This window comes from Chlamydotis macqueenii, chromosome 2, assembly GCF_036417535.1.
Source record: "Chlamydotis macqueenii isolate bChlMac1 chromosome 2, bChlMac1.mat, whole genome shotgun sequence".
In the NCBI taxonomy this organism is placed as follows: domain Eukaryota; kingdom Metazoa; phylum Chordata; class Aves; order Otidiformes; family Otididae; genus Chlamydotis; species Chlamydotis macqueenii.
This window is the reverse complement of record NC_141557.1, coordinates 34,388,464-34,502,584: the sequence shown is the minus strand read 5'-3', so window position 1 is coordinate 34,502,584 and position 114,121 is coordinate 34,388,464. Positions and strand designations below refer to the sequence as shown.

Genomic DNA, 114,121 nt, shown 5'->3' with positions numbered 1-114,121 from the left:
GAGTTTGGTGCACACCTAAGGGAATTTTTGGTACATTGAAGGAAATGACTTATGGGTCTTGGCATACTGACTGTACTTCTATGTATAGCTTTTCATTCACAGGGCAACTACAGTGTTTCTTCTATAAGTCTCTATATGTACAGAATTTTACAGCACCTCATGCACTATCCAAAACAGATAGAAATTACAGATAAATATAGAATTTTTAGATTGAAATATCTGTATATATAGAAAAATATACATTAGTAAACAAACACAGTAAACCAGGTAGAGAAGTGTACCAGTTCTAAAGTCTCACATGCAGGTACATTTCTGGATTAAGTCATGGTAGCTTAGTAATGTGATAGCAGACGAGCATTTTTTTTTGTTTTACCATCCACATACATATACACAGACAACTATTTGATAATTTACTTCTCTAAACTACTTAAATATTTATCTTGCGATACATACGACATATCTTAAACATTTAGCAGCATCTTCACCTCGCTCAGACACACCTATTGTTATCATTAACAGTCAAGGTAAAAAGTTTTCCTCTTAGTATCTGGAAAATGAAATGTTTAGGACAGAATGAGATACATGAATTCCTAGTTACTTCAAACCCCTCAAAATACTTCAAACAGCTGTTACAGGAAATATTTCACTTGCTCAAAACTAACCTTTCGTAGTGTCCTTGTCCCCTGATTGCACACTGTCCAGGTCTCTGTCTGACATCTGCTCCAGCACACCCTAGCAGGTAGGGACTGTCACCGCTGTGTGTATGACTGAAATGGCACCATCATTCTAAAAGCCTCCAGGAATGTTCTTTTTTGAAAAAAGTAACTGTCATTCTTATTCTAGTCATACCACCAGCTAGTGACAAACTAAGCAGACTATCTGATGAAAACTGGATTTTGCTAAAAAACAAAACAAAACAAAACCCCACCACCACAAAAGCAAACCAACATCTTTACTGCTCTCAACATTATATACCTGCCACTCTGAACTCTCAACTTTCAAGATTTAATGAATAGATGCAAGGAGTGGGAGTGTGGTGTTTAGTTTTGGTTTGTTTTGTGGTTTGTTTGTTTGGGTTTTTTTTTTCCTTACAACCTGCATGTGGACATCCAGTTAAAACCTGCAGACACTTTGATACGATCTTTGCATGGAACCTAAGCAACTTCTCAGCTTCTCTTATTGCTTCAGAATTGTACTTCTCACTAGCATCTACGTTAACACCACCAAGTGATCAGCCACTAAAGCTTTAGGCTTTAGCGAATACATGGCTATTTGGAGATTGCTAACTAGGGAGGCTCTTCTGACAGCATTCTCTCTGCCATGGAAATAGAAGGAGCAGAGAGGTTTTTCTTAACTAAACTTTGGTGCCCATGTTTCATGTGTTTCATTTGGTTAAGCAGATTTATGGAAAAAATATGAAAATAAGTGAGAGTTGCAATATAAAGTACTCTGGTGTGAAAACTGAAGAATCTTCTCAAGCTATTCATTAGGGAAGAGTGAGCTCAGCCCACTTTTGGCATCACAAACAGACTATTTTTCTAACTCATGAAAAGGCATTGTATCTGTCCAGATAGCACATCTTATTTACAGCACATGTAGCTCTCCTATTACACAGTATACACACTTCAGTCACGTTCAGCATATAGAGCCAATAGCAAATCATTAGAACAGTCAAGCAATGGCTCTGCTATCATTGCCACTATGTACAACACTCGATCCATTTCTCAAAGCAGCCTCTGAGCAGCAGGACCACAGAACATGTCTCCCGGGAAAGGAAAATAGAAGTCTCATGCTGGTACCACACTTCAAAGCTCTGCCGAACTTAAAACAAAACCAGAGAAAACATTTCCTGAAAAGTATAAGAATGAAACAAAGTAGTGGTACAAATTTTCCTGAGAGAATGTCAGATTCCCTCTAGAAGACTGAAATCTCAGTATTAAGAGCGACAACGATTACCTGTGCTATACAGTTTCAACTAACATTTTCCACATACACTGGGATCTCAAGACCCCCCTGCCCCTTCCCCCTACAAGCACCAACTTTACAGGCTTTTTAAAATTATCTGTAGTATACTGGCGTTTTGAGGGTTTTTTGAGACTTACAATTTTCCTATACTGCATCAACTCCATTTTTCTTTTCCTTGTGCACATAAAAGTCTCTTAAGAGCCTCGGGAAGCAATACTGTTTTACAGTGTCTAAGCCTCTTTTCCTTCAGAAACAGTTCTGAGGAAGCTGCCTTTTGATAGCGTTCCCTGTCACACTTTGGTGTTAAAGAGTTCAGAAGCCAGGTGCCTGTCCACCAGATGGAAGAGAAATTAAACAAAGAGATGACTTCAGTTTAGACACCTAACCTGCTAAGTGATGGTGAATGTTCCTATATACAACAGCTGACATTGTAATATAAAATATGGTCACAAAAATAGCTATAGTCTTAGTGACAACCTAGATTTTCATTTTGTTCTTGTTAAGCAGAAATTTACATCAGCATACGTTTTGATTGATGAACTTGAACCTAATATGAATTATATTAATGAGCCTACTAAGGGGAGAACTGTCACGAAACAAAAGGAAATATGTTGTAAAACAAAAAAGTATAAACAACATTGCTTTTTAGCAGTAAGCTTCCAATTCACAAGCTATCTAATGAGAAATGCAATTAAAAACAATCTAACAAAAAGCACTGAAATTCCAGTACATCACTCTTAAAAATACAGCAGTTGATCACACACAAATATTCAAAAAGATAATCTAGAACCCAGCGAGATCTCGCAGGAAATTAAGCTACAAATCACTATACAAACATCAAACAATGTCCTAAGAAAAGAAAATGCCTTTTTTTTCTTTTTTTTTTTTTTTTTAAGCAATGTGTTTTCACAAGTGTGAATAAATAGTCCTAAACATTAAGCGTCACTGTACAAGGCTCCACATTATCAGGTTCTCTCTCAGGCTACTTCACCATTACTCAAATTGCACTGAATTACCTTGCCTACGAGCTTTCAACCATAACGGGCTAACAGGTTGGCTCCCAAGAACAGCTTAATAAGCGGCTTGCAAGGTGTTGCTTTACGTTATTTCGAGACAGGTATAAGGAAACCTACACAACAGTTGTCTAAATCAAGAGACATCAAGAATTTGAGAGACATCAAGAATGCACCAACATTATGCTGAAAGAAGCTGGAGCAATGGAGCTGTGTGTTGGTTGCTGCTTTTAATATTTAAAATTCTCCTCCCATGGAATTATTATTGTTTTAAAGAAGAAAACAACAAAACAAATCAGTGTTTGTTCCTAATAAGAGCTATAGACTTTACACCAGTTAAACACTGACGTTAATAAGTTTTACAAAAATTGTTTCAAGTATCCTTTTTTTAGTCACAGTGAAAATGTAAGACCAAGATGTAAATGTTGAAATGAATGACTGAAAGTTTCTTAGATGAAAAAGGCAAAGGTACTAAATCAAAACATATAAAAATGCTTAAACGCATTTCCTTCATGTGATATGAATAGAAAGGTTATCTGTAAAAAGTTAGAAAAATTAAAATAAATTACATATTTAAGTACACTTTCCCGTCAACATTTTTATAAAAATTCAGAATAGTGTACTTTTGAATATACAGAGAGTAAAAATGCACAGGTGCCGTACGTTATCATCAGTATCTACACAACGTCACATGAGCGTATTTGCTGCGGTTGATTTTATTTGTCACTTAAGCTCCTCTTGAGAAATCTCAATATACCCAGCTAATTGGGACCCATTGGGGTTCCAGCCTCAGTCTCTCGATAGCAGTCTGCAGCTTCTCGAAGGCTTTGTCGAGGTTGTCATTTACAATGGTCAGATCGAAATAGTGGTTGTATGCTCTCTGGATCCGTGCACTTTCATCCACTGTTTTTTTCAAATCAGTGTCCTGTTGAAGAAATTTTCAAGATTACTAAAAACGTAAGACTTGGCAAATTCTTATCAACACAGAAGAAGTATCCCTCCATTACATACTGCAACTATTTAAAACTATATATACTGAATACATTTTTAAAATAATGAAAGTTTTCATTCATAGCAGAACTTAAGCTAAAATGCATTGAAAGGCCTGAAAATGTTATGAGCTGTGCTAATGTTAAACATGGCAACCAAACGTTCGCAAGTCTTGCAATTTTTAAGAAGGTCAATAGAAGCACACGAACTTGGGCTGGTATGCACAACGGGCAGTTAATAATTTTGTATGTGCAACTGACAATCCAATCACAATAAAATTAATGCTTTAGCAATGACTGAGTCAGTCAGTTATGTAAATATATTTGTACCCTTTTTTGTTTCCACAGAAAGCACCAAAAAGTCCAAGAATTTACATCATTATGAAATGAAAGACAATGAAAGATATATTTCTCGTAGAATACAGCTCTAGAATACCTTATTGCTTTTAGAGGCTACATTTCAGCCTCTCACCTGACATCAGTTTCTCATTTGTAACTACTGCTGTATTATTCCAGTTCTGACATGAGCTGCAAAATATGCAGGAAATTTATATTCCTACATTATGAAGCCTTCATGAAGTGCTGCCACTGAGCATTTTTTTGTTTCAATAGTCCTACATACTTAGAAAATTCCTCTCCACTTCTGCACAAAAGCAATTTTTTTTGTAAGCAGTTACAAGATTTGTCCCCTTGACAATGTTTATTTTAGTATTTTCAAGTCCTGATACAGTTGTAAATATAAAACCCCAAATGAAACTGTAAGTTTGTGAATAGCCTTTCCTTCACAGTAAATGGAGGGGAGAAGCAAATGTAGCACCACGGGAACCAGAATTTTTGCAATGGAATGGCTTAAGATGCTAGAAATAACAGAGCCACTAGCAAGTAGAACATAATACTTTAAATTATATATGTTTTTCATTTGTTCAGGAAGTACAAGAATATGAAATGGGAAATCATACACTTTATACACACGTGCACAGAAATTATTTAGAATCTATATAAATATATACATGTATATTTTAAATGTAACTATCCTCTTTATTATTCATAAGGGCAAGGTAAAACAAAAGCAAGGACGTCCCTTAGGGAATCAAATATTAGGAATTATTTCATTATTTTATTTTATTTACAGGAAATTATTTTTATACTTGTCTGGAGAGTTTTAACCTTGCCTTCTTGTATATACATCCCAAAATTCTGGGTTCATTTGGCACAGGGAGGAAAGGCAGAGCACCCACAGAGAGACTATAACCTATAATAACTGGAATCCATGACTAGGACTAGACAGTCTCTCATACAGTTAAGAGAATGGGATCTCACAGGTTTGAAGAGGAAAAAAAAAACACAAACAAAAAAAAAGACACTAAAAATCCCATATTCATTTAGTGGAAATTAATCTATCTCCCATTTTATTGCTTTGAATGCCCCATCAGCATTATACGAGGTATTGCTACTATCTAAGCTGCAGCATTATCGTTGTGAGTTGTTAGCAAGCCGTGGCGTTTCTCAGATGGGGAAGTGGTACTGCTGAACACAGAGGACAGCTTTTTTAACTGTTCAATCTGGCTTTTTTTTTGCTTTGGTCCTGCAGCTGGGAAAGCTCGTGGCCATTCAGAATATTTATAATTTGCTGCACTGGATGAGGCATGTCTCATTTCCCTCTGCTACACAGTGTGTCTCAGAAAAGGAGAGAAGATCTTAATGACAAAAATGTGCCACTTCACTTTCCATGACAAATCCAAGGAACTTAAGGGGAAGAGAAGCTATTCAACACTTCTTATTCTGGCAGCTCCCATCCATTCTCAGTGCAGCATGTGCTGCGGCAGAAACAAGACCTAGTTGCATTCTGTTGTTGGTTTTGGTTCCGTTTTGTTTTATTTTCTTTTTAATGTAGGCTGCAATATCTTTCCTAAGGATTACAGATTCCATTTTTAAAGCATACTTGTCTAACACCACAAACTTGAACAAAACTTTTTGGAGGCAGAGATGGGGAAAGTGAAGGAAAGACATTTACATAAAAGAACAGTTCCCACCATCAAGTATCTACCATTTGCTGCAAATAATCAAAGGTGACGCTTCCCAAAGAACACATTGCAAGTAATTTCTGTAATCAACACTCCTCTGTAAGAGGTCTATTTTTAAGAAAAAAGCAATCTGCCTTATATATAGTATTTGATTAACTTCTACTAAGTAATCAGCAACAGTCTTGCCTAACTCTTTTAGGGACATTACTTTCAGAACAAATTCCATCTAAAATCAAAGGTAAAAAAAAAAATTAAAAGCAAAAGTCTAAGAACTTCTTGTTCAAAGCAAGTTAAATATGAAATACTCTGCTTACAGTGAGAAGTTTGGTTGTAATTCCAGCATCTACCACAGCCTTGTGCATAGCACGTAAAGTCTCCAGCTCTGGAGCAGCAATAAACACTACGTAGGGCATGAATTCTGAAGTCCTCAGTATTTTCAGGGCCTAGAAGCAAAGAAAAAGAAAAAAAAAAAACAAACCCTAAGTTTGAGAATGACTCACCACATGTCCCCAGTACTTAAGAGGCACTGCAAAACTAGTCTCTTACAATGGGCAGAAACATGTGTGAAGATTCTTATTTCTATTTTTAGAATACCTACAATGCCTTTTGAAATGCTCGACATCATTCTTCCCCTGGCTAAAAAGATTACTTTCTACTCCGCAAGACTCCCCTTCCATGCAGAATCTAAGTTGGTTTTTTTCCATCTTTCTAACTCATTCCAGCCAAGTGCCACAAATGCAAGAATCCAGTTGATATTGTAATCTTTAAATCAGATAAGAAGCCTTCAAATTTAAAAGCATACCTCTGCAACATTACTATACTCCTACACTTGTAGTGTAACATTATAAATGATATACCTGTGGATTCACGTCCAAGATGCAGGTCCTTCCTGTCTGAACAACTTCAAGGATGGAATCAATTTTGGTGCCATAAAGATTTCCTTCATATTCTCCATGCTCTAAATACCTGCCAGCTTTAATATCCATCTCCATTTCAGCTCGTGACACAAATCTGTATGCTTGTCCATCCTTTTCATCATCCCTCGGCTTTCGTGAAGTAACTAAAACAAAAATTTAAAATATAAATGGAATTATTTCTTTTTCTATTTGGAATACAAATGTGAAACTGGACTGCCTATTAATTTAGGGAGAGTATAATACACATTAATATACAATCATAATTGTTCCATATACAGTTTAATTAGTTATTCTAGTGTTCGTTTCAAAACTGAGCACAGCCCCTCTGGTTCCCTTTATTTCTATTCTTTCCCGTAAGCTGCTTACCCACTCATTTGCTTATTTCCTTTGTATTAGTCTTTCACACCATATACAATACTCATTCATGTCATCTTTTAAATTATTCACTTAATAAAATGATTATTTAAGTGACATGGAAGCCAAATGGGAATTTAACTCTCAAATGCTGGATGTACTTCTGAAAATAACTGAGCACACACAAAATCTGCCCCGCCTCCCAGACCTTAGCACATACTTTGCTCACTGTATTTGCCCTGTTATTCAGGATAGAACTACCTGAGCTAGCTATAAAGAAAGTTATCTTAAATATCAAAAGAAACCCAGCCACCGTAGCAGAATCTTAGTGGAGGCCAACTAATGCTGCTTTCCAGGACAACTTACCCTTTAAAGAAAAGTAAATTCACTGCAGAGAGATTAAAGCCAGTATTTCAGTAAAACACTAGCAGTCATCTTGGGTTTTGGCTACACTGTGCACTACAGACATTATTTAAGCAAGAAAGTGAAAATAAAATAAAATAAAATATCAGATTATTACTGACTTTGCTGTCCTGTCACCATATTACCTGCCCACTGCTTGCATTTACTCAGATTTGAACTCTAGAATGTATTAAACATAACAGCAAATGGATCCCTTTGGCAATACTTGTATCACCACTTGGTGCCACATCGCCACTTGGTGAGAACAATCTATCTAGGGTAGACTTCTCTAGTCAGCAGTCAAAAAGGAGGAGGCAGTTAAAAAAAGAAAAGTAAAAGATCTTGTGAATGAACAAAGTAACTACCTGGAAGAAAGGCAAGAAAACAATACATCAGTAAGGGAGGAGGTTTTTTCTCTGAAGCTGATATGGAGAAAAAAAGAAAGATCATGGACTTGAGGCTAGATGTATTAAAACATCCAATTATCATACAAATCTTGGAGATCACAAACACTTCCGTTTTATTGGAACTTTTTTGCTTTTCTCCTCTTTTCTAATACTAAAGTAACAATTTATAATGCCTACAGTGCTTCTACAGATGCAAAAACATGAACAGCAGACCTGAGAAACTCCACTGTTCATTAGAAAGACTACTAGGAACTCCTACAATCCCCTCAGTAAATGATGGTAACTGACATTGAAGAAACCCCATAGACTGAAATACCGCACGTACAAAAACTGATTTAACTGTTAGTTACAAATTATTTCACTGTCATCGTATGTTAATTCAACTGTCTGAGAAGATGAAGAACCTTCTGTTTTCCTACTCTATACAATTTTTATACACTGACAAAACTGCTCCTACTCTGAAACACTGCGAAAAACATCAGGTATTTTCCAGATAATCAAGGACTCGAAGTATGATATTACAGTAGGAATGCTGCCAACTTACATGGCACTGTAGTTCCAAACCTAGTAGGATTCAGCACTATAAACCTGTTCTTCAAACTTCTTCGCCCCACTCCTTGGGCTCCAATTAAAACCAGTGTTTTCCTCTGAAAAGGAGGCATTTTGGCTACCTCCTCATAGATCTGGATTTCATGACGATCAAATTCTACATTGAGAAATGTACAAAAAGTAGTTAATACAGAGTACTGTAAGAAAAAGAAATTAAACAGTCCCGCTATATATCAACAGATCACACTTGATTATGAACAGTACTGAAAAGGCATAAAGTCCGATACACACCTTCTTGCTTTAAATTGGTATGAGAATAAAATAGTTAACTCATGGACAACATAAGGTCAGATTATTACTTTTACTTCTAAGAAGAAAATTCAAGATTGATTAGAATGGGAAAACTGTGATTAACAATTAATGAGCTTTCACAGAATCATAAAATGGTTGAGGTTGGAAGGTATGTCTGGAGGTTGTGTGCTCCAACCCTTCTGCTCAACCAGGGCCACCTGGATATGGTTGCTCAGGACCACATCCAGATGGCTGTTGAATATCTTCAAGGAGGGAGACTCCACAACCTCTCGGGGCAAACTGTGCCAGTGCTCAGTAACTCTCACAGTAGAAAAAGTGTTTCCTGATGTTCAGAGGAAACCTCCTGTGTTATTGCTTGTCCCCTCTGGTCCTGTCACTGGGCTCCTCTGAAGAGTCTAGCTCTGTTCTCTTTGCACCCTCCTTTCAGGTATCTGTACACATTGATGAGATCCCTCCTAAGCCTTCTCCAGGCTGAACAGTCCCAGCTCAACCTTTCCTCGTAGGAGAGATGCTCCAGTCCCTTGGTCATCTTCATATGCCCATGTCTCTCTTGCACTGGGGAGGAACCCAGTACACGTCAGGTGTGGCCTCACCAGTGCTGAGTAGAGAGGAAGGACCATACCCCTCAACCTGCTGGCAACAAAGCTTTCACTTTTTTCCCCCTCTTTTAACACAATGTTCTTCTCTGACTTTCACCTACCCAAAGATGTACTCAGCATCACCATATCTTCACTGGTCACTATTGCTCTTAAATCACAAAAACTATTCTATCTATCAAATTTATAATAAAATATTTTACTGCATATCTTTCAGCTTTGGATACACTAGACTCTGCAAGCTTAGAAGCCTAGAAAACTTTGATTGATACGTAATATTAAGACATACCTGCATTTCTTGTTGTGAGATACATCATCTTTTTCTTTTTTTTGCTGCTTATTGTTCCGCAGAAAGGCCCTAGAAATAAAAATTGAGACATACTCATTGTTTTTGTTAAATGTGTTTTTCCAAAGCTTATTTACATGAACACATGCAAGTTTAGATTAATTAAATCTGCAAGGACTATTTTAGAATTTTATATATTATCAGGCAGAAGATTACATCTATTTTCACACAAATTAAATGGTACAGTAAGAACTGAACACAGAGAAAAAAATAATTTTCCTACAAAGCTTTGTAAAAAGCAGCAGAAAAATCCAAACATGTTTAATTTAGTAACTCTCAGTGCACACTACAAAAAACATAGTAAGAAAAAAAAGAGCAATTCTTATGCCTTTCCCACCTCATTTAGCTTTTCATTAGCAGGTGGCAAAACTGACTCATGTATCTATGAAGACTCAGCATAGACTTTAGCCTATGTCTAAAGGCTATGCTTTAACAGACTTAAAGCTAGAATAAGTAGCATTTCACAATATTCTGTGTATTCTCATATAGCAGCTTTCTCGTATCAAAGAAGGCAGGAAAAGCAAAGCAAATGGAGTCAGAGCAAAACTTATTCCTGAAATACAATAAATCTCACCTGAGTTATCCCAGTCCCTCCTAACAAAGGCCTTTCTCTTCTCTTCCAGGAACTGGCTAGGAATAAGCCCTGCACTTCCTCCTTCTTTGACATGACTAGCCTGGAAAAAGAAAAAAATAAAGATCATAGGTAACCTGTGAAATGCATTTTTCTCATTGACAAGGTGTTGACTGACTTTCACACTGCCAGAGTTTCTCAGTGGTGAGTATTGATGCATTTACTACTGAGACTTGGAAATTCAAACTCAAATGTGGATATTAAAATTCTGTCTTACAGTAACAGTATCTTGCCGTTAAGTATTAACATTCAGGAAACTTAATTAAAATAGACACAAATTTCATTACTGGTTCCCATTAAGTTAGTAAGGTCCTATAGCCATAAACTTTTGGCATCAAAATCCTAAAGAGAATTCTATGGCTCCAGACATTGAGCTCTCAAGTGACAAAATTCAAGACTTTCTAGTACACAGTACACTTATTTTGTATTCTTGAGCTGCTCCAAACAGGTTCTCGTGCAGCTTATTAACTGTCATTTCACAAACAGTGAATGCCATTAACATATGCCTAATCATTCCTTCAAGCTTTTTGCACTAACCACAGATTTAAAATCCTGGTAACTTAAGTATTTTGAGTAATGGAAATTTGGCTAAGTTTCTGTATAAAATAATTTCATGGCAAGCTCAATTCTCAGCAAACTTAACACATACAAACACACAGCTACAGAACGTTACACTTTTCTTCTCTGTAACTGCTTGACCTGTCTCTTGCTAACAGTAGCTGTTTGCTTTTCAGCTTGTATGCTTTTACCTATGACTAAAAGCAGGATAAACCATTAATATTTGAAATAGTGCCAAACGCTTTGATTAGGAACAGACATGTTACAGCTCACAGTCACTGACCACCAGTGTGGAAATAAAAGATACAGCTTCTCCAAATAACTATTTTCACCCCTCTTCAATCCATATGGTTAATTTCCCTCCTTCTATCCTCAACTCTGAGCACTCAGGAAGGGGTCCACTTCTTCCACAGTTGCTGTCAGGGAAGGCTTATCACAATTAATGTAAAACTTTCTGCTAAAAATTGTCCACTTAAACTGATTTTTGAATGTCTAGGCTTACAATACAAGAACAAAGACAAATAAATTGTAGTGACATCAAAATGAGTGTTACATATAGAATTTATACCATTCAATTTTCTCTATCATTTAAATTGTTAGTTACTCGCTATTAGCTTGAAATTGGATTGCAGTGTAAATCTTTTGTCTCACATCTATTGTTAAATGAATTTTAATTTAAAGAGTTTATTGTTAAGGCAACTAGTGAAGCTTTTAGGTTTTTTGTTTTTTGTTTTTTAAATATTTTTACCAACCTGCCACCAATTTGGATCTTCCCGGTTTACAATCTGAAGAATTTCTCCTTTAGAAAATTTCAAACCTGCTTCTTTGCATGGGATGAGGTTGTCATTATATGGATTATAATCAAAATGACACTTCACAAAGACCTGAAATGTGTAAAAATTTACAAAGCTTAAACAAAATACATTCTTGCTAATTTATCTGTCAAACTGTAGTAATGTCTTTACCTACAGCATAAAAAGTTTGACATGATCAAAGTAGCATTTGGCAAGTAAAATACAATCTATGGAAAAAACTGACATATACCAGCTGAGAGAGTAGAAATTATCAGTAGTGCAAACCTTGGCTGAAGGAGCTTAATGATAAAAATAAAAAGCCAACTCTTCTATTTGGACAGTGTATTACAAAACACTCAGTTTTGCATTTCAGTTTATACAACTCAATTAGTATTCTGACTTTAAATTACTTAAAAAATATAAAAAAATTCTCAGAACGTGAGCACTGTATTCAAGGTTTGTGGAATCTTAAGAATTAATTTTGCTGTGAACTTAACAATTTAAAACAAACAAGATATGTCACTGCTCAAGACTCAAATTTGATGTAGGGGAAGAAACAGTAAGTTGCACCAGTAGACTGAAAACATATTTGACTTTTCTACCAGGTTGGGGAGCAAAGGACGCAGTGCATCTGCCTCAAACACAGCAGATCCCCTCAGCATCCGCTCAATGTAAGCGCAGTCCATTATAGTCATGGGCATGAAGACCCGTTACGTGAAGGAGTGTCTTAGAAGATGTTTCTAATGCACTGATTTAGAGCAACAAGTTAGTGCTGCAGTGCAAAAACTGACAGCCTAGAGCAACAACAAAGGAATAGCCACCATCCAAGTTCCTACTTAAGTCAGCGAGTTCATGCTCCAGATTACTTGGACACTGATCATGTTATAAACACACACAGTTCACTGCAGTTTTAGTGTGATCATGGCTACGTCACCAGAGGTCACTGGATGTCAAAGAAACATGCTTTATATGTAGTATACAAATGCTTATCGATCTTAGATGCTAATTAGAACTTTTTAGGCAGACATATTAGGCATGGTATTAATCTACTGAATAAACCCTTTTCCAAAATGTTCTTAAAAGGTGAACGCAGGTCTCAACATTTTAGCCTTCCTGCTAGCATTAAATACACAAAATAATAAAAATATGTATAATCCAAAATCTTAAAATAATCTTATGTGACAAAGTACCAAGTAGAAATTCTTTTGACAGAATTGTTAGAAATGTGCTACTGACCTGTTGAGGAATAACAGTGTCTCTGTAGCTGGGAAGAATCTTCAGAGTGACACTGCCGCTAATATTTTTCAGCAGTTCCTGCAATTCTTTTGGATTGTTTCCAACCTCATGGCCATTCACCTCTTTAATAATGTCACCTACATGCAGAAGACCTTGTCGATCTATCATTCCGCCATGAAGAATTCGTGCTATTACCAGATCATTGTTTTCAACTCTAAACGTAACACCCTGAAAGAGTATGTGACACCTAGTTTACCACTGCTTGAATTTCAATTTCATTTTACCATTATCTCAGGCAAAAATATACAGCTATGGAATAGCCTATCTACTCCAATGAAAAGAGACAGTAAGTTATTAGTAAGTTACTACAGTGTAAGAGTTCCTAATACATAGATAAGCATCAGGTGACACAAAGGTGCTTTCAGGCAAGGTTTTCATACTTCAACAATGACTGTATTGTTCTTGATTGCATGCAATCCTTTCATTTTGTATCAGGACCAAAGAGATGTTGTGTTACTCAGTTACGCTAGTAAGTCATTCAACCTAGTGACTGCCTATTCACTATCCCATCATTTCTTAAAGAAAAGAGGATGGACAGCACACAAATATATTCTTATTTCAACCTCTCAATACTGATTCTATCACCCAGTAAATTATACTACGTAATAATGGAAAGAATTAAAACATAATGCAAGAAATTAGGCACACACAAACACTTTCACGGGCACTTCAAATTCAAGACACACTCATCTTCAATTACTTACCAGTGGTTCTCCTGCTCTTTTGTGAATTCCAAGAATACGAATAGCATCTACTGGAACAATCTGGTTGTTCACTGAAGAATTATTGACTTCTGGGCTAGAAGGAGGGGAATCATAACATTTTGAAGCCACAATATCATGTGCTTCCAAGAGTGACTGTAAAGACACAGAAAAAGCTTTTTTAAAATAATGAAATAACCATTTGCAAATGAATTTAGTACTGAATTACCACTGAAAACTGCCCTTTTGGGACCAGACCTTAAAACTCTTACTTCACATGGAATGGAGCAAAATTTCACTTTCATGTTTGTATGAAATACAAGTACTCACATGGCCTGATAAGCCTACTGTCTTGGCATATATACTTTCTTTTCTAAATACAAATGCCTCTTCTTAAGGAAGCATAGGAGAAATGTAATGACTTTGGGAGGAATATGTGAACTTGCGGGGAAGAAGATGGAAAAAGCAGTACCTAAAATAGTCTTTCACCTAACGAGATAGTATCTGAGCAAATGTTTAAAGTAAATGAACAACCCACTGCTAAAAAAGTGAAGATAACTCTTCATTAGATACTCATGTCTAATGTAATAAAATTTTCCTCCATAGTAATTTGGAAGTAACTGTAAATTAAAGATAATTGCCAGTATGAAAAGATTTTTAGCAATCTGCAGAATGAGTGCTTTCTGCTTGCATAAAGCCAAGGCAGAATTCTAGCATCAAATGTATCCAAGTTGTCTTCCAAAAAGTTAATTCTGTCAAGGGCTCAAACCTTACAGTTAATGGAGTTTTCACCAGTCCACATAAGTATAAACCAAAAAGGAAGAGATCCAAATAAATATAATAATATTTGGAAGACAGTGCAATTTAGACTACAACCACCATAAACGGCATTTTAAGATAAAGCATCCTGTAGCACAGAGAGTCTCACTGACAGATACAGTAAGAGGAAAAGAAGCAAGTAGAGGAGATGCCTACTAGGCCTCAAACAGTGACCTGATGAGGTATGGTCTCACTGACTGCTGTCAAATAAATAGCTAAAGAGAAGACACAGAGGACATGACATCATAGGGACTATCATTGCTAGTGACACGCACATGCCAGAGGAAGACAGCAAAGTACTACAAAGTAAAGCTGGTGAGCAGGCAACATTTAAGCAAATTCAACAATTTTGCTATGCAGTATGCTCCATCCTTCTGTAAGTCACCTCTAACGTAAAAGTTGTGCAACCATATTAGTTTAGTGCTAAGCTCAACGTGCAAGCCCTCAAAGTGTCACAAACCTGAACAGTCATTTTAATCTGCCCATTACACAATGACCTTGCTGATATGTCAACTTGAAGTTAGGAGGAGGTACTAATTCACCAATTCCGTCCCTGCCATTAAGACTGTAAAGACAGCTGCTTATTGTGGCTGCTCTGATACTGTGGACAGAAACCAAATCAAATTAAATAGGAAAAACAATCATTTATTTAAATCAAGCAGCTGTCAGATGGTAGCAATTTCTAATTTGTCATTATCCAAGACAGATCCAATCCAGAAAACAGGAGAACAGATCTTTGTTAGCCAATGTTTGCAAGCAACATTTTTGGATCTTTCTACATTTCCAAAATGAAACCAATTAGCATCAACTACACATTTTAACACATTACCACTGGCAAAACCAGGTAGATGCAGCAGTACGATACTTCCAGTTTTCTCTTTTGGTCACATGCTAGAACAAATTGTTCCCAAACTTTCTGGCCACAAACCACTATTTTTTTTTTCATGGAGCCTTATACATAACCATGCTTGTATAGCCTCCTGCCCTTAATGATCATATAATTTGTGGATTTTAATCTGATCCACAGTCAAAAAAGACTACTAAGTAAACAGTCTGTGCCATCCTTTGCAAACTAACATGCTCTGTAGGATTCTTCAGTTCTCCTGTCATCCACATTCTCATCCTATTTACTCACTCTGTTTCATGGATAAGCATGAATTCTTTCAACTACTACCTAACCGTCTCTCAACCACAAAATCTTTTCCCTGCTATTTACACAATGGCACAAAAGGACTACAAGGGACGTAACATTGATCCTGCAATTATAAAATGGTTTCTTTAAGAAAAGTAGTTTATTGGTTTCCTTAAAACAAGGCACAGTTAATTTATTACCTTCCCATACCTAACTGTCAGTTCTGAAACTCAAGAATCTATACCAGTTTTACAAGAATGTTTCCAGCCAGCCAGGTGACTGCACATAGTCCTGAAGAACACTTAAGCAAAGCCAGCTGGCAACAGGAGCCATGTGTCTGTATCCACTGTCGGACTACTCTCCAACATTTTATGTTACTCAGTTACTTTCTTATTTCAGTAATACAGTCGAGTGAGTAATCTGCGAAATACAGTTGCATGAACTTCACTTGTTTCTTTCTTACGATATCGGAAAAAGCATTATCCCCTGCTCCTGCCACTCCAGAACTCCCCTGGAATCTGACCTTTCCCATACTGGCACTAGAACTCTTAGAAAACCACTGCCAAAGTCTGCAAAACAACATGGACTGAATAAGCAACACCCATGAAACAGTGCTAAGTTTCCTCTACACAGCATGTATAAACAGGATCAGCTGACTATCCAAGACTGGATAACTGTGGAAAGGTTCTCATGGAAAAAATGGCTATGTTGCTGGAATAAGGCATTTAGAAGAACTCTCTGTGTATTACAAGAGATACCACACAATGGACATACAGTCCTGTGGCAGACAGTATGGACCCTCTGTGCAAGATACTGTCATAAAGTAATCCATAAACTTAGAAAATATTGACTTCTTTACAGTAGTTTTCTGTTATCTGACAGGTAAAAAAATATTTAAAAGTAATTCAAAATTCAGTAAACAAAGAAACATTAAACATCCATGGCTCTCTACAGTGCTGAACCCAAGTACAAAGTCAAGATTTGTTTTTCCTAAAAAAAAAATTTTAACACAATCTATACAAGTTATGAAGCATTGCCTTCTCTATATGATAATTACTTCCCCAACTGTGATTCAACAGAACAATTAAATTACTAACCGGGGGCTAGAAGTCGTGGGGGAATACATAAGAGCAGAACAACTCTGTCATCTTGAATTCAGGACTCCTTTCCTAACACTTCAGGCTTAAAAATATTTGCGTTCCTCTTTTATGCCCTAAATACACGTTAGTCTTCTCTGATAACACTGCTTAAATATTAGAACTTAATAAGTGGACTACAGGCCCCTAAGGTACATATGAAAATAAGACACTTTTAAAGGCTCTTCTGGAAAAGTGAGGAAATAATTTAAGATCTTAGAGAAATCAGAGGGCGGATAAGGAGGCATGAATATGTGGGAAAAATAACCCTATACATTAAGATCTGTCTAGCAGGCAACTTAAAATCACTTTTCTAAATGAAACATTTTAAAGGTGTGATTAGCCATTATAAAGCTAACTATCAGAAGAAAATATTGTCTGCTTTTAAGATTAAGTATTTTGTTGCCAGCAGAATCTACTGTTTAGGATAAATGGCTTGCATAATTCTTGGAAAGATGAAAGTAACTGAACAAGTTTTTCTATAAGTAGCAGAAGTGATTCTTCTGCATGTTTAACCACTCCAACAGTGTGATACTTTCAAATCTTCCCTCAAGGCAACCTCTCTTACCACTCCTCTCTTCTGCTCTCCAGCTACTGTCTGGCAAGGCTTGCTATAGCCTCTTCTATGCAGTGCACATGCCAGCTGGCTCTTCAATATATACTGGCCTCATGGCCAGCCATCAATACTGTGAAACTCACAGTAACTTAGTATCTTCCACACTTTGACCATAGAAAAGTTTGTTTAAAACTAAAAGGGGTAAAAAGTGGAAGGGAAAAAAAAGAAAGGAATGAAAGGAGAAACAAGGAAAGGGAGGGAACAGATAGTCAAACATAACAGTATAACTACACATGCATCTGTAATCCAAAAGCCAGTCCCTCTCCAATATATCTTCTGTAAAAATGTGTGAAATTAAGTTCTGTAATTTGGTATTTTCAGCACTAAATGGTACACTCAAAATAAGCTATTGCACTGATGACCTGTATACCACATTTGATACCTGTATGCCGAAGCAGGTTACAACTATAAGATGACACTGTGATAACATGGCACCCTGTTCATTTGTAAAATACAGAATCAGCCTCTAAAACAGTTACGTAACAGTGTCCATGAAATTTTTTAAAAGCGTTAGTCAAGGTGGCTTGTTTACAGATTTACTGAACTGGAGAAAGGATGCAAATTACATTTTCTATAATTACAAATAACATTGTATTTTTTCCTTTCTTCCTTACAGGTCCCTCCGTGCAGAATTTGGAACATGCCTCCTTGCACCAAATAAGGCAGAAAGGATAGCACTTATTTCTTGAGTACTTAGTTAATTTTCTGTTTTCTTTTCAGAGAGAGAGAGATATATAGCCTACCCAAGCCTTAGAAAGAACATGGTATCCACATTTTGGTCTGCAAATTTTCCTAGAAGCTCTTCTAGAGTGATCATAACTACAGAATCAGTTAAATAAAAACACTTAACCAAAACAATACTAGTTTGGCCTCAGTTGTCTTTGTTGCCTGCCTGCAGAAGGGGAACGGAAGCATGAAATTAAGGGGCGAAAAGTACACCCTAATTTTATGCTTCCAAATTGAATCACATCAAATCTACTTTTAAAAAAGTAAGCAGCTAGCTGCTTTTTGCCTGTGCACAGCAGCCAAAACTGATCATTGTTTCTGCAAATGAGACTGAAGGCCTCAAAACAGCCACTCAGAAAATAAAAAAAAAAAAATTAAAGCTGCTTCAGACAGTTTTTTTTGTTTTGTTTTTTTAAATGAACTCTAATTCTGACAAAGCGAAGGATAGTTCTCCAGGGCAGGATTTAACTATCTTAACTGTCAAATAGCCTTTTCTCTTCCTTTCATACTTAATTCTCTCTCCACTACCCAGGTTTTGCAGCAAATGAAGCTCTAGAAATAGCTTGTTTCTCTTACATACCCGTGACTCACTCAATGTTATAGTGAAAGAAGCAGCATGCGTTCTTGTTCATAGCATGCAATAATCATGACATGAATTTTTAAACTGAGTTCCAAGGAAGAGTCAAGAAACTGCAAACTAGTAAGTCTGATGTTGATACTAAACAAATTAGAAGTTCCTACAAAAAAAAAAAAACCAGAAAGACTGGACAAAATAGATCGTGGGAAAGTATCAATACGGTTTAATAAAGGGAAGTCATGCTTCTCAAATCTTGTTAAGTTCCTTGAAAGAGTCATCAAGCATTGCAGTAAGGCAGTTACAGTTGATAATATAGATCAAATTCCGAAAGGCCTTTGATAGACTCCTTTATCCATGTCTTTCAAAGAAACAAAGCTGCTACAGCATAAGCTGTAAAACTCTCAAGTGGATGAAAATATTTTTTTAAAAGACAAAAACATCTGGGCCAGGAATACAGTATTATTAGTTTTCACAATTCATGTCAGCAGGGGATTTCCCAAGGCATCTGGGCTCAGTTCTATACCTGCTAATACACTGGCATGGCAGATAAGCAATCTAGGAAATTGGGGCGAGAAGCGAAATGACAGGGTTTGCTGATGCTGCTAAACTATCTATGGAGTAAAACAACTCATTGTAACCTGCAGGAGCACCTCATGAGCAACAGAGTGAGAATAAGGCAAATGAAATTCAACACAGACTGCAAGGGAAAACACAATCCTAATTTAACACCACGAACTCAGAAGCGGTATCTCTGAGGTGTAAAGAGTACAAAACTAAATCAAACAAAAAAAACCAAAAACAAACCAACCCACCTCTATGTTTACTGAGCCTAGCAGTATCTCTTCTTTACTGAGAGGCTAGTCAAACACTGAAACAGGCTTCCTGAAGAGGTGGTTGATGCCTCATGCCTGTCAGTGTTTAACAGGTATTTGGACAATGCCCTTAACAATACGCTTTAACTTTCGGTCAGCCCTGAAATGCTCAGGCAGTTGGACTCAATGATCGTTGTAAGTTCCTTCCAACTGAACTATTCTATTCTATTCTCCAGCTGTTAAAAAGGCAAACCAAATACTAGGAATTTTTAGACAATGAGTAGGACATGGAATGGAAATTACTATACCACTTCATAAATCCACACTGCTGTGAATGACTCTGGGAAGTTGTATATAGCTTTGCTTCTCTTTCTTTTTATTTGCTTGAAACAGATAGACACATAGACAACGAGGTCTCTCATATCATGAGTAACAGAAAAGCTGATTAAGAAAAACTGTTCACTCTCAGGGGGACAGCAAGGAGTTTGACAGTCTCAAGAACAAACAGCATAGTCTTCACTCTGCTGGGGGATGTTGTGAATGCCAGATTTTGACATGGATTAAAAAAAACAACTGAACAAGCTGATGGAAGAGAACACCACAGGCGGATGATACTACTTCTCACTCAGAAGTATGACCAACAAATCACCAAATCCTCAGAAAACATTTTGGAAGGTATCACTGTCGGCTTGTCCTAGCCTTACTGTCTTTGCTAGATGCCTACTGCTGGGGACAGGGAAGGAAAACAGAAGAGATATGTTATCTGGACCTTTAATGTAACAAAAGATCAGAGCAAAACTAGAAGTTAACACAGCATATATACAATTTCAAGTACAACTGATGCAAATTTAGGAAGCACTAACAGAAGATCAGAGCAAAACTACTAAGTTAACATAGCACATATGCAATTTCAAGCCTGCTCTTTATAAATCAAGCAACAAAAAATGTACAAGAAATGGTGTGAATATTGGCATTTTTGTCCACCAACTACTTTGTAATTTTTAAATTAAATGTGTTGAGTTGCTTAAGCCTGACCTTACGGAGTAACTGACACTACCATTATGTTGTGCCTCTCTGTAAATGTGACCACTGAATAGAAATGAATGCTCGGTTTGCCTTAGGATTGGACATTTACCCTAATTAAAATTCATGTTTGATCTCAGTCTCCTAGAGGCTATTTCAAGTCTCCTCCACAAAGATTCTTTGCTACCTCTTTCCAGAGATCACTGCTATAGTGCCTTTCGGAGTCAATCTACACTAGCACTTCACTTATTAAGTCTTACATCTTTTGATTCGTCCTCTTCAGCTTGTCAGCTCTAGTTTCTCTGTCTAACGTGATGGATCTTTGACACGTTTGTTACTGCACCAGTTGGCCCTCAACTCCAATCTTTCTGCATTGTAACCACCAATTCTTCCAAAATCATCCTCTCCTCTTCCAGTACCAATTTCTGCTAAGGGATCAAAGACTGATTTGCAGGTTTATTCACCAGTAAGCCTCCAAATTATAGTCTTTGATCCCTTAGTTATTATGTCCTTGTGGACAAATAAGAGCACAAGAGAGGCCAACATACTGCTCTTCAGAAGAGGCAGAGAAACTGTCAGTACTCAGAATAGCTAACACCTCAAAAGCTTAGCCCTTGAAGTGTTCCTTCTTCGAACAGGCCACAACACAGCTTGACAGCAGTTCCAGTGTTTATCTATGTTAAATCGTAATGCACAACACTGCTACGTTTGTATAATGTAAAACTGAAAATTTAGAAAAAAAAAAAGATGCGTTTAAACTCATATACCCAAGAATTGTCTATGACTCTACACCCGTCTGCCAAAAGAAGCACATTTATGCTGTGGCAAAAGGCTTGCTTATATTCTTCTACAGGATACCTATAGCTAAGAACTAAAGTCAGCTGAAGCCTGCCTAGAAAGTTCAGAACCTACTGAGGATTTACAAACCCTAATCTTCAAGTGTCAGTAAGGAAGCTAGCAATAGAATGGCAGCTATGGAAAAACATCCTCTTTTGACAAGTGTATGTCAAAACTTCATTTATGTTAAGTAGAGCAACAGTGAGAGAGATGCAGAGTCTCCACTTAAGCTGCAGTGCAGATCACATCACAGAAGAATCATGTTCATTCACTCTGCAAACTGTACATCTTATACATAAGCATGAATTCCAAGAGCTGAACCAAAATGCAGAATGGTCAGCATCAGGAACTGAGACCACCTGAAAATGCTAAGGATGAAGCTTTCAGAGAATTGTTATGGAAACTCCAGTCACATAAGAAGTAAATGTTTGTTCAAGATTTATAACAAACTCCAGTAGATTTTAATACAATAAGTGAATATATTCTTGAGGTGATATCAGAGAATAAAATTGTGCTCATTCTTAACCCCACATGGCTTCTGCTTTACCTTTCCTTCAGAGTAAAATCCTACGTATTTAAGTTTGCTACAGTTCAGGTTTTGTTTCACTGTTATTCCTAGATCCATATGTGGACACTGAAACAGTAAGTTGCTAATATACAGTAAAAAGGTGGCACCTGAAAATGAGGCTCCTTGAGTATTCCAACCAATTCTGCAATATTTTCATCTTTATTTATTAAAGGACTGATGTCTTCAAGAATTTCATTCACCAACTCTAGGTTGTTGTCACTGACAGCCTCAAGTTTAGAATCTTCCAGTCGCTCATGAGCCTGTAAGATTAAATATATGAGATTATACTGTAAATAAGTTTCAAGTAGTGCCAATTTATAAACCTTTTAAATAATTTCTTGGTGCAAGCTTTTGCAGAAAAGCCAGAAAAATTACATATAGTATAATCTGTATATTTCAACTGCTGAAGGATATTGCATGATTAACTACATGACCTAACAAACTTTATAAGCAGCATCTGTCAAGAGATGCTTCTATGTCCCTATTTCCTGTAAGTTCTGTGCTATATACACCAAACAGTCCTCTCTGAACATACAGCGTACAGCTCCGCAGATCTTTTCTGCTTCAGAACTCAGTACAAGTATACCTTCTAGAAGAATGACAAAAAAGGAACTATGAATCTGCTCAGAAAAAAAATAAAGTCTGCAAGAGCAGAATTTACCTCAGGCTTCTCCCACTGAAACACCTTTAAAACAGCAAATTCTAAAGAAAAGTCTGTATAACTAAAGGAAATGCTAATGAAAAGTCTGTGGCAAAGGCAGCTAACAGTATCCTGGGCTGCATTAAGAAGAGTGTGTCCAGAAGGTTGAGCTTTTCTCAGCACTGGTGAGGCCACCTGCAGAACTGTGTACAGTTCTGGACACACTGGAGAGAGTCCAGCGAAAGGCCACGAAGATGATGAAGCGACTGGAGCACCTCATATTTGAGGAAAGGCTGAGAGAGCTGGGACTTTTTAGCCTGGAGAAGAGAAGGCTTGGGGGGGATCTCATAGAATCATAGAATGTTGTGGGTTGGAAGGGACCTTTAAAGGTCATCTAGTCCAACCCCCCTGCAAGGAGCAGGGACATCTCCAACCAGATAAGGTTGCTCAGAGCCCCATCCAACCTGACCATGAATTCTTCCAGGGATGGAGTATCCACCACCTCTCTGGGCAACCTGTTCCAGTGTTTCACCATCCTCACTGTAAAAAAATTCTTCCTTATGTCTAGTCTAAATCTACCCTCTTTCAGTTTAAAACCATTACCCCTTGCCCTGTCGCAACAGACTCTGCTAAAAAGTTTGTCCCAATCTTTTTTCTAAGTTCCCTTTAAGTACTGAAAGGTTGCTATAAGGTCTCCCTAGAGCCTTTTCATCTCCAGGCTGAACCCCAACTCTCTCAGCTTTTCTTCATCAATGTGAATAAATATCTGAAGGGAGGGTGCAAAGAGGACGGAGCCAGGCTCTTTTCAGTGGTGCCCAGTGACAGAACAGGAGGCAACAGGCACAAAGGGAAACACAAGAGGCTCTGTCTGAACATCAGGAAACACTTTTTTTTGTGAGGCTGACTGAGCACTGGCACAATTCGCCTAGAGGGGTTGGAGTTTCCCTCCTTGGAGACACTCAAAAGCCATCTGGACATGGTTCAGCTTCAGGGCAACAATCTCCAGGTGGCCCTGATTGAGCAGGGGGTTGGACCAGATGCCCTCCAGAGGTACCTTTCAACCTTAACCATTCTGTGATAACTTTTCCTAGAGCTATTGACGCAGACATAACCCTTTCCTAAATACTGCATAAACCTGAATTCATTGAAAGTTAGAAGCTTTGAGCTCCAAGAGAAATATCTCATAAATCCAAATACTTCACTTATTTATTACATGCAGTGCTGTATCATAAAACTAGGGAATAAGAGGAGGCCAAAAATAACTCAGATTCCCGATGCACTCAATTAAGAGTTATTTACAACACCATAGCAACAAGAAGTTCAAAAAAGAACAATCACTTTGGTATGTAAAAACGCAACAAATAACAGATATATTTGGGAGTCCTCTATATATACTTCCCATATACATAAAATGAAGGTATGCACACACATCTACTTTCTTATTAGTGCTTTAAAACAGATGTTAAAATAAAATTTTGCTAACACCAGAAAAGTTTGTTTCCTGAAATCATCTGAGTATTAAATTCTACTTCGTATCTATTAAAATGATATTTCTTCAGGACTGAAGATCAAACATTGGAAAGGCTAACTTAACACAGAGAAAGACATTTCAAGCATTCCCCAACACCGACACACACAAACCAAATTACCCCAATTATAAAGTCATAGGAAGTTTGGCACCTACACACATTCTTCTTAATCAGAGAATGCTATTTTGTACATAATATGTACAGTAAACAATATCCTTCTTTTAAAGTTTACCACTTTTGCAGCAAGTAAAAACACAAATCTACCAACTTTTAAACATAATCCAACTGCAAAAACTTCGTAAGATTACAGAATATTTCTTTAAAATACTACCACTAACACAGAGTATAATCTAAATACAAATATCCTCACCCTTCACCCCAAAATCAAGACCATGTATATACAGGGGAACAAAAAGAAAGAAAAAGAAAAGGAGGGGAAAAAAGAAAAGGAGGGGAAAAAAGAAAAGGAGGGGAAAAAAGAAAAGGAGGGGAAAAAAGAAAAGGAGGGGAAAAAAGAAAAGGAGGGGAAAAAAGAAAAGGAGGGGAAAAAAGAAAAGGAGGGGAAAAAAGAAAAGGAGGGGAAAAAAGAAAAGGAGGGGAAAAAAGAAAAGGAGGGGAAAAAAGAAAAGGAGGGGAAAAAAGAAAAGGAGGGGAAAAAAGAAAAGGAGGGGAAAAAAGAAAAGGAGGGGAAAAAAGAAAAGGAGGGGAAAAAAGAAAAGGAGGGGAAAAAAGAAAAGGAGGGGAAAAAAGAAAAGGAGGGGAAAAAAGAAAAGGAGGGGAAAAAAGAAAAGGAGGGGAAAAAGAATAGCTAACTTAAATATTGTAGTTATTTTTTTATTTCAGATCATAATTCAGTATCACTATTTCTGAAATTAAGTATTTTGATTCATTTAATATTTATTACACTTGCCACATGATGTCCAAATAGTAAGGCTTTTGCCTCCCACAATCTGACAACCTAAATACTGGACTTAATGTTTACAGATTACTCCTAAAATGTTTCCTCAGTCTGGGTTAGGCATTCATCTGGTATGCTCTGTAGGCTATGCTGCAATACTAAAGCAATAGTGTGACTGCAGAAAAGAAGATAAAGTTTTGAAGTTCAAAAGAATAGTTAACAATCCAGGAGAAGAAAATTTTGGTAAGATAGTTCAGCAGCAAAACTGAGTAAGTCATGCATGTTCCAAATTCAGCAATTGTTTTCAAAGAAGTGTAAAAATTCTGAAGGCTAGTTAGGATTAAGCATAAATGTCAGTAAATGGCAGGAAAATGCATTTTACAGTGATTACAATTACTTCCCCTTTGCCCTATCACACAATGAAGAATGAAAATGTGCAGTAAAAGAACCCTGTCCAAAAGAAAAAAAAATTGTAATTTCTACCTTGATGCCTTTATTCTAAACAGAAAAAGTGTGAAATGAACTTTAAAAGATTAGCGAAACTTTGCATTACAAAATGTTATAAACTAACTAGTATGCTTATTGTTTGCCTTCATTTTTTTAAGGACTGAAAATAAAAATGAAGCTTGTATCATTCACGGCATATTTCCCTACGTTTCTTTTTGTCTTTTTTGGGATACTTTACACAATAATTAGTCTTCATAACTGACTAAAAAAAGAAAATGAAAAAGCTTTTACTTTTCTGGCCTAGTCTGAAATGAACCTGCCTAAATAATGTGACTATCTCAGGGTCTTGAGAATTGCCTATTCTGTTAACACTAGCTCTTCCAATAGAAAAACAAGTTTTTTATATTTTTAGAGACAAATGGATATACATGAACTACATATACTTCATGAAATGTGTTGTCGTTTTGATCTTGTCCTTATTCAGCTCTGCTGGTTAGGACTGAGCTTTTGGGTTTAATTTCAAAATAATTACAAAAGAAAATGAGTGAGGTCGTGCCATATGAACACAATTAAAACCTTTTAGCACTCTAGATAAAGCAAGTTTATAGTTAAGAGTCTGTTTCTATTACAAGCACTTTTTTACATCTGCTAGTCATTAAATTGCACATAATTTTAACTGGCCATTGAATTACAAATTCTTGATAAGAAAAAAATGCTTTGCAATCAACATTTTATTCATGATAAATATTAAAGACCACGTATGCAGCAGATACTGAAGTTGGAAACAACTCTAAGAAAATGCTTTTACTTACTCCAGTAAATCCAGTACAGAAATCTTTCTCTCTGCAGTCATCTAACTAGCAGATGAGACATATCCATTATTTCTAAGTTTATTACTATGCAACATCTTCCACTTACAACCAATTTTTTTGAACAGCTAAACAGAAGTAAATTCTTATATGAATTCTTATGAGAAGCTTTCCTTTCCAGATTTTTATACTGAGCAAAATCCCTGCACAACAATCCTTTAGTTTTACAGAGTACTTCATGCCTGTCCTGAGGGCATTGCTTTCAGATGTCTATTCATATTAAAGAGACAGCTACACGTAAGTTAACTTGTTTTTTTAACTCATGAAAAAAGCTTATTTTTATGAAGTAAGATTAAGAAAGAATGTAAGTGCTGTGCAATACTGACTGTATCTCCTACTACATTTTAATTACAGAGTCCAAAGAATCTTTGTAAATACCATCTTACATATTTATAAATATGTACTATCTATAAATAAAATATTTTCATAATGCAAGACCAAAACTAAGGACAGCCCATGGTCTCAGGGAGCTGACAATCAAAGGTCCCAGTATTACTCTGAGATCCAGGAAAGGAAATTGAGATAATATTTCACTGAGCTGATCAGAAAGTCATTCTGAGTCAAAGACAAAAAGAAAACTTGTTTATGCCATGAGGGAAAGAAGGTTATCGCTCTCACTTTTCACATTTGGCAAAAATGCTAAAAGCTAGAAGGTATATGGGTTTTGCAAGCAACAGTGGTCATGAGACTATATTAAAACCAACTGCTTCTAATTTTGAGTATTTTGACATTTTCTTCATTAAAAAATTTACCACATTATTTCTAGAGTCAACAAATCAGCATGTGCAGAAATTACATTATACCAAACCTTCACCTTCAAGAACTTGTTCAAGTCTTTTAACAAAACATACTGTACATAAAAGCCAATGTTAACAGTTCAATCCATACTCAATGTTCACACAGTAATTTAAGAGTTCAAACATTCCCAGATTCTACTCAAAGCAGCAAGTTTAAATACCTTAGCAAGTGATCTTACAATAGGGTTTTCCATAATTCCTTTCAGAAAAATCAGGTCTATTTCTTCAGCGCCTGTTGATGTTGGCAGATCAGTAAGATTATCCAGGACTTGCTGCATGGCTGCTGATAGAACAAAAACAAAAAGTAAGTACTGACCAAAATAGGCTTGCATAAATAACAAAAGCTCAGGGAAACACCACAATATTAACTTCAGAGATGTTAAGCGGCCAACTACATCTACTGAGAGCAAGTGGACAGAATGTAAAAATAACTTTCACTTTCATCTTTTGAAACATGGGAAATACCAGATCTATCCAAATCCTTATCTTAAATCCATTCCTAACTTAAATCCATTCCTAACACATTCCTTTCAAGATTCACTACTACTTAAAGACTGAAAAAACAATCACGTATAAACTATGTGTAAGGTACACATAATCTTCTAAATACAATAAAAGCAACTCATTCATGACTCTTTTCATTTAATCTCTCTTTCAGAAGAAGTTTTCAGCCCTCTACTACTAACATTACACTAATCATCCACAAGTTTTACAATGCTTGTATAGGCAGTTGTCACTGTTTTAAAAATGAACACATAGTTCCAAACCAATTTTTTTAACCAAAAATTTGCTTCCAAGGCAAACCTTGGGGACACCAGTTCTGACTTACTGCAGTCCAGCACTAAGTTTATGTGGTGCAGATACTAACACCAACCTGGCACCACCACGCACTGCAACAGGAAGTATATCCTACAACGTGAAACACATCATGCCTGCCTAGTACCCTCAGTAGAGATTTTCCTGGCTACTTAGAGACTCACAGAGAGAACTGCTGCAGCTTGGTTGAGAGTGAACAACTGTGCCCAAGAAAGTCAGAAAAACCCACCATGACAGCTGTCCTGTCCCATGAAGTCACTGAATCATAGAATCATAGAATGGTTAGAGTGGGAAGGGACCTTCAAAGGTCATCTAGTCCAACCCCCCTGCAAGAAGCAGGGACATCTCCAACCAGATCAGGTTGCTCAGAGCCTCATCCAGCCTGGCCTTGAACGTTTCCAGGGATGGGGCTTCCACCACCTCCCTGGGCAACCTGTTCCAGTGTTCCACCACCCTCATTGTAAAAAATTGTTTTCCTAATATCCAATCTAAATCTACCCCCCTCTATTTTAAAACCATTACTCCTTGTCCTATCACAACAGGCCCTACTGAACAGCCTCTCCCCATCTTTCTTGTAGGCCCCCCTGAGGTACTGGAAGACCGCTATCAGGTCTCCCCGGAGCGTCCTCTTCTCCAGGCTCAACAGCCCCAACTCTCTCAGCCTGTCCTCACAAGAAAGGTGCTCCAGCCCTCTGATCATCTTCATGGCCCTCCTCTGCACTCGCTCCAACAGGTCCATGTCCTTCTTACGCTGGGGGCTCCAGAACTGGACACAGTATTCCACGTGGGGTCTCACCAGGGCAGAGTAGAGGGGGAGTATCACCTCCCTGAGGTAAGTAATGAGAATTTATTTCATAACTGTGTGTTTCAACTCTCTCATTTAAGATAAAGTTGGATAAAACAGATCTTTTATGTTGGACAACAGGTTCAGTATGTTCAGTATGTTCACATACTACAGAGTTCTTGTGTATTTGCAGCAGCCCTTAGCAGGGATTACACCAGCTAGCCCTGAGCTTGCAGAGATGAACACGTGCCAGCTTAGGCTGACTACAAATGAGGGCACCTCTGGAGACAGTTATGATGTCCTTCACATGGTAAATGCTCATTCTTTTCCTGTTTTCCAACATATGATTAAATATTCTTATCTTGTAGTATTATCTTAGTAGTGAATAACCTATACCTTTCTTGTTATTAACTGTATTCTTTTATACTCCTGCCGAGTTACATGTGCATGCTCAAACACATACACAGATATACTAACAAAAAAAATCTTCCGTTCAGATCCTCAACAAGCTAAAAAGCATTAAAACAGCCACTGTGTACTGCAATGCACCACATGTTGCACAGCAGCATGTATATCAAGAGAATTAGAAACCCTGTATGCCCCTTCTCCCACACAGGAATTTACCCTTAACTTTCCCCATTGCTTTATAATGCAAGCTGTTACAAAACACTGCACAGTAAGAGAACAAACAGCATTTCTCAACACCTACCTTCTAATTTCAATTCTTACTAGAAAATTCCATCCCAAAATTTTCTGGCCATTCTTTCTGTTAAATGGAGCTGACTTTTCAGCAATCGTGTGACACATTTTAACCATACTTCTCTCTTTCAAAAAGTGAATCTTCTGTGAAACCATGAGTAGGAGGAAAAATGACACTTACTTTATGCTTTCAGATTTTGAAGCTATATTATCTCTACTTTTTGAATAGACAAAGTACTGTTAGCAATCACACATTACATAAAGTCACCAAATCAATCTGTAAAATAGTCCACATTTTCCTCAGACTAGGTGTGTCCTTTATCTTGACTAGTTCAGCTGCAGATGTAACTGACTTGTTTCACGTTTTCTCAGTTCCCAGTTATAGATTAATGATTCTTAATGCAGCCATGTAAGCTATAGTATTTACAGAATTAGACAGATGTTTCTAGTCAATTTACATAGTGTACTACCTGCTGCATAAATACTGCAAGTTTTACAATAATAAGCTTTCTGTACATTTTTAATGGTTATGTAAATTGTTTTTAAGGGAGTTCAGGCTAGTGCTTTTGTTCTTACAAATAATCTGAGTAAAAATACAAAGCCTCCTTCAGGTGAAAGCATGCATCTCAACTACCAGTTGCAATTCTAGCACTTGATGCTGACAGAGGCATGCATAATAAAGACATTCCTTATATATCTCCATGTTAATAAGCTGTTTCTCATGTAACCCTTTCAGGATTCTGCCTATCTTAGAATGATCCAATTAAAAAATAAAATCCCTACATAAAAAACTTTATCATCAAGGAGAAACTGTTAGGAGCAACAGTAAGCTTCCCAAGAACGACTTTCAAGCTTTGTGCAGCTAGACAGGGTATTTTCAAATGAATATTTTAATAATAATAATATTATTTAATAAAGGTTTTACAAATTCTAGCATCAAAACTGCTTAAGTATATTTTAGCATTCTTGGAAAGCAGCAAACACCTTTATCAACATGCAGAGTTCAAAAAATTCACAGAGGCAGATTTGCACCCCAAGTGATCAAAACCAAACCCAACTGTTTCAGAAACAGCTTCCTATCGTTGTGCATTTGATGGTTGCGTTCTCTCATGGCACAGCCATTATGGCAAGAGTCTTCTTAGCTATAAATCATGTTGCATCAATATTAGAAAGAAAAAGTGAGGCATATGTAAGTTGGGACAAGGCACATTTACTCATCCTGGATTCTTTATGTTTGAACACAATGTGGGTCTCTATATTGCCTCAGTGTAGCTAGTTCCCCATCTTAAAGGGAAGATCTTTTTAAGCAGCTGAATAAAAAAAATAATACTGTTAAGTATCCCTTTATTTTAACCAGCTACAAGGTTCAGGAAAAAAATTTTAGCACAAGAGAAAGCTTTAAGAAGCTTCAACAAAGTCTTTGCACCAGTCACCTAGTCCATGGTAACGAGAACCTAGAGCAATGTTTATATGCTTTACAAGGTTTCACTGCTTTACATTCACCTGGCAAAAAAATTCAGAACATGACCAAATGTTATTTTTCAAAAAGTCATCAAGAGCATCCTCTAACCAGAATTATGTCAGCCGGTTTATTTAATCCTGCCATGCTTATGGCCCCATACTCAGAGAAACTGGTTTGGTATTTGAACCCCAAAAAGTGGAAGGCGGGGCAGGGGAGACATGTTAACTGCTCGCTGTGGCAAACACTGCATTCTGAGGCATAAGAATATAGAAATCCTACTTACAAATGCAAAATTTGCTAACCAGAATTAACTCCTGCTAATTCACATATAGCTCTTCAGACAACCAAACGATGCTTCAAAGGTTTAATCTACATACTGTATCTTACAATAGTAAATTCAGATCAAATAGAACTAAATGATACTATGATAACTCTTCCCTTCTTGTATTTCTAAGAAAAAGACAGATTTTCACCAAGCTCTCAACTGAGACTCTTCTATCAAATTTGATATTACTCTTTCTTTCAGTCCAATTCTTGTCTACATTAATTCTATCTAAAGGAAAGAGGAAGCATACATTTAAATAAATTTTCCAGATTTGCAGACAGAAGACAAATGTGTCACTCACTGGGGAAAATTAAAGCTTTCCAGAGTGAATACCTTGCACAGATTTTTTTTAGCTCAATTTAATTTTATTAGTTTCCATGCTTACAAACTAAGGAATTAAAATAAAATTATGTATAATATATTTAAATAAATGTATGCATATTTATTTCCACATAACCTACTCATCTGGATAGGAAAGTATAACAAATACCTCAAGGACTACTGGTGAGGCTGGTGCTTCACAAAAAGTCTAGAAAGTTAGATTAAAATCTCATCACATACATAAACTTTGGAAACAATTTCTTGTGTGATTTAAAACCTTTTCAAGAGGGACATATCCAAAAGAAAAGTTTCACAAGACATCCAATATGCATAGGCAAAAGAAGATTAATTTGTAACTCATACAGCCCTTAACCAATGACAGCTGTTTTTCCATTTGTATTCATGTTTTAAAAAAAATGGATATATGCTTTAACACACTGCAGGCCAAAAAAAAAAAAAAAAAACAAAAACAAAAAAAAAAAACCAAAAAAACCAACTTATTTTGCATTGACCATTTATCTCCTCAGTTACAAACCAAAACATTTTTGGCAACCTAGGTCTGAGAAAAGGAGTACCTATGAACAAGTTAACATTCTGAGTTAGTACAAACAAGTTCATTCACTAACAGACTATTGATGAAGAATACACGAAACACCGACAAAGCCCTCTGTTTCTAGTGTTAAAGGAAGTTTCAGAAATAGGTTTTAAGATAAAAGTCTCTCGGAAAGCATTATGCAGTGAGCACATACAACATTATGTTTGTATTGCCACAGCCAGCAACTGTATTCACTGAGCAGAGATCATACTTAGAAATACCTCCAGAGAAGAGCTATGAAAACGATGTACAATTGCAATTTTGCTCCTCTGCTACTCTGCACTAGGCTACCAACTAGTTACACAAGCCGATAAAACATATGCCTACGTTGCTTATTGTAGTAAGGAACAATGATACTTGGGCTGTCAAGCATCCACAGACTTTGCATCTACATCCATGTGAGGTTTTATCCAGGCTATTTGACAAATAATTGCCAAGCAGGGAGTGTTTGGCCAATGCAGCTATAGCCCTACCGACAGCCACCTTAACTCAAGTACTTCTGGGCAGCAGTCCACTGTAACATCATGTAGGCACATTTTCTAAACAGGACTCCTCCTTCATTTAGTAAATACAGTGGATCTGCTCTAGAAAGACAGTAAAACAGCTTAATGAAGGCAGCTGTTGTCTGCAGCATGCATACTTTACTGAATCAGAGAAATTGATAGCATATATGGCAGTGAATTAGTAAAGGAAGGAGGAAAAGTCTAAATGATAAGAATGAATGCTCCTCTGGATGTTCAAATTCTACTCACAGAATTTTTGCATGTTGGAAAGAAATAACATAAATGCTTAGAAATGTTCGCTATTTTTTTTACTTAATTTTCTCCAAGTCTCCTGGCAAGCCAAGATTGAGCTAGTTTAACATAACTATAAATAGAAGATTGAGCAGTCTCTACCCTTATCAAAACTAGCTCAACTACATCTTACTTGCCCATTGTTCTTCATGACTCTTAAGGTCACAAAAGCTATGGGGAAGAGTGAACAACCCTCCCCCATCTCAAACACTGTAGCCATACTTCTTTCGGGCTGTGAAGTTTGTCTAAAAAAAGATGAAGCACAAATTTTCTGATGAACAGATGGACCTCACAGCTGCATCTTTTTCAAAGAAAAGCACTATTTTAAAATTATTTCAGTAAATATAAAAAGAAAACAAAGCATCACATCTCCAAAATCCATTGAATTAATATATCATGACCAACAAGAGACACACTAAAATCCAGTACTTGGGAAATTGTGTCAGACTTTCTTAAAGGATTATAAAGAAGAAGATTTCAATTGTAAAGTAAAAGATAAATAACTTAACTTGATGCTCAATAAGCTTCATGCTTTGAAGATAAGCCTATACAGGTGTTTAAAAAAAGACAGGAAGCTTGGTAATATGTATTAGAGAAAGACTGATGCAAGCTTCAGGCATAGATGATGATTAACTGAGGAGACATACACGTGCACACACATAAATATGCTGAATATGTCTCTTCTGACAGAGACAAGCTCCTCATTCAAAGGTTTAAATTGTACAGGTTTAACCCCACAGATCAAAGTTCTCTGCAGCAAACAAATAGGACAGTAAAAACCTCTATTGTAGTCTGAGCCACCTAATGAATTTGTTTTTTCATTATGTTATTTGTGCCACAGTGGAAGAGGCAGGAGGGCTTAAGAAGCCTTCTAAAAGGTTCAGGAGATGCAGTGATTTAAAAAAGAATTCACTCTCCCATTTTTCTGCTTAGTTTTCAAGCTCCATGAAAAAAGTAGCATTTCTTACTGAATTACAGCATATACAACTGCTTGAGAGTAATCAGTTAAAACAAATGGTTACAAAAAAAACCAAACCAAAACAAAACATTTTCTTCCCAGCGCCACATACAGGAAAATAATTAGATCAAGTTAGGAAAGCTTAACTTAAGTGGGAAGAGTCTCTGCCAGGTCTCTAGTCCAACCTCATGCTCTAAGAAGTGATAGCTATGAGAGCACACCACGTTGCTCAGGGCTTTACCCAGAGAAAACCTCCCAGGATAAAGACTACCTAACTTCTCTTGGCAACTGCTTCCACTGCTTCCTAATGATGAATAAGATTTTCCTTACCTACAGTCTGAATTTCTCTTGCTTCCATTTATGCGATCTGTCCCTTATCTTCACTGGAACAGGTTGCCTACAGAATCATATAATAGTTAAGTTGTGGGAGTCTCCATCCCTGGAGATACTCAAAACCCAATGGATGCAGTCCTGGACTACCTGCTCCAGCTGATTCTGTTCGAGCAGAGGGGTTGGGCCAGATGATCAGAAGAAGTACCTTTCAACCTCAATGACTCTGTGATTCTGTAATTATTTCCTGGCTTACTTCACTTAGATGGAAAGCTTCGCTCACTACTATTACTCTACTTGAACTTTCCTAAGTGCTCTTTCACACCATGTAAATACAACCTTGAAATAAACACTGGAAACTCATATTGATACTATACTGAAAGACAGAAATCTCCACTCCTTCTGTAACATAAAAGGCCCCACTTTAAATCCATAAACACCATCAGCTCAGTTATGGATGCCTGCACTTCTCCAGGGCAACTCAGGCAACATTGAAAAAGCTATGCTATCAGTGGTTGTTTTGAGGTAAACAGGAATTTTCACACCACTAAAAAAACCAAACAGCCACAGACCCTACGCCTCCAAATAATTACTTTATGAATTGACACTAAATTGCTAAAATGCTGTTTTACAGCTTCTAAATACTCTTCATCAGAAACTTAAAAACTACAGTAAATACTTGCTGAACATCACCCACTGCCAGTTGCGAAGAAATAAATAAATTTACTTACACAGTTCCTGAAAACTTTACACATTGCCCTAAATATATAAAGCTTTTGCTCTAGCTGACTATTTGTATTAGACTTCTTAAAAGGTAGTACTAAGGAGCAAAATTTTGTAACTAGTTCCATTTCCTCTCTAAATTGTATATTATACAGTTGTGATAAGCACAGCTTAAAGGGAAGCACTCCTTTTCCTCTTGCAATTACAAATGTTCATATGTTGCCATTTGGAAGAAATAATCTTTGAGGACATCTTTGAAAAAACTTCATAACATAAGCATTTCTCTGTACCGGCCAAGTTGCACAACTATGAAGACCAAATATTCCAGACATTGAAGAAATTATTTAAAAGACATGTAAGTAATCCAGAAATCTAAATCTGTTGGAGGCAGTAGAGGTCAGTGGAAAGAAAGGGATATATTCTATACTTTTGAAAGCCTCTACCTACAGTCTAGACATAGGGCTGTATACACGTAAAAGCTTCCATTGTAGGAAAAAAATTAAGTGCTCCAAGAGGAAAGAAATTAAAAACAGTATTGGGCCTCAAATTACAAGCAGCAGTTGCATTGAAATCAAATATGGAAGGAATTTAATGCAAAAGCTTCAACCACCATACAGCACAAACTATAGTGTGTCAAGGCAAGTTAACTAAAAGCTTTTCTAAAAAGCCAAATTATTTCTTTTTTTTTTTTTTTAAATAGTGTTCTTGCTTTTCAGCTACCAATGTTAGGAAAGTATGTACTGATGTCACACAAAAACTACTGCACTTTAAATGAAAACCAGCATATACCCCAGGAGAATTTCAATTTTGGTGAACAAAAACTGTATTCCCTTAGTTCTTCAACTGCTTTAGTACTTCAGGTACTAAAGGTGTCCTGGTTTCAGCAGCGATGGAGTCAATTTTCCTCTCAGCAGCTGGTGTGTTTTGGATTTCCTGTGTGAAGAAGGTTGATAAACACCCGGATGATACGAGTTGTTGCTAACGAGACCAAGGACACTGTTCTGCTTTCCAAGTCTCGCTAATGTGTGGATGCAGGAAGCTGGGAGAAAGACAGAATAATTGACCCAAAGTGGCCACGCTATAGACTTCATGCTCAGTATATAAGTGGGGATTAGCCAGGGTGGTTATGTGCCTTCCTGGAATCCATCTCTCTCTCTCTCTCTCTCGTTCACTGGCATCATTCCCTCTACCTTGCTGGCTCCGTTTTTTGCTCCTTTGCTTCCTGCTCAGTTTCGTTCCCATGATTGCTGCTCAGGGCGGGCTGTATCGGTCATTGGGACATCGGGTGGTGAAGAAAACGTACATTATTCATGTTGTACATTTTAATATACTTATATTCTGTTATTATTGTAGTTTTCCATCACTATTTTAGTAAGCTGTCTTCATCTCAACCCACGAGTTTTCCTCCCTTCCCAATTCTCTCCCTCATTCCCGCTGGGGAGGTGGAGGGTGAAACTGTGTGGTAACTTGGGCTGAGCCATCACAAAAGGATATTTGAAAACTGATTCTTAAATGAAGGCAAAACACATCCAGTGGATATGCAATCTAAGATACTCCTTTGTACCAAAATTTCAGTACAAATTCAACAAGCTTCAGGATGTATCCTGCACTCCGCTCGACTTATACAACAGCTTGAACTTACTGGATCATGCTAATCATCTTCCTTGGTATTTTGCAAGAAACAGCTGGATGAAGAAACTTCTATTCTCTGCACCCACTCACATACAGGCAATTAATGTCAGTATTTATGAAGTCCAAAATGCCACCATAATAGATACAACAAAGTTAAGTACAGCTTTTGAGGCATGCCTTTCTCTGTATTGTAATTTTTCAGCTCTAGTGTCCACCCTTACAAATGAATCAAAGCCTTGTATCCCCGTATTTCTGCCACAGGACTTAAAATTATTTATCTGTTGCAGGGTGAAAGAGACAGAAGATAGCATAACTGATGAACAAGACACTAACAATGTAAGTAAACACCACAGCTATACACTCAGGAGTAAGTTATGTGTAACAAAAAAATAATTCAATTTACTGCACTATTTTTCTTGGTGGAAAAGTTGAGGTGAAGTCATATAGAACCATCTATACAATTTTATCCCATTGATAACATTATCCTAAGGTCAACTGAAAATCAATGAAGAGGTCTTCCTAAATCAGATCACTTCTTCACAGAACGACTAAATGTAGACCTGAGGAGAAAATAGTGAACACTCTTCCAAAGGGAAAGAGGAATTCCCCTTTGACTGTTACATGCTTTCAGCTTGCTACCCCCCTCAAATCAACAATGTTACAGTAGACAACAACGAGCTGTAAAACTTCCAAGTTGTACATTCTGCCCCACTTCTAAGAACAAGCATCCCAGCAGCAACAGACCAGGAGGTTCAAGTTCTCTTATGAACATATTTCTTCAACCATTCGCACTTTCATCTAGACACACTATGCAGGCATATTTTCAAAGAAGAAAGCTAAAATTCACAAAGACCATAACGTCAGTGTAAATGTCATGGCTCAGAACAATACTTACAGAGCTATTCTGTAACGTGGTTTGGGTATGCCTGCAAACAAGATAAGGTACTTTTAATGCACAAAACTGGATACTCTACTGCTTAGCAAAGTATGTGCACATCCATGACTAATCTAATCACTAGAGATCTTGTTGGTTCCACTGGAGTTTGCATCTCAGAGGTGCTTGAATCCTCCCACATGAAAGTACCTGATCACTCAACAGAACACCAGCAGGAAATCATAAGAAAAAAAAAAAAAATCCACACTTCAGATACCTGGACACCTCTTTAATGTTAGTTAATATGAAATTTACCTTAAACAATTCTTTCTGTCCCTTGTTCTTAATCTAAATTATTTACAGCTAGCAAAGAATGCTTTAGTTTTCATTCTTCTGACCTAAAGAGGGCAGTTTCTCCTCTCCTATATAATAAGGTGATTGAGAAAGAAGCAAGCCTGGCATAATTCCTCTCTACCTCTTCCAGTCTGCCCCTTTTTTTCAGTATGGACAGTCAGAATTGTGTAAAGTATATCAGACAAGAGTCTCATGAGCACCTTGCACAACTCCATTAATACTTCCCTTTCTACCGATACAAATAGACCATGAGATCTACTTTGACTTTCTCACAGTTACATCATACTGTCAAGCTCAATCTACTGGTCTGACACAAAATATAAAAGACCATTCTGAACCTCTGTCTCCCCCAAACATTAACTTGTAGCTGAACTAAGTATCCTCTTCCTTAAGTGCAAAACACTACGCATATATTTTGTCTACTGGTAAGTACTCCAGGCTTCAAATCAACTTTTGGCACTTTGGTTTTGATCCTCTTTTGCTTCAGTGAAAATGCTTAGATAATGAATTTCACCAGAAACCACCTTTTATTCAGATACAACTGCTGCTTTTAACACTACCTCCTACTACAGCTTTAAGTGTAGGAGACACTGAGGAATTCTAACAATTAAGAATTTTATGATGAAGAGTTTTGATAGCGAGTGAAGTAAAGCTGTATTAACACATTCTCAGATTTATTTGTAACAACAGCACAATGATTTTTAAATTAAAGCATCCCAACATAGCACTTTCAAAATCTGATTACCCCATTATGACACACTCCAAAAACTACACCTATGCCCTTTTAATACACTACACTCATGTATTGACATTTCATGCATGCCTTTTTTCAGATTTCTGTTACTGTGAAGTATTTGTTTAATTATCACTTCCAACTTAAAACATTGGAGTATTTAAATTAGATCTGCATCAATGCAGATATTTAAAAAAAAAATCATTTGAGGTTCTATTACAGATGCTGCATAAATTTGAAAACTACTCAATTCATAGGCAAAAAACAGAAAGGCAAGACAGCTTTTTAGAGTGCTAATAGAAAATATTTAGACTATCTCCACACATTTAATAAAAAATGAAAGTGATTCTAATTTAAAATTAAAAAATACATTTGAGTATTATATTATTATATCTACCCCACTTTTCTAGAAGGAAAAAGACCCACTACGCAAAACTTCCATAGGGAAGTTTTCAGTTAATTCAGAGTCTACTTAATTTAACTGAAAGTCTTCCTCTGCATTGCAACTTTCAAGCGAAAAATACAAGACAGGAGTGAAACTGCAAAAACTACAAAATTTAAAGGAAATTATCTGTGGCCCAGGATCTCAGCTTTCAATTTTACATGATCACCTGGTACATTTTCCAGAAGTTTCATTTTAAGTTCATTCCTAAACTCTAATGCTCCCACTTCCACTAAACTAATCCCTCTTATGCAAGCACTCCCCATCTCTGCCCAAACAAACTTACTAGGAAGCTGTAAAAGCAAGTTGCTAAATTAACCATGTTATAGTTCAGGGTGACTTGCATCAGAAAATAAAAAGAAAAATGTTTTCTTAACTGCTCTTGTCGTATGACACAGTTCCTGTTTACTCTAAGGATACAAGGCAAAGCCTTACTTACAAAGAAAACCAAAACACACTTGGAATACTAATAGTGGTGCAGTGGATAGAAAACGGCTTTTCCAAACTTGTTTGCAGAAAAACATTGCTGATGGTTTTAAACAGTGAAAAATACCACATAAAACCTTTGTACTTTAATACAGAGATGGCAAAACACGATGGCATGTTAAACGTTTACCTGTCCTGCATGACTGCCCAAATCTCAGTCAACTCCCTAGTAAGAGACTTTATTCTAAACTTTTCTTTAATTTATCACAGTAAAGATTTACACAATTACCTATTCATTATTCTCAATAGTTACATTCCTTTAGTCCTTTGAAGTGTATGTTCAAGAACCCTGGAAAAGGAATAAAAGAATCACCTTGACACTCAGATTTTGAAGGGAACTTAAAAACTCCATGGAGTAAGTCACTCTGCACTCGAGTCATTTGTTTCACCTCCCAGACTACTTCCTTGCAATATGCTGTCAGGATTTATTTAGGATCACAAATGCTTAATTAAAAGTGGGAAATTTAATTTCAATGTAAGAATAACTGGGCACAATAGCACAGGAAAAAAAGTTATTTTGAGTGGTTTTACGACAGCTTGCATTAAGAACTACACGTTTTTAAGAAAATTACCACTTTGAATGTTCACCACCTTCACTTTCAAGTTACTTACCAAATTACTGTTGTGAACACGGAATGACAGTGTTCTGCGTTTATAAGGTGGACACAGACACAGAAATTGCAAAGGATATCTTCAAAACTGTATTTTGCACTTGTATCTGTGATACACACTGACAAGTTTGAAGTTTTCTACTTTATTTCCTTAGAATAGCAAGGTTAGTTTCATTAAGTTTTGCATAAGAACTTCTGAATTTTCAGTCATGTATTCAGTCACCCCAACTGAAACAAAACTAGAGAACTTTTAAGTAAAGGCTTACAGTGAATAACTTGGAACCAAATAGTTACAAGTTTTCTAGTAAAACGATGAGTTTTAAACATCTTAGCATTCAACTCTTCCTTTTGAAAGTGGAATAGTAGATAACAAAAGCTCAAGGACATAACTGAAACTTCAGAGTAGCTGAAGGGCTGCAGTAAAAGACAGGAGAATGTAGTTCATGTGCAGAAACGTAACAATCAGCTTCACAGATAAACAAAAAATCTTCTTTCCAACAACTACTGATGGCTTCATTCCCAATGTACAAAGAATGTGCTCAAATGAAGTACAGCTTACTACTAGAACTAAAGATTTTATCTGGGCATATAACAGATTTCTAAGTTCCCACTTAAGTTGCTGCCATTGTACCAAGCCCAAACTACATGACATGAAAGCACACAGAGCCTAGTAACTCCGGTAGAGGAAGGCAGTCACCTCACTGCAGTTTATTTCTCTTCTTTGATAGCTCTCTTCTTTGATAGCAGTAACTATTCAGGTACATACCTTCAGTCACTCACATTACGCAAATCACTCCCTCAATTACTGTTGCACAACCCAAGTTCTGCACATTTTCAGTTCAATAATTTTCTTTTTTTTTCAAAAGAAATTCTGGCATATGCAAAGGCAGCTGAACTGCTCTTCTTGAACAGTTCACACCACTGCAAAACTTAATCAAAGAATACAGCCTACCAAGGCTTTTTATAATTCAAGAGAGGTAAATTGCTGTAATATCTGAAAGTAGAAATGTTTAAAACTACAACTTTTACGTATATCTCATGATCTCTTTTATAACATTTTTTTTTTTTTGTAAAAACAAGCTCATGATGGAACTTGACTTTGTAAGTGCATCTGAAACATGAGAAAGTCTACAGAGGGGAAAAAATTAAAGAAATTTTAAGATCATTTCTTTCTAGACTCTAAACTGCAATTACTGTTTCTTAAAAGCAGTTCACACATATCCTCATATGCTCACTCTCTTCAATCTCATTTATGGTAGAACAATAAAAGCCACAGACATTGTTGGTTTTGACCCAAGTCCTTTGTTCTATTATTTACCCCACTGCTTAGACGTCTCAGTGAAAGGGACGGGAGGAGAGAAGAGAGGAAGATGTTAGCACAAGCACCTGACAGAGCCAAGAATCTCATTGGTTTTTGACAACGGAACCTCCCAGATCTGCATAAGTTCTAGGTCCATTTACTTGGATATCAGTAGCCGGAATTACTTAGAATATAACTCCATCAACAGAAAAAAAAAGTGGAAAGGACTCTCAAAATAGCCTGTTAAAGTCCTCCTATGTACAATCAGAAATGGCAGGTTAGGGACCACGATTCTTCTCCATTCCCAGCTTTGGAATTCCACTGCAATAGATAAATAATTCTATGTTTCAGCTTTTCCATAAGAAGGTTTTATGAAGCCTGTGTCCTGACCTGGAAAAGAGTAATTGCTTTGCCAACTACCTGCAGTATGGCAGATGGACTGCCTCATCACACTAAATGAGTTCTCAGAGCAGTCAGTCCCATCCATAGTAGTTTCTGCTTACTATATTCCCCATTAAATTCCTCTTTACCAGAAGAGCATTCGGCCTGAGAGATATATAAAAAGACAGCAATGTACCCTCCTATGAATAAATTGGTTCTTTGGACACAACTAGCTTTAAGACTGTGGAGTAATTTAACATGAAGTTACCCTCAAGTTCTCTAGTGAACTTAAAAGGACAACCATGTGTTTTTCTGTAATGCTAAGATACCCAACATTTCCTGTGTGTTACAAGGTCAAAAAGCCATTCATGACATTCATAACTGCTGGCAGCAGAGAAAACAAATACTATCTCAGCAGATAAGTTATACAGCACACATAAGGTAGTAAGAATCAAATAGATGGAGTAGTCATCAGCTCTTGTAAACTCAGCACTGAAGTTAAATGGCCACATTCTTCCTCATAATTTTGAGAGTCTGAAATAAATCATAGTCTAAGAATGCATTTGCAGAAAATGTAAACGCCTCTTGATAAAAAGGAAATCAACCTGTTTAGTTGTTTTTTCAAATAATCAGCTATATTTCTTTCATTTTCAACAACATTGTTCCTGGACACATGCCCAAAATCCAAGTGAAACCTTGATTCTGCTTCAACTTTTTGGATACCTTGTCTGTTAACATGGCCCCCAGCATATCTGCACACATTCCACTTGTCATGTGGTGCAAGAACAAGTCTTACACTCAGGACAGAATCTGGCTAGCTGTGTTTGCTCAAACAGCAGCTGAAACTGTTAAGCAGCCCAAGTTTGCACTTCCCTAAACCAACAGATCCTGATAGCTCAGCTACAAGCATCCTACATGTCAGCTACATGCATGTGCAAAGCTGCAAGGTAGCAGGCTGGACTTTAGCTTGCTTTTTGGTCCAGTTGTGAGGGGAAAACAGCTTGAGGAAACAGACATAAAGAACAGCACATGTAGGTAGACTGCCAGAATACCTGTCCCTGAAGAGACCCAATAGCATACTAACAAGGCACAAGCCCAGCAGCCTGTTCATAGCCAGGCAAGCACTCACTGGATTGCTGGTCCACCTAGAAGCATTAGTCTGCAAAGAGATCCATTAGAAGCATCACATTTTCATGTTTAAACTTCCTTTGGAATACTCAGTTTGGAAGACACCTTAGCACGCTGCTTGGAAAGGTATCTTTTTATTTCCATTAATATAATATCCTTTCCATAAATCAAGCTTGCTGACGCCTCAGAATATTTCCCTGCAGAAACTTGCCATGTTAGCAAACAGCAATAACACTTGATCCCTTAAGAAGGAATTTGTGTTCAATGACTGAAGCAGTTGAAACATGAAAGAAGCTTTCTCAATTGCAGAAACACTGGCAGAGTTCCTGTTCTTCTAAACAGTCTCAGGGTTTAAACATCACATCACTTCTCTGCATAAGTTTTCAGACTCAGATAAGCCAACTTTCACACAGACGTAATCAACACTTGCTTTTTAATATCAGAGAGACAGGTTTGAATGAGCTCCTGCCAGTAGTTCAAAAAAGAAGCCAGGTCTCTGTATTTAAAAATTATTTTCTCAAATTAATTACCATCCCCCTGTCCAGAACAATGGACATCAAGACCTATGAAGGAAAAAGATACAATCAAGCACGCATCACGCTGGCTCCACATAGGATTAAATTATGTCTGAAAGGGTAGAGAATTAAATAGTCTAATAATTTTTTAATAGAGCTTCTAAGTACTTGAAATTCACAATGTAATTACATGAATTTCAGCATGCTCAGAACTGTGATTTTCCTGTGCTTAATAAATGAATTGTTGCCATATTGAACAAGTTTAAGCAGAGTACGCTAAGGAGTCCTGTAATTTGCCAGCCTTGTGTGCCTGTTACACCTCTCTTGCTCTGACAATTCCTGTAAACCCATACTCTGGCTCCATATAACTCCTCTTGACCTATATTATACATACACACTTGACTATAAGAAGGGAAAAAAGTGTAGGAAGCAAGTAGACATGCAGATATCCAGACTTAAGATTGGGCATATGAACTATGATCCAGAAACAGGAATTCAGATTTTCACTGTGGGCAATAAATTGAGTTTTGTACCAATAGATTTTACACCTCTGTCCTGGTTTTGGCAGGGATGGAGTTAATTTTCTTCTCAGTAGCCAGTGTGTTTTGGATTTCGTATGTGAAGAATGTTGATAAAAACACTGATGATACGAGTTGTTGTTAATGAGACCAAGGACACTGCCTGGCTTTCCAAGTCTTGTTAAAGTCTCGTTAACGTGCAGATGTGGGAAGCTGGGCAAAAGACAGACAGAATAATTGACCCAAACTGGCCAAAGAGAGCATTCCATGCCATAAACATCATGCTCAGTATATAAGTGGGGGTTGCCCACGAGAGGGGACATTCCTTTCTGGCATCCATTCGGGCACCCTTGGCTTCCTTTTCTTCTCTCTTGCTTGCTGGCATTGTTCCCTCTACTTTGCTAGCTTGCTCTCCCCTCGTTGCTTGCTGCTTGGTGTCATTTCCGTGATCGCTGCTCGGGATGGGCTGCATCAGTCATTTGGACATCGAGTGGTGAGAAATCATACATTGTTCATTTTGTATATTTTGTATATATTAATATCCTGTTATCTTTGTTGGTTTTAGTATTTTAGTAAACTGTTTTTATCTCAACCCACTAATTTTCCTTTCTTCCCAACTTCTCTCCCCCATCCCTCTGGGTTGGGGGAGGGTGAGCGAGAAACTGTGTGGTGACTCAGGCTAAACCACCACAACCTCTTTAGACTCATGAGGTGTCAGTCTTCTCTGATCCTACAGGTAGTGAGTCCAAATAAAATTAAGCATTAGAAAATCCACTGACTGCCTCAAGACAAAAAACAGAGGTCAATTACCCACATACTATTGCTGTGTATGCCAAATGTCAAATGAGAGTCACATGACAGTTACTTAATCTTAAAACCAAAAGTAGTCAATGGCCCATATTCAGTAGTATAATACATGGAAAAAGAAAGAGTCTAAACTTAAGTACAAACCAAAAAATATTTCCATCCATTCTCAAGACAATGGATGTGACTAACAGCAGGAAACTGTAGAACCCTTCCCTTGGACTTTCACCAAAGACTTACAGATAAAGCACTGTCTGACAGTCTTCCTAATTATTCTTTAACCAAGTCCATTACTCAGCAGACAGTTCTAGAAAGACACCTGAAACTAAACAGGTATCTTTTTGTGAGAAAGGAACGTTTATACAATGTTGTATGAGCACATATATCAGATCTCTCTTGATTTAAAGTATCAGAAAGACTATCTTAAGTTCAAGACTTAATAAAATAAATAAATCAGTAAAGTAACTAGCAATTTTGCTCTTCAGTTATGGGGCTTTCTAAGAACACATGCATTCAGGTTTTTCTGTACAACAGACACAGAAAAACAATGCAAAGACTGACAAGAAGAGAAGTGCATACTGCAGCACAGATTTGCTAGTTCAGCAGAGCTGCAAGACTCTGCTGTAAATTTGAAGCACTGAAATATCAGTGCAGCTGTATGCAAGATATTCTTGCTTTCCCTAAAAATTTTTACTTGAATCTACAGTGCTAACAGCAAAGCCAATGCAACACACAGTGTCCTATGACTTTGAGGAAGGGAAACGGATGCCACAAAAGATATACACTACAATAAGAGCACCCCAAACAAACTTACAGACACAGCACTTCTGATATCTTGTACAAAGATGCCTCTAATAAAAGAGCCAGCAGATTTTAATCCCTTGAAGGTTTTTGTTGGATTACATTTTTGAGAGGGGTGGAAAATGTATTTTAATAAGTTTAATCACCACTGTGATACAGAAATTCAAGATCACCTTAATGTCAGATTCTCTCTCCTGGTTATTTTGCAGTCATCTGTTTTGTACATTTCAAAAATATACCAGCCATCCTAACACACAGACACACACACACAAATCTCAACATCAGTGTTTACAACATTTAGCCAAAATTTAAACTCTACTATGCACAGAAAAGCTGGTCATCTCTCCAACACAGAAAGAACAAGAGTAAATTTTTCTTTGAGGCCCAAAATTCCTGAACACCTATTTAATAGTTAATTACTTGGAAATCTATTGAATAAAAGGCAAAACATGGGTGAAATGTAGGCAACACATTATGATGAAGTTAGAAAAATTAGATACAGCAAAAGGCGTGGCTCAGAAGGAAAAAGAAAAAAATGTAAGATGGCTTACAGCATGTTGGAGTTGATGGCCCAAAAACCACACCTGGCCTGTTATTTTTGCAGATAGGCTTGGACTAAAAGATAGTGCCTTCAGCATGCTGGAAGGGAGAATGTTTAAACGGAACTGCCACCTGCTCCACCTGTCTTCATGTATACAGCCTGGCACTTCTACCTGCAAGATGACATTATGCTTACTACTCCTTCCTCGACGGGAAAGAGAGGGAGGTTCCCAAAATTAAGCGAGTTCAACTTGCCACTCAATGTGCTCCTTTTTCAGCCTACTGCCTTAAAAAAAAGTTCTTTAGACAATATTACAGACGAGTGAGATCCACTAAAAAATTACTGAAATTATTTGAGTATATGTTCAGCTGCAAGCAGGTACGTAGTCCCAGTGACTTCAAAGTTAAGGCATCTGTCAAAGTTGGTTTTGTGAATTAAGCCAGAGAAAAAGAGCAAACAGGAAGGAAGTGACCTATTTGAATGAAAGACTCATTCTGAGGTTTTAGTATTCAGATCTCCTCAAAAGAGGCTGACAAGAAGTATTTGCATATATTTCCTTAAGTACAAACTGTGAAATGTCACATAGTATAACTCTTTATTAACCTATTTGATTCACAAAGGTTATTCATACTCATATAACTCAAGATTTTTTCCACTATCCTTCCATTCACTGCCTATTTCTGTTCACCCAAGAAAGTACTTCTCGTTTCCTAACTATATCCAAATGCTTAAAACCAAAATGACTTCTTAGCTGCATGAAAAGAATAAGTAGTTTGATTAAAAACAATCTGTGCTACAGACATTTACAGATCTTTCTAACATGTTTAAACTCTATTTTAAAAGATGGCCAGGATCTAGAGTCCAGACGACTCTTCACTTCTTTCGCCTTTCTTCATCTTGTTAACTCACTCAGAAGCTGCCAATGAACTCCAAAAACTACATAATAAGAGCTTTGTCAGGATTCTAATTTTGGTCACAGATAACCAAGTATAGTAATTCTAGATAATATTAGCTGAGATTTATGATGCATTCAACATCTTCAGATGCACAAGAGTATTTTTGGGCATCACTTGAATAGATAATATTCAATGTACAGCTGGTAAGTTTTACTCCTCTTTTTTTCTCCTGTTTCTATACAAGAAGTATATACGTGCTGCACTTCATCTCAGTTTTCTTCCAAAGGATCTATTTCTTCAACAAGACTAAAAAAAAAGTCTAGCCAAGTCTCACTTTCAAGACATTAGAAGATCAAACTACAGCTATTTTTGAGAACAGAAGTTAGACATACCATCGTTACTTCTCTGAGCAAAAGTACCAATAGCCAGAGGAAGACTTGCCCTCCTGGTACAACATGCGATAGGAAAAGTTGGTCAATTTTTTTCCGAGCTCCACTGTTGCATTATTTCTAAACTACAAAAAAAAACCCCAATTATTTGTTTTACACACCAATAGCAAAATCTCTTATCCTGAGAAGAAAGTGCATCTCAAAAAGCCTAGATCAAGTTCTTGGTAATGGAACTGCTCTTTTATACACTTCCCAACTTATGTCAGGCCTGAGAACTCCTGCATTCCACTTATTCCAAACTAGGGGTTTGCCTTCTTGTTCAAAGGTAGTAAGAAAGTCACGTTAAAAAAAAAAAAAAACAAAACATTTTTAGAAAACTATATTGGGACACTGCTGCTTTATCACCTCTTCAACTGACTGATGAAGGTATTAGCCACAAGAATCTTGACCTTTACCAACAAGTATGAAAAGACAAAATACTGAAAAGCAAAGAGGAAAGACCTCTTTATATCTCTCTGGGTCCTTGTCATCACATTTCCAACAGGTAGCAGAAACTACTTCTATAGCACTATGCCTCTATTCTATATGGCTTGTATTCTAACATCTCATATCAACCTGATTTCACTGATCAAAATACATCTCCTGCTTACTGTTAACACAAGACAGTCTAGAAGTCCTGACTCCATCCTTCTTACTTCCACCAGAGGACTGAATCAAGAAGCTTAAAAATCATTGGGTATCACCATAAACTTGAAAATGTTCTCCAAGTGATACTGACTATAACAAACTGCTAGCTACCTGCAGAACGACTGCAGTGAGTGAAAGATGAGGTAGTTGCTACAGTTTCTTCCCAATTCTCAGTATAGGATAATATGAAGAGGGACTTTGGGAAGAATGTTTTTTAATCACAGCAATCTAAAACAGATCACTGTTTCCTTATAATCTATGCCTTTCCACAGATTGGTTGAAGACCTGTTTCCAAGCACAGGATACCATACTGTCAGTGTGACTTGAAAGAGTATTTCTACTGCTAACCTAGAAGTCTTTCCTTTAGCTTCAGATGACTACCTGTCATCAGTAAAGACATGTAAGTTGAAAGGACTCTATAATCAACCAACCCAGAATTCAGACTGTTAAAATGTTCTTCATTTAGCCCCATCACACTGTATATTTCTGTGTTTATTAGAACTCCACAGTGAGGGCAGAAGAACCTTTAAAGTCACACCAAGATCTTGGCCAAGGCTAGGTCCACCTTACACAGGGTGCCTGTGTAGAAGATGGGATCAGAAGGAATATGTCATACAGTAGCAGTCAGATTTCTGGAAAACAGGTAAATACGCAAACAGGCATACAGGCTACAGTGCTTGGAGGCTAAACATCTAGTTCTGCTGTTCCACCTGAGCACATCATTAGGCATCCTGGTAGTCTGACATGCTTCCTAAACTACATATATAGGTAATCATTAATTCGCTTCAAACTTACCACCAGCTCTACTACCAAAACAAGAACTAGTACTGGCTCAATCTTCACAGTAGGCTACATTGACACACATACCACATCTCAGTTATCAAGCACTCCAGAGAAAACCCATGTCAATTATTTAAAGAAACTAAAGAGCAATCCAGTCCAAGGATAACAGTTTCTCATGTTTAATCAAACAGATCTCCAGTGCACAGTAGCAATTTATACATGAATACTAGTCCATGAAGAAGTTGAGACTAGTTTTGAAGTGGAAGCATCTTGAATAGTAAAAGCACACAATACGGATTACATTAACAACCCACGTACCTCATTTGGTTCAAAAAGTCCTGACGTTAAACATCAGTTTAATTCTGGGAGATTACCTGGGGCTTTTTGTTTACAGATAAGTCTTCCATTTTTTAAGATATATCTGTATGTATGTATATACACACATACACTCTTAATATATATATTAAAAAACTATACAAAAATGCCCTCTTTTATGTATGTATACATACATGTATGTATACAGTCACATGCACACATACAAACAAAAATAAAACATATATGTATTTTTAAAGAGCATTTAATGTACTGACTGCCAGCTCCAACTCACTACTGATAACAACCCCATTCAGTTCAGGTAGGTAACACCTCAACATCGAGCAAGACCACATCAAACAGGAGAATGATCCTGATGCAGGGTCCTTCTTCAGTGCAATGTTAGGGAGTAGTAATCCTTTTCTTTCAGGTAGCCATACCCACAGCTGCTTACCTGTGCCTGGTATTTTAACCATCCTCTTGCGTTTATACTGGCTCCCTAATGACACGCAGAAAAGCAGAGAAAGAGAAACAGTAGCAAATGCGTTATCTTTGTTGCCTACAAGGATATGGACTTTCTGGAGACTTTTTAGCATTATAAGTTATTCTGCTGCCTAAGCTTTCAGCCCCCTGTGCAATTACATTCAGATCTTTTTGGAAGTCATTAATGTGCAGGCCTGGGGTAATTACATGACATGTTATTTCAGTCACAAATAACACATTAAATTTTGGATTCTGCCACTGTTGCAGATTAGCACAATGAAATTTTTCACCAGTAGGTGGCTAATGATGTCTAGGTTCTTGGGGACCATGATATCCTTCTTTATCTTTTTCTGGAACCTAAATTTAAGGCTATTCAGACACTAAACTTTCTGCCCCCATCTCCTTCTCATCAAGAGACATCCACGTCTCCTGTCTTCTTAAACATCTGCTCAGACATAATGTCAATACGAGCTCCTGATAGATTCTGAACGGTTTCAGAAGTTGCATTGCTTGTTGGAAAAAGGATATGGAGTTAGATGGACCTTTGGTCTGACCTAATGACAGTTATTATTTGAAAACTTGCCTTATTAAAGAGCACCCAAACACTTTCAGGTTTGTAACGGAGTCAAGTGTTATGCAGCTAGGCTGTAGGACTTAATTGACAATGCCAGTAACAAGTTTTACCCATTAATGCTGTATTTAACAAACAAATTTTGCATTAGTACATAACACTCCTGCACTGTCATACCAGATGCCAACTACAGAATTAAAATGAACTGCTTCTACACATATCCTGGCTAGTCTTGTATTTAACACAAACAGGAAGTCAGGTCCTGAGGCCTCAAAACACCAAAGATTTCCTTCTGCCTACTTCAAAACATGACTATATTGTCATACAATGAGGCTCACTTACAAATTCATCTTTGTAGATTCCTCTGATCTAATGCTTAAGTGCATAGCTACTGCTTAAAGTAAGTAAAATCCAAATAGAAACAGCCCATTTATATAAAAGCCTTTGCATTTTAGAATTAGTGTCCCACCGTGGTTCACAGTCATCTGTCCAGAGAACTGCCCTTCCTGCTGAAGTTCATGAAGAAAAATGGGAAAAACATTTTCCTGACTGTAGCATCTCCCAAGACTAACTCTGCTTCACTATTTATTTCATACTGACTGGCTTTCTGTCCCAAGATTTTGTAACAGAGGTAAAATGTAATAACTTGTTTTATTCACATGGTTTACTGCCAGACTGCTTAAAAGATGTAGTAGGTTTGCAGATCTCTGGAAATACAGATTTAACAAAAACATGGCTCAAGCTAGACTTACATAAATGTCACAATTGAAAGATTTAGTGTGCTAACTCTCTACTTATTAAGCAAATATTTCCAGTTATTTCCAAATCAAGAAACTCTACAACCGAGACTAAGTGAATACAACACAAGCTCCAGGAGTAGAGCAGATCTCTACCTGGAGAAAATAAAGTTATGAGTGAAAAAAAAAAAAGTTAATGTTAACCTTTAAAATGCAAGTATTCTTAGCTATCCCAGTCTAGTAATAAGGAAGAATAGTAAGCATTAAAAGTGATCTGAATTTTGAAGTAATTACAGAAAAATAAAACTCAATGTATTAACTCACCCTGGAGGAAAAACCAGAGTAATCCAATTCAAACTAGTCTATGGCTGTCCAGAGAGATTACCTTCTGGAAGTACAGTAATTATATTTGTAAAGTAAAATCACTTATGCCTGGGGTGGGGAGGCCTAAGGGATTGGGTTTTTTTTTTCATTTGAAATCAGTAAAAACTTCATAATGGCATGAATACCGAGAAAAGAATTTTGTGTACAAAGTACACACAGTGGGTTTTTTTTTGGTGGTGGTAAATAGGTATGTGGAACTGGTAAGCTTGTAGAACACCAGATATCTCAAGCCTGAACGGATATAGTTTCACTTTTCCATACAGTGCTCATACATTTTAAGCAGAGTAGCAGAGTGTTTTGGAATTTCTTGCAAAAGCACTTCTTACCAAATTTGTAATTAGACTAATCCTTGTAACTCTAAAGAAAAACCTCCTACCGGTTTCACTGAAACTTTCTCAATATAGGTTTGTGCCAGTACCTTACAAATGAGATTTCTTTAAAAAAAAAAAAACAAACAACTATATTCTTGTTAGCTCTATCTTAATAGTCCACACAAAGTGTTGTAACTCAACATCTCCAGATAACAGCAAGACCTAACAGCACCATTCTGACAGCCTCACTGTGATACAAAACTGTTTCAAAATAGTTTTGGTGGCTTAATGGAGAAGTAAGATGTGTGGTCAAACAAGGCCTAATGTTACATCTTGTCTACAAAAAAAACCCAACTTTCCTAGGAGCCAGAAGCTCAAGTTTTGAACAGTTAAAAAGAAAGAAAGTGAAATGGTACCAGAAGCTTAGAATCAGATATCAAGCATTTACTTCTCTTGAAAATTTCAAACAACTTGTGATAATGCATCTTGAGACCTTCCACTTTATTAGGAGTCCAGCTGCTGAACAGATCACCCTTCTCTTTTCCATTTCCTATTCATTAGTACCAATGAAGTACCTCCTTCTGAAGATCCCTGTTCAACAGTTTTACTGTTGCTGCTTACAGCTTTCCCGAACTGTAACAGCATGGAATCTGACTCAAGACTGAGAACTGCATGGTAAACTTAGCAAGAACTAGGCATTTCATTCTGCTGCTGTTTAGATAGTCTGTGCTCTTTGCAGAGCTACTTCCCAAGATTTGACAGTTAAATGCATATGCTTCAATGCACAGCTAATAAATTCCCTTCAACAGTAAACTTGCATGCTTCCAGGTGGCAGAACCAGGAGTCCTAGCAAACAGACTGCAGTGACTTCCCCAGCAATAGGCTACTGAATGGGAGATTCATTTCTTGATCCAATTACTAGACAAAGATATCTAAACGTATCAAGTTTTGGCTACAGTGGATTTTTTTAAAGTGTATTTAGCTACTTACTTGTTAAGTAGCACCCGCTTATTTATTACGGTACACAGCTAAACAAGCAGGCATCCACACAAAAACAGTGGGCTCCGGTCACTCCTCCAGAGCAGTAACTCCGACTTCCCCGCGCACTTCCCCAACGCGGATGTCACCGTGTAACCACGAGAGGGAGCGTTCGAGCCACATTTCTGCTGAGAAACAGGAGGGGCTCTGCTTCACGCTCTCATACATGACACTCGGAACTTGAAAGTAGTAAAATAAAAAAACACCTTTCTGCACCTTTTAACAACATCCCAAACCTCTTATCCTTCTCACCAATGAAGACATCAAGTTATTCTCCCATTCCAATAGCAAGATTTCTAATAAAGTCTTGATGCCTAAGACCTACATGGTGGAAGCCAGGGAGGGGCAGACAGAAGGATGGATGGATGTTTTCCTACCTAATTATATGAACTTAAGAGGCAATTCAACAGTCATCTCTCTAGTGGCCTCCTACCCCTTTCCTAACGTTTCTTTTAGTGTATTTATTGCCTGTCTTCAAAACTAGCCAAACATCTCTCCCTTCTAGCAACTGGAAGATGAAATGCACATAATCCCTGCATGTAGCAGCAGCAGGATGAGGGTTCTCAACCATCAGTCTGAGCAACTCAAGCACATTCATTACCTCTATGTGACCAGCTAATGTTACAGAAGTGCTGTTTAAAACCCAGTAACACTGCTTACCAGTTTATCTTGCTTCCCAAATAACAGTGACTCAAATGTAGTGTGTCCATCTTATCACTCTCGAGCCAAGACATCTATGAGATTATGACAGAGCTAATGACGGACAACTCCTCTCACAGGAGTTCATGTCAAGGTTACATTTTATATATGTGGCAAGTGGGTCACTCTAGAGAAAGCCCAGAAAGACTGAAGGAAAAATCACAGAGCCAGCCCAAGTATTACTAGTGTTTCATTCAATAAACGAGCTTCACTTGAACATTGCTTTAAATATCATACATAGCAACGTACAGAAAATAAAGAGTTTGTTCTCACAGGGAGGATCACATATGACAAATGCCAATCACATCAAGCAATACACTTCTGGAAGTTGCTCAAATACTAAGTAGATTAAATAAAAGAGCTTCACTATATGAAAGAGCTTCTATATAAAAGAGCTTCACTGATCAGAACTGACCAAATGAAGTGCTGCTTGTCCCATTCTGCTATTCCTTACCAAATCCAGCATAAGCAGCAAAACTGTACCAGCAGATCTGGGAAGAGCGACTGAATATCTGCATGATTTGCATTCAGATGAATGCCTTACAGTCATACACTCTATAAACATTAAGTTTCACCTAACAATTTTTTCCTGCCCATATGTTGTTTACTAATGAATGCACAAACAGAACTTTCAATTGTTAATTATTGCTAATTACACCTCCTCCTCCTGCACTTCTAGTGACCGGAAAAATGCAAGTGAAGCTGTGAGAAGCAGTATGACAACAGTAAACTTAGTAACATTCAAGCAATTACTGTCCAGCAACACTGTACTTTGCTACAGCACAATAGGTCACAACACAGTCAGCCAGCATTGCTTGGACATGCAAAATAAACTTTTTACTCATTTCATTCACTAGACTGCCCTTTGCCTTCCCAGTTTCAGAACTTCTGCTGTATAAGCAGTTTCATCTTGCCAAAAGGACTTCTGTAAACTTCAACTTCAATCAGGAAAGGTATGGGGTGGAATTTTAATAAGAAGATACGTAAAGGCTGACTTACCAATTGGCTCACTGACTTGTTAAAAAAATAAAACAATGTCACATTAAAAGTTGTTGAGATATTTTACATACAAAATCTCTCACATGATAGCTCCGGTCTCACAGTGGGCTCCGGTCACTCCTCCAGCACTGTTAACTGATGAATGAACATGGAACCAAATATGTTTTTAAAAATGTATCAAAGAATGTAATAACACAGTCAGAATGGCTGACACATTTTTTTCATTCCCCTACAGATTTATTCCAGTGTTCCCCTACATTGCGTTATTAGTCTTAAGAAAAAGCTTTACCCTGTCTTTTTACCTCCAGTCTAATTATCCTATCTATTTACTCTCAATCTACTTTCATCCATCCTGTGTTTAGATATTTAAAATGGTATCACTTTAACTCTTCACATGTTTGACCAGCAGGTGGAGATAAGGCTTTAATTAGAAAGCTAAAATCAAACAATTTGAGTACCCACTCTTACTACAGAAATAATACTTGAACGCCGATACTATCTCAGCAAAAAGGTTTAAATGAACTACCTTAAAATAAAAATTTAAACTATTTTTCTTACCTCCTAATTTTCACTGTTTCAATAGTATTTTGACAAAATGTTTGGAATAAAAAAAAGGAAAGGCTTAAGCTTATTTGAAATCAACAGTTGTGTCTCCACCTACTGGAAAAGTGAATGTAACAAAACCATTAATTTGATCCTTTGAGATCTGGGCAAGCAAAAGCTGTAAGAGCAATGGTTTTATGTAAGATGCAAAGAATTTGTTTCCTCCTCCCTGCAAAAAAACCAGTTTGCAGAAACCACTGACATTCTCTGCAGTCAGCATGGATTTCATGAGATTTCTACTCTTAAACAGTTGCTTGTCAGATTGCAAAACTAGTCAATACTGATTTAAAACAATATATCCAAGTAATTTCTTAAATAACATTTGTTGCCAGTAAATCTGAAATGACATCTAATTTCAGTATTTTGCTCATTTCCATCACTCTTTCACAAGACCTGGACACTAACAGTAGAACAATTTCTATAAATAACTGACATGCAAAACCCACAGAATGGTTGCTAATATGAAGCGTTCTCAACATGTAACACCTTTCTTTTTTGAAGCCAAAGAGATCTTGAGAGTAATTAAACGTCAGGTAAAAAGAGAGAACATGCCATTTTCAAATAATTAACACAAAATACAAATGTAAATGTTTTGATATGGAAAAACACCTCTCCTAACCTCTTTTTCTCTTTTTTTTTTTTGATCTCCATTATTCTTGCAAGAATGACATCACCTGTAACTAAATAATACCTTAATTTAAAAATTATCTTAACTCCTCCCCCACAAACGGAACCATTATTCTGACATTTTGTTGAACTTAGATTAGAAAGACTTTAGTCACAACCATACTGAGCTAGCCAAAAACATCTACTAGTCCAGCCATTTGGCACTGCCTCCTAGCTAGTACACACTTAAATAAAATCTTAGATCAGTTCTAAGCCCTGAAACAATCATCATCTACTATTTATCCTGTGATAAAAAAGTCACATTGACACCTTCCTTTCAATGAAAAGAAAGAATTCCTCTAAAGCATTTATGATCAGCACATCTGTATTTCAGCCTGCATCTCACATGTTAGCCTGAACTAAACTCACTTTTCCCCAGGACCCTTTATGAGCTGCTTCTATTGTGGAGGACAATAAAACCACTTTGTCCCTCACAGACTTGCTCTTAACCCTGTCATCATATTCTACTTCACATTTCCACACAAATATCTCCTCTAGTGTCTGTGCCACTCCAGTTCCATTCCAAGATGTTTCTAAAAAGTCAGTTTTTACCACACGTGCAAGGCCAAATCCACTCCAGTTTGCCTCAGCACTGAATTTACAGAACATAAACTGTGTGCTGCCTACTAGTACAGTAATGCTAGCTCAAAAAAAAAAAAAAAAAAAAAAAAAAAAAAAAAGAGAGAGAGAGAACAAGCAGCAAAAAGCAAGTTCAGGTGTACGTAGTGTTGAGAACCCATCTGTCCACCTAGTAGCAGGATCACTACCTCAGTCAATTCCATCAAACTAGGATGAGTCAATTTTTATCCATTTTTACCTTAAACACAGAACACAACAGGGCATTCCATATAAACTTGTGCAAGTTTTTTATCCTTTCAAATCTTAGGACAGTATAATTCATTCCACATCATAATGGAGACTGCAACACCTACAGTACTACCACAAACATTATCACAATCCCAAGTGTATACTTGTCTCTTAAGTTAAAAAAAATTCCACCTCCTTTTTTTTACAGCATAAGAAAAGATTCACTGATCCACAGATCAGTGTCCTGATCAAATGGCACTCACAAGAGTCTGGGACAGTCACATCAAGTCAGAACTTCAAATCACTTATAACTATAGCATGATTTTAAAGCACGACACTAAACTTCTATAAAACTGCATTCAAAGTCTAAGTAACTTCCGCAAATAAATACATTAGGAAAACAGAACGATTCAGAGACTCTGTCACTGTATGAGGAGACTCACCCTGAAGACTCTTTTATCTGTCATTATGGTACTATAAAGTTTTCCCAAGATCATTGATTGTTGTTTCCACATGTAGAAATACCCAACAGAAGGACCTAATACCAAACTGGAGCTTGATTCTGACTGAAGAAGACAAGTGTTCGAAGACAATGCTCAGATAACATCCTTAACAGTTAAAATAAAGCCTGACAAATTATTTGGTAAATTATTTGGTTTTCCTGCTTTTACTGTGGTTAAACATCAACTAAAAATGTCAAAAGTAGTAAGTTACATTGCCTAGATTTCTGTCCCTTTCTACCTCCCTGAGGATTGCATACACAGTAATTCAGAAAAAAAAAGATTAAAATTTTATGCTGTAAATAAGAAACACCCTAAAAGTCAAGATTCTTGCAGAGACTCATCCTCTCTATTAGTCTTCGTTGAGACTCCTTCACATTAGCTAGGCATGTTTTCACTACTTCCTTTATTATTTTTATTTTATTTTTAAAAACCCCTGAAACATATGTGATTAAGCCATGATTTAAGTTAATAGCTTCCATTATTTGTTTAAAGAAAAAAAAAAAGCAACAAGACGTAGTCAAGAAAGGTCCAGTTGCACATATGTTGCAACAGCTTTTCAATCATTTTAGAGACTTTTAGTATGCACAGTTAGTCCACCAATACAGCAGCAGAACAGACACCATTCCACATAGCTGTTACAGTATATTTGTCAATAATTTCCATATTAATTAGTTCTTGACAAGACAGGCTGAAACAGCAGTGTTCTGTAGGATCTGAAACAAACGCAAGCACCTAGAATTCAAAGAAGCTGAATATACACACTTTTGGCTAGATGTGAAAGGTTCCATTAAAAAACCCACCAAAAAACCAGCCAAAAACCCATCCAAAAACCCAACAACAAAGAGAGTAGCAAAGCGTCTCATCTAGAAAAGACGAAGAAATAAAAAACTAACAGTGGTACCAGCATTATGACACCATGCCTCAGTACTGCAGATTTTTCACAGCAATACAGATCTCAGGTATTCTATATAGTGCAATACTTCAAGAACAAAATAAGGAGAGCGAGATCATCAATTCCAGACATTTCAAGGAAAGGAAGAGGAAATTAAAAGATTTCTCTGAAGAGTCCTTTAAAAATCACATTAAAATGAGCTCAAACTAGACTCTAATTATCAGTACTTTATTTAAATGAGAATTTTCTCTATGGCATTTTCAAGAAGGATTTTGGGACAGATGTCGCATGGTCCACTCACATGTCTAAGTGTTAAAAGCCAACCACCTCAGCAGAAATAAAAGGAAACATTATGATGCTAGTGTCAACTCAACCAGTTTAACAGACACTATCTGTTCAGAAGCAGCATGCTAAGATTTGTTCGAAGCCTCCTCTAGTCCGACATCTATTTATAGCTGCCCAGCCTCTCTACAATTTCTCACAGCCCCTCCTCCACCCAAAGCCAAGCCGGAGAAGTTTAATGGATATAATCCTGGGCCTTGTGCCGCAAGATGGTCAGAAGATCTGCAACTCTCCTCCAGTGATCCCATGTGCAGTTAAGACCAGGAGTAACGAAAAGAGAATGGTCTAACCTAATCAAGAGCCAAATACATAAACCTTCTCTCTCCTCTTCAGTAACAAACTCATTTTTCCTCTGCCAACATGTTGATGGTAATGAACCATCAAAGCATCAGAGCCAAAGCAAAAGATACTTGTCTCCTTCTTCCTCACCACAGAGCAATAGCTTAAGCCAACTGCCTTGAAAGCCAAGACAGAAGCTATCCAAGTAAGCTTTGACCCCTGGACAGCAGCAATGTCATCCACACACCTTCCCACTTCTATTACAGTGCTACTACTGTACGTTGTACCCTCCTCAAAGACACTAGGAGGCTGTTGGCTTTTTTTCACCGGAGTTTCTGGTTAAGGTGCAATATCCACCACCCAGCCAGGCATGTGCATGTCTTTATAAAGCACTGATCCAGACAGGCTCTCTTTCACCAGCATCTCCACCAACAGCTGTAACACTGCAGAAAGGGCGCCTATATTTTCCTGCAGACGGAGGACGCCACAGGCTGAACTCTGCCACAAGATCCTTGGTGCCTCTCCTACCACCTACATCCACTTGCCTGTAGTACTAGTACAGAGACCAAGGAGATGACAGCACTACTGGAAACTCCTGCCCACCCGATTACAACCACATTTTCTCCCCTTTCCCCAGTCAGAGGCAGACGGAAGGGGAGGGATGACTTCCTCGGGAGGAAAATAACCAGGGAAAGGCCGGGGCAGAGATCAAGAGAGGAGGAATCGCCCCAAATGGAGAGCTGATAATCCCTGAGAGGCGAGGCTGCTGAGGGGCACAACCGGGGAGGAAGGGACGGCGAACCGGGGGGGATAATCCGGCAGAGAAGGGGGGAGATAATCCCCTCGGAGGAGGGGGGGAGGCGGAGGATCCCAGAGAGGGAGGGGCGGGAAATCTGATAATCTCCAGGAGGAGAGAAAATACCGGGAAGGGGGTGAGGGAAGGAGGGTGGGCGGGTAGATAATCCGGAGCAGCAGATGAGGAGCGAGTCTCCCGGGGACGCATCCGGAGGCGGGAGGAGGAGGGTTAATCCTCGCTCCGGGGGCAAAAATCCCTCTTCCCCGACTCGGGCGCTGCCATGTTCGCTCCCCTGCAGGCCCGCACGGCACTGGTACCCGCGGGAGGGCGGGCGGCTCTTCCCCGCCTCACGCCACACGCACACGGGGCGCCTCAGCTCCCGCCGCCGGGGCAGCGCTCCCCGCTCCGAAGGGGCTCGGCCGGGGTGGCTGCGGGACCCCGCCTCCCACCACCATTTCCCCACCGGCTTGAGAGGAGGGAGAAGCGAGCGGGGGGACGAAACCTCCTCCCCACCCCCCCGCGCCCGCGACCTCCTCGCCGGTACCGCAACTCACCGGCTGGCACCGGCTCCCGCTCCCGGTCCCCTCCTCAGCGGGCGCCGCTCAGCCCCATCGACGAGCTCGGGCGCGCGAGCCAGAGGTGCTGCCGCTTCCCCCACCGGCTCCGCTGCCGCTCTGCGCCCGCCTCGGCGCGCGCCGCCGAGCGTGGCTGTAGCACGCGCTCCCGCTCACTCCTCCCCCGGCCTACCCGGCGCGCGCGCGCAGCCTCCGCGGCGGTGGCGCGCGAGCACCTCCCCTCCCACACACCCCACACCCCCCCCGCCCCCCCCCCCCGGCCTCCCGGAGCAAACGGCTGGGCGCCTGAGGGGGCGCGCGCGCCTCTGCCTCGCCCCCCTGCCCGCCCGGCGGCCGGGCCCCGCCCCCGCCAGTGTGCGTGAGGGAGGGGGTGAATGTGAGAGGCAGCGTGTCCGTGTCCGTGTCCGTGTCCGTGTGCGTGAAAGAGCGGGGGCGTCGGTCGGTGGGAGTGCGTGTGTGTGTGTGTGTGTGTGACTGCGCCGGTGAAGGCGGGAGCGTGGTGGGTGTGTCGAGGAGGGGGCTAGCGCGTGCGAGAGGGCGCGCGTGCGTTGGTGTGAAAGGCAGCGTGGGGTGGGGGCCGGCCGCGTTTGTGACGGAGGGCGCGGGTGGGTGGGCGAGCCAGCGCCTGCGAGCGGATGCGGTGCCGGTGGTCGCCGGGGCCGGTTCGGGCGCTCCCCGGTCCCGAGCAGGAGGGGACGCGCGGCGTCTCGCTTGGCTGCCCCTTCGGCCACCGAGTGCGGGAAGCGCTGGCAAAGGTCAGGTCAAACATTTCAAACAGAGGGGGTGGGCGGGTGGAAATTCCCCTGCTCCCGACAACGCCCAGGAGCACTGGGATGGAAACGACCCTGGAAAACTGATTTTCCTGCGCTTCTGATGGCTGTTTACTTTAAAGATTTTGTTTGTCCTGAACAGTGACAACAGTCCAGCTCTCGCTTTGTGCTTCTGGTGAGTTTTGGAGAGGCTCTCACCTTTGGATACTCCTGGACTTACTGAAATTTGAGTTGCAAACATTAAGTCAGTCTTGCATGCACAATTCTCACTAAAGGTGGATCGTATATCTAAGGGTAAAGTTTGCCCCAGAAAAAGAAAATGTTCTTATAGGAAACAGTACTTCATTCCTCAGCTTGTTTTCATTCACTTTTTCCTTCTGTTACCAACTTCTCAAAAAAAATTTTAAATCCAAGTGTACACTTCGACCGTAATCTACTTAATTATGCTGTTTTAAGAATACACGATAGCCTGCTGTGACGTATGGTAACCCTTAATAATAACCTGTCTGCAGTTCGCGCTGGCTTTTGCTTTGGGAGCCATCGAGCAGAAGGGAGAGCCAGAACTACGTGGGGGCAGAGTTTGAACGGAAAATCCGCTAGGTATCGATTTTCATTTTAACAGGTTCAGATTGTGCTTTCCTTCCAGATAACAAATAAATTGATTTTTAGACAACGAAAGATATCAAAAGAAGTGGCATATCTATGATAGGCGTAATTAAAGAAATTGTAGAACAGCAGCCAGCAGGTGAAAAACTTTTCTCGGATTGACCAATAAAGATACATCAAGTAAATAAGATCTTGCTGTCCTTATCTTTGGAAACCAGCATGTAAAATTCCTTTAGGAATTATTTTTACTTACTCTTCAAATTACAGTAGCTACCCAAGGCTCTGCTCAGAAAAGAGTCACTGTGCTGAGAGCTTCACAAGCACCAGGAATTATGCGTCCCCGGGTCCAAAGAGCTTACAGCCCTCCTGCGATTTCTCAGCAAAAAAGTCCAAATTGAACATATTTTTGGTAATTTGCTTCACAAGCAGTTATCTTTTCCTTATCAAACCGAAAGGAAACTTAATGCATCATGAGGGATTCTAGGCTAAGTAATGACCTACCACCTTCTCGGTGTTCAAACCCCTGCGGCTACAATGCAAAAACTGACAGGCGCAGAAAAACCTCACACCTCAGAAAATAAATCCAGATCCTTCTCTCTCCTTTGCCTCTTGTTTGTTTTTTGTGATGTTTTGAACCTTTTGAACCAGAGCCACGAAACACGTAACTGTCATCTCATCCTGTGTTTCATAACTCAACATCTTGTTGACTTCATCTCTTACAGTCCCTGCGTTTGAGAAGGTTGAACATTATTCTGTTAAGGAGAAAGGGTTATAGCAATTTATGCTGGCACCTTTCATGATATTCTGGCTTTACCTTCATGGCCAGTGAAAGAAAATTGCTTTACTGCAGAACTTCGAGGTTCGTTATTACGGTTCGACTCAAAGCTTGAATTTAAACCTGTGAAACATTAGAGCTGTTTTTTGGCTGTAACAGAAATATCTAAACACAAAATACTTTAGCTGCCCCACAGCCTTTTGAATGTCTTCCATGCTGGCCTCTGCAGCTGCTATTTTGCTATTAAAGCCCTTTAGGGAATGTGTCCCAAATGCTCACACACCATTTCTTGCCCATTGCTTAATCCACTTGACCCATTAGGGTCAAGGAAGAAACAGAGATGTATTGTTTTAGAGAAGAATTTAGAAATTATTGTTTACCCTCTAGCAGGAATTATCATATCCTTTTGGCTTTTTTATTACTTACATTCGCATGCCGCTTGTAACAGAAATCCCCGGTCCAAGGATGGCCATTAGGACCCTGATGGTGCAGTTCAGTCTGATAGCTTTGCAGCATTCCTGCAGTGCAAAAGACTGTAAATCTCTGTTATCCATTTAATGGGCAATTACTGCACTTCAGCCAAGCCTCACCTTGTTCCCAGTTTAGGGCAGAGAAGACGGGGACCTGGCCAGGGCTGACTTATGCCCCAGCAATTTCTGGCTAGCCGTCATGGTCAGCCAGGCGTAAGTTAGAACAGTGCCAAAGCTGAGTTGCTTTATGCCAGGGATTATCTCTAGGCCCTGTCTAGCCACAGGATTCAGGGAGCATAAAGACTGTACGGTAGGTCAGCCCCAGCCCTCATACTTTCAGGCTGATTGATTAGTATTCACTTGACCTGGAGTTTATGACTCTGCAGAGCTTTGAACTCTGCCTTTGATGATACAGATCTCACTCAAGCAAAAGGTTTCTTTTCCTATGAAGTCTGATGCTCCTCTCTGTAAAACTGCAGAGATGAGGCTTGCTAATGTGGTGATAGTTCTCTGCTGATGCTACAAGTTACATGGCAGAGCATCTTTTTCCAGGGTCTTTTGTTTTGCTAGGGCTCGTACCCCAATGTAGAGGGGCTGGAGGAGCAGATGCCCTGGTGTACAAAATGTGGGAAAGAGGATGATGTGCTTTTCAGTCCCTTTACAATTCTGGATGTACAAGTGAAAAACAAAACCTGTAATCACCACCAGCACTACCACATTTTCTTATTACTGGAGGAATGATCTACTGGATGATGTCAATTATGCCAAATTTTTCTTTATCCTATGCTCTGCAGAATTCTGGGTCTTCTGAATTCTCTGTCACTGTTCTCATGACTATTTTAATGATTAAATGAACAGAGGTACTCACAGAAGAGCTGCTTCTTTGAGTTAGTTCCCCTTTTTATATTTAGTTTTTGTGAGGGACTGATGTTGAGCACTTAGAGTGAAGGATGTTGAGACAGTACAATTTTTTAAATGATACTTTAAGCTGACTGCTGGCATATTCTCCAAGTCCAATGTTCCATGTACTTTTGTTTACCAGTGTCTAACTTGGATAATCAGTTGTTATGATCAGTCTTCAAACAGCCGGAACTCTAGACTACTTCTTTATTTGATAACCCCTAAAATACGCTGTCTTCATCACCTGACAAATTACAGGCAACGAAGTGTCAGCTTCTTTGCTGTATTTATCACCATTTGTGAATCTTATGGTGATAACTTGTTTATGTATCCACTGATTATTGTCATCAAAGCAGTGAGATTTTTTTTTTATGAAGTTTTTTATGCCGAAGAAATGAGCTCAGTTTTTTTTTTGCTGTACAGTATGATGTTGTGTCTGTATATAAAATGTTATGCAATATTTTCAAAAAGATCCAGGAAAGACAGCAAAATGTATAAGAAATTGCATGATTTTCCAGACTATCCCAGAGGAACTAATTAAAATAACACATGGATGATTACAAATATTGAAGGTAAAATAAAACCAGTTTTCCTTTGAGGAGGGGGTGATCAAAACCACAATAATTAGGAAAATGTTGATTTACATGGAATGGCAATATGAAAGAATGAAAGGAGACAGTACCTACAGAGTTAAAAAGCTATAGGTCTAATTCGTATGCTATTTTCATCACTGAGGTCTGTTTGCATGTGGAATTCAACTCTGCAGGAGGAGATAATCAAGACAAATAGTATGGCTTTATTTTTAAAAGGGGTGGATAATTTCATGGCAGCTTACAACATTGGTAACTGGGCAAGCTAAGATAATAAGGCTAATCAAATCTCATGCTTCACAGCACTGGTTCCCTGCGGGGTCAGGAAAAATCTTTCCACTATATACAACACTATACAATTAGCAAGGTTATTATTGGGGAGCCAGAGGTACAGCCTTCTAAAGCAACAAGCTTTTGCCATTATCAGAGAATAGAGGCTGTACTTGGCCAGATAGGGAAAAGAGTATTATTTTCTTCTGCCACTTCTGCTCCTCTTTGCTGTCAGAGTTTTAGAATTACAGTACTTGAGTTTGTAAAAAAAAAAAATAAAATATTTCCCCTGAACATGATTGCCTAGGTGCATTGCTCTCTGAAATCTGTCAAAAACTCTTACACCTGTGACTGGTAGTCCAGTTCAAAACCAGCTACCACTGCCTGAACACAGGAATGGTATTGATTAAGCTGTTGCAGGTTGCAAGTGCACATTGTCCTCTGGTTAGGTCAGTAATGTTACAGAATTTGTTTCTCAGCACTTGTTTAGGCAGAAAGACATAGTCCCAGATGAGGATCAGCTCTTAGCTGGGAGCTGAAATGACATGTGTTTGGAATATTTAGTTTTGGAAGTACTGTTAATTTTCTTTAATTGCCTGAACATATTGTTGTAGGTGTTCTGTGTGTATACTTGAATTTTATTTTCCATCAGTGTGTGCACTGGAGAAATTATATTAGCTGCAATTGAAAATATTTAGCTGGTTTTTTCTGCAAAATTTATGTTCTGTATGTGAATTTTATACTCTTTATGAGTTGGTGGTTTTTCTTCTTACGAGGTAGAGGAAGCACAATAGCAGAGCAACATTCTTTGAAAACCTATATTATGAGAAGAACTCTCTTTCTATGAGCTATGCCTCAAACACAAAAAAGTAGATGCTTCCTTGACCCCTATCTCAAAGATATTTATTTCAAATACACTAATTATTTTGGGGTGACTTATTATTTTGCCCTGTGCATAACCTATGTGCATTCTCACCTCTTAGCCCACATACTGTTCAGAGCAGGAAAAAAAAACAAAACACAACCTTACCTCCATCTTGAAATTCAGGTTAAATGACAAGAAAATATAAAAAAACATGAGAGGAGCTTACATAAAGATAATTTCAAGATTTCTTCACAAGTACAAAACTGTTAATCTTTCTTATATAAAGAACATACAACCTCTTTCTTTCATTAGACTGCATAGCCATGAGCTGTAGAAGGTTCAGCTAAACAAAGTTGAATTCAAAATAAAATTTTTACTCCTCAGGTCTCAGTAACAAGTTCGGTAAAGGATCTGCTATCTACAGGATCCTCCTGAATAGAGTTAGGCACAAAAGATCCATTGAGCTGAACAATGAAAAAGTGAGTTTGTTGCTGAATAGGGTAGGTGATTTAGTGACAACAGACACAGCTATGTTTTAGGTACTCAATGCCTTCTTTCCCTCATTCTTCATCAACAAGGTCTCCCAGGCCTCTGTACAAGAAGGAGAGGGAGTACCAGCAGTGGATGAAAATCATGACAGGGGTTATTTGCAAGAGCTCAGCTCGTACAAGTCCATGGGACCTGATGAGACGCATCTGAGAGAGCTGGCTGATGTCCTTACAAGGCTGCCCTCTACCAGCTTTGAAAAGTCATAGAGATCTAAGGAGGTTCCTGACAATGAAGAAAGGCAAATTTTGCACCTATCTTCAGGAAAGGCCAACAGGATGATTTGGGAAACTACAGGAGGGACACTTATGTTCCTAGGAAAATCCTGGAACAAGTCCTCTTGGAACACATTTCTAGGCATATGACGAAGGAAAAAGTCAGCACAGATTTGCAGAGAGTAAATCATGCTTTACCAACCTGAATGTGTTTCTATGGTAAAGTGACTGGATCTGTGGATGAGGGAAGAGCTGTGGATTTCAAGACTTTCGCAAGGCTTAAAAATCTTAATGGACCACAGCAAGATTTTTGACACTGACTCTCATTATGTCCTTTTACCCAGGATCACTGTTCTGGTTTTGTTTAGTGAGGGGCAGCTAAGATGGTAGCTTCTGTAGGAAACTGCTAGAAGTTGCTCCCCTTTGTTCAGTGAGCTTGGCCGGGCCTAGGACTTGTTCAGTCTGGAGCAGAGATGGTTTTGAAGGGGACATAACAACAGTCTGGCAGTGCCTATGAGGAGGTTATTAGGAAGATGGAGCTGTGCTCCTCAGTGGTCCATGACTGAAGGATGAGAGACAAAGGACATAAAAGGACATAAAATTCAGGCTGTAGATAAGGAAAATCTTTTTCATAATTAGGAAGCAGTGGAAGCGTTTGCCAAGAGAAGTTGTACAGTCTCCATCCTGGGAGGTTTTCAAGAGTCAGTTGGGTAAAGCCCTGAGCAATGTGGTGTGATCTCATAGCTGTCCTTTCTTAGACCATGAAGTTGGACTAGAGACCTCCTGGGTGCCTTTCCTATCTGAATTACTCAATGGTTCGATGACTCAATGAGTTCACAATTTGTATACAAATCATGGGAAAAGGAAACTATGCCTACACAGAAGAGAGTTCTGGCATATATGGTCTATCCAGTGAAGTGATAAATCTTAAATTATACTGTGATCATGGACCAGAAAGCAGGCTACAACTGCCCAGCTATGGTGTAATAAGTGGCTATAGTTCCATACTCCCCCTTGTTTTCTCTCCTTTTGGCCTCAGCAGCCTTGCACTCTTGGCTGCACAGCTTTAGGAGTAAGGCTTGCATGTTTTGAAGTCTTTTTTGGCCACAAGGAAATTCCTTTTCCATAGCCTCCTTCCCAGAGAAGAAGGTCCTCAGAGTGAAAGAGAAGCCATAGCAAAATTCTGAAAATAAGTCTTGCCAGATCTCTTGACAAGGTATTCATATATGAAAATAATTTATTAAAAGAAAATGCAGAAATTCCCCTATTCACCATCCTGTCTTCAGTCCAGACACACAAAGATGAAATTCCAGAAAAATAAAATACAGACATTCTTTTTTTTCTCTAAGGTTTCCTTTACATTGTTAAAGTGATGTCATTTACGCCCACATCAAAATTCCTTTACACTACATGATGGCTGTAAAGGAACTCCAGTTTAAACAAAACTCAAGTCCCAAGAAATCTTTGTCACATTCAATAAAATCAGAGTACCAATGCAGAGAATTTTAATTAAAAACTTCAAATAAACTCAAGGGAATCAAATCATTTGTGAACCTAAGCATATCAGAAAAGCCATAGCTCAGTGGCCTACATGAGTAGACTCAGCTAACTTCCTAAGAGTGTTCTCCACCTTACAAAAAGCGTTGCCAGATGGACTCTGTATCCTCATGCTTCGAGGCAAAATTAATGGTTAGCTAAGGTCAGGAAGAACCGTTCCTTACAACAGAGAAATGAGTAGTATTAGCAGCTTCGGACTGCAAGGCCTTCTTCCCTGAGCTGCTGTTGTAGCTCTAGCTACAAAAGACAGGTCCTTTCCTGAACTCTTGGCTTGCAGATCTTTTCAATTAACGTACATTGCTGTTTGTGTCTCCAGCTCAATGGGATGCCGGCAAAAAGTTGGGTCTCCAGTGGAAATCTAGTAGAAGATAGTCATTGTCAGTAGCAAGCATTGCTGCCATTTTCCTGCTATCTGCCATGGCAAATTCATTTACAGAAACCCACAAGTCATTCTGGCAAAGATGACAGCAGCATCAGAGGTTGCAATTCTGCCTGGTTAAGGAAGTAAAGAAGAAATAGTGAAAACAAAATATGAGGTGATTGGAAAGGGAAGAATAAATGCTGACTAGGTATTTCACTTTTTAGAAAGGACTCATTTTACTTACAACCACATTTAGGGATCAAATTCTTATTTTAGACAAATATAATGTCATGGGAAGAGTAGTTAAGGAATTATCTCACCAGTATTGTTCTTACATAACTTCTGATTCCTTCTCCTCTTTAATTTTCAAATGCTTTTAAGACCCTAATATGTAATTTTAAGATTTGAGCCCATTTGTGCTGAAAGTATTTTTAAAAATCCAATTATGGCCACTACGGCAGACTAGACTAAAAAAAAAATTGACTGTAGGCACGTGTAACACAATGTCTCTATTTAAAGACTAATTACTTTTACTGGATGGTCTAAACAGACCCCAAAACTGTACTTTTTGTTCCTGCAGTTAATTTCTTTCACAAAATTGCTTATCATTTGAATAAGTTGTCTTGTAGGACTAATGGCATCCTTTTGTTCTGAGTTTTATGTTCAGACAAAACACCACTTTTGCTGGGGAGTGCATTTTGGAAAGCCACAGAAGATTTGGCCTCCTGAACCTATTCGTGCAGTTTCTTCTGGAGCAAGCAGATGGTTACAAAACGTATGTATGGAGCTGTAGAATAGAAATCTGTCTGTGGGAACTACGACAAAGCTCTGATTTCCTTTGCCTCAGAAAAACTTCTGGAAGAGGAGGCAACTGAGAACAAAGCTGACTAAACATGGGGCAGCACCTGCTAAAGGGGAGGCACAGGTGAGTTACTTTATGTTTCTCACAGGACGAAGGCTGTTGGCAGGGCTGAATTTCTGGTTATTGGTTAAATTCTCTCATGCAAGATACTATTTTTGCACATTACCTAGGAAATGTGGCAGAATTTCGATCATCAGTCTTTTGAGGACCTTCAGAGTGTCATAGGTATGGTTCATCCTACTTTGAGACAGGGACTGTTTGACTTTTGAGGTCCTTTGCATTCCTAGTTTTCTGTAATTTGTAGAGAATAATTTGTAAACCAAATGGAAATTACATTTATCGAGTGTTTTACCTTGCACTGGATTATTAAAATATCGTCTATGATCTTTTACATTAAGTAATTATGATTTTAAAGAAGCTGTACTATATAAAGTAACTATCCTTTTTTTACAGTGATTAGCAACTGTATAGCCTTTTCCTTACTGTTTTTCAGATTTTTTTAATTTACGTTTAAGCTCTATAAGGCAAGGATTATCTTCATTCTACGTCTGAGCAGTGCCTAATCTGTTAAAACTCCACTTCTTGCTCGTCCCCAGGCGCTCCTATGAATAAAACTACTAAAAATAGTAAATGATGTTTCTTAGTTTTCAGCACTATTACATACAGGGTCCTCTTTTTTCTTCTGAGTTCAGATTTTAGAAGACCTTCTCCTAAAGGTTCTGGTGCATTTTTATGCCGTTCAAAAGCTGTGTACCCACCACAGGATTTTGTTTCAAAATCTTAAATATTTTACTAAAAATCAAATTATATGAAGCTTAGGACTTTTTTTAAAGCAATATTTAGAAGCAGTAATGTCTGAAATCCACAGCTGAGTTAGTGCTATCAGACCAGGGTTAAAATCTTTTTTCTTTTTTTTTAACAGACTGCCAGTGACTTTGAATAGCACTTCTTTCCTACCTGGTCTTTCATTTCTCATGAGAAAATAAATAAACAAATAATTAAATATGTCTTAAATCACAATTGAAAGTTGGCAGCAGTAGTTTCCCAGGCATAAGATTACTTAAAGCAAAGCTAGATAATAGTGGTAACTACCTACAACCTAGTAGCGCATTGGACTTCAGCCTAAGAGAGACCAGATTACTTTATAAAGTCACACACATGTTATGTGGAGATATTATTTAGTCTACTAGTCAAATATTGGAATCTGGAGGGGGGAAGGAAGAAGGAAAGAGGACACGCTATTGATATTTAACAGTGCACAGCTTTTTCAGAAAAAAAAATAAAAATAAGTAAAGAGGGTATTCAGCTGTAGGTTCGATTTATGAAAGTGATGCACAAAATTTGGCCAGGTCACAAGGCCATGTGATTTCTTCTAATCACAACCAGGGATCAGGTTTCTGAATTTTTATCTTATCTAGATGCCTATCTGTGTCTGAAGAATGCAAGACGTGACTCAAAGGCATGGCAAAGACTTATGGCAAGGCCAGGTGCAACCGCTCTATAGATGCAAAGGCATACGTAGCCATGTGCTGCTTCCATATCATGCACTCTCAAAAGCATGCTGTACCCACTGATAGTATTGCAGAGGCTACCGTTGTGCTATTTCTGGTTATCTACACTGACTTTGTGGCAGTTTGAGCTGGGCACAACTGCTCTTGTCCCGATATGGGACAGAATACAGTCCATGAAGCACCGACTGCAGGCTCCAGGACTAAACTTTCAGTTCATTGCTGCTTCTGAGGGAGATGCAACAACTCTCGAATCGCCAGTACCATTGCTCACGAGAGTTCCTGTTTCCAGGCATACTCCATGCCACTACTGGTAAGGCCAGCAGTTGAGGTTGTATGACAGCTAATGGGCTTGCTCCTGAAGCTGGAAATGAATTGGAATCTTCCAAATGCAAAGAAGACAAAATCAAAATCAGGCCTAAAAGGCCAAACACTGAATACAGGTATGAGCTGTTAAAAAACTTGAAATAAATACTTAGATGTTAGGATCCAAGATTTCCATTCTTTCCCCAATGGTGAAGGCTGAGCTCTGCCGCTTACAGCAAACACAGCCCTTCATAGGAGGACCATGTACTTCACAGCAACAGGCTCAGGAGTAAGACCTACCTTAGAAAGAAAGGGATATTAAATCATCATAGGGCATATGGCATGAATTAGTCATTCCAGGGTTAGAGAAGTGTTTCTCTGTTGCACCGAAAGCCAACATAAAGTTGGCAATCCCTACTGGGGATGCATCCTATTGCTGGGATGCGCAGCTGTCTGCCCTCTTCCAGTCACAGAAACAGAAGGGAACATATGGTTTTGTACATCCATCTTCTGTGGCATGACCTTTCTTCCTCTGCATAAGAGAAACAGAGTGTTGAAAAATCCTACCTTTTTAGTGGTGTATTAATCACCGAGTGCAAATTTGCAATTACCTAAACAGAACACTTGAGTTTGATTTTTATTTAAAAGAAATCTTAGCCCAACAGATATGATTTGTGGTTATCACTTACATTTCCAGTATACTAGATTAAAATAATAGCTTTAAAAATAATTATAGAGTGCACTAGAAGCTCTCTTCTTTTATTACAATCTATTTTTCCCTAAATAGGAATATTAATTCATTGAAATATATTTCATTAAAATGGATAATTTCTGATAAATACTAGAGAACCATGTTATTATAGGAATAGTACACAATAAAGCATGTATTAATCAACCATTAGTCCAGTTCTTGGGTAGCTGAAGTTGCACAACCTTGAGCTTGCATACAAGGTGCATTTTAATAGACTGTTAAAACACGGCTTGTTGTGTCTTACTGCAATATATTATGGAGCGAAACAAGCTGCATTTCACTGAGAACATACTGACTGCTTTTAGCCTGAAAAATAGATGAGGACACTGTGTTCCATATATGTTGGGAGAACCAGAAAACTGTGGCATTTCTCCTCAGTGACACAGAACTTTATGGAAAGATGTGAGTCATACTGGGTAGGAATCTGTTACCTAAACTAAGACATTTTTGACACTGCAAGCAGCCTGCATGGTGTCCAGCTGTCTCTCCAGAAGGTGCCAGCCTCTTCTAGATATCTCTTCATCTTCACTGTCATTTCTTCACAGATGTCTTACATACTTTATGTCATCTGAAGGACTTCAAATGCCTACTTGTTGGCACATGAGTGACTACCATTGCAGCCTCTACTTCCCATAATAAACCTGCTAGACCAGTACATAAATACTTCAGCCCTGAGCTATGGATGGACAGATGTATGGATAGACAAGTAAGCTCTCTGCAGCACAATTTTCCAGCCTTTCCGTGGAGCTTTGTGATTGAGGCATTCTGGTTTTTCCAAGGGGACAGGAAATAGATATCAGATCTCATGTCAGTGCAGTTGCCTCAGCTGAGACAACTGATCCATTTCTCACCAAGAGCTTTTACTGCCTCAAAGATTCGTTCCTTCAAGGCCTTCTCCATGAGCTCAGAAGGGGATGAGCTAAGGAAAAGTGCCAACTAACACTTCATGAAGCTTCTCAGGCATCTGTTTCCCCTCTGTGGATATCTACCAAGGACAGGAGTTTCAACCCAGTGTGTTGAGGTTTCCTCTCCCTGTCACAATTCAGGCAGTGTTATGAGAGCTCAGAGTGAATTGCCACTACTGCTGCAGATACTGGAAATGAGGAGGGAAAAAGCTCTTAAACCAGAACAGATTAATTTAGAAATGTTCTGCATTTACCTGCTACTCTAGTGGAGTCAGTACATTTTTTCTTCTTTTAGTGTATAAACTTTTACAGCAGAAAGTTGTCTTTACATTTGTGCCTGGTACTTTATCAGAGCTTTAATAAACACATAATAGCAAATGATCCCAAAGTGGTATGCTGTGATAACTTACAAATATGGCAATGCTTTTGAGTTTTCTAGTGCATTAAAAAAAGATTACATTAGTGCTTCAAAAATAGAATGAAGTAAACAAGCTATGACAGTATAAAGAAATGTTGGAGAGAATGGAATCAAGTTAGTAAAAGAGCTTCTCTGTTTATTCAGAACAGAGTTTGATGTGCTAACTAATATACACTAATGTATTATCTTGGTGGATTTTGTACCTACACACTTTAACATCACAGACGAGAAAGCTTTAAAAATAGTGTGTTGTAATACATGCTTCATTTGTTAAAAATGTCTGGGTAAAATAGATCATGTTTTTCATCCTTTTCTCATTCTTGTCATTGTTCTCACTATGAAAATCACAAATTCTGTTTTGAAGCTGAAAATGAATCGCAGTTATCGTTAAATGTGGGTGTTTACAGATGTTATTAATTGAGAGAATAGTACACTGATCTCAACAAGAGAATGTTTCATTTATACTCTGGAGAGTTCAAAGCTACCCTAGAAGGAGAGAAGAGCACTTAGCAGCTCTTAAGACATGAAAAATATGATCTCTCTCTTACCTTTTTTTATTAATAACCTAAAATAGTTTTTATTGTGTTTCAAATTTCTTTTATCAAATTTCACCAATAACTTTGGGAGCAAAAACAAGGATCTACTCCTTCTGAATTTTTTGTAACTCTTACAAATTGTTGAAAACAGGCAATATCCAAGGTAGATTATGGAATGGACAGCACCCAAAAGCTTCTACATCTTGTGTCCTCCTTCTGGTTTTGCTAGTGGCCTAACCAGACCAGCTTTCCACAATTTCAGTAGGAGATTCAAGTTCTGTTTGTCTCTTGGGATCAGGAAATTAATTTCCAGCAGAAATGTTTTGTGCAAAATATATCTGCTCCTATAAAAATATATATATGTTTCCTATTTTAAAAATATTTTACTCCAGATTTTTTGTTTCAGCTGCTTTTTATCAATAGAAATCAGAATCAGCACTTTTAAGTTATGATAGGAAACTGAAGGCAAGATTGGCCTGTAATTATCTTGCTCGTTCCAAAATAATCTAAACTTTAATAACATACAATTGACTCTTCTCTTTCAGGACTCAAAATACAGGCTATTAAGACAGATGTTTCATTACAGCAAGTATGTGTGTAGATTTTGGCAGGTAATAAAGAATGGAGAGAGTACAGAATGAACAATGTCTATAATTAATTTTCAAATTAGCCTGTTAAAGATTTTCAAAACGTTTTTATTGGTTTAATAGGAAAATACAGAATGTCTGTTGTGGTCAAAACATTATCTTTTCATTCCCTAGTGTGGTATCCTAAACTAGCACATTTAAATAGTAACCATATTTATCCTCTGTATGTTTCAGTAGCACCAAATAGTGTTGCTATGACTAACATGCATACCAAGATGTCTCTTACATTTTTTTCTAATATGTGTTTTTTACTGTATCTTGCTACTTCTTGAAAGACAAATATAGAGGCAAAAAGTGGCCTATGTAAAAATAACCAAATGAATAAAAACCCAATATTGGACACCAAGATGTGTAGCCCACATCTGTGCTGCTTCATACTGTACAAAACCAGTGTACAAAACCACCATCCAACACTGTGGTGACTTTGTGTCTTTGACAGCTCAGTAGCAACGTATATTCCCCTTTTGGATGTAATATTGCCATTCTGTAGGTTGTTGGTCCATTGTGAGTTTGTCCAGTTGGCAAGTTGATTAATGTCAATCAATGAGAAGAGTTATAAATACCCTCATAAACCATACTCTTCCTTTCGCTTCTTCAGCCCTACTACGTATGATGGTTTTGACCTGGGCATGATCATTAGCTTAGCTTGAATCGCGTCTTGCTTAAGTCGATCATTTAAACAGTTAACTTTTGCTTAAGACGGCTCATTACTGAAAGGCATCTCAAAGCACAATCCACTGTGGCTCAGCAGGTGCTTGCAGGCAGATGGTGACTGCTTTTGTGCTGGAAAATGCTTGAAAAATCACACAACAAAATGCTCCAACTAAGATTCCGCCTTAGTCATGTCATATTTCTTACAGGATTCTTCACCAATGTTTCCCAAACTGGGGTCTTGTGAATCTTGTCAGGAAGTGGTTCTACTGAGTTTCCAAAATACTGGAAAAAGCATAGTTGTGTCAAATCAGTTTTCTTCTCAGATGAGCCTGTAGGGCTGGACAGAGAGAAGCACTGCAATCGTGTTTGTGCAGCAGCACTGCAAACTTCTTTTATTTACATTCAACAGTTTGCAGGTCCCTGGTCCATACAAAAGACTGCAGACAATGTGTATAGCAGCTCTCATTCTGTGCCCTCGAGGGACTGGGTACCAGCTGAAAACTCCAGAACTGCGCTCCTGAGCTCAGCCAAGCTTGGGCTTAAATTCAGCTTGGCTGAATGTGGCCATTTAAGTCTTTCTACCACCTGTCTGAGAACTCAGACCAACAGCAGTTTTTGGTGAGCTTTCTTAGCTGAGCTCTTTCAAATGAGACTTTTCTCCCAACAAGCTGGTTTCTTCCTTGTGCTTCTTTCTTATTTTAATGGAAAATACTGAGCGCTGCTCATGTCCATGTAAAGCAGTTAGTGGCACCCAGGCAAGGGATGTAAACATGTGGCGCTCATGGCCAGAGCTTTTCGTGCCAGCCAGCCCCGGGTGCCTGCACACTCTGTTCACCACCGCAAATCCTTTCTGAGGAAGCCTTCTGCCCCCACACCGAGTTGAGGAGCTCAGGTACTTACCACTGAGTACGGCCTCCCACTCTCTGGGCCAAGTTCAGGAGAGACAGGCATTTCAATGCCTCAATTTAATTACCCCCATTATTTATTTGCTCCCACATCTTTCCATTGATTGTATATCAGAACCTAATTTGTGTAGTGGAGTGACAGGGAACAGAGGGCACCCAGGGGCTTAAGGCACTTATGTTGTTTTCCTAAAATACCCTGAATCATACTGGTTTTATTTTTTTTCTCTCTAAGGAGTGGGAGAATATACGTTAAAATCAGAACTAAACATTTTGACACATGAAGTCAAGAACGATTTTGCCATCAGCTTCGGTGAAGCATGATTAAACTGTAGCTGACCAGCTGCTAACAAGGTAAAACATATCCATGTGTTAGTACATTTTCATGATGTCCAGATGTGTACATTTACAAGCTCAGGGAAGGGCAGCCTTGCTAATCTGAATTACAGTATGTCTTTTCTAAGTTGACAGAAGTGTTCGTCTTGCTGCTGCTCTTTAATATGGGGCAGATCCTGTCACCTGCCAGGACATCCATTCCCTATATTCCACTGCTTATTTGAAATATTTGTGTAGCATAATAAGTAGGGAAGAGCTTTGTCAGTAGAAAAACATTGTAAACAGAAACGTACAAGTCTAAAGATGCACAGTCTAGGGAAAAGCCTAGCTTTCTTATGAAGAGAGCTTCACAGAGCAGCTGAAGTTGATTTATTAGAAATTTGAATGCGTGAAGAGTTTCTCTCACTAAACTAGACTACTCTGGTTCTGCAAGCCAGCCAGCATCTGATGGGGCATTGGATGCATAACCCTCCCACTGGAAAAAAAGTCAGATTGTTTCATGTCCTGAAGTTAAGATTCTTTTGTTTGCATATAGACTGTTATCTCAATTTTTTAGTGCCTCACAGGAAGAGTCATTAGGAGAAATATGAATGCGAAGAAGGCTTGGCACTCTGGGATGGGGAGGATAGGAATCATAAAAATAATTAATATGGCTGAGGAGATGGGAGGAAAAGGCAGAAGAGATGACTAGAGTATTGATATTGCCTGCAACTGACAGCCTCAGGAAAACTAATTAGGGCTGAGGAAGCTGATGAATTCCATAAGAGAAAATGGAGTTTGAATATTAATAGACTCTGCCCTATTATTGTGGAATTTTAAATCCATTAAGTTTGAAGAGGCTTAAAGTTTGGGAAAACACATTTCCTTGTTCTTGTGACATCATGAGTAACGCAAGGATTAAGAGATAGTACTTTTTGCAAGGGTCCCAACCCATGTGTATACTGAGGCTTAGCCCATAAGTAATGCACCATTGAAATCCCACTTAAATAATTTCTCTTTTGAGGGTTTCCATGAAACTTAATCAGTGAACTGAGCTCTGTTTCTGCATAAGCTTGGCAATGTCACTCAGTATTTGCTGTCAGACAAGGAAAAAGTGTTACACAGTGTATTTTTCATTTGTTTTGCTGTTATGCTCTTTTAAGAATAATGATTTGCCATTGCTTGGCTCTGTGATTCATTTGAATGTTTTCCCTCATTTCAACATGAATCGTAGTTTTTAATCTGTTTGCTGTCATCTCTCATTTCACTGAAGCACACTTATTGCTCTTACTGCCATGCAATTAGATGCTGTATAAATAAAATACATTATTATGATCACCAAAGTAAAAGAACCTGGAATCATCTGTTACACAATGTGCTCTTTGCCAGACTTGGTGCTTATGCTCCCAGTCCATTTCTTCACTTCTACTGGCAGTGTTCTGGGGAGATGGTGTTCCTGAGCCGTACCAACTGAGAAGCATCAGAGCAAAATAGTAAATGGAAGTAATGGGGCAGATTTATCACCCATACTTCCAGAGAATTACAACTTACTTTCCTTAGGCAGAAACCAGTGGTAAGAATACAGCTGTGAGTTTTGAGTTCATCATACCTCAGAGGATAGCAGGTTAGCACTTGGGTGGAAAGCCTCTCAGGAGCACCTGTAGCCACAGTCTGACAACCATATTCCCATGTCCCTCTCCTGCACGTACCTGCTGGATGCTCTCCTGCCTCAGCTGCCTCCCAGAGGAGTAAAAGCAGCAAGTGCAGAGGCACAAAAGCATCCTCCCATCTGCCTTTGCATCCTCCCATCTGCCTTTGCACAGCTTTCCCTCAGTAAGGCAGCACGTGGAGAAGCACACATGGGGATATGGGAAGCAATTCTGGGGTGGGTGCAGCTGGGAAGGGCTATAGGTCCTTCTAGTCTTACTGACTGTCTTGCCGTAATGCAGTGAGGATTTTTGTTTGGGTATTTGAACTGTGAACAAAACTCCTGAAGATATAAATGTGACAGCCAACCATCTCTTGCTTTGCTCAGAAGGACAAGGATGCCTGACATGTTCACTCCATAATGACATCTGCTTGAAGATAAGAAACCTTCAAGGAATATATTTTGGAGTGCTGCCTGCATGGTTGTGTTGTGGGGGAGGAGGGAGAGATTGTATTAATTAAGTTGTTCTGCTATAAAACAGAATATATATTGTGCTAAATTAGATCAAAAAATTAAATGTGTTTCCTGGATGCCTGGGTAAAAGGGGCTGATCTGTATCAGTTCCAAACACAGGGTGATTCATTGTGTTCCTTGGACTCCTGAGGCTAGTTAGCCTGCCTTGGTCACATCTTGCTGCTGCCACTTTCTGTGCTGGCATGTAATGTATCTATGAGCTCTAGATTTCCTAATTACTTATGCTCTTACTGCAAGCCAAGTCTAGCCATATTTTACAGTGTTCCTGAGGGAATAAATATATCCATCCTGTTGAAGCTGAATGCTCTCTCACTTCTGGAAGGTTTTCTTATCATTTATCCCAGCCACGAGCTGGGTTACAGTGTAATCTGCTTCCACTGGACTTCTGCTGAGCATGTTGAGGACATCTAGATGCAGGGTCCACACCAGGGAGGTGTCTCCAAGTGGGAAGAAAAGCCTGGCTGGGTGTCAAGCACAGGGGGAAGAAAACTATGAGGCTGCAGTAGCTCTTCATGACAGGGAAATGTTATTCGAAGGCTTAGGGTAGGATATGTGGAGGATTATAAAGTCCAGTATATATTGTACTGGGCAGGGGAGCATGGAAGGGAGGACAGTTGCTTAAGGGAACTTCATGGGATACGGTGGCAGAGAAATGGTCGACTCTGAAAGAGGAATTAGGAACAGCAGGGGCAGGAGATGGTTGAAGTATCTGGAAGAAAAGCAATGCTTGAGAGCCTGGAGACCTAGAGGCTCCAGCATATGCATGCACTGCCCTTCAACAAGGACCTAAGCAGACACACACCATATCACAGTCTCCCCTTCCCTTGCAGGGCCCTAACAGATGCTGGTGGCACTATCAATCTGTGAGAAAACTCCCCTGAAGTCCCAGCTGGGCCATCACACATCATGTCAGCATCAGTAGCAACCAGCAACATGCAACCTGTTTGCCCAGCGAATGCAATGTGGAGGACCCTCACTTGAGCGTTTTGGAGGCTGACGAGAACTGTATAGTGCAAATTAGTCAGGTGACAAATGCCCTTATATACCTTTGTGGTACTACAAAGGAGGAAGGGAAGGTGCAGAGCTTGAGCTACCATGTGGACATGGCTGATGTGGGCCAGAAGCAAGGTCTGCACAGGGGACACTGCAGAGTGGACACAACTGGGGGAAGCCAGTTGGCACAGTGAATTTGAACCCTAATGCCCGCTGCTCCAAGCAGCATGGCTGAGTCACTCCCCACAAAGGATAGACGACACCAACGCTGGGGATTGGGTAAGAAACAACCCGGCTTCTTCAGGGCTCCTGAACCTTATCAGTATTGCCTCAGTTCTCTGTCCTAACAGCATAGCAGCTCAAGGATGGCAAATTACCAACGTTGAGATCGACCTCAGAGATAAACCTCTACTCTTCTTGTGCATTTTGTTCTGGCATCTGCTCCATCCCTGAAGACAGATCGTATGATAAGCTACAACAGAAATAATAGTATATTTTTAGTAGTGATTGCTTTTTCTACCTGGCTGGAAAGCCACTCAAAAACACTTCTGGATTTGCGCAGGAAGGTCAGAAGTGAAAGCTGCCAACTGACTTCCTTGACAGCCCTGTTCTTAGTTAACATGTCCCAGTGTCCCCCAATGTCAGCCTTGTCCCAGTTTTTACAAGTGATCCTCTTTTTAATCCAGGTTTTTGTAGCCATCCTCAGGGGTTGTTGTTACTCCACCAGTTAACAGGTATCAGCTCCACAGCACCTGCTGCACCTTCCACCTTCCTCGTCTCTGTGCTCTGCCTCCCAGCAATCAGAGGGCAGTGGCTTTTTGCTGGCAATCTCTGCTCAGCAAGGAAGGGGCATCCCCAGGGCTGTCATTTTAAGCAGAGGAATGCCAAGATGCCTGTCTTTCTGGTGTGGCACTTGATTCATGCCAGGAGCATTCTGCAAGTTCACTGACTTTCATTGATTTGCCAAGGGAAAACAGCAGAAAATCTTATGACTTCCCTCATCCTGACAAGAAACTTTTCCCTCGTAAATAAAATACTAGGTATTTTCTGTGAGCAATATCACTACCCATTTTGGTGGGACCTTTTAAGTACAGCCAGACAAGATTTGGTGCAGGGTAAAAACTATGAGAACAAAAAAAAGAGGCCCTGGATGTGTTGCTGATCTAGACAGACCACTGCTGACTCATTGCCAGCTCATGCAGAATGTAATCATAAAAATTTACAATTTTAGCTGTTTCCTGGTGAAGTACAAAAACTGGAGGAGTTTTACACATCCACTGAGGTGTGGTGTACGATGTCAAGGGACAGATCCGAGCAGCTTCCAGCTGCTGAGCACATGCAAGGCATCTATGCTGCCCTGAAGTAACGCTTCATGCCTCAGGAAAACCATCTTGCATGCAACAGAAATTGTCTGAGGACTCACTTTCTGAGGTTGGCCTGGTTTTTTTTATAAAAAGCTATATTTTTCAGTTTGGTTATCAAGGAATTGAAACAAATACCAACAAGAAATATTGAGGTAGTCTCAGAAACAGCCTGCAAATAGGAAAGCTAAGCAAGGAGGATTGGTGGTAAAAGGGAAGAAGTTATCTGATACCGACAACTCAAATACTCCTGCCAATGGCTCTGCCACTTCAGAGCTGAGTCTCCAGAGCCAAGTGGCTTGAGCTTGATGGATATGTGTTGACTATGAGGGCAAAGCTCAGGCTTGTCTCTACACTTGGGTTTTCCTGCCAGGAAACCAGGATGCTTCCTCCAAGCTGGAGGCAGACCATGAGACAAAATTGCAGACAGCTGTAGACAAGCAGGGAATGTGGGGGGAAAGTGCAACCACAGCCCCAAATGAACACCATGGTGTGGGTGCACGTTCTGACTGCCTCAACCACGGCGAAACATGGGACTTGCTGAAAAGACAAGGAGTTCTAGTCCAGGGAAACAGCTAGCTAGCTCTGGACTGAACAATGGGGAAGGAGAGCCTTCCACTGTCACTTCACAGATAATCCAGCATCTTGATGCAAGTGGTTAATTGACAGTGTGAAGTCCCTTCTAAAATTTCCATTCATAACAAGTTATCAGTATGGCTGAAGATCTTTCGTATCCTCCTTTATGGCTGAAGATGTGGAAGAAAAAGGGGAAAATTTATCTGAAGTTGTTTAACTTTTACTTACCACTGAATCTTAAAGACAGCTTCAAAAACGCTGTGTTCTGACTTCCATGACAACTTGCTCAAGAACAAGGATATTCATCATGAAATAGATGCTCTAAAAAAAATCCCTCTGCAGAACTTCAGCTACTTCAGCTAAGCAATTCAGACTATCTATATCTCAGTAACATCTGGTATATGCGTTTGTTGCTCAGCTTTGATTTGTAAATATGTTTACTCTTAGCGCCATGTGTTAATATAAATTTCCTTGTATGGGTGGATTATTTTCCACTGTGTAGCACAGTTAAAGACTTCCCATTTGTAACAACATATCTTAGCAGTTTTGTCAAAATATATACAATCGTTAAAAGCTAATAGGTAACTGGTATTAAATTGCACTGAATGTTGCTATGTTCTAGACTGAAGTAATCCTGAGTAGAAGGTATTGATTTTACTGGGCTGTGAATGTTCAGCACTTTTGAGACCTGGGTCTGTAAAGTGGTGTTGTTTTTATAACTATCCAAACTAATAGTCTTAACGCCTAAGAGTTGTTCTTTCCTCTCTTGAAAATAACAATCACGTTCTTATTGTGACTCTTACACTCCCTGCAGATTTGTTTGCCAAAAGATCAGAGCAAATGACTACAATCTCTAGCATACCAACATTGAAAAATAGCGTGACACCACCAGGCTGTACGTAGTCTGTCTTCATCACATCAGAGACTGAAACTTCCTGGCAATTGGAGAAAAAGCCATTAATACTCATAGCCCTTTATTAGCCAAGCCAGATTTGTTTTAATTTTCCTTTGGCAATAGCAGTGGCTCCTTCAGACTGCACAAGCAGCTACACCTGAGCAGAATCCAAAAAGGACACCTTGCTTCCACCGCAGAAATGTTAACTTTTGCACGGTGGCTGCGCAAAGGGCTCCCAGTACCTCAGTGCCAGGGGAGCCCTCCTGACAGTCACGCAGCTAAAACTAGCTGTAACTCACAAGTCAAACGTTATTTTAGCCAAGGTAACTGTAAGGGTGAAGAGTCACCTAACCTGCACTGCATGCCATTGCTGAAAAGCTTCTAGTGCTTTTCAGAGGCAGAAACTCCTGGTTTATTCTGCTCAGAAGAGAAGGCACAATGTGATCTCCAGAGGCAAAATTTATTGGTGGTATGAAATCAGGTGTTTGTAGAGAAACCAATAATATCATGAGGTAATAATTTCGTTCTGATTATGCCCATTTCTAGACAATTGATTTTTGCAGCCTGAAGCGTCTCCCCCAAAACATTATTTTCGTGCTGCTTGTCAAAGCTATGAGTTTGCTAAATCGTTTGGGCCCTCCCTCTTGGAGTTGGTTCACCTGAGCTGTTGGGTGAGGGTGACTCCCCTGACATTTCCCTTCTGAAAGTGATGGCAGAGCTACCTTTAACCAGTCATTCCCCCAACCGACACCACCTATTTTTGTATTCTGTTCTCATCTCAATTCTAGTCAGAATCATGCTTTGCAAACTAAACAGGGGGAAAAATGCAGTACTATTTGCATTCAGTTTTATTTTGTTCACAGTCCAACCATGAGTCTTAAAAACTTTGAGCTTTTTGTTTCATTTGAAGCTAGAACATTAAGGTTAATTTATACTTACAAAAATATATATGTTGAAGTTGTTGCCTTTGAGAGCATCTGATTGTTATTCTTTGACAGAGCTGTCACTAGAGGGTCCATTTTGAGCTCATTCATTGAAAGCCGTGGCAGCAACAGCAGCCAGCCTTAGCTCAGTTCTGCCTCCAGAGATTTGCAGAGAAGCTATTTGGAGTTTATCACACAGTTTTGCAAAACACTACAGCCTCGGCAAGCTGTCATAAAGAGCCTCTCATTCCAACTGGGCTCGTTTACAAGTAGTATTTTATTGCTCTCTGCTCTGTTTTACCCTGCACCTTGCAAAATCTTTCTTCACCTCTTTTACTCCGCTGATAGATTAAAAAAATCTGAGATACGACTCCAAAAAATGCTTGGTATTTTTAATGCATTTATAATTCAAGAGCTATCCAGCTCCACTCAGACCAGAGCTCTTTGATGCTAAGCTGTTCTACATCCCGAGCCCCTCCGGCCAGGGCCTGTGGCTGAAAGTCTTATCCTGAGCAGACCCACTTTCCACAGCCACTCCGCAGGCCCGTGGCTCCTTCCCACCCGTGACTGTGCTGTTTGCTGACAATCGGCCGCTCCCATCTGCTCTTTCCGTAAGAGAATTTTTAACTTCAGCACCAAAAGCCACTGCTGTCTGAAAAGCAATGCACTTTTCATCCCATAAGGAGAATATCAGAGCAAATAAAAAAGTCCACGAGGCCAATTTCACCTCTGTACCTTGCCCTGTGTGTGTTGGCTCTGCCACAAATCTGTCTGCTGGGGGAACTCTGCTGGGAGCTGGTGCAGCAGCTCCATGCCACCCTTTCCTTGACACAGAGTGACCAAGGATTTGAGGGAGTTCCAGGTGAGAAGCTCGAATTTGGGTTTGTATCAGACTTGGGATCTTAAGTAGGCTAATCTGCGTCAGTAGGAACCTAGGTGTGCCCTCCCCTCCAACTCCTGGCACTCCAAGCTGCAACGCTGCCAAATCTTACGATTTTATCTCAGGGCATATAAACATTTGGTACTCTTCCCAAAGTCTCAGCTCCTCAAGTCAAGTGCGCACACCAGCTTGTAAAGGTGAAGAGCCAGGTTCTTGCCACGGCTCTGCCCTTTGCAGCAGAGATAAAATGTCATGGGAAGAGATGAAAAATGCTTCAATCGACAGGTAAAATGTAGTGGGTGATACAGTCTTGCAAGCCAGGTGCACACCACAAGAACATCACTAAGGCTTTTAGCCTCCAGGGAATACTCCGGTTTCAGCTCCATGTTTGCTGCAAACCCATCCCACAACAGCACGTTTTCTGACCGGGAGAGAAGAGCAACTGCCACCTTCAAGTTGCTGGTTTGCAGATGACTGCCTGCTAGCTAAGCTTCCCTTCCTTCAAGAGCTTTCATTTAACTCCTGCTCTGTTTTCCTGTGTCTCTTAATCCTCAGAGGCAGCATGTCCTCACATAGTTCTGTATTCGAGAAGTAACTGTCTTCTCCCTATACATCAGTTTCATCAGTCTCATGAATTCCATATGAGACTTAAAAATCTTTGGCCTGCGTGGGACTCTTGAACCTATTTAGTGGCAGTAATTCAGGTATTTTTTCTCTTCCACTTCTTGTTCATCCACGTTAGTGGGTGACAGCCTGTAACAAATGAATTCGTACCTGGCAGATAGTATTTATTAGCATAAATTCCAACTCCTTCATGAGATAATTAATACCAAACATTTCTGTCATTTCATAAGGTCATAATTCTGAGAACCATTTTTATGACCCATCTAAACAATGATGATTTACAGCTTTGCAGATATGTGACTGAAATCAGCTCCTCTTTCTTATGCAGAAGGCTCTGTTTGTTGTAAAATGAAATTTTCTAAAAATCTGGTCTGTAAAGCAGAGGCAACCCACATTCATCTATTTTTCCTCAAAGACTTTCACATACTTAAAATAGTAACGCCTTTTAAAACCATGTATTTGTGTCCCTCATGTCTGTTGATACAGCAGCAATTTCATGGTTGCCAGCAGTAAGTTTTCTGGGTGACCACACCAAGAGTTGTCCCCCTGCTCTTGATCAGAGGAACTCAGTTTCCTTCTCCAGCCCAGCCTGGTCCTTCTCACTTTTTCTGTTCTCTTTCCTAAGATAAACTTTGTTTCTGTGTGGCTTGAAGAACCTAGCCGGTAGGTCTGCTCTTTCAAATTGCTTTTAGGACAGCAGAAAAAAAAAAATGTTGAGAGTATCGTCTCTGTCTCTGGTACGCACTCTCTTCTGGCACCCCCATCACCATGAACCCCATGGGTGCAGCTCTCTTCTGTGAGGATGCACAAATCCTTAGTGGAGAGGTGTTGGGAGCGGGCAGGCACCCCAGGTCCCCTCTGCGGACCCCGAGACTGTCAGCCACAAGCGAAGGCTGACGGGGGTCTCAGCTGAGAGCTGGGGGTGCAGGTAGGCAAGCATGAGCCCCTCTGCCTGCTTCATGCAGCGTATTGAAGGGCTCATCATACAGCAGCTTTTGATCACTACCCACTTTGGATGAGAGCCAGAAGCAATGACGTAGAGATGAAAGCTGCTGTATCCCAAAAGCAATCCTCTAAGCCAGTCCCTTTAAAGCTCTGACTGCTTGCTAGCTGAAGACTTTTAGGTTGGTTATGTAGTGAGGATAGGAGTGAAAATGCTCCTGTGGAGAACACCAGCACTCTCTTTATTTTGGATGCTCAGTCTGTTTCCTTTCCAAGTATTTATTTGTTTGTTTGTTTGTTTTTGCTGTACTGCTGCCCTTTGAGAGATTCATGACCACTCTATAGCAAGGGGAATGTGGCTGTCTTAACTTCTAAAAATGTGCTACCTTGCGTACCTCTTTTGTTCGTTCAAACAAAGGAGTCTTATTAGTATAGACTGTTCTATTTAAATTACATGTTTGTGCCACTCGAGTTTATGGACTTACATTTGCTTTAATTCTTACAATGAAATAAGCAGTAAAATAAAGCTGGAAAACATCCAGTGCTGCCAGGGTCACATTTTTCAGCTGAACTTCTAAAGGGATATTAAGCGTGCTTTGGCTTTTTTCGATGAACTGTGATTTCTCCTTCTCCCAAAAGCAACAGAAGAGCAGTATTACGTGTTTGTTTCTTCCACGTCTTCACAAAACTCAGTGTGTTTTACAGTCCCTGGTACGGGGGGCCTAAGTCTGCCGAGCACTTATGCATGTATAAAAAAATCCTCAGAGCAACTCCCAAAAGCAACTGATTAAAATAAAACTGATTTAAGAGGCAGAGAATATTCTGATCTGTCTGATTTTAATCAGCCTGTTTCAGGAGGTGACCCCAACGCTCCGTGTCATTTTCAAATGCTTGACCCCGTGCTACATGAATTTGCTGTTACAGCAGGGTCAGTAAAGCGCTATCTCTGCTGAGATCAATGGAAGTTTTGCTACTGACTTCAGTTGAGTCATGATTCACCAGTGATATCACTGGGATTTGTCTACTTTTGATTTGACCACTGCAGCATTCCCCCATTTCGCATGCATACTGAGCATGGATATTTTACACTTATTTGCCATCTGTGGACATCATTGACTTTCACGAGATAACCAGAATGCGAACACTAAGTAAGTTTAACCATTTAACCATTTCCAATACTAAATTTAAAGGATTCTATAAGTGAGGGCATAACACGCAAATATCTATGATGCCATGTAATGACTCTTACACAATGATGTAATTTTGCAGAGCAAAAGGTACCTAGGAGCTCTGCTCTCTATCAAAATTTTAGATGTGCTTTTTTCCTAATCACAGAAATATTTAAATAGAATCACGCTCCTTAGCACGCTCACCACCAAATTACGATGTTTAAAAGATACCTCTTTCAACACACGCCTAGAAACATGCTGATTCCCTGCTTGCTGGGGAAAGGAACAACGCAGCTTGCTGCTAAACGTCCATCTCTAATCTGGGCTGCTTCTCGGTCGAATGAGGCTGGTGCTGCACGCTGTGTAGCTGGTAGAACTGGTCTAATTCCCTGGTGTGACAGTTCAGGGAGTTTAAAGAAATAATTATATACTGGAAAGTGTACAAAGATACAAATAAGTTAATTTACAGTTTATATGTACGAGAATCATAAATAGAATTAAATTCTTTAATCGAGTCATTGGGCTACATTCACAGCAATGTTCAAACCCATTAAAAGCTCCAAGTCAAATTCTAAATAGAAAGTTGAGGGTGGCTCTTCATTTAAGTTAAAAGCATTTTTTTTTAACTAAGAGACTAACTGTATTGTGGGCGGTGTGCTTCTACTGCTGAATAATTTCTGAACATCAGAGCCCTTAGCACTTCAAAAAAGGTGATCAGCACCTCAAAGAACATGGGCCTAACTCTAGCAAGCAAGAGAATTTTGATCATTTAATGTTAATGAAAAACAAATTTCCAGTAAACATTAAGCATGCTAATGAAATTCATCCTAGTGGCAGTGAATTTGTGCTCTATTTGTTATTTTTATTCAAGCAATTGCCATTACGTAAAGAGAAACGGAGATTCATACACAAGTTACTGGTTTGAGTTGTTAAAAAAAAAACAACATAAGAACTCTAGAAATCTCTGAAATTTCCTTTAACTTTCGATTCCTATTGAGGAAAGTATTTTAATGAGGAAATGAAAGTTTAAGTACGTCATATGTGAAGTTTTAATTGAGTTTGTTGACGGTATTCTAACAGCAGCAGCAGAGTGCAAGTAAGGACTTTGAAACAGAGGGAATGAGCCAGCCAGTTGCTGAATGGCAGCTTACATGCAAATGAATGTATACTCGTATAGAATATTTTGTCCTAGCTTCTATTAATAAGAGAGTGTGCATGTGTGTGTGAGAGTACAAGCCTGTGTACTTTCAGCTTGAGACTGAGACTCTGGAAGGTGCATCCACAGCTGAACAAGTCTGGATGTGGTTGTGGCCCCCATTCAGCTCTTGCTAATATTTACTTTTCAAGAGTCGCAGTACACAGAGGGATCATCTCATTCAAGCTGCACCTATGGGGATGGTAGGATGTTGGTGGGGAGATGACAGCTGCCTGTGCTCCAGTGGCTAAAGAGCAATTTCTGCAGACACCCACATTACCAAACTTGCCCTCATCTGCACCATACCTCAAGGTCAGGGGCTGCTTTTGACAATGTTTGCTTTAACTGTGTCGTAGTTCAACCCCGATTGGACCAGACTACGCAGTCTCTCTCTCACTCCCCCCACCTTCTGAGAGAACAGGGAGAGAAAATATAAGGAAAAACGGCTCGAGGTTTGAGATAAGGACAGGGAGAAATCCTTAAAGTTACCTTCACGGGCAAAACAGACTCGACTTGGGGAAAACTATTCATTTATTACTACAAACAGCAGGATAATGAGACAGAGAACAAGATAACCTCCCCCCACCCCTCCCTCTTCCCAAGCTTAACATTATCTCTACTACCTTCCCCCCTCCGAGCGGCACAGGGGGGAAGAGGGAATGGGGGTTGCAGTCAGTTCATCATATGTTGTCCTACGCCGCTGCTTCATGGTCGGGGGAAGAACTCCTCACATTCCTCCCCTGCTCCAGCGTGGGGTCCCTCCCACGGGCCACAGTCCTTCGTGGAACTGCTCCGGCGTGGGTCATCTCTTCCACGGGTACAGTCTCTCCAGAACAGCTGTCCCAGCGGGCCCTCCACGGGCCACAGCTGCCTTCAGGCATCCACCTCCCCCGGTATGGGGTCCTTCACGGGCTCCAAGTGGATCTCTGCCCCTCCGTGGACCTCCATGGGCTGCAGGGGGACAACCTGCTCCACCATGGTCGTCACCACAGGCTGCAGGGGAATCTTGGCCAGGAGCCGCATTACTCCTCCCCCTCCTTCTGAACTGACCTTGGCGTCTGCAGCCGTTCCTCACAACAGGCTGGTAGATGTCTCTCAGGATCTTTTTTTACATCTTATTCACTTCTCATCTCCTTTCCACTTCTTGCAGCTGGGCTGGACCGAGTCGGGCCCACTCGGCTGCCTGGCGAGAGGCCAGAGGGTGAGGCCTGCAAGGCCCATGAGGCCTGCGCCTCCCCCTCTGCGCCTCTGCCCCCGCTCAGCTTCTTCACATCTTCTCTCCTCTTTTTTTTCTGTTTTCCCCTTCTTAAATACGTTATCACAGAGGCGTTATCACGGAACATTCTGCTACCAATCGGCTTGGCCTTGGCCAGCAGCGGGTCCGCCCTAGGCCCGGCCGAGTCCACTGAACAAAGGGGAGCAACTTCTAGCAGTTTCCTACAGAAGCTACCACCTTAGGCCCCCCCTTACTAACAAAACCACGACAAACTGTTTGCTCAGGATTTTTTACTTTTGCCAAATTAAATGAGTACATTAGCTAGCACCTTGCTCATCTGCTAGTAGGATATGATGTCAGTGGAGTAAGGCACACAACAAAAAGCGCTGTTCAAACGGGCACATTCAGCCACGCTTTCTCTTCTCATCACCCAGAAGAAAGAATTTGGAAAAACATGGCACGTTGTCTCTGAACATTGCCAGTGGTACTTCTCATGTACACACAGCCAGAATCAAAGTAAATTACTGGAAATATCAAACCATTTACAAATATGAACACTACTAACCATTTGACTTACAGCTCAGTCAAAGAGGAATCACAGTTTTCTTGCAATTCCAAGTGTCATGTAAAATATCAGCTGCTTCTGGCTTCAGAGTAAATATGTGCTTTTGTTATCAGGCAGCTGACATTTGCAGGATGAATCCTGTGTGAATTTTAAAATAGAGAATGAAAGTGAAAATCTTTCTCATTCGATGAACAGTGAACTGAGTAATTCCTGGGAAGACTGCAATTTTCTGCTCCGGAAAAGAAGCACCTGGGTATTGTCAGGGCAACTTAATTGTCTGTTCTTGCCCAGCAGATAACAAGAAATGAAGACTACAAAGCTCTGTTTATGTCACCAATGCAGATCACAAATCTTTTCCATAGAATTGGAGATTGCTGAGATTACTCAGAAACAGACTTTAGTATGGAAGGAAACAAGATCTCTTTGAAATACCATGTTAAAAACTTCCAGGCCTACATAACAAGATGCCTAAGAGGGAATGAAAATTAGCAATTTCCCAATTCATTTGATTTTTAAATCAGAATTGCAATGATTACTTCAATCCTTTTGTATTACTGTCCTGAGAGATAGAGAATGTTTCTGGGGAAGCAGGTAGGATGAGAACTAGATAGCATTTAAATCCTGTTTCGAAGACCTCATGAATTTTACCTCATGGTCACTATGGGTTTGAAACCATCCCCCATTCTTAGCACAAGAGAAGGAGCAAGTGATTGAAATGGTATTTCTGTGGGATGAGGAGATTAAGATCTACAAAGGAAAAATGTTAGCAGTTTCCTGATGGTATGACCACCAGCATTAAGTCAGCACAGAATGTGGCCATTTTTCCTTGGAAAAATTATACATTCCTGTAGAAAATTTCCTACTACACATGGTTGATGCCCCATCCCTGGAAAAATTCAAGGTCAGGTTGGATGGGGCTCTGAGCAACCTTATCTTGTTGGAGATGTCCCTGCTGCTTGCAGGGGGGTTGGACTAGATGACCTTTAAAGGTCCCTTCCAACCCTAACCATTCTATGATTCTATGATTCTTCAAGATGTTGTCTTTTTAGGAGAAAGGGGCACCTCACTTTACATTAGTCAAATTAGTGTTAGAAATTGTATTTTTGGTACTGTGGAAGTTCTGTATCCAACCAGAAGAATAATCATAGAATCATAGAATCATTAGGGTTGGAAGGGACCTTTAAATTACTATAATTAAACAGAATCAGGTTCTGTTTTGCTGCTATTTACCAGTAAAATTAGCAATGTATTAATGCAAGACCTGTGCATTGCAAAAACGTAAGCCCTAATGACCTGAGGTTAATATTCATGTGTTTAGATCGCTGTCAGTTCCCAGGACCTAAGAAAAACCTGAGATTTAAGGGGGTGGTTAGAGTAATCATAAGAGCCTGCTATTAGAAACGCCAGATTGAGTTTGAACTGTCAATCACTTCTAAAAGTAATGTACATATATAAACAAGGTTATCAGGTGACCGTGAAATGTCTTTTGTCATCAGCTAGCGAGAGCTTCAAGAGCTACAGGCTCTCGAAATGGCAAAACTCTTGGAGGCTGGGTCAGAGGAAGGGCTCCAAAAGCCCTGCAGCTTCCCCAGCGCAGACTGAGGAGAAATGTCTGTATTCCTGGCTGCTTCTGCAGCAAACGTTGTTCGGGTGGTTTGTTTTTTTTTCAGCTGGCATAGTTCTTTAGAAGTGCCTGTGTTAACAGAAGGGAGAGTCGTGGTAGGAAATTCAAGCTGCTTCCTTCGTAGGAAAAACTTCAATGCAGCCATGCAGCTTCATGGGGAGGGAGGGACATTACTGCTCGTACAGTATCAGGTATAAAGCTCCATAGAGAGAAAGTTCCTGTTCCAACTGGCTTACACATCAATATATTAATAATGGTGAAAAAAAGAGAGAAGTATTAAGAAAAAATATATGGAGGAAAAAAAAACCCTTGAATTTCTTTTGCTGGAGTACCGTACTGCAAGCTTCAGTATCAGACTGTTCCCTCTGACTTAGAGTGGGAGGGATGGAAACCTGGCATAATCTGAAGCAATGGCAGAGACTGTAATTCCTCCATAGCACTGTCCCTCCATCAGCTGGATACACAATAAGATGCCCTGAGGTATTTCAGTGGGCCTGGGGTAATCAGTGAGGCGGGAGGGACAGATCAGGAGACGGACTCCTGTCTCTAGCGCTGTCCTCAGCTGACCCTAGGGATTTCCAACTGGAAATCAGAGCTACAGCTAATGCTACTTGACACAGAATTAACTCTCCCAGGGCCTCGTCTTTGCTTCTGCAGAGCTGCCATGAAAAAAAAAAAAAAACAAACCACCTTTCTGAGCTGGATTGTGTGCTTCCCACAGGGTGATGCTGTGAGGAGGACTAGAAAGATGGAGGAGAAGCGTGAAAGGGGAATCCCATAAAAGATCCATCTTGCAGCCCCATGGGGTACAGTCTGAGGGAGAGTTCATAGTTTAAACTTGTATAAATATCATATATCTCCCATATCTCGCCCGCAGGAATAACAATGATCTGCAGCAAAAAGCAGCAGGACTTATGTATCTTCTTTCATGCTGGTATATTTGGATAGGAGCTAGAAAATAAACTTCATCACCTTTTCAGACTTCAAACATACATATAGCACTGCTTTCTCTCTCTTATAATTGCAAGCAGAAGAAAGTGTTTTGTCTGTTACCACCAATTTAGCACCACTCAAGAGCAACAATGATTTCCTCTTCAATCATTTAATTGTCTTACTTTTTAGGTGCAATTTATTGTTTCGTAGATCTTCTAATTTAACATGTATATATCTCTTCAGTGGAGAATGGTAACAGGACCTTTACCATGTACAATCATGTGAAACTGCTCCAAACTCTGATCCACAACATGAGAGAGACACCTGTGGTGTGGAGCCCCCGGGGTTTCTTCGGATCACCTTTGCAGCATCACTTCAGCCCGGGTCCCTCCCGGGGAGGCAATGTCCACTCCACACCAGGCAACCCAAACTTGTCAGCTTCCTGAGCACCAGGGCCTCTTCCTAGGCAAAAGCAGATGGTCCCATGGTGTCTGTCATCAAGGAGAGTGCAGGCGGACAGGCATTTCTCGAGGTGAGATAGGGAATATAGCATTTCAGGTTGGAAAAAGGAGCCCTTCCCAGAACCCAGGCAGGCCAAGAGGTGTCGAGGAACCTCAGGCAGCAGACTCCTTAGCTGAATGTTTTCTCCCCTTTGCAGAGAGATGAATGTTTTCTGCCCTGTGAACAAGCTGACAGCTATTTACCAGCAGCTCGGTACAGCGCTGGACCTCCAGTTAACCGGAGTGTGTCAACCCCAGATCAGCCCAGCACTGTCTCAGCAGTTACGAGGAGTCAATCTTTGCCCGAAGAGCCCCGGTTCAAACTTGTTAAAATTTGAAATCAGTAACGTAACAGCACAAAGCCTTCCACTGGTGCAGAATGCAGAGCTTCTGAGGGATGTTGAGCAGAACACAGGTTAGACATTGCCCTGGAAACACCCCTGGAGCTCCCTTCCTAGGCTGCATTATTTTCCCCTCCTGAAAAAGAGGTTTTTGCAAGCCATGCAAATGAGTGAATTCAGCATGTGATTCCAAAGCTGTATGCAGCTTTTCTCTTGCCACATACACAGACACTGTTTTTAGTGCACATCATCACACAGTAATTAATGGTAACATGGCATTTACTCCAGGGAACACAGCCAGCTTAAACATGAAAACCCGCATTGACTCAGATGGACAGACAGGCGTATAAACTTTATTTATTTTGTCAGCCAAGTAAGCAAACTGTAAAAATAAGAATACAAAAATATTTTCTGATGTTTGCTTTACTCAAGGATAAAGTGATTTAACAGAATTACCAACCATGATTTTTTCTGTGAATAGAGTTACACATACTAGCCTGTTCCTGCTGCTGTAGCTAAGCTGCGCTCGGCACAGTACCAGATGCAAGAGAGAGGGACTTTCCGCCGCCTCTTTATTCCTTTCTTTTGATGTCCTCAAGGGATACCATAAAGATACTAACCTCCGGAATGACCTCAGCTGTGGTAAAACCTAAAGGGTTGTTGCAAGAGCCAGGGGTCACTGGCCTGTAGTAGGATTTACATCATGCTGCTTCCTCCTCACCCAGCTACTCCGTGGCAAGAGCTGTCACCTGGGGTCCTGCCGGGATGGAACGGCTCCTTGGGAGGCCAGTTAAGTTGCTTTATGGCCCTTTCTGTTATGCTGGAGTTGCAGAAGTGCTGTATATATTGTGAGACTAACGTTCTGGTCTGATATTTCTATTCCATATATATTTCATCTTTCATAGCCATCGGAGACTCCATCAGATGACAAACTGGCTCTCCAGGTATTAGAGGTTTAGTGCCACTGATACAAATAAATTAAAAAGACAAAGGTTTGTGCTATAAATACGAAACACAGAGTGCAATTGAATTAGGTTATTTTTACATCTTGGATTAAAATGGCCCTTTCCTCTTAATTTTTCTGATTTTAGCTTAAATCTGTCAAGTTCAGTGGTTTTCTGCAGTAGTTTTGTATCATCTGATATGCCCTTTCCTGATTTTCTCTGTGGTGTTCCTCAAAAAGATTTTCTCCTAACCTTTTCGTCATCTTTAATACAGGATTTTTTTCCCCCTGAAATTGTTTCAAGAAAAGCAGATAAATCTTTTTTTTAAAAGTGGTGCCTTTTTTAGAGAAAGATTGCTTTCTGTCAGAATCATTCCATGTAGCATGGCATTATAATTCAGTTTTGCTAGCCAGCTAAAAAAAGAAACATTTGTGAATAGGGCTGAAAGGACAAGAGAATAAAAACCAGAAGTCGAATGCCATTCAAACGTATTACTCTATGTAACATTTTTGTGATCATTTTCCCCTACTCTGTTGTACTAGATGGGAGTTTCAGAGGCTATAAAATATATAAAAATACAAATATTTATATGTTTCATATATAAATCTTAGCTGAAGTCCTTTTGATGGAACATAAAATCCTCCATTTATTTAGTTTACGTGGGTTTACATGAACATATCAAAGGGAGCAACATATACAACATACTCATTTCATTCTGGGAGTGAAGGGGGAATTTTTAAATAGCTGTCCATTCATGGCTGAATTTTAAAAATATCAGACATCCAAGGGAGTCAAAGGCAAATATAAAACCCCTTACATGATTCAGGCACACCCTTTCCATGATCCATGCAAATATTTGTCTATCTTGGACAATTTTTCTGGTTTTATGTTTTAAATCAAGCCCATGTAAAGAAATAAGACTAACCAAATTACCACACTGTGCTACATTTCTTTACATAAACACTGCTATAATTTTTAGTAATGAACCCCAGATAATAGGAAACAATAACGAACTCTTTTGTAATACAAACCTCACATTCTGTGCAAATTACTATATTATCTGGACGCCAAATTTTTCACTAATACCTTATGGACTTCTCAGCTATCTGCATGCAGCAAGAGTATTAGAGTGATAGTATTTTAAAAATAGACTCATATAACATTTTTTAGTGTAATCAACCATGGATGAGGCCCATCTGTCATCTCTAGCCTGTATGACTAATCGTTAGTGGTCTCTAATTGAAATTTAGATTTATTAAATAAACAGAGATGCCATTATAAATGCACTAATTCAATATGTAGAGGAGGGAGGGCAGGATATGAAGCTGGGCAGTAGCTTCTGAGCATTGTTTATGTTTATAGATATTCAGATTAATGTGTTCCCATCTACTACTGGGACAATCCTTCTGCAAGACACGTCAGAGCAGACTGGCAGATGCCTAAATTGTGGCAAACATTCTCCTCCTCATTTTTCTGCACTTCAAAGAGGGCTTTGAATGGAATATGGGCTTAGACTTTTTGGAGGTTTATATTTTCTAGAAGCTCCTAGAACAAAAAAGGAGTTTCTTGTTATCGTTGTAAAATATAGTAAGCACCAGAAGATGACCTGTGGTTTTATATACCCTGTAACAGTGGCCGAGGCCAGGAGAGTGTCAAAGAACCTGTATGCAGGCAGCAGACAGATCTGTTTTATAGACCTAGGATGAAATCTTAGCCAGATTGATAGCAAAACTCCCATTAACTTCAAAAGAGTCAGGGTTTCACTCATCGGAAGTGAAGCGTGTTTCTTTGATGTGCTAAGCATCCTCAGCTGGCATCAGGTAAACTCATCGAGGAAGGAGGTTGCTCAGCCCCTGCAAAACAGAGTTCTTCATCCCTAGAAAGCAAAGCAAGATCTTCAGGCTCTATGAGAAAGCATTTGCAGAATGACTATACGGATAATTTTCTTCAGTGGAATAAATAACCACTGAACATACACAGATGTCATCACCAGATGTAATTTCTCAGTTGGTGTCACTGTAGAAGCTAGAAGCAGAAAAATCACCAGCGAGCTCTGCATTGCTTTATTTTTGCTTTATGTTGTTACTTACTTTAGCAACTCTGTATTTTTTCCGCTAATCTGTTTTATTATGGAGGTGTTTTATCTTTCAGTTTGGAAAATAAGGCCAAGCACCAGATTTAATCCCAAGGATCATGCCTTCTGTGACAGCTTGTCATTCTTTAATGACTGCAGCATTGGCATGTTGGGTATGTGCATGGGCAAGAAGTGGGGGATATTTTTTAGCAGCTAGTAGTTTGATCCTGCAGCCTCCTGAGCAGCTTTAAATTGCAAGCACTGTCCTGAGAACTGAGGGCACTTGGTGGCCTGCAGGGACTGCCAAGGATTTCACAGAACTGGCACTTTCAAAAGAGTGCAGCTCTGGGTGTTTTCAGAGATGAATTTTGGGACTTCTGCCACACAGAGGTTTTTTTTTTTTTCCTGAGTTTTTTTCTTGTTGTTTTGAAAAAGCTGCTTTTTTTTTTTTAATAAGAACTAAACCAAATCCACTCCAAGTAAAAAAACCGCTCATTTAAATAGATAACCACTAACAGCAGATGTACCAGAGAGCAGTGTCAGGAAAAGGCTGGAAATGCTAAGGCTATTAACATAAGAGGTCAAATCAGACACTGCTCTTGGATTCGGCAGAGCCTCCAAGAACAGTTTATCACCAGAAAGTTTTCCCTTTTGCTTAGGTATGTTGCTTTTGCTTCTCAGCTCTGCCTTGACCCTGTTTGTATTGGCTGTGGCAGAGCTTCTTTCCAGAGCACACTTGCAATTAGGGTAGGAAATTTTGTGGGGCTGTTAGGACACTGCAAGCAGTTTTCACATGGAAATAAGCAAGACCAAGCGCAATGTTTTGGAGGAAAAAAAATAGTGTATGAATATGGATGTCGTGGTTGCTCAGCTGAGAGGAATGAAGACCCACTGTGGGAAGAGAAGTCAGATCCTATCTTTGTCTAGAACATTAATGCCCCGATTCTGACTGCTAAACATAGAGCAGGATCCACAGCCATTTCATTACCCGTAATTATAATGACCATGCCTGTTTGGTTGCAGTTTAAAAGGATATTTTTATATTTTACTAAACATTCTCACCATTTATGAGAAATATTTTTCTTTAAGAGTGAGCAACACTGTCCCTGAATCTCAATTATTATATGAGGTGGAAGCATGGATAAATCCTGTGCTTGTTCCCACCTCAGCACATAACTAGAGAAGTACAGAGCGGCGTAGGCTCTTGCTGAAGAAGCACATCAAATAATTTCATTTTCCTGCTTATACCATTCAAGGCTGCAACAACTGCTTTATGACCTAGCAGGCATTTCCCTCACGCAGCCTTCTTTCAGTGCAGAGCTGATACAAAGCATTGCTCTTACCCAGGATTGCTGAACTGTCACATTTGTTATTCTGGCTGGAAGAGAGAAACGCGGCAGTTTCAGGTAATCTTCTGTACATCCTTCTCTGCATACTTTTTGCTGGCTTCCTCTTTTATACAGTTGATGATGCTTTTCCTTTGTAAGCCAGCATCACAAATGTTAGCAGTCTAGATCTGGTCTTCATTATCCTTTTGTCCCTCTTCCAAAAAAAAAATTATTTTCTCTCCTTGGCTCTTTATCACTTTTATAGTGACTTGCTCATATTTTGAATCCTAGGATTTTGCTTACTTTATGCCGGCAATCCCTTCTTGTGGCTTGCTGTAAATTACAAATTATCAAAACAACCTAATGTTTCAGAAAAAGGTGTGGGATGATGTGTGAGGGATTTCAGTGATGGTCCATGTGGGACCATCACTGGTGGGATAGCCACTGTGGGAGATTACAAGCTGCACACAGCTGTGAGAACACGACCTCGGAGAGGGGAGCTAGGAGGGTTGTAATTGAGCAGGATGTTGCTGCTGTCCGGGAACCGCTGTTAGCCAGCAGGGAACGTACTTGGCAGGCCTTGCTGCGTGCACTGGCCACGCGTGCATCAACACCTGGTCAGTGCTATTCCACTGAATCTGCTGAGGGTATAAACAGAGGAGGCTCAGAGCGGAGGAGAGAGAAAGGACCCAGAGCACACTCTACGAACAACAGGGACCCTGAAGGTCCTGCGCCTACCTCCCTTCTCTGCTCTGACCCCACTGATCATCATCCTCCTGCTCAGCGGTGTCTCCGGCTTAGTCAGGGTGGTAAGACTCTCACAAAAGGGGAAACAATGCGCTGGTAACTGCTTGTGCTAGGAACTGTAACTGCTTATGTTGGTAACTGCTTATGCAAGGCTATAATAGAGCAATAAATACTGTTGTGCTTTTAAATACCATATGCTGGGTGGACTTTGTGCATAGGAATCCTACAAACTGGTTACAGGTGAAGAGAGGGAAGGAAGGATTTTGTGTTTCTTTGTTTTAAAAACCTCATCTCCTGCCTGCTTTTACTGTCTCACTCTTCCATCAGGCTCTGCCTTCCTAAACCCAAGGCGTACTATTTTAAAAGCCTTCCAAGTAATTCGGGAGCGGAACTTAAGGAACCTGAGAAACTTGAGCAGCATTTGAAAATGTTGCTGTCAGCCTCAAAGAACCCGCTCCTATAGCTGCTGTCCCGGTGTCAGCTCATGCGATCTCCCACAGCGGGTGCGTGCTAATGCCTTTCTTTGCGCTGAGCTGCATGCCACAAAATCCGCCCTCCTCTGCCTCCTGTCTCTGTAGGATCCATTCCCTCCCACCAATCCCCAAGTGGAGGCCAAATTTGTCTTCCAAATTTTGCAGACTAGATGCTAGGCTGTGTAAACTGGCATCACACTGCTGACTCAAAATCATAAAAGACAGATAAAAGCGTAATGCTTCAGACTGACTAGTCATGAAATATTGATGCAGTGCTCAGGATTGGGAAGGATCTTTCGCCTCACGCCTTGGTCCCTGAAATATAACTGAGATCTGTTGCACCAATAAGCCATGAATGAATTCTCTGATACTCTTTGCAGCTATTTTGAGTCCTTTTTCCCAAAAGCCCAAGCCTGATTTGCTCTGCCCAAGCCACCTGCTGGGAAGTTGTGTGCCATGCAGCTTGTCGGCTCTGCAGCCTGTCAATCAGCCTTCGCTGTCGTAGGACATCAGCATCTTGAGATCTGGCAAATAAAAATGAGGTCAAGCCCATAATGTTTTCCACTGGGTGAAAATACATAAATGTTGCCACTGTGATTAAACTCTCTCTTTTCTCCGCTTGTCTTAGGGATTTATTGCTTACATGCAAGCTTATCAGAACCATAACTCGTTCGCTCTTGCACCTATGCCTCCTCGTGTTTATCCAATTATTTCAGCTCTCTGGTTTTGTAAACTTTCATTTCTTAGGCTGTGCCCCTTTCCCGTAAGGAAATGTCTTCTGGGGTCATTTTTGAAAGCCCGGCACTATGATTTACCTTCATGCCTGCCATTAATGTCAGTGGGAATCAGGCTGCTAAACCTCTGAACACTGTCTTTAAAATGTACCCCACAGTATTTGAGCTCTCACTGCATTTACAAGCATTTCTTTATAAGACCTCTCACGTCAGATGCATATATGCTGGCGGACTAGCCAATGAAAATGCCCTTTTTTTTTTCTCTTTTCTTAATTGAACGGGCAGAGGAGATGAATGAAAGCCCAGGGGGAGCGCAAATAAAAGGGTTGGGGTCAGACAAAGAAGGTTAATGCTTTCTGCAGAATCTCATCACAGGAATTAGTAGTGCTACGGCAGAACCATGGAGATTACATGGCTTGGTCAGCGGCATCCACAGGACAACAACATCAACGCTGAGCTAATTAAATGTACACAAATTGCAACAGCTTTCAGGATCAACAGCTCGCCTTGTAGCTCAGCTTTAAAACTGATTTCAGATGTTTCAGATGAGCAGCTCCATGTAAGATAAAGCACAAGATGTTTACAAAACTGCCTGCTACTTCCTTACGTCTCCCCCACTCAAATATATACAGAATTTGCGTATGAAAATTTACGTAAAGCATTCAGTCACCCTTACTAATGGTTCTGTAATGATCAGCCTGCCCAGACATTCCGTCCCTCTCCAGGGAAAACTGAATGAGGGAAAAATACTGAATCAGAGAAATGTTTTAAAAGCTTTACATGGCATTTGCTGGCATCCCAATAATCAGCTCTGTAACTGTGCATTTTATTAAAATCCCACATGTTTATTTGAGCTGCTGGACTTGTTCTGCTTAATTAACAGATAAGAGGAAGAAAAGGCCCTGCCTTAAATTTACACGTCCAGACCTGTGTCCTGTAAATTCCTGTGCACCTACTTGATTTTATACACCTGAATAGCCCCTCAGGGGCCAGAGCCACCCAGTTATGTCATTACTAAGGGGTACTCCACTGAAGAGATTCACACTGAAGTACCTGTAGGCTCCTGAAAGCTCACCAGGTGCATCTAAGTTTACAACTTGGGATGCACTCAGATACGCTTGCATTTGTGCAGCTTTTGCAATGCTGGCACGAATGGGTACCCTTCCTCACCACCTGCAGCGTGCAGTCATGGGAGGTACACACGATGCTTGGACAAAGTCAGGGAAGGAAATTAAGGTCAATGAGATAATTTGGACAAGAAAGCCTATTTAGGGAGCCACAATCTCCATGTAGAGACAGCATCCAGCAGAAAGGGAAAGAACTTCATGAGGAGGAGCCTTAATCAGCTCCTAGGAAATGCTGGGGAAGATCAGATGGTTGTGGTCCATGTGGATATCAATACTGTAGAAAAGGCAAGGCAAGGAGAGGGGAGAGTGGAAGAGAGGTGATGCAAGGTGCTAGAGGTGAAGCTGAAGCTCTGAGGTGCTGACAACCAGGATTTGTACAGTAGCTGTCTCTGAAATGCTCATGGTACCTACATGCTACCATGGAAAGACAAGTATAAAGGCAGAACATTTAATGCTTGGCAAAGAAGTATGGTAAAGGAATAGGCCTGTGTAGTCTAAGTGAAGGCATCAACGTAACAGACATCATAAATACACTGGAAAGAGGACAGTAAGTGGGACACTCTAATAAGAAATATTCAGTAAGTTTAGAGCAGGCCATGCCAGCATCAATAAAATTAACAAATTAACCACATCAGTATGAAACACAAAATCTGTGTGGATTGAAATTCCAGGCCTAGATAGGAAGAATATAGTGTTATCACTATAGCACAGGAAGAACATGGTGCATGATACTGCCCCTGATGTCAGGATGTTGACACTAGCTGCACTATATGAGGGAATTCCGAGATGCCAGAGAGAATGCAAAGGCAGTATCAAACGTCAGATTTCAATTATTTCCATGCAAATTGGTCAGATATTGTGTAAGGATGAAACGTGAAACAGTGAAGAACTATTTCATGGAGCAACTGGTTAGGGTTATTGATCAGAAAACAGGCAATTCCGGAATTGCCTTGGAGGAGAAACATATATAAATAAGGATTTTTTTAAAAAAGAAGCAAAATGGGACAATGAAGAAAATTAATTCTTCCCTGCAGGCAAGGAGTCTGCTAAGGGACACTGGGCTGAAAGCATAAGGCCAGTGGATGTTATTAATCAAGTAGGCTTGAAAATAGGCAGTACATGGTAGCTTTGCAAGACAGCAAGATAAGGGAGGTTATTAGAAGAATAACTGCAGATCCTTCAAACAGCTAAAGTTGGATCCAAATGAATAAGTTAGAAAGCAACAGACAGTCTGGAAGATTACATGTACAAAAACAATTAGACAGCCAAAAAGGAGTTTGATGAGTTTCTAGCAAAAGGAATCAAAACTAGAAATAAATCTTTTTTTTTTTTTTCCTGCACATCAGGAGCAGGAAGCCTGCCAGAAAATCTGTGGAGTCTGTTGATTACCAAAGTTCAAAGGAAGCACTCAGAGGAAATAAAGCTATTAAAGAAACTAAATTAATCCTTTGCATCACTTTGTTCAATGTAGAAGAGTAGATTCCCATATCAGAAACCTTTTTGGGATGGAGTCACCCTCATCAAGCAAGTCTTTCTGAAATAGCTGTGCCCAGGAACCAGGTCTGGGAACACTGTAACAAAATGAACAGCAGCAGGTTGCCAAAAACCAAATTATATCACCCAGGAGTTTCAATGGATCTCAAGGATGAAGTCACGAAATGACTAATAGCTATAACTCCGTGCTTAAAACTCCCTTGATATCCAAAGAATGGTTATCAACTATCAAATATCAAATGCCAGGCCAACTTTTTAGAAATGTTCCAGGGGAGATGTGAGAAACAGCAGACCTGCAAGTCTGAAATCGGCACTAGGCAAATTACTAGAAAATGTAATGAAGAACAAAACTAATCGACACATTAATAAATTTTATTCACTTGGGAAGAGTCAGCATGACCTTTGCCATTTTTGCGTATTGGAGTTGTTTGACGAGATCAACAAACATATAGATAAGAGCAATTCAGCTGATAGAGTCTACTTGAATTTCCAAAGGCTTTCAGCAAATTTGTCCCTTGATTCCCCACTACAGGCTTTTAAGGGGATCAAGCAGCTATGTCATGAGAAGGAAAGTCATTGCATGATAAAACGACATTTAAAAGATAGGAAACAGAGGAGGAAACTAGAGAAATTCAGCATGGCTGCATAGCAGAACACTTGCTATCAAAGTATTTGTAAGCAACCTGGAAAAGGGGAAGTGAACAGAGAGGAGAGAAAGTTTGGTGGCAACAGCGAAATATTTATGCTGTTAAGGACAAGGGCTGACTTGATGAGTAGTGCTTTACTAGTACTTTATGAAACTTAATGACTAGACAATGTTTATCTACACTGCTATGCAGTGTAGATAAATATACAGTGATACACAAGGGAAAAAACCAATCATAGTTTCACAGCTAAAATGACATACTGTGAGCTGACCTTAGGCACTCAAGCACAAGATCTTGGGACCTGTTTGACAGCTCCATGAATATGCCAGCTCAGCACTCAGTAGTGGTCAAAACCACCAAATAAAATATAGGGCTTAGGATAGGAAAAAAGAACAAAAGAGGCAAGAACATTATGCTAGTGTGTGAACTCGTGACTGACCCATATTGTGAATAGTCTGTGCAGTTCAGGTCTTCTCATCTCAAAAAGGGTACAGTAAATCCAGAGAAAGTCCAGAGGAAAGCAAGAACTATGATCGTCTTTCACATCTGATCAGCTACAGAAAGCTTCAGGACAGGCAGTGACTTACCAGGACAGGCTGCTCCGGTCTGGAAGACAGACAACTTAATGAGAGAGGTCTAGGGTATGAAGACAAGGATGCTCAGAAATCAGTCACTTGCTGTCTTCTTTAACACAAGGGCTTGGGAAGGGGGAGGCAGGGCTAATGCAGAGGAGCCACAATAAGTTCAGGGGACATTGCAGAAGCTCACAGACAGAAAAACCTTTGAAAGTTAGTGAATACAGAGAAACCACATCTGTCTCAGAAGTTCCTGACAGAAAATAGTTTGGAATTGGGAGAATACAATTTTGGGTACATCTGGGGGAAATGCCATATATGTTCATCCTGGTCTTATTCTTCACTAGGCATCCACTTAGAGCCGCTGTCAGAGAGAGGGCACTGGGCTAGCTAGTGGTTTGAGTGGGAGCGGCCATTTGTAAGCTTTTATGCCATCAGCTGCACACACACACAGAGTGTTTAGTCCTATCTTAGGCTGGGCTTTCCTGTGAAATATCCCACACCAGGAGGAGCATACCCTGCACCACACACGCATGCTCACACAACCACACCTCCATCCCTGCCCATCTCTGCTACCATCATGCAGCAGTGACAGCTCTTGGTCTGGAGCCAGAGGGGAGGAGAGATAGGGATGTGTTGGGCAAGCAGCATGAAAAGAAGAGGGCAGCTGCTCCGCAGAGCTGCTGAAATATTAAAGCCTGCCTGGAGAACGCTACCTATGTGCTTCCTCAGACTTTCCCTTCCCCAGTTCGCTGCCCAGTGTTGAGATCTGCCAGCGTCCTCCTCCAGGTAGGTGGTGGCTTGGGGGCCCCACTCTTCTGCCAGCAGCTCACAGCCTGCCTAGGAGTGCAGGGCAGTCCTTCTTACCCAGGGACATGATGAGTCCACCCGAAGGTTGCTGAGCCTGGAGGATAAATATGTAATAAAACCCAGAAATAACACACTGTTGTCAAGTATAAAAACCTTTCCTTACCGTGCAGCAAGCCGTACTGACCTCACCCAGAGGCTGCTGGCAAGAGTTGAGCCTTGAAAGCCAGCCCAGTAGTCACAGCCCAATCCATGTGAGCTCGTCCCATCGGAAGATTTTATAGAAAATGTTTCCATACAGGCTTAAGTCCTTTTGTGGGGCCCAGACCAGCTACTCAAAGTCTACAGTTAGAAATTATCTTTAGATCAGTGTATCTTTGCTTTTTTAAGGCCGGCTCAAACCAGTCCCAGGCTTCGCCTTTTGAATCCACTCCACTTTTCTATTTTGTTTCTCTTTGGGCTTATAGAGAGTGCAGTTTGAGTACTTGAAGTTCTTTATTGGCACTATCTTATTGTAACAAGTCCTGAGGACATCAGATCTCCACACCCTACAGAGGTTTATTTAAAACTTGAACTTAAATGGAGCCAAACTGTCTTTTTTGGAGGAAAAAAAAAGGTATTATTCATCTTTCAATGGAAACAGATACTGAAATGCAGAAGACTATTTCCTCTAGGATTTCCATTCTTCCTGGAAGCAAAAAAATCTGGGAATTCACATGGAAGTGCCTGTTTGTGTGAAATCCTGAGCTTCGTTTTCAGTATCAAGTGGTTAAAACTAGTTATGAAGAGGTTCAGATTAGCAGCCGTGCTTGAGGTACTTATCTAATTGACCTAAGCCGGGCAAGCTTTTGATGTTCTCTCATCAGTGATACCATTCTGCAGTACTAAGGATGTAGCTTGGTAATCATAGATTTAATTAAACTTAATTAAACTTGTTCTTTTATGTTTTTCTTTTCTCCGAAAGGATGAAATCTTTCTACACATGAAACGAAACTGATGACATCAAGGATCAGACCTGATCTAACGTCAGTTACTGACGTTTTGTGTCTACATCCTCCTAAAGTACCTGAAAAGAGCCTATGTCCAAAACCAGACAGCTAACTTTTCAGACACAATTCTTTGGCACCTCCACATCTCAGGCTGAAGGACTTTTCCCTCATGCTAAAACAATACTTCCGATTTAGAGGCCTGCAACTGGTTGAACTACAGCCTCTCTGAAAAGAGTGGATGAGAGGGCATAAATATGCTCCAGCAGTTGCAACATGGCTCTGAGCCCTGGAGAGAGAGTTTATTTCCACTAACTGGCTGCCAAAAGCCTCTCTCCTGTCAAAACACAACAGATGAATTCACAAATTCCAGATTTACGTTCCCTCACATTTGTGGGCAGGTGATCAACGGCAATCATCCTGCAAAAGGCTAAATAACCGCTATTGCAGCCAACTCTGGAGCTAAGTATCCTTGAGCTCTCTTCTGTTGCAGCCTTCTCTTCTCACATTAGTAGTCAAGTGGGCTGAGTAAGAGGCTTTGTGACAACAGAATTAACTTCTGTGAGCCCATAGCAGCTTCCTATCCCTCCACGTCCAATGTATCAGAGGTGGCTTTTTACCTTACTTCTTCCCAGAAATTTGGCAGGGGGAGGAGAAGAGTTCTCGTTCTTAGGGCTGAAGGTAATCTTCTGGACAGGGATTTCTTTCACTCTCTCCTTTGCCAAGACTATGGATGCTGCTGGCAGTAGTGGTGATGTTAAAAGGACTGTATTTTAATAGCAGATGGATTTTTTTTTTAACTGAAATAAATATATTCGTTTTGTGAAAGAAGGTATGGTCGCAATGGAAATGTTAAATATTTCAGTAAGCTCTGAGGATCCCAAAACCACAAAGTATTCCTTTCTTTTTATTTTTTAATTGGTTGAAAAGTTAAGATTTCTCATAAAGAATAAAATTAAATCATATACCAGATGCATTCTCTGATCAGTCTTTCAGTAAGAAATTGCTCATTTCCTTCAAATGATGAGTAAAAGCTATGATTTTTAGCTCCTGCAAGTTTAACAGGTTGTAGGTTGCTCTGACTACAAATACAACTTCCTGAGGTTTTTTTTTCACAGTATGCATCATTTACTTCTCTTCATAAAGAGAAAAGCAAGAACTTCTCATTAACCATTCTTACATTTTAAAGCACGTTATAAACATCACAGTGCCAAAATCATCCTTCTGAAAGTTATGTCTTTCTTACATCAGTCTTTAGGTTTAATGTTTCTCCCATTCTCCTTCCTTAAGAGTGCATTTATAGTTCTAAAAGGTTGGGAAGAAAATTGCTATTTCAGAAGCCAAAGCATGCACATTCTTCTCTTTCCCTGAGAATCAAATGCACAGCATTATCTTCCAAGGGTTGCTCTTGCTTTTTCCCTTGATGAAGCTCCTCCGTATTTCAGGATTTTATGCCAAATGAAGACAGGCAGCAGGAGTAATCCTGCCATTCACAGTTCTATTTCCTGCAATGTCTGCCAGGTTTTTCTCTTACTTCTCTTCCTTGGTGAAGCTCCTGGGTTCTTCAGGCTTTTATGTTCCTTCTACCAGCAGAGCAACTCAGAAATGTTAGCTTTCAGGCAAAAGTCTTTGGCTGAACACTTGGGTGGGTTGATTTTTGCCTGCAAAAGTCCACCTGTCGGGGGGTTAATTTTGACATGAAACACACATTTTAATCACCTCTTTCTGTAAAAACAGAATGTGTTTTATGGCCACACGTATCCAATCACATTTTTACAGACTTCTTTATTATGCAGGATTTACTACATTGTCTGTTAGTTGAAATTCTTCCATAGAATATCAGTGATGGGCAATCTAGGTGCCTGATCACTGCTTATTAGAAATGCAAGATATTAGATAATGGGGTATCTGGAGAGGAAGAAAATAGCTAGACACAATTATTATAATTCTTTCAATTTCTCTCACCCCCACTTCCTATTGAATAGTTCCTGACTACAGGAAATTAAATTCTTATCTGTAAATTGGGTTTCTACAAAACAGATTTCCATACATCGCTGGGTATGTTGGTTTATTTTGCATTTACATCAGGAAAAGATCTGCATTAGGTTTTGTATCTGAGGCAAAAGGTCCTTCTGGGCCCTGTATGAAAAGCAGCCCATGACCAGGAAGAGGATTTTTTTCATCTGAGATGAACTTATCTGAAAGCCAGGAAAAAAAGATACCGAGCTGGATTTGAGAGCCTAATTTGTGGAATCTGGTTACAGGTAGAGACGTTCTCTTTGCCTTTATTCAGGTGTTTTGTTTTAACTGTGGTGGTGATTATCCTGTGTTCATCATGCAGCTGAAGTCCCCTTGAATTCAGAGTGCTCCAGGCAAACAAAAGATGCAGTCAAGGTCAGTGTATCAGTGTAATTTTACCATGTGACAATAGTAGGCAAAGCTAAGGTGCTTTCTCCCATTTCAATCTAAATGCTAAGTGCTCCAAGCGCTAAAAAATTATGTGTACTCTTCTACCGAAGAGCTTCCAACAAGGATAGCAAGCACCTTGCAACTTAGCCAAGAAGCAGTGCTTTAGCAGGGACCCAGGAAAGGAATTAGTGTTACATATTCCCCACAGCGGGTCTGGCTTGATGCTGCTCTGCCTGTTCAACCCTTCCGTGAGCAGTAAATTCGGCGACAAATCCAAAAAGCACTCAATGTTTGCATTTGCCATGATGAGAAGAAGAACGACAACTGGCTGGAATCATTCCCTGTTGAATATATTTGGATATTTTATATCCTTTCCCTATCACATATCTTGGGGGAAATGTTAAAGTTAAATATCTTGTTCACTCAAGTTCTAACACTGCAGGCTGCTGGCAGGGCCGGCAGCTTTATTTGGGCTAGGTGGTACAGACTAGAGCGTGCTTACATTTGAGTTAATTGATTTTTTTCGAAAGTCAGTGCACACTTGTAATACAATATACAGCCAATCAAAAGACCAATTTCAATGGCAGAATAAAACACAGAACATAATAAGAATCTAGAAAAAATGAATGTAACCTGGAACCATGACAGATAGATATAGATACATAGATACTTCAGTATCTATAGATAGATGAATTTCCATATAGGGAAACACCATTAAGGGAAAAATATCACTGCAAGGGGAAGTGGACTCTGTTATTCCTTAATTGTGAGGAGCTGCTCCCACAAGGGAAAGCTGGAAAATGCATTGCAATTGTATGGGACTCCTGGCCAGGGGCTGTGAATGTGCTGTCACGGGTACAGCAAAGGTGGGCCACAGACCCAGGGCACCAAACTTGTACGTATTCCTAATCACATATTTAAATGCATGAAGCCATGTAAAAGCCTGCTTACATGGTACTAAACCCATGTAGACACTAAACATCTCTGCCTTTCATTAATGAATGCCGAACACTGGGCCTAGTTCTTCACTGCCAAGGTGCTCAGCCTCTGCTTCCCAGGCAGCCAGGTCCCCTGACAGTGCTGCTGTATTTTTCATTACGACATAATGCACATGTAGTTTTACATAAAAACATATCGCTTCGTCCTTGAGGCTTGTACTCTTCCCAGGCTTTCATTCGCTCCATCTCTTTTTCTCTTTCTAAAACTAGCTGTGGCCTTCCATTCTCCCTCCTCCACTCATTTTTTTATTCCTCCCTCCCTCCATCTCCTCTCTTTTTAATAAGATTTGAGTTTTGTTTCTACGACCTGTCCTGCACTGTTTGACCCAAGTATCTCATAATCTTTTAATACATCTATTCTCACAACACGTAGAAATATTTCCCCTATTTGACAAATGAGAGGCTCAAGTGTTTCAAGGCTTGGGTATTTAGATGCAGAGAAAGCTGAGTTCAGTGAGCAGGTAACTGCCTCAATCTTTCATGGTCCTAGGTCTGAGTGGTTTCCTCGGGATCATAACAAAGCATCTTGGGACAGGGCAAGGTCACTGAAGTCTAGTGCTAGTGGTGCCACCCTCCTTTCTTACTTATCCTTGGCTCTTCGCCTCTCTTACGTGTTTTTGTGCTTTCTTTTGCAAGAAAGAAAAACAAAGAAGGAAAAATGATGCTGTCATCTCCTCCCACCTCTATTTTCATTTCAGTTCTCCTTTATGCACTTACAATAAGAAGGAGACATATTTGTGGGCTGATTAAATTTTGCACTTTAGAGAAAGGGCATCGAGTGTGAAGTTGGTGGAGAAGGACTGGCTGCTCCCAAGGAATATATATTTTGTGTCCTCCAAAATGATTGAATAGTCACAAAACAAAATTTTAACAAAATAGTCTGTTACCCTACACACAGTCTTCTCTCCTGGGGAGAGAAGAAGCAAGCCTCACGGGACAGAAGGTATTCATGTCTCTCAAGGTGCTACAGAAAGGTGCTCGCTACCCAGGTGAAATAAGAACATCAGAGAATGAGATGCCAAGCCTACCTCCTCATTTATGTCAAACCTTCTGTCATTTTGCAGAAGGGGATGGAGGCACAAGGGAAGCAAAGAGATGTCAAGTCTTTGAGTACAATCCTTCGAGAGTAGTCTGTTCAGTTTCTATTCCACATGAAATTTTGACATAAGTGAAGAGGTAGACTTGATGCACTCTAATGTTCAGATAGACACTGAATACTGTGTTTGATCACCTGTTTACAATTTTTTGTTGTTGTTCTTTCTGAACCTGTACACAGGAGGGAGAAAAAACATATTGACAATGGGTAGCAGTTGAAAGGAAGAGAAATATTTGATATCTGAGTGAAAGAGACAGGAAGGTCCTGATGCTTAACAGTAGGTGCCCCCTCTACATATCTTAGATCTTGCTTTGCTTATACATACAAAGCTCACTGTAAGTTTTGTGCATGCAAAGAAAAGAAACCTCCAAATACAGCTGCAATGTATTATATGGATTCTTCAGAGTCCCAAGGGCCAGCCTCATTTTCTCAGTAACAAATCATTGTCCAGGTGCTAGAAAACGTTTGTGGGAATGAGACCCAGCTCCTTAAATCTCAAGCATAAATAGGATCCTTCCCAGGAGCTGAGGTTTGTCTCTCAGGAAGCCCTGGAGGCTGAGGGACCACCTGTTAGCGAGCAAGGAAAAGGAATTGCTGGCTGGTCTGAAGGAGCAACGGGGAGAAGGGAATAAGGTTTATTTTGGGTTTTTTATTCGTTCAGCTCTCTTAGCCTGGACTTGTGCATTTGTGGGTGGACTAAAGTGTGATAGACAGCCTTTCATTGGCATGGCTTTAGTATTTGGTGTCTGTGGTTGGCAAGAGACAAGATCCACCCACAAACATTACAGTATTTTTATACTTTGCTTGAATATCTGTCCCCAAAACCACTGCATAACAAAACAAATCCTTTACTAAAGATGTTAGATCTTATTTTAAAAGCAGCACATTTTCACTGCATAATATTCCCTAATGGGATGAGTTGCTTGAGGTACTTGTTACTTTAATAACTGCAGCCACAGATGGGCTGAAGGAGGCCTTGGTGGAAGAATTCTGAAGGAACTCTCAGCTGTTAGCATGTACAGTGATAAGGAGGTGACAGCGTTTTCAGAATTGACCTTGTTTCCATTGTTTAAAAGAAATCCTCACCATGACAAAGAGACTTTTAGGAGATCTCTGTATCAGATAATTACGTTGTAATGGAGATAAGCATGCAATAGATGCTGCCGTGTGCTGTGAGTCAGACTGATCTCACATGAAAATCAAGATCCTTGCGCTGCGAAACCACTGAGGTTGTCCTGGACAACTGCATTTGTATTTTCCTTGCAACTTTATGAATATTTTAATAGGAGGACAAGATGATCTGCTTCAACCTGTGTGAGAGCCTCTGCTGTAGAGGCAATGGGGGCCGTGCTGCATGGCCTCTCACCCCCACGGGGGCGAGGGAGCTGCTTTCTCCCCACATCACCCTGCAAAGGGCATGGTCTTCAGGTCAGCCTGAGCCAAACTCACCTCCTGCAAACTGGAACTGGAGAAAGCGTCACAAAGTCACGGTGACACATCTAGCCAATTACTCAAAAAAACACAGCACAGAAAGCACAGGGCGACCTTTGTACCTGTGGTCTGGAAAAACAACCACACAAGAACACCTTAACATCCTGCTGTACCCGGAGACAAATTGTGTGCGTGTGAGAGGGGGTGCAGACGGGGCATGGTCCTACTCTTCTGCCACGGGCTCCCACTGAGCTGTGGGTGGATCTTTCATCCTCTCCGTACCTTGATTTTCCAGCCACAAAATAGGACAGCGCTTCTTCCCTACCTCCCAGGCATGCTGTGAGGATAAACACGGTGGAGAGACCATAGCTATTCAGACATCGCAGTAGCTGTGGGGGACAGTTGGAATATAGCAGCACCAGAGATAGAAACCTGTGGGCACAGATGTCTGTGTATATTATCCCGTGGGCTGGTAACTCAACCCACGTGTTCAGACTTGATAGACACACACACACAAACTGAATGCAGACTGTTTGGTTATCTGCCCCACATTGGCTTTTTCAGACACCAGTTGCATAACCTACCTAGATAACTATAACAGCTTCTCAGCCTTTTTTAAAGTGTAACTTGAAGTGAGAGAATAAAGTTCTCCTTCAATATTTTTTTGCTTTTCCCCCTTTGATATATTTCCTGTTTAAAAAGCAAGGCTTGTTTTTTATTTTCATAAAATAAATTATGTACTCCCTCTAGTGTCAGAAATTGTATATGGGCTTAAACCACATTTGATCAAATGTTGCTATAAATGCTAAAGTAAGGTTCAATTTAATTTCTCCACATTTCAAGGTTAGTAAGTTATAGTGATATATAGTATTAACAACAGTCCTACATGCTGCTGCTCTCCCTCCTCTGCACTGCAGCCATAGAAAAGAAATATATTATTAAACAGTGAAATAAAATAAGTACTTGTCTTATTTATAAAGCCAGGTCTCTGATTGAGGCTTTTTGCCACCCTCTTCAATTCCAGTTCCAAACTGCTGCTTTGAAATGGAACATCTGAAAAGCCAAACTGTGCAACAGAAATATGCCAAAGGAGAGAGCTAGAATCAGAGGACAATCCAGGGAAGGACTACTGAAATTCAGCAGAGAGGAAAAAGGAGTCTCCTCAGTGCCTTGAGACCTGCCACGGTTTTGTGGGCTTTCCCAGATCTTCTGTTACCATGAGTTGTGAGCATTTGGAGCACAGGTCTGGCGGCTCTTGGAGCACCCAGGGCAGTTCCTCAGGGCAGCAAGCCCATCAGGTCGAACCCTTCAGCTGCACAAGGTGCACGGTGCTCGCTCCTTCTGCTTGAGGAGGGCCAAAGGCAGCCACAATTCAGGAGCCCTGTGCTCCCCATTTCCCCGAGGCATCATTGCTAGGATTTTTCCAAAAAGTCTGGGGAAGGAGTGTCTTCTGTTGCAGACAGGAAAGCAGTGCTGGCTTCCAACAGCAACATATTGACCAGGATACTGGATGTCCTCTATGGGTTTCTTCTCTGATGCTGTTTTTAAATCATGGGTAGAGGTGACAGCCTCTGTTTTCCACTAATTGGAAAAAATTAATGTCCCTGGCGGCTGACCGCCTGCAGAGACTCTGGCCTCCCTGCCAAGCAAGGTTACAGAAATGCGTAGCTCGGTAGGGTGAGCAGTGGCAGGTGGAAATGGAAAGCAGAGGAGGGATCCCAGCTCCAGGGGAGGCTCAGGCCCTGTGTCTGACCCTGGCGAGGGTTTTCACAGCGAGGTGCCTGAAGGCAAGCACACAAATACTGAGGCCGTGAGTTTGGATGTCAGCAGCTGCTGACCACTCACAAACAAAGCTCCTTTCCTCTAGCCACCTGACCGCTGATCATACACGTCTAATTTTATCCAACCAGTTTGAAAGAACTATCATTACTCCTTGTCTAATCCTCCCTCTAAACATCCTGCTTGGACTGGCAGGCTGCGGCCGTGGGCAGCGCAGGGGAGGCAGCAGGCATGCACAGTGCGAGAACAAAACTGCAGAGGGGCAGGGATGGGTGCTGTGTCCTCAGGGATGGACTGTGGTCCCAGGTAGATCTGGAGATCCACCTAGGATCTACATCTCCTCTCTAGGTCTCAGCAGCTTCAAAGCCTGGTCTTAGAGAAGTAAAAGAAAACAGCAGACCACAATGCTGTTGACTTCCTAAAAACACATAAAGCTGTGCCCTGAAAATTGTGTGGCCAGCCAGTCTTTGTACCAAAAATACACCCAGCACTCTACCGTGCATCCCCCGCCATGCACCATGGGGAGTGCCACCAGCCATTTAAGGGAAAGGAGAAAACAACCATTTGTCCTTTTCCCCTTTGTGGTGAGAGACCACATGAAGCTAGAGTGATGGAAAATCTTTTGAAAAACAATTTGGCCCGTTGAAATGAGCAACAGCAGGGCCAGATCATCCTGGCTCTTTTTCGCCTGTTTGCTGCAGCCAGGTAACATGTAGGGCCACGCAGCAAGCAGGGATCACCACCAGCTGGGGGTCTGTCACCTTCTTTCGTGGACTTCTGGTTCTCCAGACCCAGCTCACATGTCTCAGCTGTTTTCTGCCCTTGATCATAACCATCTCCTTCCTTTCAAACCAACATTAATTATTTAAAGGCATCAGGTATTGTACTTCTGACGGGAAGTCGCCACTGTGTACTGGGCACTTGCCTGCAAAGCTGTGTGAGCACCCTGGAGTAGGCCCTCCCGCCTGCCTTCAGCCAGCTGGTTAGCCTCAGTTAGGACCTCACAGTTGCTTCCTTTAAAAAGAGAAATAAAATGAGTGAGCTTCTTTGAAGCCGCTTTGTTTCTTTACAAATCACCTACAAAATGTCCTTTTCCTGAACAGCGGAACAAAGAGGGGTTACTTTACTACAACCACAACTTTCTTTCAGCCAGCACTTGGCCCAAAAGCTTTCTCCCTCTTTCAGTGGCTTTTTTTAAAATTTCCCTCAGGGATATGCTCCCATGGGTTATCCAAGCAGCATCCAATGCCACTTTGGTGTGTGCCTTTGCAAGTCTTTCTGCTGCCGTTTGTCACTGACATGCAGTCATACATATTTTCAGCAAACTCTGTTCTACCCCCACTGCCTGACGCCGTCAACCTCGAGGTCCTTTCCAGCTGTATGTGTGTGCTTATATGTGCATATTTTGCAATGTGCCTGTGCTCTGGAGGGTGACACCTGTTTTTTCCACTACCTGATTTGAGGAAGGCACTCACTGGCTTCTTTACATACAGTTTCCATGGCAAGGTGGCTGCTGTATTCCCTAGCTTCAGTAAAGCTTAACCAGTTCTTGAATTGGTTAAATTGAATTTAAGATTTTATTCTCTTTCACTTGGTAAGTGGCAAAACTAGTCAGGGAGTTGTAAAGTATTACATCAAAATTTTGCAGTTATAGTATTTGGTCCAGATCCCACAACCAGCTATGCAAGCTTGTGTCTTAGACTTCTTAATGCATACCCTTAATTTGGAAATAACTTGGCAGGATGGACTTCTTGCAGAATGAGGGTCCCAGCATGACACCAGAAAGTAATCTGCCTCATTCTGCAAGGACTACTGCATCTAACAGTATCATGCTCTATCTCCAGCGATTCACCATTTTTTTCGGA

The 114,121-nt window shown here is 39.9% G+C and overlaps 1 protein-coding gene across 2 annotated transcripts; it reads right to left on the bottom strand.

Moving 5' to 3' along the window:
* Positions 1-2,830: 2,830 nt before the first annotated feature.
* On the bottom strand, positions 2,831-60,087 carry PALS2 (protein associated with LIN7 2, MAGUK p55 family member). 2 transcript variants are annotated; one of them, XM_086742525.1, is made up of 12 exons: positions 59,939-60,087; positions 27,442-27,563; positions 22,208-22,360; positions 13,858-14,010; positions 13,094-13,321; positions 11,816-11,947; positions 10,449-10,548; positions 9,818-9,886; positions 8,616-8,777; positions 6,849-7,051; positions 6,306-6,434; positions 2,831-3,903 (listed from the first exon to the last, which is right to left on the bottom strand). In XM_086742525.1, exons 2-12 carry the CDS (start codon positions 27,556-27,558, stop codon positions 3,727-3,729), a joined length of 1,623 nt encoding a protein of 540 aa, XP_086598651.1. In that variant the 5' UTR covers positions 27,559-27,563; positions 59,939-60,087; the 3' UTR covers positions 2,831-3,726. The 2 variants fall into 2 exon arrangements, with proteins under 2 accessions (XP_086598651.1, XP_086598652.1); XM_086742526.1 differs by having other exon boundaries at positions 27,442-27,560.
* Positions 60,088-114,121: the final 54,034 nt, after the last annotated feature.

Excerpts from the sequence above, each read along its gene's own strand:
- PALS2 (XM_086742525.1), bottom strand. The coding sequence starts at position 27,558 with ATGCAGCAAGTCCTGGATAATCTTACTGATCTGCCAACATCAACAGGC. Across the intron at positions 10,549-11,815 it reads AAGATCCAAATTGGTGGCAG|GCTAGTCATGTCAAAGAAGG; the intron begins GTTGGTAAAAAT and ends TTCTTTTTCCAG. Across the intron at positions 3,904-6,305 it reads TTACAACCAAACTTCTCACT|GACACTGATTTGAAAAAAAC; the intron begins GTAAGCAGAGTA and ends TTTCTTCAACAG.